The 144,179-nt window shown below is 41.8% G+C and overlaps 1 protein-coding gene across 1 annotated transcript; it reads left to right on the plus strand.

Moving 5' to 3' along the window:
• The first annotated feature begins 14,912 nt into the window (after positions 1–14,912).
• Positions 14,913–91,633, plus strand: c18h3orf70 (chromosome 18 C3orf70 homolog). The gene is made up of 2 exons (XM_060898944.1): positions 14,913–15,584; positions 88,047–91,633. Exons 1-2 carry the CDS (start codon positions 15,410–15,412, stop codon positions 88,673–88,675), a joined length of 804 nt encoding a protein of 267 aa, XP_060754927.1. The 5' UTR covers positions 14,913–15,409; the 3' UTR covers positions 88,676–91,633.
• Positions 91,634–144,179: the final 52,546 nt, after the last annotated feature.

A 144,179-nucleotide genomic window follows, 5' to 3' on the forward strand; every position in this document is an offset into this window, starting at 1 on the left:
GTTGTCTATCGTCCGTCTGGCGTCATCCACAATTCATGAAAACCGCTTCTTCTCTCTTAATTCTTCACCAATTTTTATTCTTTTTGGCAGGAAGGTAGGTCTGCCTGGGGTGCATATGGTTTCTACCCAAATTTGCATAATCGCAATTAATAATGAAGATATGGAGTAATGAAGCCCTAACGAGCAGTTTCCACACAAATCGCTTCTTCTCCCTCAATTCTTCACCGATTTTGATTCTTTCTGGCATGAAGGTAGGGGTAGCTAGGGTGCATATAACTTCTACCTAGATTTGCTTAATTGCAATTATTAATGAAGTTACGGACTAATTAAGCCTTAATGAGCAGTTCAACAAAAATTGCTTCTTCTCGGTCAATTCCTCACCTTTTTGGATTCTTTCTGGCAAATAGGTAGGTATTCCTATGGCCTATACAGCTTCTGTATATAGCTTGCAACATTTACTGCTCAAGGTGGCCCACTTTAGATTTTTCATTCTGGACTAGATGGGGCTGGAATGATCTATGCCGTCATTGACGGTCTCATTATTTATGTCCGCAGCTCCCAAGTGCTGCAACTTGTGTCCTACCTTCAAGAAATTGAGTTTGAATCCCAATGATGCCATGGCCATCCATGCCTCGGAGTCCAAAAGAGTCAAATTGGCTGGATCTCTGGGTGGGAAGGATGGTGTTACTCTCTTCCCCGTTAATCAGAGCAACACTTGCCCATCATGAACTGTGTATTGGATATACTTTGCACTGGCCTTCACCCTCCCTGGTTATTAGCTGCTGTGAGATGGAGAGAGAAAGCTAGTGATTTGGTTTTGGCAAATGACCACGCTGGGAGAAAATGGGGTAAAAAAAAAATCTGTATCAGCAAAACAAATTTGCACCATTTCTCATACACAAAAGAATCTCCCATGGAGATTCACTTCCTACATTGTTGATGTAGTCAAGTGCTGACACGTATAATATTGAATTATGTGGCACAGCCACTTGGATAGCAGCTGCAACACTTGAAATAAGCCATGGCACTCTAATTGACACCCCAGTGCTAACCTCAGATCACATCTCTCAGAGGTTTGTTGCTGTTGTGCAAATTTATAAATATATGCCATATCCAGCTTACCATTTTTCTGAATTGCTGAAATGCATTTCCTGAAATTTCATTTCTCAAAATGTTAAACACAAACCCCAAAATTCAAGCTACATTCACAAAACCTTTTTGTCTTGCAAAATGAAAGAATTGATTCAAAACTATTTTATCTTTACTGAAAAAAACAAACACTGCTGTCAGACAACACACAAAGCCAGCCAATTGATTCACACTACTCAGCAATCATTACACACTACATAAATCGATGCAAAACACTGTACTCTGAGCGTAGCAGGGAAAAAATCTTTATTTATTGGAGCATGGGCATCACCACCATTGAATGTGAAGGGGACGTGTCCCCTTCACATTTCATAATTCTTTGTTTGGATCCCCCCACATTTAACATAAAATATTAGTTCACCCAGCGCCGTTTCTATTGCTTCATGAAAGAATCCATTCCACTTGATCGATAAAATAATACACATCCCACTGAAAATCCACTCTGGGTTTTCCAGGCGTTACCTACAACAACTCACCGCACGCAAGTGAGTCTCAACACAAGTAGAGACATTTTGGTGCAGCTGCTCGAAAGTGGAGGAGGTAACACCAGCCCCATTGCCACCTCACAATGTCTAGCTTTTGCAAAAACCTTATTCTTTTGTTATATGCCCTCAAAATTAACCCCAGGCCATGTTAAATTAATGTTCAACTAAACAATGAAATAAGCTTAGCCTAATGGGGTATTCTTGATTGATGATGAATTGTTTGCAGTATTTACTCCCTCCCCAGACACAATGGACATAAAGAAATTCTTTACAAAGAAGCGGAAAGTCAGTCAAAATTTCCCCACAGGACAGGGTTTTTTGTCCCAATGGAAATGTTAGTGCAGTTAGCTGGCTAGTCAATGTTGGGAGACGTATCAGCTAGCTTAATGTTAGCTATCATTTAATTCAAACCCAGTAGGCCTGCCTTATTGTAATGCCAAGAATGAGGTCAAGTCTGCTCTGATGATATTTATTGATTCCCTGTTGTGATTTGAAGAACTTGTTTTGTCTGGTCTTTGCCAGTTTTCTGGAAAGTAACATGGGAAATCAGTGTATGGGGAAGGAATAGTAGAAAGGAAAGCGATGGAGAGAGATGGATGTTATTCCAGGTGGATTGTGAAGCAAAGGGGGAAGTTATGAAAAGTTATGAAGTGGTAGAAATTGTGGTGGCACCAATGTAAGAAGGAGTTATATCTATAAATCTATTTGTTATACTAATCTGTAAATGTTACTGTAGTACCACTATTGCATGTAGGTTGACAAAACTGCACTTGTTCATTGTGTGAAGTTCTCTTTTATGTGTCGTTGCTTGACACAGTGTAATTTTGTGTTATGAAGTTTGCATGATGCCATGTCATGCCTGTTCATTGTGAGAAACATACAGTTGAGTGTCACTATTGCTTGGCACAGTGGCATGTTGTGTTACATCTAAAACTAAATAAAAAAGAAAACACAAAATAAAAAGTAAAATGCACCCATAAAGTCATTGTTGGTGATAAATTATGTCACATTCATCTCATTATCTTAGGCAGAGCAGTGGGTTTAAAAACAGGCTGATGAATATATGGACTAGTTGAATGAGGACTTATGGTTGAGTCTCTAAAATCTCATCTCATCTCATTATCTCTAGCCGCTTTATCCTGTTCTACAGGGTCGCAGGCAAGCCGGAGCCTCTCCCAGCTGACTACGGGCGAAAGGCGGGGTACACCCTGGACAAGTCGCCAGGTCATCACAGGGCTGACACATAGACACAGACAACCATTCACACTCACATTCACACCTACGGTCAATTTAGAGTCACCAGTTAGCCTAACCTGCATGTCTTTGGACTGTGGGGGAAACCGGAGCACCCGGAGGAAACCCATGCGGACACGGGGAGAACATGCAAACTCCACACAGAAAGGCCCTCGCCGGCCACGGGGCTCGAACCCGGACCTTCTTGCTGTGAGGCAACAGCACTAACCACTACACCACTGTGCCGCCCGAGTCTCTAAAATAATTAAAATAAAATTAAAATACACCAGAATGCAGGAAATGGCATCTAATTAATTAAAAATTTTCTGGGGGAGGACCCCCCACCAGTGTGTCCACCCCACATTAAAATGCTTCTGATGCCCCTGTACTGGAGTATATTTGCAAATTCCTGCACTTATGAAAACTTATGTGGAAAAAAGAAAACTTGCAGCAAAAAAAACCCCTGCACTGTATGATTTTACAATAAGCAATGTCAGTCATTCATTCTGCCTCAGCATCATGAGTCCGGGCTGAAGTAACAGCGAAAGAATCCTTTTGCACGCCAAATCCAACCTTGAAAAGATTCCACTCTGATACAGTGGTGCTTGAAAGTTTGTGAACCCTTTAGAATTTTCTATATTTCTGCATAAATATGACCTAAAACATCATCAGATTTTCACACAAGTCCTAAAAGTAGATAAAGAGAACCCAGTTAAACAAATGAGACAAAAATATTATACTTGGTCATTTATTTATTGAGGAAAATGATCCAATATTACATATCTGTGAGTGGCAAAAGTATGTGAACCTTTGCTTTCAGGACTTTGACTTGGCCATTCCAAAACATTAACTTTATTCTTCTTTCACCATTCTTTGGTAGAACGACTTGTGTGCTTAGGGTCGTTGTCTTGCTGCATGACCCACCTTCTCTTGAGATTCAGTTCATGGACAGATGTCCTGACATTTTCCTTTAGAATTCACTGGTATAATTCAGAATTCATTGTTCCATCAATGATGGCAAGCCGTCTTGGCCCAGATGCAACAAAACAGGCCCAAACTACCACCACCATGTTTCACAGATGGGATAAGGTTCTTATGCTGGAATGCAGTGTTTTACTTTCTCCAAACATAATGCTTCTCATTTAAACCAAAAAGTTCTAATTTGGTCTCATCCATCCACAAAGCATTTTTCCAATAGCCTTCTGGCTTGTCCACGTGATCTTTAGCAAACTGCAGACAAGCAGCAATGTTCTTTTTGGAGAGCAGTAGCTTTCTCCTTGCAACCCTGCCATGCACACCATTGTTGTTCAGTGTTCTCCTGATGGTGGACCCATGAACATTAGCATTAGCCAATCTGAGAGAGGCCTTCAGTTGCTTAGAAGTTACCCTGGGGTCCTTTGTGACCTCGCCGACTATTACACGCCCTGCTCTTGGAGTGATCTTTGTTGGTCAACCACTCCTGGGGAGGGTAATGATGGTCTTGAATTTCTTCCATTTGTACACAATCTGTCTGACTGTGGATTGGTGGAATCCAAACTCTTTAGAGATGGTTTTGTATCCTTTTTCAGCCTGATGAGCATCAACAACACTTTTTCTGAGGTCCTCAGAAATCTCCTTTGTTCGTGCCATGATACACTTCCACAAACATGTGTTGTGAAGATCAGACTTTGATAGATCCCTGTTCTTTAAATAAAACAGGGTGGCCACTCACACCTGATTGTCATCCCATTGATTGAAAACACCTGACTTTAATTTCACCTTCAAACTAACAGCTAATCCTAGAGGTTTACATACTTTTGCCACTCACAGATATGTCATAATGGATCATTTTCCTCAATAAATAAATGACCAAGTCTAATATTTTTGTCTCATTTGTTTAACTGGGTTCTCTTTATCTACTTTTAGGACTTGTGAGAAAATCTGATGATGTTTTAGGTTATATTTATGCAGAAATATAGAAAATTCTAGAGGGTTCACAAACTTTCAAGCACCACTGTATCATCAAATGCTGTATCCATTGACTGCAGGAGATTTTCCCAGGCATCAGGGTTTTGGTCACATATTTCCTTTTCTTTTATCCCTGTCTTCCTGTCCTGTTCCCCCTCTGTAAGGACAGGTTGATGGTCAATTTCACTGGCAACAGTGATAATAAAGGATTCATTCATTCATTCATTCATTCATTCATTCATATTTTCCACTGCCATGCTGAGAAAATTTTCTATAGGATTTAGGAAGGGAGAGTATGGTGGAAGGCAAAGATTTATAAAATGCTGGTTATTGATGAACCATTCACATATTCTAGGACCATGGTGAAAGTTCATGTTGTCCCAAATGACAACAAACAGGATGCTCTGTCTGTTCATGGCCTCTCTGATCAAGTCTGGGCAAAGCACCCTGGAGACCATCAAGAAATATTAGATGTTCAGTGTTGTATGGTCAAGTCAAGTTTATTTGTATAGCGCTTTTAACAATAGACATTGTCGCAAAGCAGCTTTACAGAAAATTAAAGACTTTAAACATGAGCTAATTTATCCCTCATTTATCCCTGATGAGCAAGCCTGTGGTGACGGTCGCAAGGAAAAACTCCCTCAGACGACATGAGGAAGAAACCTTGAGAGGAACCAGACTCAAAAGGGAACTCATTCTCATTTGGGTGATAACAGATAGCATGATTATAAATAACTTCCTTCTGTACATGTGTCCTATATAGTCACAAAGTACAACTGTGTAACTAGGAAATTCATTATAGTTTTAGCCTGCAGTCTATTTTATTGAAGTTATCAACTGTTCATTGATGGAAACTTGAGTGCAAAACTGTTCATGACAACTGCAGTCCTAAAGTTATCATGGCAGTTGTAATCCTCAGCCATCATAGCAAAACTGTAAGTGTCCAGAGCCATCTTCGAAATGCGACTTTCAACTGACCACATGGGGCCATCCTTCACAGGAGCAATGTGATGAGACTCCAGCCAGAAGCAGGGCATCAGGATGGATCAGGAGCAGAAGAGGTCAGAATCACTGGTGTCTCAGGATCGACATGTAACTTGACAGAGCGAGAGAGAAAGAGAGAACACAGGTTGTTAGGTATGCCCAGTGTCACCTGATGAGTAAGAACAGTATACATTTTGCCCTCAAGGAACATGGCAGTGGAGAACCCCATAGCTGCTGATGGCAACACATATGGTCATGTTGCCACCATGCTGGCCAAGCACTTCTACAATGGTATATTGACCAACTATGTTGCGACCTCTCCTTCTCTTTTTTGTGAGATTGAATCCAGCTTCATCCAAGAGGATGCATTCATAAGGCCTCTCCATGGAGTCCAATTCAATCATTCTCTATACACAGTGAAAAGAGGCTAAAATTAGCTTTGTAAATGACACAGCATGACAGGCTTCATATCTCTGTATACACATACTGTTTTACTTACAATTAACAGTTATTCCATGAAATCAAGTCATACATGAGCTGATAGCCAACGAGACGCATAGCACCGAGTTGGCTATAAGCCATGTATGACAAGATTGAGTGGAATAACTGTTTTATTCTATCCACATTCACTGGATTTTGAGAAACAGAGCATTTTTATTTTTTGCAAATTCGATAAATAAAAATTTTACATAAAATGTCTAATAAAATCATTTCCGCTTAGAATGTAAACAAACTGGCGAAATGACAGTACCAATTTGTGAAAAATGCAATAATAATAATTCTTGAAAAATAAAAAAGATACGTTCCTATGATCAAGTACTTTTATTCCATATTTTGTTGCTTTCTTTTTTTTATTTTTTGGGTTTTCTTCTTCTTCTTTGAGTTTTTTTTGGCAGTTGGTAAACCAACTTAAAGGTGCATTACCGCCACCAACTGGACTGGAGTGTGAAACAGGAGCTATTGGGGGGGAAAAAACCCTATATTATTTTAGCTATTTATGTTTCTTTTAAATACTTGATAATTTTTGGGGTTTTGTTTTCAAGTAGAGTTTTTATTTCATCCTCTGTTCGTTCAGCAACACGCTCCGCCATTTTGTTTTTCTCTACTCACGGTATATGAGCCGATAGCCTAGTACTAGAGTAGCCAATCAGAGCATGCGATTGCTCATATCCAGTGAATGCAGATAGAATAATACAGTATATATCCTAGTGCTGTAGATTTCCTGTAAATGTTCATTTACTTGCCCATATTGATATCGTTGCTCTTTTATGCTTTCTGAGTTTTGTTTAACTGCATTTTCTCTTCCTCTCTATAGACTTGTTTCATCCTTATCTGGTTGTGTTGCAGGACACAGTCAACTGTGGAAAGACATGCTGTTTATTCCTTCAAAATGCACGTTGTCTTCAATAATCCTCTGTTGTGTTTCACACAGTCAAATTGCATTATTTTAAAGTACCATATCAACAATGAGAGTCTCCTGTTGTTGTGAGAATATACAGTACGTCCTTTCACTCTCATTTGGCTGTCTTTCAATTCTACAAAAAGATAATTTTGGTAGAGGTGTACATGCTGGAATACTGTACTGGTAAGTTTCCCCTAATAGCAGAGTGAAGCTCCATACTTAAGAGAATATGATAATGCAGCGACCTAATTTTTGATGGCTTTGCAACCAAACAACAATCTGTACGTATGAACGACGTACATGTACCACCATGACGGAACCCGATTGTAAGTGCAAGGCAACGTATCTCACAAACACTTGACCACTGGACAACAAAATTTGGATATTTATGTGCAAATGATAGATAGATGAGGTTTTATCCAGCGCTTATTTTTAATTTAGTTTTTAAAAAAATAACGAGATTATTTACTAACGCATTTTACAGAAAATATCAATTTAATTTTTTTTCATAGCGAGCAACGTATCTTTGCATTGTATACTTTTTTTACCTGAATGATTTCTTACTCTGCACACTCATGGAAACAATTATTGTATCGTTCAATAGCAATTATGAGCATCTTTCCTTGGTGTTAGATAATCTAAAACTACTACAGATCGATATGATTAGTTCTTATGTGCAATAATATTCAATTGTAACTATATAATGATGTAAAGTGAAAGTACTGGTTCACTGCTGTCCACCAGGCACCCAGCAGTGTCACACCATAATAAATGTCATGGTGTTGTTCCTGGTGCATGGCATGCGGTGTCAAATAAAGGAATAAATATGTATTCATAACTGTGATGCGTATCTCATTATTAGTCTCACTGTCACAAGACAATGCAGTGATTTACTGATGTGAAATACACAACACTACACAATTCGATGGTTCATTCATGGTGCTATAATATTATTATTCTATTCAGGTTGATTTGGTACCCTTGCAAATATTTTGCTCATACACTCATCAGGAGCTCCGCTTTAAGGCACTGCCTAAATGTATGTATATATGTGTCGCACCACGAGATTTTTGTACCACAAGCTCCGTTTACAGAATGCGTAGAAACAGCGTTGAAAAGAACATGATATTTTGCACCATTTTCACTGGCTGAGCCAATAACTATCAATGAATAATCATCTCAGTAGTGCCCCATAGGATACATTTATCACTTTTAACATCATCCAAGACTGAGACAAGTATAGATCTTCCTTCTGCCATAAAAATTGTTGAATGACATTTTGATGTGTAGTGAAAATGCGTCGATCATGTGAGCGCAGTTTTCGCACAACATTTGCTTGGTGGCGCTAATAGTTCACCACGTGTTTTTTTTTTAAAGATTTTTTTGGGGGCTTTTTTCACTTTTATTGGATAGGACAGTGTAGAGACAGGACAGGAAATGAGCAGGAGAGAGAGACGGGGAGGGATCGGGAAATGACCTCAGGTTGGAATCGAACCCAGGTCCCCGGATTTATGGTATGGCACCTTAGCCACCTGAGCCACGATGCCCCAACACCACATGTTTTCTTGACCTTCCGAGCAGCATTTTATGGTCTGCTGCTCAACAAATCTGGGAAATTTGCCAATAATCAACAGTCAAGATTATCTCCTGATGGATTCTCAAGGTTCTATAAGGTATCTAGAGTCAGTGCCTGGAAAATGGATCATTTTGGGTTGCGTGCACATGATTTCATGTCAGATTTACAGTAACTTCCCTTTGGTCCAATTTCACTTTGGTTTGTATTTCCTGCATACGGAGGCTTGGTAATTTAATGCAGCAGGTAGAACTCAAAATCCATAATCTGAGCATCTGGTATGAAAATCTGGTGGACTGACACATATCTTACTGTGCAATACAGATACAGTACAGTACTGCAAGGAAGATTTTTTTTCTCCATGTCCCCTTGGTAGAGTTTTAATTTACTGAGACATCCTACTGAATAGCTTTATTGTACTGTAACTTTCAGGGATCGAAAATCATAGTAATTTTACCCATTTTCTTCTCTGAATGTCCTGATGATGAGAACCTGCTTGAAATCGGTTGCACACGTTATCCAGCTTCCCTCACAGTTGTGCCATGAACCAGAACATGATCTATAATCGTTGCTCTCATTTCATCTAAAATTATAGCTCTTGGTCTTCCTTGTCATCCTCCTCCTCTTCCTCCTCGTCCACCACCTCTGACGCACACACTCCTCTTCCGTTGTTACACTCCATTGTTGAAATCATAATCCAGCTCAGACATGCCACTTGGATTTGACCTGCTTATATCCTGTTTACTGAATGGGTACCACACATCACTGATCAGGGCAACACGGTGGTGTAGTGGTTAGCACTGTTGCCTCACAGCAAGAAGGTTCTGGGTTCAAGCCCAGTGGCCAACAGGGGCCTTTCTGTGTGGAGTTTGCATGTTCTCCCCGTGTCTGTGTGGGTTTCCTCCGGGTGCTCCAGTTTCCCCTACAGTCCAAAGATATGCAAGCTAGGTTAACTGGTGACTCTAAATTGACCGTAGGTGTGAATGTGAGTGTGAATGGTTGTTTGTCTCTATGTGTCAGCCCTGTGATGAGCTGGTGACTTGTCCAGGGTGTCAACTGGGATAGGCTCCAGCTTGCCCGCGACCCTGCACAGAATAAGCAGTTATGGATAATGAATGGAATGGACATCACTAATTGGTTACGTATGTGCTCAGATTTGAGTAGTGGAGTGTTAACGATGATAACACGGTGTTGGTTGTGTTTAATCTTTGGGGCCTATGTGTGTCTTTCGGGTCATAGTGCACCACTTTGCTAAATGTGTTTTGTGAACGTGAATGATTCAGATTGATTCAGGTTTGCAAATTGCGTCGAACCAGATGAACAGTGTTTAAAGTTTTGCTGAATATGTGTTTGATTTGATAAAGCTGTTTTGACAGTTGAGTTCTGAAATTGGGGTTTAGTGTTTTGGCAGCTCAGAAAGATTGTATTTTGTGAAACCAACAGTAATGTCATTATTGCTATCAAATCCGATACTCTGTAAATGAAACTTACTGTATACATAACCCACCCACCCTTTCTTTCGACTTTTCTTTCTGTTCCTCTGCATTTTCTCTTCCTTTCTCACCACCATCCTGTTTTTTTTTCTTCTTCATTTCTTGTCATTTTGTCGAAAATGTATGGAAAATCATACGTGATCATGAATTTGTCTTATGTAAATATAATCAAATGTGAAAACTTTGCACCAAGTAGAAATAAAGACTCAAGTAAACACGCATTAATAATGTATGTGATTAGTCATGTAAGAAAACACATGTAAAAAAAATAAATGAATGAATGAATGAATGAATGAATGAATGAATGAATCCTGAATTTAAGAAAACAAATGAAAATAAATGAACTGGGAAAAATTAGCACGTGAAAACACATGACTCGTATAAAACTGACAGGAAAATCAGCAAATCATGTATAAAATGTGAAAATTAAAAAATTATTTGTGTGAAACCATGTGCTCTTTCCAAACAAACATACAAAATATATAAATTTCACATGTGAATCATGGGATTGTACACAGTGGAACTTCATGAGAGGTTTTCTTCCTTTCAACTACACCTCTTTCTCTTCATCTTTCCTTTTTCATCCACCCACTTTTTTTTGTCTTTTCATTTTTTCCAATTGACCTAATCTGCGTGTCTGTGGGAATGTAAGTGCAATAGGCTTATCGAATCAGTCTCATGTAAAAAGGGATCAGTCTCATAAATTCATTAATCGTTAATTCAAGTGTCTAATAGTTTATAGCGGAACTATTAAAATCAATGGAATAACTTAGTGGTGATGCTGCTATAGTTTTAGTGAGTATTGTAGCTCTAATGTAATACGTTTACTCTAGATCTATAACATTCATATAACAACCAAATGGGCAAAGGCAATTAGAATACTTGTTTGGCAGAGGTTGGCACTCAGTGAATGTTGTAGCAATAGACAGGACACAGTTTATTCCAAAGGTACTACTTATTGAAATAGCTGACACGAATTAGCAAACTAATACTGATCAGATAGAGCAACAATAGCAGCCAAGGAATAATTCAATATAAATGGTGATACAATGTATATACGTAATAATCAGTAGTGTATAAAGCAATAGTCTGTAGTAAGTAGAATAATAACCAGCAGTAGACAGAGTAAGAAATCAGCAGTGAATATGATGATAACCAAGGCACTAATGGTGACCAGAAGTAATGGGCTATACGCAAGTGTTCAGTGTAGGGGCGAGTGAATGTTAAAATGTGAGAGGGAAATCACGTGTTTGTGTGTGTCTGTGTGAGAGTGTGTGTGTGTGCGCGGTTGCGCACTAACGAGATGAGGAGGAGCTAGGGAGAGAGAGCACAAGGAGGAGGGGAGTGAGGGAATGAGGCGGCGCGTGCGGGAGAGTAACAAAGGGATCTGTAGCTTAAAACTAGTCCCAGCTAGGACTTAAACCCAAATTTCTACTCAACCCTTAGCTACTCCTGAAATCCCAGTGTTGAGGGGTGTAGTGCGATGGAGGGAGTTAAAAAAAAGAGAGAGAGAGAATGTATGCACAATCTAACTAAATACAGATAGTAAACAAAGCAAATCAAGCAACACAACGGTCTAAGACCGACTTTCATGTGAATCAAAATGCGTACATTTAAACCATGAATGAATTCAAATAAACAACACTCTTCGCATTAACTAGCCACGACTAAGACTAACAATTGCCCAGATGCCAGCCTTACTTGAGATCGCTCTTGCTTGGTGACTGAAAGTGCGCCGTCTGTTATCCAAAGACAGCGCGGCGCGCAGGTCCAGGGAGAAAACAGTTCTGTTCCTTTTGCTTTTACAGCTCGCCAGCTGAAGATCTTTGGTGTCCCGTTGGTCGTCTGATGATCTGGAAGGAATCTTGCTTGTAGTTCATCGACGTTGCGAAAGGGAAAAGGGATCCAGTCGCCTTTTCTCTTTAAAATACTGCGTGGGCTGCAGTAACTAACCGATTTAGTTATTATTGCAACTATGTGAAGATCAAATACATTGAACTTTGGCTAAAGGTCCGGTATCAATAGCTCGTTCTTTGTCCTTTGTTCTTCTGTAGCACAGATGCAACAACGTCTCTTTCACGCATGGGGATCCACCATCAGAGAGGCCGAATTTCGATTCCGCCATGGGTTTTAAAGCACAGCCGTGACGTCACTGTATTTGGTATCCAGTATCGTCTCTGTATCCAATACCATTACAGGGAGTCAGAAGAATGGGCGGAGATAGAACATGGCATCGAGTATAGGGATTGGTGTGTTCAATGCTGTAACAGTGAAAGGGGAGAAGATGGGCCATAAAGTGAAGCAGGGAATTGTGGGTACTATGGCTACGGCATGGCAGCCCCCCCACAGGAGGAAACCAGAGCACCAGGAGAAAACCCACGCAGGCACGAGGCAAACTCCACACAGAAAGGCCCCAGTGGACAGGTAGGTTTGAGCCCCGAGCCTGCTGTGAGGTGACAGTGTTAACCACTGCACCATCCCAACCTCAGTGCATTTCATTCATTCACTGATTTATTTATTTTTATTATTATAATTTGTTATTTATATTATCATAAAGGGTATCTCCACAAATCAGTTACTCAAGCTTGTATGAAGCTGAGACCTCAGTATTAGTTATAGGAGAGAGAGAGTGAAAAAGAGCGAGTGACTGAGTGAGAAGGAGAGAGTGAGAGAAAGAGCGAAAGAGAGTGAGAGATAAAAAGAGTGAGTGAGAGACAGAGAAAGAGTGAGTGAGCGAGCGAGTGAGTGAGTGAGTGAGTGAGTGATAGTGAGCGAAAGAGAGTGAGTGAGTGAGTGAGTGAGTGAGTGAGTGAGTGAGTGAAAATGAGAGATAGTGAACGAAAGAGTGAGTGAGTGAGTGAGTGAGTGAGTGAGTGAGTGAAAATGAGAGATAGTGAGCGAGTGAACGAGTGAGTGAGTGAGTGAGTGAGTGAGTGAAAGTGAGTTATTGAGAGAGATAAAAAGAGTGAGAGTGACAGCAAAAGAGCGAGTGAGTGAGTGACAGAGAATGAGAGTGAATGAGAGAAAGAATGAGAGTGAGAGAGTGCGAATGAGAGTGAGAGAGATAAAAAGAGTGAGAATGAGAGTGAGAGAGAGATAAAAAGAGTGAAAGTGAGTGAGTGTGACATTGAAAGAGTGAGTGAGTGAGTGAGTGAGTGAGTGAGTGAGTGAGTGAGTGAGTGAGAGATGAGTGAGAATGACTGAGACTGAAAAAGTGAGTGAGTGAGTGAGTGAGTGAGTGAGTGAGTGAGTGAGTGAGAATGAGAGACATCGAAAGAGTGAGAGAGTGAGATAGTGAGAGTGAGTGACCGAGTGAGTGAGTGAGAGTGAAACTGTGTGAGAGAGAGAGAGCAAAAGTGTGTGGGTGTGAGAGAGAGAGAGAGAGAGAGAGACAGACAGACAGAGAAGTGCGTGCAGGGTGTGATATGGTCGGTGGCTCTCGTAGCGCGTGCGAGAGTGCTTGAGCACAGAGAGAGAGAGAGAGACATGGTACCCGGACTCTCTCCCACTCGGGCTCGGTAAAGTTAAGGGACAGAGAGAGAGAGGAAAGAGAGAGAGAGGAAAAAGAGAGAGAGGGGAAAGAGGGAGAGAGAGTGGACAGAGAGGAAAGAGAGAGAAGAGAGAGAGGGAGGGAGAGAAGAGGGAGGGAAAGAGGGAGGGAGAGAGAGAGAGGGAGGGAGGGAGAGGAAAGAGAGAGGGAGAGAGGAAAGAGAGAGGAAAGAGGGAGGGAGAGAGAGAGGAAAGAGGGAGGGAGAGAGAGGAGGGAGAGAGAAGGGGGGGAGAGAGGAAAGAGGGAGAGAGAGAGGAAAGAGAGAGAAGAGGGAGAGAGGAAAGAGAGAGAAGAGGGAGAGAGAGAGGAAAGAGAGAGAGAGGAGAGAGGGGGAGGAAAAAGAAAGAGGGAGGGGGAGAGAGAGAGGAAAGAGGGAGGGGGAGAGAGAGGAGGGAGAGAGAAGGGGGAGAGAGAGAGAGGAAAGAGGGAGAGAGAGAGGAAAGAGAAAGAAGAGGGAGAGAGGAAAGAGAGAGAAGAGGGAGAGAGAGAGAGGAAAGAGAGAGAGAGGAGAGAGGAAAGAGGCGGGAGGAAAAAGAAAGAGGGAGGGAGAGAGAGGAAAGAGGGAGGGGGAGAGAGAGAGGAAAAAGGGAGGGAGAGAGAGGGAAGAAGGAGGGAGGGGGAGGGAGAGAGAAGGGAGGGGGAGAGAGAGGAGGGAGGTGGAGGGGGAGAGAGAGGAGGAGGGAGGGGAGGGGGAGGAAAGAGGGAGGGAGGGAGAGGAAAGAGAGAGGGAGGGAGAGGAAAGAGGGAGGGAGAGAGGGGAGGGAGAGGAAAGAGGGAGGGAGAGAGGGGAGGGAGAGGGAGGAGGGAGGTGGAGGGGGAGAGAGAGGAGGGAGGTGGAGGGGCGAGAGAGGAGGAGGGAGGGGAGGAGGAGGGAGGGGAGGGGGGGAGGGGGGAGGGGGAGGAAAGAGGGAGGGAGAGGGGGGAGGGAGAGGAAAGAGAGAGGGAGGGAGAGGAAAGAGGGAGGGAGAGAGGGGAGGGAGAGGAAAGAGGGAGGGAGAGAGAGGAGGGAGAGGAAAGAGGGAGGGGGAGAGAGAGAGGAGGGGGAGGGAGAGGAAAGAGGGAGAGAGAGAAGAAAGAAGGAGGGAGGGACAGAGAGAGAAGAAAGAAGAAGGGAGAGACAGAGAGAGGAAAGAAGGAGGGAGAGGGAGAAACAGAGAGGGAGAGAGAGAGAGAGAGGAAGGCAGGCTGTGAGACGGAGCGCGGAGCAGAAACACGGGCAGGCGGAGGAGGACGGAGTGTGTTTTCCACACAGCAGCAGCAGCAGCAGCAGCCCGCCATCGGTACCGAGCGGATGTGTAGCAGCTGCCGGAGCGCGTGAGGGAGAGACGCTGTAAAGCTCCGCCGCAGGAGACGGTGTGAGTGTTTATCCGCCGCACTTCCATTACAGAGGGGGCGAGCGCGCGCGCGCGCAGGATGCTTTGCTTGACTGCGCTCCATTAGGACTTTCTCTGGAGATTGTATTCTCCTGCAGGAACAAAAGCACCGAATCTGCTCCCGGATTTGGACTTTTTCGTCGACGTGCACTTCCCCCGGGTCCCCGGAGCGCATGCGTTCTCGGGAATCAGGGCTGTGACCGGCGCGCGCGCGGGCGATATGGCCGCGTCGGGAGGAGCGAAGAGCGGGAAGCTGGACGAGGCGCAGGCGCTCGCGCGGAGCTGTGCGGGGAGACCCGACTTCCTGCCGTGCGACGGGCTCTCCATCTGCGCCACGCACAGCCACGGCAAGTGCTTCAAGCTGCACTGGTGCTGCCACCTGGGCTGGTGTCACTGTAAGTTCTTACAACCCTCTAACACTGTATCACCGGAAACCAGTCCGTTAGTAGCCGACTGATCCACTGTTAACCAGAAGGGCATTGGGTCGAGTGGACACCTCCAGCAAGCCACATAGACAGACAAACGGAAGTGAACACATGACCTCCGCCAACAAAGTTAGCAGAGGGAAAAATCCCATTATTGCCCACTCTGAAAATAAAGGTTCCACTAGGAACCAAGGGGTTCCTTATTCACATTCATTTTTCAGCAGCCTTTGCCATGAAGTTATTATCCTGGAGACACTTTTTAAGCCAGTTGCAATACAAAGAACCTCTACACGCTTTCTCAGGAACCATTTGTAGATGTTACTTGGCTGGTGTTTGTCAAAATGCTCTATATGGCCCCACAGCCGTGTGCTTGTTGAACATCTCATTTCACATTGTTGTAATAATCTCCACTCTTCTGGGAAGGCTTTCCACTAAATTTTGGAGTGCGGCTGTGGGGATTTGTGTTCGTTCAGATGCACTGATGTTGGATGAGGAGGTTTGGGGTGCAGCTGGTGTCCCAGTTCATCCCAAAGGTGTTCAGTGGGGTTGAGGTCAGGGCTATGTTCAGGACATTTGAGTTCTTCCAGTCCAAACCATGGAGCGTGCTTTATGCACAGGGGAATTGTTATGCTGGAACAGGTTTGGGCTTGGGCGGCACGGTGGTGTAGTGGTTAGCGCTGTCGCCTCACAGCAAGAAGGTCCGGGTTCGAGCCCCGTGGCCGGCGAGGGCCTTTCTGTGTGGAGTTTGCATGTTCTCCCCGTGTCCGCATGGGTTTCCTCCGGGTGCTCCGGTTTCCCCCACAGTCCAAAGACATGCAGGTTAGGTTAACTGGTGACTCTAAATTGACTGTAGGTGTGAGTGTGAGTGTGAATGGTTGTCTGTGTCTATGTGTCAGCCCTGTGATGACCTGGCGACTTGTCCAGGGTGTACCCCGCCTTTCGCCCGTAGTCAGCTGGGATAGGCTCCAGCTTGCCTGCGACCCTGTAGAAGGATAAAGCGGCTACAGATAATGAGATGAGATGAGATGAGGTTTGGGCTTCTTAGTTCCACTGATGGGAAATTGCATACAAAGACATCTTATAAAATTGGGTACTTCAAACTTTATGGCAATAGTTTGGGGAAGAACCACATACTTTTGGACATCCATCCATCCATCCATCCATTATCTGTGGCCGCTTATCCTGTGCAGGGTCGCAGGCAAGCTGGACCCTAGCCCAGCTAACTATGGGCGAGAGGTGGGGTACACCCTGGACAAGTTGCCAGGTCATCACAGGGCTGACACATAGAGACAAACAACCAGAACTTTTTTTTAATTTTATTTTTATTTTCTTTCTTTTTCAATTTTCATTTTATTTGTTGTTTTTTTGTGTGTGTTTGTGTAGTTTGATGTTTGTTTGAGTGTTTTGTCCGCGGGTTGTGGTGTAGCTCCGGACCCAGTTTGGGGCGTCGGTTCCCTCCAGGCCTTGGTTCGCCGTAGGTGATGCCTACGCTCCCGGCTGTGGACTGCAGTGAGCTCCCTGCTCATTTTACATCGTGGTTGTCCAGCGCTCTGCGCTTTGACGCTTGGCGTGATGTTCCGAGCGATGTTGCTCGGTGGCGTCGCGGCGGCTGTGCAGGCGGTCTGGGACACACCAGCGCTCTGCGTGGCGGAGCTTCTCTGCTCGCTTTGTGGATCCACGGCGTGGTGTTTGAGCGATGTGGCTGACGGCGTCACGGCGGCTGTGCTGGAGATGTGGGACTCGTTTTCATGCGCCTTTTGGTGGGACTGTGGCTGCTACACCACGGGAATTACATCTTGACCCCTACTTGGTGGACTTTTTACTTTTATTTTTTATTATTATTCATTTATTTATTTATTATTGTTATTTTTTTTCTTTGTCTATAATTGTAAAGCGTCCTTGGGTTTTTTGAAAGGCGCTATATAAATTTAAATTAGATTTATTATTATTATGATTCACACTCGCAATTTAGAGCCACCAATTAGCCTGACCTGCATGTCTTTGGACTGTGGGGGAAACCGGAGCACCCGGCGGAAACCCACGCGGACATGGGGAGAACATGCAAACTCCACACAGAAAGGCCCTTCGTCAGCTGCTGGGCTCGAACACAGGACCTTCTTGCTGTGAGACAACAGTGCTAACCACTGCACTACCATGCCGCCCTACTTTTGGACATGTAGTGTGTTTTTCCATACAATAAATAAATAAATAAAAAAGCCATATGGTGGCATAGTGGGAAGAGTTGCCTTTTCACAGCTCCAGGGTTCCTGGGTTATCCGTAAACTCAGGTTACTGTCTGTAGAGTTTTGCATGTTCTCCCATATTAGTGTGGGTTTCCTCGGGGTTCTCCAGTTTCCTCCCACTTAACATGCTAATGCCTGTCAGACATAACCATTAACAGAGTTGAGCAAAGTCAACAATTATGCTGTGTTCACACTTATACCGGTACGAAAGTGGTATAACTGGATCGATACAAAGTATACCGGTACAGTTTAGTGCATCTGTCCACACTAGCGAGAAATGTTTGCGGTTTTCTTTCACGGTAGTTGAAATGCGTGTGCACGAAATGTTTCCGTGGTTACCGAGTAACTTCCTTCCGAGAATATATGGCGGATGAAACAACGTGTGTGTGCTTTTTGTTGTCAGTGTACAGTCTGTATTTCTGGTGGTCATTTATTCAGTCGAATCGTATAAAACGCGCGAGGCAGTTGAGAAAGAAACAAAGAAAACTAATCTCCGTTCTTCACTATTTTATTCAGCGAAGACTTCGATTGAGGTGTGTGACTTTGCGCATGCGCATTATATTTGTATCGATACAGAGCCGCTTCATCTGTCCACACTACACGAAGCGCTACTGTACCGGTACGAAACCCATACATTTGTGGGTTTCGTACCGATATAGTTGCTAGTGTGGACAGGTGTTGCGGTATGAAAGTAGTTTTGTATCAGTACAAAATCCCTAGTGTGGACAGGGTATTACACATCTAATTCCATATCAACCAACATTTACACAAATAGATTTTGTATAATTAGTGAGACGTGAAAGTGCTTGCTTGGACCAAAAGTCCTGCATGTTTATGTCTTGCTAAATACAATGTAATGGAACATTTTTTTTAGGATAAAATTTGATAGGATAACAAATCTTGTTTAACCCCCTTTTTTCTGGATATTTCCGTTTTGCTGCAGTATTCATTCTTTGACGCTGATTTGTAGTGCAAGCTGTTAGACTTCAGACTTCTATATGAATAACAAAGCAACAATCCTTCCCTGTGTCTGAAATCACTCACTGTTCACTATATAGTGGACTATATAGTGAGTTCGCCATTTTGTAGTGCTGTCTGAATGTATTGAGGTATTTCACCTGACGTCACAGGGTCACGTGACGCCCCGGTGTCCGCCATTTTGGACGGCAAGCTAGCTAATGTCAACAACAGTAGCTGGTATGTTACTGTAGCAATGTTTACGTTCAGTCATTTGGATGACTGTTAAAACCTTTCAGTCTCAAGTTTTTCCTTTACTGGATTTACTAGTTTACTGAGCTAGCGCGCGCTGGCCGGCCAGCTTGCCGGCTAGCGCGCACTGGCTCAGTAAACTAGTAAATCCAGTAAAGGAAAAACTTGAGACTGAAAGGTTTTAACAGTCATCCAAATGACTGAACGTAAACATTGCTACAGTAACATACCAGCTATGATGTTGTTGACATTAGCTAGTGCTAACAGCTAGTTGCTAATACACTGCTACAACTACACCGACCCTAATAATACAGTTCTTGGTCATTGCCTGGTAACAGCAAATTTATAACGGGCCATGTCTCAACAGACTAAGAAGTTATTTCAATGACATTTAATAACATTTTGTTTATCCTGAGGACCGAAAGTAAATGAAAATGTGAACAAACCTTAGCTGTAATAAGATGGCGACCACCGGCTCCAGGGACGACCCGCTGATGTAGGCATGTTACCCAGCCTGACACAAAATATTTGTAGGTATCCTAACTCGTATACGCTTTCAGATCAATACCTGTGTATGGCGATGGGTTTTTAACGACATAGGTATACAGATCATGTGGGCCGAAGTCAGGTAAAGACGAGGGCTTCGTGTACTTCCGTACGTCAGTGAACAATCCTGATGGAAGCAGGTAAACGTCGTTCTCTAAGCCTGCTAACCTCAATTTTTGCAAATACCTCTCCCTCTGCTCGCCCTGTAAATGCCCTACGTCGCTGGATAGTGAAGGTATTTTCTGCATCTCGCTCCTTTTTCTTTTATGTTTTTCGTTTGTCGCCTTCCTCGCATTCAAACTGATTCGAGCCGTGCCGTCCAAAATGGCAGCATCACATGACTTGGTCACGTGGGTGAAATACCTCAATAGTGAGAATTATTACACCCTATATAGTGGACTCATAGTATCCCACAATGCACCGTGAAAAGCAGTGTACAACCGATGGTCACTAACCAAGCAATGTATACCATCATGTATTGCGGTCACGCTAAAAGAAAAAAAAGATTGTGCTGGAGTGAATGGACGGAGGAAGAAACACATTATAAACGGACATTCGAGTACAATTAAAAATAGTAAGAGAATAGAAAATAAGCTAAAATAGGATAAGACAGTTAAAATACAACAATAAAAGTTAGTGTCCGGAGCGAGAAATTAATCAAAAGCCTCAAATTTGATTTAATAAAAGGCAGCGGCGAAGCAGAAAATATTCAGCCTTGATTTAAAAGAACTGAAAGATGCAGCAGACATAAAGTACTTTGTATTCATTAGTGTGGGAAATTATACGCTCAGTATAATATGGATTTATCACAAAAGTACATGCGTGTATTTATTATTTTGAAAACCCACCAGCTGACTGATCTGGCACGTTTTAATTGTGCGACAGTAATCAGGGTTTTTTCTAGAAAAAATTTAGTCTGAGGGCGCTCACCATGGCGAGGGAGCGAAGCGGGGGGGGGGATGGTGCCGGTTGTCCGTCCCCCCCGCCGTGCGAAGCCTTTGAAAAATTGAGGCTACAATGGGACATTCTGAGGCTATCTGAGAGGGAAATTGTAACAAATTGTCTGTCAACATTGAAAAAGAAAGACGTAATCTTCTTCTGCCCCGGACAGTCTTTGGCTTTCTTCCGTTTCGTGCCGCGGGATGACATCTTTAAATGCCCAAGTGTCAACAAAAACAACTCGGGAACTACTTCTGTCAAAAGCTCCCGCGCCGGTGGGTGAAAGGTCATTCAGTCTCGAGAAATCTCGCTCTTCAAGTCAGCTGACCTTGTATGTAACCCATGTCAAATCTCGCGAGAGCAGCCGCGACAAGTAAACAACTAAACAACATGGCGCCTCAGTCTGGAAAACACCAATTTGGATTGTTTTTGCACCGTCTGGCGGTGTGTCTTCTATGACTGGAATATTTTTGGAGTAATTATAACGTATTTGATGATCAGACACATTGTCACGCGGTGTTGCTGGGATGTTTTCACGGAGAAAAGATCGTTTTGAGAAAGATTGCATGTTGTGCAGTAGCATATAAGTGCATGGCCCAAGTGTGACTTGGGGTTCAATCGGCATTTCGGTAAGGGGGCGCACGCCGAGAGTAAGAGGGCGCAGCGCCCCTGTTCCCCGGTTTAGACGAAAGCCTGGTAATGACGTAAATAACAGCGCGGTGGAGTAGTGTCCGAAAGTGGGGTTGTTGTTTTTTTTTCATTTTACCAATGAGCTCACTATACAGTCCTCTATATAGTAATTCCCTAGATAGTGAATAGGGAGTAGTGAATGAGTGAGCGATTTCGGACACAGCCCTCGACTTATCTCCTACCTCATAAAATTAGTGCTTCACTTCCTGTTTATCCTCCTGTTAAACACGATTGTAACTGCGCTAGCAATATCGCCCTGTGTTATCAGACTGCCAGACAAGCTCCGACTTCTCACAGGAATAACAAGAATACCATACTAATCAACACCAGGTTGGATAAACACGTCGCAAATATTTCAGTAGAAAATATTTCATGTGTTTCAGGCTGACGATTTCCTTTAATGCCTGGCAGAGAAACTTAAAATCATTTTCATCTCTTTCATCATTGCGTCCTCTGGGACGGCACTTAACCACAAACCTGAGTTTACAGATTAGAGTCCTGAGATCATTACAGCGGAGCAGCATATAGGCCAAGGAGTCTTCTGATTTAGTTTTAAGCCATGTGATAAAAGCAAAGTCTTTTACTTGTCAAATTACTGAACGCATTACTGAAAATGTTCTTATTACAGGCTACAGATGGCTGCTCTGACTGTCAGAGGATTATAGTAGCTCCTTGGCAAACAGATTTCATTCGAACAATCAGAAATCTTGTTACGATTCTTTTCTGTTTTGACGTGTACTCCTTCCAAACCATCAAGGATTCATTTCAAATAAGCCATGATCTGTTTTCCATCCAAACAACAATTTAGTTCATGATGAAATAATTAATGAGTCATGATGCTGGTAATTGCTTACTGATTGCTGTTTTGCTAGGAGGACGTTTCTCATCTAATCAATACAAACAGGCTCATCTGAAGCCAATCAGATGTTTAATAAGCATGATGGAATCAGCATGTGATGTAGTTACAGAGTTGTTTCCTCCTGCTAATAAATAGGTAATAAGTCAGTGAGATGAGGTGTCCGTAGCTTGATAAGTTCGCGTTCGAAAGGGCTGACAGTATTCTGCTCTCACTGTTCAAGATAAGATTTTTTTTTACAGATGGTTCCAGGCTTGTATTACTTGAATCTGACTCGTGCCCTAATTTTAAGGACTCGTGACTTGACTTGGACTTGAGCACTGATGACTTGGACTCGTAAATTGGAGACGAGGACGTGGATTTTTTCTTTATTTTTTGTAACATGCCATAACAATTTGGCATATTTATATCTACATTCATTTTTATACTAATTTCGTGCAAGAGAATGCACATTCACCTGCTCATACATCCTGTTCAGGAACAAACTAACGTTCGTGGAGCTAAAATGCTTGGAGAGAAGCCTCTAGGATTGTCTGCTTTGCTTATACAGACTTCTCGTGCAGTGGGTAAAAAATGCACTGCTATGTGTTCCATATGTAGAAGAACTATCGAGGAGAGGACGGGGGTAACCTCGAACTTCAATCGTCATTTGGGAAGACTCCACCCAGAGAAGGAAGTGACATGCTATGTTCATTGTTCTGTTGATAGCGGGGCTTGCTTGCTGACCGGTGAACTAGCTAGTGTTAACCCTCTCTCATGTTATTTGCCCTGTTGATAGTGGGCGGGGCTTGCTGAGCAATGAACAAGCTTTTTATCGGTAGCCTATTAACTAAAATGGGGCAGTTGAGCAGTAACTTTAGTCCAATACAGTAGCAGAGACGGTTTCACATAAAGGCAGCAACAGCCACCGTCAGATGGTGCGGTTGGAGTCTTGTTCTCGGACTTGACTTGGCTCAATAATGGACTCGACTCGAAATTTTCTTTAATGACTTGGACTTGACTCGGACTTGAACACTGGGGACTCGAGACTGGACTCGAACTCGAGGTTTAGTGACTTGACTACAACACTGGATGGTTCTATAGACAGTTTTAGCTCACGATGGGTTTGCAAATACTTGGCGATGCAAAATTGGTAGGATTGCCACCAATCGTGCAATGCACAACGAATGTTCTCCGAGCTTCGTGAGTTGTTTTTTGGTGTGTCTCCACCTTGTGAGTGGCCAAAAACATCACAAAAAATTTCAATGCATGCATTGAAATTTGTTGGAGATGTTTTCGTCAGGGAATACTTGCAGATGGGTTTGGGAATAGTTCCCAAAGCTCAGAGAACCTTCGTCGAGCCTCTTGAGATGTATTTATCTCAAATCCATGTTCCTGATACTCACGGGGGCCTCATCAACACAGTGGCTCAGTATAGCCTAACCTTCGTCAGGACTTAAAGTGCATTTACATTCAGGGATTTTTCGGAGCGTGTTGTGCGCGCTCTTGGGACTCAGACGTTATGGGAAACACCTGATGCTGATTTGAGTGCAATCAGCATGTGCATATAAGGACAATGTTTTCACAGAGACTTTGCGAAATATTCTGTCAGGTATGCGGCGGTACACGAATGTAAATGCAGGAAGAGTGTTTATTAGCAGGCATGATATTTACAAAAACAAAACGTGAGGCAAGGTCAGAGTAACAAAACACAAATAAAACCAAAACATAAAGCAGAGTATTTAACTAGAGTCATAAACATGGCTAGAAACAAACATGACAGTGATAATGATAATACTTCACAAAGCCTCTGTGAAAACAGCATCCTTATATGTGCGTGCTGATTGTGCTCAAATCAGCATCAGGTGTTTTCCATAATGACTCGATCCCAAGAGCGCACACAACACACTTTATGAGCGAGTATGGCTGTTCGAGCTGTACCAGGCTCAAGTGCACAAAGGCGTGACAGTCAAATGTTCATTGCTGTGTGACCACAACTATTAGCTCATCTGTACATTGCCATGCATTGCCACCAAAACACCTCATTTTCATTGATAACTCATCGTAAAGCATCGTGAGCTGTACTGTGACTAGCTTAACCCTCTGGGGTCAAGAGCGTCGCCGGTGAGGCTCGGCAGGTTTAGAATGCGTAGGTCATGTATCTAGATAAATATATTCACAAGTTTTTTTCATACAAGCATGATAAACATATTGACAGAAACTTTATACTTTACACTTTCCTATGTGCCCACTGCCAAATAATATAGTTTTTAAATTACCTAAATTAGATGAAACATAAAACTTGTCACCTTACTCAGTCGCACCGGAGTTGGAGTGCACACTTAGGGCCTCTGCATGCTCTTGCGACAAGGCTTTCGCAGATAGCTTTTCGCAGACAGTTGTAATTTATCGTTGAGCGGGGAGTAATAGGCGTGCGCGATATTATTCACCGCCACAATGCAAGGGGGCACGAAGTCGCGAAATCGCTAGGAGTAGTTGGTGGGTGTGGTTAGTGGAGTGTTTATCCTTCGGTTACTTATAATGACAAGAACTGGAGTCGTATAGATGTGCGTACTTCCTTACTTCCTCGAACAACCGCTCTTCATGCTGCTCCATCTTCACTCGTGTTTTTAAAAATGGCGGTTGTGAAAACAAACCAAACCGGGAAAGTAGGGAAGCGGAAGTGCGTGTACAGCGGATGTAGAGTGGACCAATCAGAGCCCTCTTGTCTGCGACGCTTTCTGCAAGGCTTCTGCGGTGGTCACAATTTTTGGGAGGTGCGCGCAGAGCGTCTGCGAAGGTGGGGGGGCTATGCAGACGCCATCTGCGAGGACTGCGTTGTCAGTATAAATTGGCCTTTACACTTTCATAAAAGACTATTCACATGGTAACAGCATAATAATCACTTTCACTCTTTCGGATTTGATTGGTTTCTCTTTCATGGTGGGAACGGCCACCGTAAACAGGATAAAATCTGTCAGCCATAGTTTAGGCTACCTGTTTGGAGGCAAAACTTGTTTCAAGATGGCACACAGATTTTATGCCCTTCGGATGATTCAGGACAGCGATTCAATTTCAGGACAGTGATTCAATTCATGATTCAGTTCATGATTTAGGACAGCGATTCAATTCAATCTTGAGAACTGCGACACTGATGATGAGCAGTGCCTTTTTGATCTTCGACTCGATCCAGCTGAAGATCAACTCGAGTCAGTGTAAATATTTCTTCTATTTCTGATGAGCAGATCGGTTGATATGCATGCACTGTAGTGCATACACAGGAAAACCGACTGAGCCATTTTTCCAGAGTTAAAAGTATTTTCCTCAAAAATAGTTAATTTCGCTCTATTTTGAGTTTAGAGAGTAACATTTGGAGAGTAAATTACAGAGTAATTGTGTAACAGAGTTGGTTGTGGCTCTGAACTGAGTAAAATAGTACAACCCCAATTCCAAAAAAGTTGGGACAAAGTACAAATTGTAAATAAAAACAGAATGCAATAATTTACAAATCTCAAAAACTGATTTTGTATTCACAATAGAACATAGACAACATATCAAATGTCGAAAGTGAGACATTTTGAAATTTCATGCCAAATATTGGCTCATTTGAAATTTCATGACAGCAACACATCTCAAAAAAGTTGGGACAGGGGCAGTAAGAGGTTGGAAAATTTAAAGGTACAAAAAAGGAACAGCTGGAGGACCAAATTGCAACTCATTAGGTCAATTGGCAATAGGTCATTAACATGACTGGGTATAAAAAGAGCATCTTGGAGTGGCAGCGGCTCTCAGAAGTAAAGATGGGAAGAGGATCACCAATCCCCCTAATTCTGCGCCGACAAATAGTGGAGCAATATCAGAAAGGAGTTTGACAGTGTAAAATTGCGAAGAGTTTGAACATATCATCATCTACAGTGCATAATATCATCAAAAGATTCAGAGAATCTGGAAGAATCTCTGTGTGTAAGGGTCAAGGCCAGAAAACCATACTGGGTGCCCGTAATCTTCGGGCCCTTAGATGGCACTGCATCACATACAGGCATGCTTCTGTATTGGAAATCACAAAATGGGCTCAGGAATATTTCCAGAGAACATTATCTGTGAACACAATTCACCGTGCCATCCGCCGTTGCCAGCTAAAACTCTATAGTTCAAAGAAGAAGCCGTATCTAAACATGATCCAGAAGCGCAGACGTCTTCTCTGGGCCAAGGCTCATTTAAAATGGACTGTGGCAAAGTGTAAAACTGTTCTGTGGTCAGACGAATCAAAATTTGAAGTTCTTTATGGAAATCAGGGACGCCATGTCATTCGGACTAAAGAGGAGAAGGACGACCCAAGTTGTTGTCAGCGCTCAGTTCAGAAGCCTGCATCTCTGATGGTATGGAGTTGCATTAGTGCGTGTGGCATGGGCAGCTTACACATCTGGAAAGACACCATCAGTGCTGAAAGGTATATCCAGGTTCTAGAGCAACATATGCTCCCATCCAGACAACGTCTCTTTCAGGGAAGACCTTGCATTTTCCAACATGACAATGCCAAACCACATACTGCATCATTTACAGCATCATGGCTGCGCAGAAGAAGGGTCCGGGTACTGAACTGGCCAGCCTGCAGTCCAGATCTTTCACCCATAGAAAACATTTGGCGCATCATAAAACGGAAGATACGACAAAAAAGACCTAAGACAGTTGAGCAACTAGAATCCTACATTAGACAAGAATGGGTTAACATTCCTATCCCTAAACTTGAGCAACTTGTCTCCTCAGTCCCCAGACGTTTACAGACTGTTGTAAAGAGAAAAGGGGATGTCTCACAGTGGTAAACATGGCCTTGTCCCAACTTTTTTGAGATGTGTTGTTGTCATGAAATTTAAAATCACCTAATTTTTCTCTTTAAATGATACATTTTCTCAGTTTAAACATTTGATATGTCATCTATGTTCTATTCTGAATAAAATATGGAATTTTGAAACTTCCACATCATTGCATTCCGTTTTTATTTACAATTTGTACTTTGTCCCAACTTTTTTGGAATCGGGGTTGTAAAAGAATTAATTTCAAGACACACTAAAAAGAGTCAAATACGAAAATAAAGTCAAATACCAGATAAATGAAGCTGTTGTAAAAAGCAGTTTTAGAACCGTGTTGGAACGTGTGAAAAAACATGACCTAACCCATTGTCACAAACCGTTTTGATCACTTGACTTGATGGGATTAAGAGTTGGCAGTGGGAGGGGTTTTCACTCTTCTCATTGAATGGAATGAAATTTTTTACTCTTCTCATTGAATACTCCTCCCATTGCCAACCCTTTATCCCAAAACAATAGGACATACATTTTTTCATGGCCAGTTAATTGTCCAAATCAATGGAGCAGATTTAAGTTTTTGTGCTTGATCCATTCCTATGACTGAACTGAATCACCTCAAGTGATCAAAATGGTTCGTCACAATGGGTAAGGTCATGTTTTTTCACACATTCCAACACAGTTCTAAAACTGCTTTTTACATCTTCATTTATTTCAGGAGTCTTTTATTGTTCACATGCTTGTGACCAATAAAAATCGACTCCACATAATGACCAAATGGGTGCCAAGCTTTTGACCAATCACAGTGGGTCTTAATCGGCCTGGTGTGGTGGTGTAATTGTCTCTGCGTGAACCAAACAATGGTGCAGTCTAAGCTGATGAAGGTTTTTTTGGGTGAGCTTCTTCAAGCACTGAAGATGATTTAAGGGCTGAAACAGCCATGGGGGAGGCACACTCAGAGCCCCTACTGTCCCCGAACTCATGGGACAGTGTTAGTAATACAGGGGTCGGTTTAAAAAAAAAAGAAAAAAAAAAGCCAAAGTTAAAGTGCTGTCAGCTGGCAAGCGACTAGAGGGAGCTATGTTTCGGGCAGCTTGGCATGTTGAGTCCCCATGGCTAACGTATGATGTAAAATGCGGTGTCATTCTGTGTTCAGTTCGTAAATCGACAGGAAAATTAGATTCCTTCACTGTTGGTTGTTCCAAGACTCTTCTCGACTCTATTCAATTGTAAATCGTTTTGTGTTGAAGTAAAGGCTAAAGAGAGTCCTAATACCTCTTTTGAATAATTCCCTGATAAAGTAACCTGAAGTAAGCTCAACTTAAAAGAGGTTTATTTTAGCTTGATGGTGCTCAGGCTGCCCAAAATCAAGTCTTTCTTATTAGAGTCTGGAGTGGAGCCCAAATTTTATATGTAATGGAAAGGCCTAGCTGTATTTGTACACATATTTGAATTGTGCCAGTTTGGTTGGTATAAACCTGTATTAAGTCCGCTTTGATAATTCGGTAACTAAACTGTTCATTTTCTACATACGTGTTAGTCATAATTTCAGCGACAAGAGACAATGTGACAACGCAGCCCCACTTACAACTTCAGTTCCTACCTGCAATTATAGCCGTAGTTTCACCTTATCCTGTCAGATACAACCTCTCATTAAATATGTAGGCTATAGAGACGTTACGAAGAAAAATAAAGCTACATGCCCACAGAAACCAGAAAGCACTCTTTCTTCACATGGTCTTCTTTTTTAAAGTAGTAGTTGATAAACTCCAAGGTTAGTCGAGTTTTCAGAGAGGAAACAAAGACGTAAAAGCATTTGGTAGAAATGTTCCTGAAAACGGAAAGCAGAAGGGCATTCTTCAGCAAGTACAGGAAGGTTAACATCTTTGTTTGAGGCCAGAAACATTTCCATTAAAACAGGCAAGTGGGAATTCAAGCTAGATCTTGCGTACATGAACAAAGATACAAATGAAGTCTGAACCAAATGCCGAGTGTCTCCCTCGAGTTAGCTGCTTTAACAGCCCTTATCACTGCAGCTTAATTTCATTTCTTAGTGCCCAGTGTCCTGTTCATTTTTGGATTTTACATGATAGAACACAAGTCATCAAGCGGTTGTTAAATCTTTTATGAGCCGAGTGTGTGAGTGCAGGCGATCCCCATACTGGGACTGAAATCCACCAGTCTAAGCACTGAGCTGTTTTGGATTGAGAACTCTTTTTTTTTTCCAGAAATGTGACACAACTGGGGATTGATTATACTCGGGAAGGTGGTGTCATGATCACAACCCATCTGCTTTATATACAACAGGCTTCTGTTAAATGGTACCCATCACCAAGGGGAACATAGGTCATGTGACTCGGAGAGAGAAGAGGCAGATTCTAGTCAGTAGTAAACTCTCCGTGTGTGTATGACAGAGAGAATGACTGAGTCGGATGTGTAAACAAGAAATCGTATTAATATGGAGATGCTCAGTCCTGTGGGGGAGTGGCAAAGATAAGGAATTAAGACAGTGTTCCTGCTGTCAAGCACTTCATTTACTCCCATGCAGACTGTTTCTGCTCTCGTCCCATGTGCTCCTACACTTATTACTCTGAGGAGTGGCAGTTAAATTGTGGAGGAAACATGCTAACCTCCCTCTGTCTCTCTCATGACCAATTATAAATCACAAAGTTTGGAGTAGTGTTACAGTTATGGTTTGACATTTTTAAAGGAGAACTGAAGTAATTTTTAAACTTGCTTTAATTTCTTAATTAACATGTTATTCAATTACGTTTTTGGTTTTAGTAACCTTATATCGTGACTCGTATTGGCAAATACTTGCAATTAAATATTATACTTATCGGCCTGTTCGGTTTTTAACTATGTTGAATTTAGTTTGTTTGGTCCACGGCAGGTGTCGCTTATCCGCGCGATCGTCACGAGACTTGTGCGAGACTTCGAAACGTGCAGTGTCAGCGAGGTGTTAGTGCCGCCATTTTGAAAACTGTTTTTCCAAACGAAGTATTGCACAAAAACAAGTTTAAATGACGATTACTGCCTACTTTTTCAAACTTTCCTGATTGCTATCAAAACAAACAAAACGTCTGGCTCGATTACATCAGCATTCGAAAGAGGGCGCGCGCGTCTTTTGACAACGTTGGGAGATGTTGGTCACTTTGATTTCCGCTGTACGTTTTACTTCCATCCTACGATGTCTCACACAGGTCTCAACGACTGTTGTTTACGGCCATTGCTTTGACATATGGACTGATATATTACAGAGCATATTTCAAACACTCATAACTTGCTGTAGCAGTGACAAAATAGCGATGAGAAATGCATTCCTATATTTAATAAAATGAGATAAATAGAATTTTGATAATAAAAAAATTTGCCTTCAGTTCCCTTTTAAAGTGCTGATGACACGTTTTTGACATCTTTGGCGATGTTTTATAACATAAAAAGTAATTCCCGATGATCCATATATTAATTCACGAAGGCGCCTATTTTGATAAAAAACGCGGCTATTTGGGCAAATTTGACGGGGCTGCAGCACCCAGGAGACGAAAGAGGAGGAGGAGCTATATGACATCAGCGAAAGAACCTTCCTCCTAACTTACCAGTTTGTTGTTGATGCGACAGGTGTTCAGTTTATCATTATTAGTATTTTTATTAGACATTATTATATATATATATATATATATATATATATATATATATATATATAGTTATTATGCCTTCGGGTTGTGTTGCCGGCTTTTGCTCCAAAACCCACAAGGATGGGGTAAGTTTATTCAAGTTTCCCAGAGATCCCGAGCTGCATGCGAAGTGGGTGAGGCAAGTCAGGCGCACTCGTGACAAGTGGGAGCCCTCACCAACATCCGTCCTGTGCTCTGAACACTTCGATTTGGATTGTTTTGACACCCTTTCCAACTTAAAAGAATCTCTTGGGTGTTCAGTTCAGCACAAACGTGTGCTGCTGCCATCAGCAGTGCCTACAGTATTCCGGAGGGGGTCTACTAGTAGCTATGCCGGATCCAGCAGTCACCTGGGACAAGGCGACTCCTCCAAAGACAGTCCAACTGTCAGAACATGTGTTGAGAAACGACATAAGATAAAGGTACGTAGAGCTATAGAGTGCTCCGACATGATGCTAAAAATAGTAACCATGCGGTCTGCGCGGCCATCTTGGAAGTGACTCGCTCCAGAGCGCTCATAGAGTACACATTCATGATAATCATAAATGTAATCATAAAGTCGGCGTGATATCAGTCATGTATTTGCTTGTGAAAGCTTGCGGCTTTCATGTAACTGCCGCCTAGCAACGAGAGGCAAAGGGTAAAGAGGGTAGGCTATCATAGATTCTATTCGGAAGAGATCAACACATGATTGCTTAAAAATTAGGTATTTTAACAATTTGTATCTGTTTTGTGATTATCGTGACACTTGTGTGTTATATAGAACTGTATGTCTTATCAGCACATCGAGGATCTTCCACCGGAGGCTTTAGCAAGTACTCGTAGCAACACTACACTTTACCCTTTGCCATGCGTTGTTAGAGAACGGTAGCAAGTACCCCGATGACCGACTTCAAGAATATGTAGAAAAAAATTAGAAATTATACTTTCCAAAAGTCATTTGAGCTTAGTGTATTGCATTTCCATTTATATTGTAGGTTCTTGCTGATGTTTTTGCGGAGTATGACGCAGCTGCTGAATCAGAAGCTGCAGAGTTTGTATGTACTAGTTGTGAACATTCACATTATTATCAATCTCATTTATTTAAAATCAGATAAAATCATGATCACTGCTTAAAGTACCAGTATTTGGTTGTTGAAGAGCTAGCACTAGAAAGTTCACCGGCGTTTTCATGCGCCATTTCCATTGAGTAGAACAGCCAGTGAACCGCAGCGTGTTCTTCCGCTGACGTCACAACATGGCCGCGAGCCACGGACCCAGTTTTCTTGCGCTGTGCAATTAAAAGTTGGATATTCGCGTAACTACAGCTTCTTTTCACGTAATTATAACAGAAATCTAACGTTTGCCATGTTGTATAGTTTATTTAAGAAATTGCATAGAGTCATGTTCGTGTCATCAGCACTTTAAGTGAAGTCACACCAACCTTGAAGCTGACTACACTCACCGGCCACTTTATTAGGAACACCCATCCACCTGCTGTTTGATGCAGTTCTCTAATCAGCCAATCCTTTGACAGCAGCACAAGCATAAAATCATGCAGATACAAATCAAGGGCTTCAGTTAATGTTCACTTCAAACCACAGAACGGGAAAAATTGTGATCTCAAAGTGTGAATTTCTTTCACTGTGGCATGGGTGTTGGTTTGAGCCAGATGGACTGGTTTGAGTATTTCAGAAACTGCTGATCTTCTGGGGCTTTCACACACAACAATCTTTACACAGCATGGTGTGAAAAACAAAAAAACATTGAGTGAGTGCAGTTCTGTGGATGGAAACGCCTTGTTGATAAGAGAGGTCGGCGGAAAACGGTCAGGCCTGAGTTTCCCAAAAGCATCGCAGCACAAAGATAATTGCTAAATGGTAGCGCGAGCAGCACAATGAACACACTCTCTCCCCGAGTTAAGATGCTATTAGCGTTAAGAGGCTTTTGGGAAACCCACCACAGATTGGTTTGAGCTGCCAGGGTAGGATATAGCAACTCTTTACAACCATGGTGAACAGAAAAGCATCTCGGCATGCAACAGCAGAAGACCACATTGGGTTCCACTCCTGCAGCCAAGAACAGGACTCTTAGAACGAAGAATAAGTTCCTATTAAAGTGGCCAGCGAGTGTATTTTCCAATGACATCTCTTTATCCTCTCATCCCTTTATACCTCAGCAGTCTGTCAACAATTATAATTATTAATTTAAAAAAGTAATTCATTCAAGTGATTAATTTAATATTGTGGAACATCTGAAAATCAAATTAATTCCTATTTTCACTCACAGCGGTAAGCAGATATTTATCTTCTTTGCTTTATTTTGATAAACTTAGCATGAATGTCGCAATCAAGTGTTTTACATAGTACTGTATGATGGCATTCAAGCTAATACTGAGTATTTTAGAGTTAGCTAGCCATTTTAGAAGAAGAAACCTTTATTCGTCACATGCACGCTTCAAGCACAGTGAAATTCATCCTCTGCATTTAACCCATCTGAAGCAGTGAACACACGCACGCACTCAGAGCAGTGGGCAGCCACACCAGAGCGCCCGGGGAGCAGTCAGGGGTTCGGTACCTCGCTCAAGGGCACCTCAGCCCAAGGCTGCCCCACGTCAACCTAACTGCATGTCTTTGGACTGTGGGGGAAACCGGCGCACCCGGAGAAAACCCATGCAGACACGGGGAGAACATGCAAACTCCGCACAGAAAGGCCCTCGCCGGCCGCTGGGTTCGAACCCGAAACCTTCTTGCTGTGAGGCGACCGTGCTAACCACTACACCACCGTTCCATTTTATTTCTTTATCCAGCTAGCAAGATAGCGTACTAATGTTAATACTACATCACCTTACATCACGTTTCCTTGAAGAGTTCCTAGCTAGCGTTAGCTTGATGACAGGAGTAGTTTGCTTTGTTTTTTGATTGATTGCCTGACTAGATGAATCAAAAATAGTTTCTGTTCTGAGGAAAATTTTTTATAAAACTCCTGTGGGTGTTTTTCAGACACACTTCAGTTTCTTTTTATGGCCCAGAGGAAAGTATCAGCTTTGGAAACAAGCATTCAAAGTATCTCGCTAACTAGCTAACACGCTAACTCTTTGGATACAAGTAGGGTGACCAGATTTCCCTAGTCTGAAACCGGGACACTTTTGCGCGCGACCATGCTCGTGCACGCACACCTTTTTTTTTACGTAAACATGACACTCAGAGAGGTGCTCTTATTTTGTTGAAGCTCACATTTATCAACATCTCACATGAAATAAAAGAAACAGGCATTTTGTTATCTAGTAGCATAGTGGTATACAGATCAGTTAAATTATGGTCAGACAACAGATTTTGTAATGGCTGAGAATAGGCCAGGCTATGTCCATAGGCCAAATTTAAACTGATTTATTTCACCTGTTTGTGAGAACACCAAGAAGAATGCATATGCACATGTAGGCTATGTCTCTAAAATTGTATGCACGATAGCATGAACTTAAAAAGTAGATATGTGACCTCAACATAGCCTAGGCCAGAATCAACCTTACTAACCATTCCCCACAACTGAATGAATAATGCGTTTTTTTTAAAAAGACATTGCACAGTATATCTACCTCTATGTTTGCACATTGTTTGTTTGCCTTTTTTTAATGTTATCTTCATTTTTCACTCTACCTTTATATTTTGCATTCCATATGCACTTTATATTTCATATTTTATATATATATTTCTTTTTATTTTGGTAAGCGTAGTTTGGTCGGGCAGTTGCAAAATAAAAATTTAATTACCCAATAATAAACCGCTGTGTCTGTTATTGTGTATATGACAAATTAAAAAAAAAAAATCTTGAATAAAGCAAGATGATGTGTACAAAAGTGAACACTTTAATGGAAGGTGCAACAAGCTGTTCAACACAGCAGTATGGCCAAACTGTCAGAATGGTATGTTAAACAGAAACAAAAAAGAGACAAGTGATTTGAGAATATACACTCAAACAAAACAGCAGTAAAGGAGGAGAGGGGCGACAGCCCAAGGAAAGCCCCCATAGGAGCGCACATCATTTGCAACATAGGCTACCCAACTCAGTACAAGAACAAAGCACTTACGGTACAGTGTGTGCAGTAGGCTTCGTGCGCATTGTTCTGCACCTCTCGGAGGAAGGGGTAGGTGCCCTGTAAATCTTTGGAAAAGGTACATTTTCTTTTCGGCATAATTGCTGCGGCATAACTGCCGCTAGACAAAGAACATTCGCGCCAGTTAATGTTTATTTTATTGTTGCATGGCAACATGTTCTGTTGTCTGGAATAATGTGGCTAAATAAACACCCATGCCACAGGGCCAGGGGCCAGTAACCAGGAAAGTTTGCGATTCCTGTCCATTCATCAAAATAGTAAATGCAGACATTTCTCCGCTAATGATTCCCACACTGCTCAGTCGCAAACGTCGCGAGTGGCGAAAACCGGGACATATCCGTGTCCCGACAGACTTTTGTCGGGACTCGGGACACACAACCCCAAATCGGGACTGTCCCGGTAAAACCGGACGTCTGGTCACCCTAGATACAAGCAAAGTATCCGAGTTACCAAGCTAGCTAGCTTTCTGTTTCTCTTCAGTCATGTCATTCTGGACAGTTTCTCTTTAGTTATTTCTTTCTCTGCAGTTATTTAATTCCCGTCTGACCTCACTGTCCGTTCATCGATATTATTCCTTCATGTGGCCGAAACTAGCAGAAGCTAATGCAGTTACTTCAACAAAAGGCATTAGTTCTCACTTTCTCTTTAGACTTTTTTTCTAAAGACCCATCACAGTTTGACTCTCCACACCTACACTGCTCTTAAGATGCATTCATTCCGTTTTAATATTTCATCAAGCTATAATACAAGAATACCATCACTGTCTATGACTCAGTGTCTCAAAGCCGCTGTATTCAACAGCGTTTGCTGTTGTCTCAGTGAATTCCGACTGCTTTCAGTGAAAGGAAGCGACACAATAAACTGCAGGAAGTTTAAATGACCTGAGCTCACCCTGATCTTTGTTTATCCATGACGAGAAAATGCTGCGTTTTTGAAATATTAAGCCTGTTTTGTCATCATGCTTTTTTTTTTTTTTAAGATGTTGCATCAGATTGCAATGCCTTGTGGATAAATCCGCACTGTTGTTGAAATTTTTCTTTAGGACTCCGAAGCCGCATGAAAGAAACTCCACTGGAGCTTATAAAATATCCCTGAAGACTTTGAGAGCGATTTGTCTCAAGGGGAAACAGTGATGGGAAACAGACTAAGCTGTGTTTAAAACACTCCGGGAATGCAGCCCTGAAAAACCCATTAGCTGTACATTTTTTAAGTTTCCTGGCCTGAACTCACCTGATTCAGCTCATTAAAGCTTTGGTAATCAGCCAGTGTACCACTAATGTGCCAGGTCTGGTATTGGGAACCGCTGAGTTATTGTCTTTGCATCAACATGACTTTATTACTGTATGTACCAGAATAAGTAGGCACTGGTCTCACAGGCTAGTGCTCTATCGTAGCCTTGTATGAACATAAATTGCCATGACATTTGAGTTTTGCAAAGTGCTAAAAATTAACATATGCTGTTGTTCACCATATTTAGACAAAGTACAAACTTAGATGACGTTAGCAGGCATCAGATATTTTCCGCTGCTGTAGTTCATTACTAAAATCCCATAAAATACAAGTTTAACATAGTAATATTTAAAGCTAGACAGCCTTTCGATTTCATAACATCGGTGAAATTTAGTTCCCTCTGAAATTTGGTCATTGTGATATGTTATTTACCAGCTGGGAGGTCCGTATGGTGAAATACCGTGACCGAGGTCTTGAAAGTACTGAGCGAGGCCCTCTGGGCCGAAGTAAGTATTCAAGGCCGAGGTCACGGTATTTCACCATACGGATCGAACTTAAGCTGGTAAATAATATATTTATTTTTTTCTTTACCAAATTCTAACAGAAAACGAGAGCACCCGAAAGGGAAAACCGAGCCGAGCCGCCATTTTGAATCCTCATTCACAACTCTAATGCAAATTGCTTTCTCTTCGGTATACAAGTGCACTTCCATGGCAGGAAAAAAAACTACATTTTGCCGCCTATGTAGTCCCCTATTTATACAAAATTGAGTCATTCAGGATTCAGCCATGTTTTTGCTCAGCGTTAGCAGCAGTTACAGGTTTTAGCTTTCTCCTGAAATGTTTTCTTTTATTTCTTCTTCCCCAGGGTAGTAAAACTCGCTTTCGCTGTGAACACTGTCGTTATCGCTATCCATGCTGTAAAATTAATGCTATTCTCCTGAGAAATGCTGGCAAAATGTATAAGATTTTTGATAATCTTATAAATAAATCTTATAAAAAAATATTGACAAAAAATGCTACTATGTTTGTTGTTGTTGTGAACGAGCAAGTCACCAGAGGTCCATATCTGGGGTCCGTAACTGGGGTCCGTTCAGAGTGTAGGATTTGATGGAAACCGGGCCACGAAAAAAATAAATATGTTTATTTCTGTAATATCTCACAAAATATCAGGCCATTCTGTGGCTGGGAAGGTATTTAATTTGAGTGGATTCTCTAGCAAATAATGTGCATGAAATCACTCGCTTTTTGTTATTGCAATTTTGATCTGTTCAGGCAAAGTGGTGCTTTAAAATACAGCAGACTACAATAGAACAAAGATGTTAAAGGAGAACTGAGGTCATTTTTAACCTTGCTTTATTTCTTAATTAACGTGTTATTCAATTACGTTTTCGGTTTTAGTCACCTTATATCGTGACTCATATTGGCAACTAATTGCAATTAAATATTATACTTATCGGCCTAATCGGTTTGTAGCCATGTTGAATTTAGTTCATTTGATCCACGGCAAGCGTTGCTTATCCGCGCAATCCTCACGAGACTTGTGCAAGACTTCGAAACGTGAAGTGTCAGCCAGGTGTCAGTGCCGCCATTTTGAAAACTGTTTTCCAAATGAAATATTGCACAAAAATGAGTTTAAATGACGATTACCGCCTACTTTTTTAAAACTTTCCTGATTGCTATCAAAACAAAGAAAACTTCTGGCTTGATTATGTCAGCATTCGAAAGAGAGCGCGCTCGTCTTTTGACGATGTTGGCAGATGTTGGTCACTTTGATTTCCGCTGTACGTTTTACTTCCATCCTACGATGTCTCGCACAGGTCTCAACGAATCTCTTTTACGGCCATCGCTTTGACATATGGACTGAGATATTTATTAGTCCATAGCATATTTCAAACACTCATAACTTGCTGTAGCAGTGACAAAATAGCTATCAAAAATACATTCCGATATATAATAAAATTAGATAAATAGAATTTTGATCATAAAAAATTTGCCTTCAGTTCTCCGACGGTGTGATCAGGCCAGTAGGTTTAAACCGTGTCACTGTGCATTTAACAGTGCTTTCTTGAGGAATGTCGGAGGGAAATAGTTGCACAATAAACTGCAGGAAGTTCAGATGGCTGTGTCAGCGCCGTGAAGCCACACTCACACTTGTTTTTCTGTTCCAGACTTCTTTAACACTTTGCTTCACAAAGGTCAGTGTGTGCTGTCAGAAAAAAACTCTTTAACCCGGGAAATTCAGGCATATCCTTTTGAGCCTGACCTTTCCATTCAGACAAAATAGCCAAGAGCAATCTTTTATCCTTTTTCATTTCCACGCACAAAATCTTGCTTGGCTTTTCACACAGAACAACACTGAACCACCTTTTAACTTATAATTGTAAGAATGGACGAACTTTTCACTTTACTTTTATTTGTTCCATTTGACCATGTTCATGTTCTCCAGCTACTTTTTTTGTCTTTAGTTTATTATATCAGTTCAGTTACATCCTACCTGACATGACATGTTTTACTAATCCAACAAACATCAGAAAATACTAAGGCACATGATTTCATGTTGATGTGTTTTTGCATACTTTTATCTCAGGATAATTTGTTTTTGTCCCAGAATACAAGCTTTCAAGAGCACAATAGATACATGGTTGTGTCTATTATAATGCAAGCAGCTAATGTTAGTCACGTCACGTAGTCACAATCACTACGTTTACATGCACATAGAGAGAATCGAATTTCTGCCGTTGCTCGACTGAAATCGAAGTTCAAAATGCCATGTATACACCTTAATTCGGCTGAAATTGAACCGAACTTGATTTCTCGGAATCGAGCTACACGACCTAGTTTATGCGATTTCTGCCGAGCTACTTTGTGCATGTATACCCTATCGAGCTAGTTGTCGAGCTACTTCCGGAAGTGACGAGTGACGAGACCACAAGCGGGAAATACAACAGCCTCGGTCGGCATGACAACAGTAGTAGCGAGCAGCAGAAGAGGTCAGGAGGAACAAACGAAGAAGAGAAAATGGCGATGTAGAGCTCTCTGAAGTGTGGGTGGAGCACAGAGGACAGCAGGACAAAGCTTCTGGTACTAATAGGCTTTTTATTGTCAGACTTTTCAGTTTAACAGCCTACTTTTATTCTTGAGAGAAAAACACACACGCGCGCGTGTGCTGTGTTCTAGTCCCGGGATGAGCTGTCCCCTCTGCTCTCCCTCTGCCTCCTTAAATAGGGCGCGGTTACTGGGAAGACACACAAACACAGGTTAATTACCGTCAGGTGTACCGTCGTTCTGCCACTCACCTTCCTTGGCTCCGCCCTCCTGTCACAGACCGGCACTTGACCACGCCCCCACTGCCACAGGCAAGCAGAAACGTGCACTTCTGGAGCAATGAGGAGACAGAGTTCATGCCCATTCAGCTTAAGGAGTTGAATATATTAAAATTCATGGACGGGAGAAAAACGCGCAATGGAGAACACGGAACTGATAACTTTGTTTACACTCTTGAATAGCTCTTCTTCATGACGACAACCGGAAGTGTACCAACACGATGGGGCGTGTAGCGCCACCTGTGGCTCGGGTGCACAATGCACCTCACACAATAGCCCGATTTTATTGTGTGCATGTAGTATTGGATTTCTCTGGCACCCTGCTGGGACCTTCAGCTCGATTACCGACAGCAGCTCGATTTGGATGTGCATGTAAACGTATATGTTTATAATGTCAATTTTTATTTGCACTGCATGTTGCGAATAAATGTAAATTTGTTTGTAGGGATTAAAGATTCATCTGTGTACATTGAACAGTACATTCAACAGACACAGGCATAATAATTTTAAGCATTTAAACTTGATCAATGCCACACTCCCTGTTTTGTTTTAGGGTTTTTTCTTCCCCAAATGTTGAAACTGAATTTGAGTTTTTTTTTTTTGAAAAATATATGCTCATTTTGAATTTGATGTCAGCAACATGTTTCAAAAAAGTTGGGACAGGGGCATGTTTACCACTGTGTTGCATCACCTCTACTTTTAACAACACTCTGTAAATGTTTGGGAACTGAGAAGAGCAATTGTTGTAATTTTGAAAGAGAAACGTTGTCCCATTCTTGCCTGATATACAGTTCCAGTTGCTCAACAGTTCAGGGTCTCCTTTGTCGTATTTTGCACTTCATAATGCGCCAAATGTTTTAAATGGGAGACAAGTCTGGACTGCAAGCAGGCCAGTTTAGCACCCGGACTCTTTTACGACAAAGCCATGCAGTTTTAATATGTGCAAAAAGTGCTTTGGCATTGTCTTGCTGAAAGAAGGAAGGCTTCCCTGAAAAAGATTTTGTCTGGATGGTAGCATATTGCTCTGAAACGTGTATATATCATCTATCCATCCATCCATTATCCATAACCGTTTATCCTGTGCAGGGTTGCAAGCAAGCTGGAGCTTATCTCAACTGACTGTGGGCAAGAGGCAGGATACACCCTGGACAAGTCACCAGATCATCGCAGGCTGACACAGAGACAAACAACCATTCACACCTACGGTCAATTTAGAGCCACGAGTTAGCCTAACCTGCATGTCTTTGGACTGTGGGGGAAACCGGAGCACCCAGAGGAAACCCACACAGAGAGAACATGCAAACTCCACACAGAAAGGCCCTCGTCGGCCGCTGGGCTCGAACCCAAAACCTTCTTGTGTATATGTCATTCAGCATTAATTTTATTTTTGCCACAATCCCTGTTTATCGTGACTCAGCAGAGGCCACAGGGGTTTAAAAAACACTTCTTTTAAGTTGTGTTGGCCCTGTGATGGATCAGCGAGCTATCCGGGGTGTGCCCCGCCTCTCGCCTGATGTCAACTGAGATTAGCTCCAGCTTTCCGCGACCAGCAATGGCTAAGCAGTTTAGAAAATGAAATGAAAAAAAGAAAGAAAAACTTATTTTAAGCATGCTGTTAGGTGAGTGGCTTGTGTATTTTATTACCTTGTGATAAACAGCTGTGGCTACAGGTGCAACTGGAAAATTCTTCAAATCCTTATGGTTTGGGGCATGGGGGCCGTTTATCCTTTTGTCATGCTCAGTAGAACTAGACGAAAACACACACACACACACAAAGCAGTCTCTCTGCTGCATTCAGGCAGGAGTTCCTGGCTGAATGGTACTTTTATAATATTGAACATTTTGATAAATTGAAAATGGAAGCCTGAGGCACATATTCACACACTGCTTGTTTTTGCTGTATTGAAAAATTTATAGTATTGAGACACTGCAATATCAAATTTTTTTTATCGATTTGAATTTTGAATCTTGTATATCTGTACACCCGTAATAATTTGGTAGTCTTTCTCCTGGATACATTCTTATTCATACTCGAGGTATTATTTGGATGACTATTTCTATTTTCATCACTATTTTGTATCAGGACTTTGCCTGAGTAAACTTTTTAGCCGCTTTACCCACCTCTTCCTGTAGAAACATAAGCTTTTATTACTATTGGCAGTGTCCAAGATCCAAGGTCAGTGTAGTGGGAAAGACGACTTCTAGAATAGCTTTAATGTGAGGAGCTGAGCTGCTCCAGCTATTAAGTGGTTCTGTCCCATCGAGCTGACGGGATGTTTATTCGACAGCTGCTGTCATCACTTTATGAAAATGACATATAGATACTAATATCACACTACAGTAGTGAAGGTGTGAAGCCGACAGGGAAAACTGGTACAGTGTAAGTGTCACTTCCTGAAGACTACAGAACGGGGTTTCCAATTCTGCTTCGTCTTTCATCTGTATTTCATTACTCATGCTGCTTAAACACACTCCCCTATCAGATTGCGTTTGTTTTGTAAGCATCACTCTGTGCCTTACTGAGCCGATCTATGTCTTTATTTTAATGACCAATTCACTGTGTGATTCGATGAGGATGAAACACCTATTGGACCACTGTCACACTGTATAAGATGATCCCAAGAAAATATGTCGCAGACTGTACACCATGTCTGAGTATATATGATGAAGATCCTCTGACGATAGACCTGTGATGATAAAATTATCACATTTTATTTCCGTCATGGCGGCACAGTGGTGTAGTGGTTAGCACTGTTGCCTCACAGCAAGAAGGTTCTGGGTTCGAGCCCAGTAAGCCGATGGGGGCCTTTCTGTGCGGAGTTTACATGTTCTCCCCGTGTCTGTGTGGGTTTCCTCCCGGTGCTCCGGTTTCCCTCACAGTCCAAAGACGTGCAGGTTAGGCTAATCGGTGGCTCTAAATTGACTGTAGGTGTGAATGTGAGTGTGAATGGTTGTTTGTCTCTATGGCCCTGTCCACACGGCAACGGATTCAGGTGAATCTGATAAAATTGTTTATCGTTTCGGCCTGGCGTCCACACGGCACCGGCGTTTTGGGTGCCCCAAAACAAAATCTTTTGAGAACGGGTCCCAGAGTGGAAAAATCTGGCAACGGCCCCGTTGCGAAGTCGCCTGGATGAGTAAAACGGATTTGTTTACGATGACGTCAGAACCACGTGACTGTCAGTGCTTCACGCCGGGTAGAAGTGTAACGAACTCGATGCGAGTTGTCAACAAATCCTATAACTAGTCCAAACACTGCGGAAGCAGTAACCAAAACCGCGCACCGCCCATGCGCTTTCCAAAAACAAAACCAATCCCGCCAGCAAAAATAGGAAAAAAAAGGCGCGATTTCACCTCTTCAGATGTTGGTTTAAATCCGACAATACATTCCTCAAAAAGGGCGTAGAAGAAAGTAATCCATCAATGTGTAGCATTCAATTTATTCCGGACCATTAAAGAATTCTGGAGGATATCAGAATGTTGGCGTACCGGCTTCCATCTACCCCCATTCATTCCTCTCTCTCTCCATCTACCCCCATTCATTCCTCTCTCTCTCCATCTACCCCATTCATTCCTCTTTCCGCGTCTTTCGTTTTACGCTACTGATTAATAATCAAAACTTTATGTGGCTAATGCTACGGAAGAAGGGGTTTATGCGCATGCGTCTACTTCTTCTATTGTTCTGGTGTCTCCGATGGGACCATCTTACAGCGCACCTAGAGGTGTGGCATGTGTATTGCATCGTTTTCAGCAAGCGTTGCATTGCCATATGGACCTGAAATGTAACTGATCCGTTGCCCATGTGGACGCGATGTTTAAAAAAAAAAAATCTCGTTGCCGTTGTCGTGTGGATGTAGCCTACCGGTATGTGTCAGCCCTGCGATGATCTGGTGACTTGTCCAGTGTGTACCCCGCCTCTTGCCCATAATCAGTTGGGATAGGCTCCAGTTTGCCTGTGACCCTGCACAGGATAAACGGTTACAGATAATGGATGGATGCTTACATCAACCAGTGTGATCTGGGCTGCTGCAGAAATATTGTTACGAAAACAAACATCTTTAAAATTGAGTTTGAGTTTAAAAAAAAACATCCATACTGTACATGGCTAGAACTTTATTAATCTTTGGTTGCAGTGGCACTAATGCGGCTAGTTGTGAGCACGTCACATTATGCATTCTAACACCACCAATCTCAATTCACAATCAAAGAATTCTTTTACAATGTGGGTTTTTTTCATCTCCAACAACCAAACCAAGCCAAAAAACAACATCCAGTACCATCATCAAAACACTAACAGTGGGGGTAGTGTTTGAGAAAACTGTACAGTCAGTCAGAAAGGATGTGAGACACCACTCCAGACAACTTCCTGCTTAATACATTGAAACTGAAGCAAAAAGGAAAGGGAAGCTGTAAGCTAATGCCATTTATAGCCACAGTTTTTGAAAAGATGACAAACAAATAACAGGTGACACTGCCCAAGCTAAATATAGCTAAAAAAAACCCAGAATCCATGGCTTTGGAAGTCCATCTGATCTCTGTTGTTGAGGATGTTAAATTTAGATTGAGCCTCATTGTACATTATTGTAATAGTAGATACTATTTTTCAGATACGCATCTATCTGTAAGAGACAGCGAGCATTTTTCAGTTTCGGGCAGGAATTTTCATTTTGGTAGATCACTAGTACATACTGAGGACTGGGGAGCATCTCTACGGAATACTTGCACTGTAGTACCTACTCTTACATTTATTGCAGGTGTACAGGCATAAAAAATTCTGTGGCTAAATTTAGAAACGTTGTTTCTGTACACTACTCATGAGTTCAAATGGAAGTTAAAATGGAGGAGCTTCCAGGAAGTCATGTTGGAACCAAGCATGTAGTGCTGGAGAGACAAAGGAGGGATACAAGTACACTGGTCTTAATGAACAGACAGTGTTCTAAACATCCATCCATCCATCCATCCATTATCTGTAAACGCTTATCGTGTGCAGGGTCCCAGGCAAGCTGGAGCCTATCCCAGCTGACTATGGGCGAGAGGTGGGGTACACCCTGGACAAGTCACCAGGTCATCGCAGGGCTGACAAACAACCATTCACACTCACATTCACACCTACGGTCAATTTAGAGCCACCAATTAGCCTAACCTGCATGTCTTTGGACTGTGGGGGAAACCGGAGCACACAGACACAGAAAGAACATGCAAACTCCACACAGAAAGGCCTCCATCGGCCACTGGGCTCAAACCCAGAACCTTCTTGCTGTGAGGTGACAGTGCTAACCACTACACCACTATGCCACCCAGGCAATATCGCAGGCAAGCAAAAATAATAAGTGAGTGTGAAACAGTCATCTGTAGTTGAGACCAGTTATGAACTCGAGGGATGTAGCTGAGGTTGAGGAACTGTCAGAGTCAGACCATGCTGACAGTACGGAGAGTTCTATTTCTTTTTTTTTTTCCTGTTGATTTCCAGTATTAATGAGGGCACAGTGGTAGTGATCTCAGTGACAAGGGTTGATTCCGTTGAAGGTCAGTCCGGTTATCTCTGGTAGGTGTTGTAACAGGGAAGGGTTCATTTGGTCGGGGTGTTAACCCATCACAGACTAGCCAGGTGGTGGGGCTGCCACCTTAATACCCAGCCATGGGGTGTCCTGGCCCACCATCATGGACTGGGGTCACTGAGATCAACAGGCGACTTGGACTGGTGGCAGGCATCATGAGAAGCCTTTGGAGACCACTCTGGAGACGATGTGACATCTCCCGACACACCAAGTTACGGATCTACAACGCTGCAGTTTTGTCTATGCTGCTTTATGGTGCCAAGACCTTGGCCACCTATGTTCTTGACTTTGAGACCCATGCCCTCAGAACCATTGAGGGGGTGTGTTGGTACGACTGTGTCTCCAATGAGGAGCTCCGCCAGAGGACTAGCCAACCAAATATCCTCCGCACCATCACACTGCACCATGTTCATTGGCTTCGACGCATCCTGTGCTGCACAGATGACCACCCCACAAGAGCCATTTACAAGTTAGATCCGCCAGTGGTGGGATGGAGACGCCCTAGCGGCTGACCATGCACCCATTGGAACGATGTCATTCGTCAAGACCTCCAGCAGATTAATTTGAGACTGGAAGACATCCTGGCACTCAGCCAAGACTGTGAGAGATGGCGGAGTTCGGTGGTACTGGTGGGCTCAACGCCATGCTGACATGAGGTTTAGGAGGAGGAGGACAGTGGTAGGGCTTATTCAAACAAACCAGTGTTGTAGTCAAGTCACAAAACCTCGAGTCCAAGTCCAGTCTCAAGTCCCCAGTGTTCAAGTCCAAGTCATTAAAAAAAAATTTCCAGTCGAGTCCATTATTGATCTGAGTCGAGTCTGAGAACAAGACTCCAACCGCACCATTTGACGGTGGCTGTTGTAGCGCGATTAACATTAGTTTGTTGCTGAACATGATGTATGAACAGGTGAATGTGCATTCTCTTTATCAGGGAGTGTAAAGTATTCTGTCAGAGATGGTTGGGAGATTAATGTAAGTGCAGAAGGTGTGTTTGTTAATACAAGTGAAAACGGTAAACAATCCAAAACGGCAGGCAAAATTGTAAAACAGTGAAACAGGCAATAGGTCAAGCGAGGCACAAAAAGGCTACCGTAGACTCGGCAGAATCAAAGACGAGAAACAGGAAGTCAGGGATCAGGAAACCAAACAAGGAAATAAGGCTCAGTAATGTATCAGCGGCGCAACTCAATACTTCGCAAAGTAAGTGTATTTTCACAGTTTTTATACAGGCACACAGATTGTGCCTTAATCCTGTGCAAGTGCAAGTCGTTTATGGCACAGGCACAAGAGTCTGCTTGGCGTGCACACCGTCCGGAGCACACCTGAGAGTATCTGATGCACGTGCCAAGGCGTGCAGGTGTGACATTCTTGCACGGAATTAGTACAAAAATTAATGTAGATATAAATATCTTATGCCAAATTATTATGGCATATTACAAAAAATAAAGAAAAAAAACGAATCCCCGTCTCTAATTTATGAGTTCGAATGCAGTTAATGCATGAGCCCAAGTCATCAGTGCTCAAGTCCAACTCAGGTCACAAGTCCTTAAAATTAGGGCACGAGTCGGACTCGAGTCAGAGTCCTGGAATCGAGTACTACAAGCGTGAAACAAACCAACCAGCAAACAAAAACCCTTCCAGCTTCAGCTACATCCAATTCAGGTTTAAATTTGGATATAGACTACCGTTCAAAAGTTTGGGGTCACTTTGAAATGTCCTTATTTTTGAAAGAAAAGCACTGTTCTTTTCAACGAAGATCACTTTAAACTAATCAGAAATCCACTCTATACATTGCTAATGTGGTAAATGACTATTCTAGCTGCAAATGTCTGGTTTTTGGTGCAATATCTCCATAGGTGTATAGAGGCCCATTTCCAGCAACTCTCACTCCAGTGTTCTAATGGTACAATGTGTTTGCTCATTGCCTCAGAAGGCTAATGGATGATTAGAAAACCCTTGTACAATCATGTTAGCACAGCTGAAAACAGTTGAGCTCTTTAGAGAAGCTATAAAACTGACCTTCCTTTGAGCAGATTGAGTTTCTGGAGCATCACATTTGTGGGGTCGATTAAATGCTCAAAATGGCCAGAAAAATGTCTTGACTATATTTTCTATTCATTTTACAACTTATGGTGGTAAATAAAAGTGTGACTTTTCATGGAAAACACAAAATTGTCTGGGTGACCCCAAACTTTTGAACGGTAGTGTAGATGTGAATATTTGGAGCACTAAATATATACACAGGGTTTCCCATACATAGACCATTGTGTGGCACAGCGCCACACAATGGATTCCTATCGCCACACAATCAGACTCGCGATTTTGGAAAAAAAAAATCCGTTGTGTATCGTTCCGTTCATTCATAGTGCTCTTTCTTCTCGTTCACGCGCACGCGCACACACCCACACACAGAGACAGAGAGGCGTGTACACAGGCCTGCCGGTGCGCATAATCCGGACTGCAAGTAGGCCTGTTAGGCTAATTAAAAATAACGCAGCCTTCCTGATTCGCCTTCCGACCCCTTATTTTAAAAGGGAGCCTACGTCGTGCTCGTGATGAGCTTTATCATAGCCTTCTTGGCTTACATGAAACAGACATCCCTGAGTCAGGCTATAAACCAATTTTGATGCATACAGTAGTAGCTTGACGCGAGGAACCGGCCTTATTGCATTATCCCGTTTATCCCGCTTCAGCAATGACTTCCCTTATGATAGGGCACTTGAGGTTTTTTCAGGAAGCCACGCAGAATTAAATGTTCTGATAGGGCATGCAGGCTTTGCACCAATTAGGGTAATGCTTTTTCATTATTGTTAGTTGCCTTGGTGTTACCTTAAGTGGTTTCTTACATCTAATTATGATATTTTATTTTATTATTATTTTGTTACATTATACTATTTATTTCATTTTAGTATTGGTTGAGGTAAGTGTTGAGTTCAATATTTAAAATAAAAACCTCCAGCTTGTTTTTTGCAATTTATCCCTTGAATGTCAACTAAAGAATGATTGAAAGATTGCCACCAAAAAGGCAAAAAACTAAGGTAAAAACCAGAGATGCACCGATTGACCGGCTGCCGATCGGAATTGGCCGATTTTCACGGCCGGTCAAAATTATGCCGATTTTCTGCCGATCAAAACTTGTGTATCACATAGAGATGAAAGTGGAAATACTCGTAATTCGCGACTAAAAAGACTGCAGCTACACTGGCAGCTTGAACATGCTTTCTAGTACGATTGTGTTGCGCTTGCGTAGAACAGTGTCAGTCCTGCGTGCCTAACTGGCTCCGGCGCGCACACCGTTAACCAAAAAAAAAAATTACTATATTTGGATATCCAAATATAGTGAATTTTTTTTTTTTGTGCTAGATATTGGATGTGAAAAGAAGAAAACATTTGTGGTTGTGTGAATTTCCCATTACAGGAATTAATACATTAGCCTGTTACCAAACAGCTAGTTAGTTTTGTACAAAGAGAGAAAGAAAAAAATGTCTTTTTGTTTGTTTTACAACCTTGGTTGCACTTGATTCCATTGGAAATTACTCTACAAATACACATTTGACAAAGATGATAGAATGGCTATGGTATACGTATGACTGGAAATTATTTTTGTATTTTGATACTGAATGAAGAAATGGGTTGTTCTATAAGGCATAAGTTTTCAGATCTAAATAGGCTTATGAAAGTGTGTTCCATAGCAGTAGGCAAACCATATATGAGGGGGAACACTCTCAAAAGAGATGTGTTAAAAACAACACGTATTTAACACATCAGCGTGTTTATATAAGGACAACACAGTTTGTGTTAATAAATGTGTTGAACTCTATAACACAGTAACTGTGTTGAACTATTTAACACACTAGTGTGTTAAAACAACACAGTTTGTGTTTTATTTATTTATTTAAATAAATAAATAAATACAACACTGTTGTTTTAACATACTAGTGTGTTAAATAGTTCAACACAGTTACTGTGTTATAGAGTTCAACACATTTATTAACACAAACTGTGTTGTCCTTATATAAACACGCTGATGTGTTGTTTTTAACACATATCTCTTTTGAGAGTGAAGTTGTTTTTGTGCCAGATATTGGATGGGAAAAGAAAAAATGTTTGTGTGAATTTCCTATTTCAGGAATTAATGTGTTAATACCAAACATGAAGAAAGATTTTACAAAGAACAAATGTCTTTTTGTTTGTTTTCAACCTTTGAGGTGTTGAAAATTTATTACTGAAAATCTGGCAGAATGTTCTATTAAAGAAAAGATAAAAAGAAAATAGTCTTTGTGTGTGCTGTGAAGTGGTTTGAAAAAATGAAATCGGAATCGGCCAAAATCGGTATCGGCAGGTCACACTCCATGGAAATTCGGAAATGGCCCAAAAAATTGCAATCGGTGCATCTCTAGTAAAAACTAAACTTTAACTTCAATTTTGGTGAGTAATTTTCATAAATTTAAAAGACAGGTTTTCCACCAACATCAAGCCCAGCAAGCTAATGGCCTGCCCTGTAGTGTAAAGTTGGGTCGAGGAATGAAACCAGGCAGGGTTCTGGTAAAAAATTGTTTCAACTGTCTTATCTTAAAGAACTTAAAAGAATTTAGATTGAAGTGAATAATCTCAAATGCTTCTTGTAGCTTTAAAATAGTCCCAGCAGGTGACTCTGAAGAAAAATACTGTGTGTTTGAACACCGCCCGCTGTAAACACTTTGCATACACCCCAATGACCGACTCCACTGACCGCCACGACACCACCGTGCACGATTCCCTCATCGGCACAGCGGAGCACCACAAATTGCTACCTGGTCTGTGGGAAACACTGATACAGATAGTGGCATAGCCTTAGAGCTCAAAGAGAAAGAGCAAGATATACCGTACTACAGAGGAAATCTGTATATAGAGGGAATGTGGGTAAATAAATTATAAGACATCTGCATAGGATGAATAATATGCAGCCCTCCATATTCAAACTACAGCATTGAAATTGTAATAAGGCCAATAAAGGCTTCCTGAGCACTTGAGCACACGTGGACACGCAGTTAGTGCTTGAATAAATTAATACTGATTGGGCTTTTAATTCAGGAGTCTTCTTTATAAGATAAGTTTTATTCAAACCCATGGGAATACAATGTTGTTTGTCTTCAGTCACCTCTCTCTCGCTCTCTCTTTCGCTCTGTCTTTGATTCTTTGCTTTGAAGCTTTGTTTACTTCACTATGGGAGAAAATCAAGGCCTTTATGATGTATAAATACACAAGGTGAAATATACAATACTTTTCCTGGATTTTTCCCATCCTCCTCTGGTAGTGTCACTTCTCTCTAATAATCTCAAAGGTAAAATGTTTGAATGTAGTTTTGTTTTAAAAGCTGCTTATATTTCATGGCCAGCGGACATCTGATTTGAATAAATTAACCTTGAGCAAGCTTTCCATTTCACAGATCCCTCCCTCCGTAGCTCAGGGCACATTGTGAGAGACATTATACCGTATATATTTAAATAATTTTTTAGTAATTAAAGGACAACTGTTCCTCATCTTCAGTAAGTCATTCTAATGCTTAAAGTAGAAACGTACAGTAATCTCAGCTGCATGATGATGCAGTAAAATGTTTCTCAGTGCTGATTTTTGATAACGCGTCCCTCAGTATTTCTCCAGGCCAAAAACATTAAAGGGAAAAAAAAAGAACCAGTTTTTTTTCCCCCTCAGAAACATGTTTTTGAACATTTGAGCAGCCTTGAACCACCAAAACGGTTGTCCTTGATAACGAAAATCCACTCTGAGCATTGCTCAATTTTTCAGGTGAAAAGAGCTTAATATTTTTTTGGTCAGTTTGCCACTGGGGATCGTTTCCTTCCTGTGGAAATTTGATTTAAAAAAAAAAAAACACACACACAGATAATTTGCCTTCCTGTCTTCTGCTTGTCCTTCAGGTCATCACACACCAGGCAATCAGATTACAGACGAGGGATGTAGACGTATATAAAAAATAATTATGCCATGTGTTTCTTTGACCAATCTATGCAGTCCTTCGGTCAAGGACTCGAGACAGTGAGTGACATAGACACAGGAGAGACAAGAGACGGAGAAAATAGTCAGAGAAAAGTAATTTCACGTGACAAGATGCATTTTTGTCTTATTAACTTCAAGAGCGTTTCTAGCTGTTGTACTGTCAATGATGGCGTCTCGCAGACAACACAGTTGGAAAGCCTTCCCCCAGTGGTGCCACAGTAAAATTGGCCGTGTTCTGTGGGTAGGAGAGACGGCATTACTCTCTCATCTCCGTCAGTTAGAGCGACACGAGACAATTGTGAACTCAGAAAGATGTGGTGGCTTGGCCTGTCTCCGATTACGTCCACACAAATACATTTTAGTTTTTAAAAGGCATCACGTTTGCTACATTTACGCCTGGCGTCCGCACTACTCCAGAGATTTCAAGCCCCTGAAGTGGAGATTTTTGGAAATGCTGCTGGTCCCATTTTAGGGTTGTATTTTCATCTGGACAGGCAGAAATGGAGACTTTTGGAAACGATGATGCAGACACTCACATTCGCGTCCTGATTTCTACCAGAACACATGCCCAGTGTACATGAATGGTCATATGATATATGTTTTCAAGCATGTTATTATGGACATAGATTATTTCTGATATCGAGCTAAAACGCTCATCTGGATAGAAATCGTTTTTATTTTATCATTTTAAAGGGGAACTGAAGTCATTTTTAAACTCGTTTTATTTCTTAATTAACGTGTTATTCAATTACGTTTTCGGTTTTATTAACCTTATATTGTAACTCGTACTGGCGTATTGTATTACTGTACACTTATCGGCCTTTTCGGTTTTTAGCCATGTTGAATGTAGTTTGTTTGGTCCACGGCAGGCGTCACTTATCCGCGCGATCTTCACGAGACTTGTGCAAGACTTCAAACGTGAAGTGTCAGCGTCGCCATTTTGAAAACTGTTTACACAGTGGCCAGATCGCCATATCATTCCAATTTAGATTAATTTTGAGATTTGCCAGCTTCATCAGTGATGGAGATTATTCCATACGACTTCGAACCAATGTGGAGTAGAGAGGAGTTGGAAAGACGACAGGATAAGGACAAGTGCGTCGCGCTGGTGTTTACGTCATTACTGTCGCGCAGTTAAAACATGCCAGATCAGGCGGCTGGTGGATTTTCAAAATAATAAATACATACATGTATTTTTGTGATAAATACGTATTATACTGAGCGCATTTCCCACATAATCCTCACTAAGGTTTCGGACAGCACTACAAAATGGCGTCCACACTATATAGTGCTCTATATAGTGAGTCGGGAGCGATTTCGGACACAGGGAAAACTTCCGGCTTGATTACATCAGCATTCGAAAGAGGGCGCGTGCGTCTTTTGACAACGTTGGCAGATGTTGGTCGGTTTGATTTCTGCTGTACGTTTTACTTCTGTCCTACGATGTCTCGCACAGGTCTCAGCGAATCTCATTTACGGCCATCGCTTTGACATATGGACTGATATATTACAGAGCATATTTCAAACACTCATAACTTGCTATAGCAGTGACAAAATAGTGATCAAAAATGCATTCCTACATTTTATAAAATGAGAAATAGAATTTTAATAATAAAAAAATTGCCTTTAGTTCTCCTTTAAAACTAAAATGTATGAATGTGGATGGACCCGTGTGCTCACCCTCCGTCTCCCTGGTTAATAGCTGTTTTGTGATGGGAGAACTGGCTTTGGGTGAGAGTTATAACAGGAATTATTCTGTCCACGTTCACTGGATATGAGCAATCATATGCTCTGATTGGCTACTTCTAGGCTATCAACTCATATACTGCGAATAGAGAAAAACAAAATGGCGGAGCATGGTGGTGAACCAACTGAGGACGAAATAAAAACTACTCGAAAACAAACCCCCAAAAATACGAAAAAGCAACAAAATATGGAATGAAAGTATTTGATGGTAAGAGCGTATCTTTTTCAATTTTCAAGAATTATTATTATAGCATTTTTCACAAATTGCTACTTCACATGTATGCAATTTGTCACGTGTCTGCTCAGCAGAAATTTTGTCGGACGTTTTGTATAAAGTTTTTATTTATCGAATTTGCAAAAAATAAAAATGCTCTGTTTCTCAAAATCCAGTGAATGTGGATAGAATAAAACAGTTATTCCACTCAATCTCGTCGTACATGGCTTATAGCCAACTCTGTGCTACGTGCCTTGTCTGATATCAGCTCATGTACGACTCGATTTCGTGGAATAACTGTTAAATAACTTTCATGAATGTAACTATAAATGGATAAAACAAACATGTAATTCTTTAATAAGTAAAAATCATTAGCATTGTATAAGAGGAATTAATCACTTTGGGGACGTGCTGTTGTAGAAAAATAATCAACTTTGTGGTAGTAATAGTAACTCTCCTTCAATCTGCGTATTGGAAGGTGCCTAGTCTTGCATTCTGGGAAGAAAAAGGTACTAAACACTCCGTTTTTAGATACATGATTGTACGTTTGGTTAGACGTTGTGTAACTATAAAACTGATTTAAGGACCTAAAGGACCAATATAACAGCATTAAGGAAGGAATAATATTCTGTGCACCAGTACAGCACTTTTTCTTGACAGAGTTTCATAGAAAATGCCAGAATTATTTTAAAACTGAACACGAAACACTGATCACGAATACAGAGACGGTTAAGCAGGATAGTTTAACTAAAAGTGACATTTCGACCATTCTCCTTTTACTCTAAATGTACTCATTCAGACAAAACTTGTTTGCTTCTTTAGTTTTCTACTGAACCTCATGCACTCAAAATGTAGAACACTACTGGTATATGTTTACTGGTTCCGTCTAGTAAAGTGTTTTTTTGGTAAAGTTCTGGAAGCCCTGAACGTTTAACGACTAAAGCTTAGGTCACAACCGGACGTACGATTTTTTGGCGTTTCCCAAATCGCTGCGTTTTTTTTTGTTCATGGAGAAAGACGCACGTTGGCCGTAAGTTTGTCTTGCAACCTGAAAAAAACGTAAGCGCCCGTAGAGTTTGTTTGACATGACAAAGAACCTCTGCGGCCGGTCTGCGGCCAGTCTACGGCTCGAAAATCAGCACGTCACACGCGCACCCTCCGTGCGTTTCTTACGTTTTTTGCACGTAGACCGGCCGTAGGAGCACGTACGGCCGGTTGTGACCGAGGCTTTAAGAGGGTTTCCCAAACAGAAAAGATACCACATATATCCTCTTTAGAATTTACTAACCATCCAAAGAACACACCATTTTTTCTCTGTAACATGCTTTTTCTCTATATACAGTTTCAGTGAAAAGTTTAGACTCCCCTACTCTACTCATCCGTAGGGTTTTCTGTATTTTGACTCTTTTCTACATTGTAGAACAATACTGAAGATATCAAAACTATAAAATAACATATGGAACATGCACTCACCCAGCCACTTTAATAGGAACTTGTTCTTGATTCTAAGATTTCTGTTCTTGGCTGCAGGAGTGGAACTCAGTGTGGGCTTCTGCTGTCGCGTGCTGAGATGCCTTTCTGCTCACCATGGTTGTAAAGCATTATTATGAGTTACTGTGTCCTTCCTGGCAACTCGAACCAATCTGGCCATTTTCCTCTGACCTCTCTTAGCAACAAGGCAGTGTTGTAGTCGAGTCACTAAACCTCGAGTCCGAGTCCAGTCTCGAGTCCCCCAGTGTTCAAGTCCGAGTAAAGTCCAAGTCATTTAAAAAAATTTCGAGTCGAGTCCACTATTGGTCCGAGTCAAGTTCGAGAACAAGACTTCAACCCCACCATTTGATGGTGGCTGTTTTAACCCCATTAACATTAGTTTGTTCCTGAACATGATGCATGAACAGGTGAATGTGCTTCTCTTTCTCAGGGAGTGTGAAGTTTTCTGTCAGAGATTGCTGGGAGACGGATGTAAGTGCAGAAGGTGTTTATTAATACAAGTGAAGACGGTAAACAATCCAGAACGGCAGGCAAAATCGTGAAACAGGCATCAGGTCGAATGAGGCACAAACAGGCTATCGTAGACTCGGCAGAATCAAAGACGAGAAACAGGAAATCAGGGATCAGGAAACCAAACAAGGAAATAAGGCTCAGTAATGTGTCAGCAACGCAACTCAATATCTCGCGAAGTGTGTTTTCACAGTTTTTATATCGGCGCGCTGATTGCGCCTTAATCCTGTGCAGGTGCAAGTTGTTTACAGCGCGCACGCCAAGCATCTAAAGCGGTCCAGCTGTGCAGAGTGTGCCCGAGAGTCTATCTGATGCACACACCAACGCGCGCAGGTGTGACACTCTTGCACGAAATTAGTATAAAAATTAATGTAGATATAAATATTTTATGTCAAATTCTTATGGCATGTTACAAAAAATAAAGAAAAAATCCAAGTCCTCGTGTCCAATTTACAAGTCCGAATGCAGTTAATGCATAAGTCCAAGTCTGAGACACAAGCCCTTAAAATCAGGACACGAGTCGGACTCGAGTACTACAAGCCTGCAACAAGGCGTTTGTGTCCACCCACAGAACTGTCGCTCACTCGATGTTTGTTTTTTGTTTTTCGCACCATGCTGTGTAGAGACTGTTGTGTGTGAAAACCCCAGGAGATCAGCAGTTTCTGAAATACTCAAACCAGTCCATCTGACTCAAACCAACACCCATGCCACAGTGAAAGAAAGTCACACTTTGAGATCACAATTTTTCCCGTTCTGAAATTTGAAGTGAACATTAACTGATAGGGATGTCCTGATCCGATCACGTGATCGGAAATCGGGCCCGATCACATTTTTTCAGACTCGATCGGAATCGGGCATTGCCTCCCGATCAGGGATCGGATATATATCTATATAATATATTCTCATTTTTAACACATCAATAGCTATGCGTTGGCACAGAGTGAGACCAGACCTCTTGTCTCAACACAGCAACATCAACGCGTGCGGCATGACATCACTTTGTAGCAGAGACGCTATTGGTTATTGGCTGCCTGTTGCCGGCAAAGTTTTTTTTTTTTTTTTTCTTGTTTTTGTTGCCGGCAAAGTTGAACACGGAAGCAGTTCGAAGCGGAAAGCAAAGCATGAGATCATTTTTTTTTTCGTTGGATGACAAAAGAAACGGGCTCAAACCTGAAAGGGTAGAAATGCTTGTTTTCATCAAGAAAAACGTTCATTTCCTTAATTGAAATTACTGTACACCACTGTGAGATGCGTTCTTAAAAGCAAATTACCGGCACTGTGGCACTTTTTTTTTTTTATTTGTTTACATTCCTGCCAGGTATTTTAAGGTTATTTTTTTTAATTTGTTATTTATTGTTCAAACTGCCTCACGTAAGTGCTCTGTTTGCTAACGGAGTTGTTGGATGTTAAAATAAGGTGTTAAATAAAAAATGAGGAACATCCTGGATCCATTTCTTTCCTCGTCTTTATTATTTTTTATGGATTATAAGAAGTATCGGATCGGGACTCGGTATCGGCAGATACTCAAAATCAAATGATCGGTATCGGATCGGAGGGCAAAAAAACCTGATCGGGACATCCCTATTAACTGAAGCTCTTGATTTGTATCTGCATGATTTTATACATTGTGCTGCCGTCAAGGGATTGGCTGATTAGAGAACTGCATAAAATAGCGGGTGGATGGGTGTTCCTAATAAAGTGGCTGGTGAGCGTATCTGGAATTGTGGCAAACAAAAAAAATTGTTTAAAAAAATAATTTTTTTAAAAGAATATTTTAGATTCTTCAGAGTTTATCTTGATGACGCTTTACACACTATTGGCATTATCTTAACCAGCTTCATGAGGTCTTCACCTGGAATACTTTTCAGTTAACATGCGTGCCTTGTCAGAAGTTAATTAGTGGACGAGTTTCTTGCCTTCTTAATGTGTTTGAGATCAAACAGTAAACAATCATAAATACACAGTAAATAATTCTATTCCACAACTGCAGTAATCCATATTACAATGGTGCTTGAAAGTTTGTGAACCCTTTCGAATTTTCTATATTTCTGCATAAATATGACCTAAAACATCATCAGATTTTCACACAAGTCCTAAAAGTAGATAAAGAGAACCCAGTTAAACAAATGAGACAAAAATATTATACTTGGTCATTTATTTATTGAGGAAAATGATCCAATATTACATATCTGTGAGTGGCAAGAGTATGTGAACCTCTAGGATTAGCAGTTAATATGAAGGTGAAATTAGAGTCAGGTGTTTTCAATCAGTGGGATGACAATCAGGTGTGAGTGGGCACCCTGTTTTATTTAAAGAACAGGGATCTATCAAAGTCTGATCTTCACAACATATGTTTGTGGAAGTGTATCATGGCAAGAACAAAGGAGATTTCTGAGGACCTCAGAAAAAGCGTTGATGATGCTCATCAGGCTGGAAAAGGTTACAAAACCATCTCTAAAGAGTTTGGACTCCACCAATCCACAGTCAGACAGATTGTGTACAAATGGAGGAAATTCAAGACCATTGTTACCCTCCCCAGGCGTGGTCGACCAACAAAGATCACTCCAAGAGCAAGGTGTGTAATAGTCGGCAAGGTCACAAAAGACCCCAGGGTAACTTCTAAGCAACTGAAGGCCTCTCTCACATTGGCTAATGTTAATGTTTGAGTCCACCATCAGGAGAACACTGAACAACAATGGTGTGCATGGCAGGGTTGCAAGGAGAAAGCCACTGCTCTCCAAAAAGAACATTGCTGGTCATCTGCAGTTTGCTAAAGATCACGTGCACAAGCCAGAAGGCTATTGGAAAAATGTTTTGTGGATGGATGAGACCAAAATATAACTTTTTGGTTTAAATGAGAAGCATTATGTTTGGAGAAAGGAAAACGCTGCATTCCAGCATAAGAATCTTATCCCATCTGTGAAACATAGTGATGGTAGTATCATGTTTGGGCCTGTTTTGCTGCATCTGGGCCAGGACGGCTTGCCATCATTGATGAAACAATGAATTCGGAATTATACCAGCGAATTCTAAAGGAAACTGTCAGGACATCTGTCCATGAACTGAATCTCAAGAGAAGGTGGGTCATGCAGCAAGACAACGACCCTAAGCACACAAGTCGTTCTACCAAAGAATGGTTAAAGAAGAAAAAAGTGAATGTTTTGGAATGGCCAAGTCAAAGTCCTGACCTTAATCCAATCGAAATGCTGTGGAAGGACCTGAAGCGAGCAGTTCATGTGAGGAAACCCACCAACATCCCAGAGTTGAAGCTGTTCTGTACGGAGGAATGGGCTAAAATTCCTCCAAGCCGGTGTGCAGGACTGATCAACAGTTACCGGAAACGTTTATTTGCAGTTATTGCTGCACAAGGGGGTCACACCAGATACTGAACGCAAAGGTTCACATACTTTTGCCACTCACAGATATGTAATATTGGATCATTTTCCTCAATAAATAAATGACCAAGTATAATATTTTTGTCTCATTTGTTTAACTGGGTTCTCTTTATCTACTTTTAGGACTTGTGTGAAAATCTGATGTTGTTTTAGGTCATATTTATGCAGAAATATAGAAAACTCTAAAGGGTTCACAAACTTTCAAGCACCACTGTATGTCAAGAACTGGTCAACTAAGTAAAGAGAAACGACATCCATCATTACTCTAAGACATGAAGCATCCTTTAATTAATAAACAAATTAAAACCACTGAATTAGAATGGGTGTCTGACCTTCTGACTGGTTCTGTACGCCAGGCTGATTGGTCCATACAGTAGTTAATACATTCCATTCAGTTGATGAATAAATTCCTCCTCGGTATGATTGGCCATCAGCTCCTTCATTTCCAGACAACACTTTCTTTTTGATGACTTCACACTTTTCCCCTGTTGTTTCTAATGTGATCAATGTCAAAAGGTTCCAAAGTTTTAGAGGATAAATCGTCATCAGGATGTTGTCCACTTTCCTGATGGTGTATAAACCGTGATGATAATTTGACAGGAATTGTACTTCATCTCATCCTGGCTGGTTGCTGCATTAATTTTTCCTTGGATTTTGACTCTGGCTTGCGTTTCATGCTCTATGATTAATTACTGCTGGAGTGTCGCATTTGCAGCTCCATATAATAAAATAAACTTCAGACATCAGACTTATTCTGGCTCATCAGTATGGTAATTAGAAAACGATAGAAACCTGTTCTCATGAGAAATTTGCACAAATATGAACAAACAAGGCAATGTGGTCAGGTTTTGTTCACTTTCTTTCAAATGGATTTGTAAGAAACGGTATGTTGCAGTCCATGTAGGTGGGTGGAGCACAGAAGGACGGCAGGACAGAACTGACCTCACAAAACTCTCTTTTATTTGCAGTTTGCAGTTGCAAACACACACTCGGACACACGCACACACATCAGCCGTCTGGTTGTCGAGAGAGCTCCCTCTGCTCTCACTCTCTCTCCTTAAATAGGGCGCGGTCATTGGGAAGACACACAAACACATTAATTAACAACAGGTGTAGTGATTCTGCCACTTACCTTCCCCGACTCCGCCCTCCCGTCACAGACCGATGCTAGACCACACCCCCGCTGCCACACGGTACGAATGCTATCTAAGCATAGCTTTATTGTTGGCAACTTTTCAAAAGGCTCAAGTGTGAGATCATGTTGAGATTCTGGATGAACTATTCCTTTAAGAAGTGTGTATCTGAGGTGAGGGGAGCTGAGTGTGTGCAGTGAGCTTGGCCTTGTCTTTCTAATCTTGACAAATGATCCACACCAGGCCTTTCTACGGCCTCTCATAATTCCTCATGCACACCTGCCCTGAGACATCAGCAGTGCGGCGTGTAATTATAAACGAGTAGGAGCAAGAGAGAGAGAAGAGAGAAAATTAAGGGGCAAGGTATGAAGGGCAGAAAGGGAAGGCATGAGAGAGATAAAGAAGGAAGAATATGGAAAATGAGATCAGCAGAGAGAGATGGAGAGATAGGAAATGGAGTGGAGCGCAGCACCCCATGGCCTCCTGCTCATCTTGAACTCCACTCTTCTAATCAGTCAGTTCTCTCCTCCTGTTATCACAGCCACACACATCAACACACACAATATATATTCACTGGATATGAGCAGTCGCGTGCTCTGGTTGGCAACTCGACTACTGGACTGTCAGCTCATATACCGTGAGTAGAGAAAAACAAAATGGCGGAGCATGGTGGTGAACCAACCGAGGACGAAATATAAACTCCACTTGAAAACAAAACCCCCCAAAAAATACAAAAAAAGCAACAAAATACAGAATGAAAGTATTTGATGGTAAGAACATAACTTTTTTTTTTATTTTTCAAGAATTTTATTATATCATTTTTCACAAATTGCTCGTCATTTCGCCGGTTTGTTTACATTCTAAGCGGAAATGATTTTGTCAGATATTTTATATAAAGTCTTTATTTATTGAATTTGCAAAAAAATAAAAATAAAAATGCTCTGTTTCTCAAAATCCAGTGAATGTGAATAGATAGAAAGATAGGCGTTTTTTGGGGGGTTTTTTTATTTCTTCAATCTTTTTTGTGTGTTTTATATTTATATATAGATATTTATTAGGGCTGTCGAAGTTAACGCGATAACGCATTAACGCGATCTCAATTTATCGCGATTAAAAAAAATAGTGCCGTTAACGCAAATTCTAATTTGGCCCTGCGAGTCACCCGTAGTTCATGTTGATGCTTGTCACGCACTGCTTCAATCAGACCCTCCAGGATTTCGCGATGTTGCGATTTGCAACTTCAACGCAAATTCAACCAATCCCCGCGAATTCAGGGCGTTGTTGCAATTATATCCAATCACTGCAACTTTCCTGCAAATTTGACCAATCGTTGGCGTCGTCTTGAGGTGACGTCGACAAACTACCTTCCGCCTTACTTCCGTGTATACGTTCAAGAGAAGCAGCATGTGCGCAGTGTTGCCAGATTGGGCGGTTTCAAGTAAATTTTGGCGGGTTTTGAACATATTTTGGGCTGGAAAACGTCAGCAGTATCTGGCAACACTGCATGTGCGAGTCAGTGTTTATATAGGCTTAAATTCTGTTACTGAAAGTGTGTTATGTTTACAGTGAAGGACTGTGCGCACTTTGCATTATTTTTTACTTAATACAAGAAATTAATGGATGCCAACATTTTTGCCAAAATGGTATTTTATTTTCCATTGTTTAGGCAGCTTCAGCATCATACTGTGAGATTCTGTTCAAATTGTTTTTTTTCTTCTATGAAGCCTGAGCCATTTATTTTATTAGTTTATAATTATTGTTTCATTTAGTCTTCAGGAGAGACTGCCTGCACACAGTACTAGTATTAATAGTTTTTTTTCTTACATGAAAGCTGAGGCATTTATATTATATTTTAAGGTAACTTCATGTTGTGCTGTGAGGTTCTATGCACTTTAACTTTTGAACCAACAGGTGCATTTGGATAAGTAAAGCCTATTTTTCTGCATTTTTGTAGTCCTGGTAATCTTTTATATTGGTAAAGTTGTCTATAGGACCATTTCTCAGTGTCTTTGTTTTTTTTAATCATTGGTTTTTCAGTAATAACTTAATATTTAACATATCACTCAATTTTAATCACAAAAAGAGAAAATCGCAACAATTTCTCGCAACTTTCACTTCCTCCCGCAATGTAATCGCAACAAAAACCTAAAAAACACCCCAACTTTCCTCACAATTTTTTGGAAAAAAACCCGCAACATCAGACATTTTAGCCCGCAACAATCACAAAAAAGGCCCGTGGAATCCTGGGGGGACTGATCAGTAAGAGTAAGTGTGAGTGATGGAGAAAGGTCTGTTAAACGGGAAGTTTCATTTCAAAAGTTTCATTTTAAAAGAAGAGTGTGATTGAGTTGGTTTTGGTATGCACTTTGCAGTTCTAAAATACTTTTGTAAAGTGAGATTTCAGTATGCTGTAGCACTGTGATATGACACTAAATGTCTTTATTGAAGTCCAACAGCGATTTATTTTTGTTTGCACAGTACTGTGAAGTCCTAGCCTGGGAAATCCCATGCTGCTTTGCACAATCGTTCCGATCTGAAAAGACAGCATGGAAACTATGGTCTAAAGGCTCGCCTGAGTTAGGGAGCCAATCAGAGAGTGGGGAGGGGTGGAAAGACGGTGACGCGTACTACTCGACAAACGGAAGCTTGCAGTTTATTTGGGACTGTTTACGGATCACATTTAACATGGCGGCGAGCGATACGAACCAAACTTTCGATCAAGCTTTGTCTTGCACAAACGGCAGTAATCGTTCGGTGCCATTGTTTTCCTATTTTTGTTTTGCCTTCTCTTTCTCTTTCCTTCTCTTCTTCGCCTCTTCGTCTTCTTCGTCGCTCTAACTACGTCACCGGGTACAACTGCCATAATTGGCCATGGGCTACGTATACGCCAAATGATAGACATTCGCAACGTCCAATAAACGGCCGTTGACAATCGTAAACCACACCTCCCCTACGAGAAATTCAATAGGCGGATTCCAGACCATATTTCACTTATGGTCTGGTGTTAACCAGACTAGTGAAGTCCTATAGGCTGTGACTGAATACAACTCCAGCACAATTGAAGTTTTATTTCATTTTTATTTTCTTTTGTCACACATGTCTGAACTGAGACACAGTAGTATGTGACTACATGTTTTATATTTGAGACTACAGCGCCCTAATCCATCACAAAATCCAATTTTGTGTTTTGTATGTTCAGTACTGCCTAGTATGTGAGCGAATAAACTCCCTTACCATTTTCTCTTGTCCCAGCAGTTTTTAACAAGTACTTTTAGCATAAAATGTGTTCACCATTTTAATTGTAACATTTCACTTTAAAAGCCTTATTCATTTACATAGATTTTAAAAAATGCGATTAATCGCGATTAACTATATGAAATTCTGAGATTAATCGCGATTAAATTTTTTAATCGTTTGACAGCCCTAATATTTATCTATATAAATAAATGTATAAATTTATATTTATTTAAATGACAGTTATTTCTTTTTCGTTATTGTATTTTATTTGTATGGCTCTTTGGACCATCCTGTAGGGCAGGGGTGGGCAATTATTTTTTCCATGGGGTCACATGAGAAACAGAAAATTTTGTGGAGGGCCGGACCAAAAAGCTGAACTAAATTCTGCATAATATTAATTGTATTTCTTTATATAAAGCAGTAAATAACATTGTTTTTACAAGCTGCTAAGACTGGTAAGAGTATGGAAAAAACAACGTTGCCTTACAAAAAATGTCATTTATTCAGTCAAATTTCCCAAAACAATGGTTAACAAAATGTGAACGTTTGTACCATTTTTTTTCAGTCACATTCACCCCAAAACACAATAAAGACATCACAATATTGTCTTTCTACTCCAAATATCAAGCAAGATACATCATATTATAATAATGATGCCCACATTTGTAGTCTAATCACCTCATTTGGTGTTTTTCAGTTTTTTATTTGTTCAGTGAGAGAAATCTAGTCTCTGTTGGTCTTTAACGAGTGCATCAGAGTCAGGTTGAATGTCTGAGGTGGAGATGCGAAGCACAGCTGGCAGATTCGGTGTAGGTATCAGATCTACAGATCGGCTCGGGCTCCGGCGCCTGCTGGTGACGTCACACTACGTGATTGGCTGGACCATTTGAAGGATGACGTAAAAGTTTGTGGTTGGTCTGGACAAATTACGGAAGTAGTTATCACGGGATTAGGTTTCGTGGGATTTCATGTCATGTTCATGTCGCGCGCATTGAGTTTTAGTTGAACACAACTTCAAAATAAAAGCAATGCACATTCAGTCCATGCATGAGGTAAAATTAGAAAATACGTTTATTTTGTAATTTCTAATTAACCTTACGCGGGCCGGTCAGAATGAACCAAAGGGCCAGATGTGGCCCGCGGGCCGGAAAATGCCCAGGTCTGCTGTAGGGCAAGTGATTTGTGGGTTAGGCACTTATAAGCTTTGCTTCAGCCTAAACCTTTTCGGTCAGCCACAGAACTGTTGTGTTTGTGGTGACTAAATTGGCTTGTATTGTACATATACTGCTGTTGTTGACCGAAATAAATAAATTCATTCATTCAAAAAATAAATAAATAAAATAAGAGAGTTATTCCACTCAATCTCGTTGTACATGGCTTACAGACAACTCACCATTACGCGCCTCTTTGGCTATCAGTTCATGTACCACTCAATTTTGTGGAATAACTGTTAATATACATACACACACACACACACACACACATATATGTGTGTGTGTATATATATATATATATAATATATATATATATATATATATATATATATATATATATATATATATATATATATATATGAGAGAAATTTTTGCTTGTTTTTTTTCCCTGCAGTCCTTTCCATAGTTATTATTTGATTCAAATCACAAAAAATATGCTGAAGACGAGCAAACTCAGCACACAGCTGCACTTCCTCTCCTAACGATTTCCATCTAGACATTTTCACCACTGCCAACATGAGAAACTGACAATTAGATTCAAAACTTGGGCCTGATAATAGGAATTGGACTTCCTATTTTGCTTATTCATGTGTCGTCATCTGCATCAGTCATAATCCACAGCGGACAGTTATAATCCGTCTGAAATCATTTTGTCTTGCTTTACTAAATCCCTGGTTGGGGTCAGTAAGGACCAGAGCTGTTAATCCAGCTTAGTCTCTTTGTCAGAGATCCAGCCCGGCCCACACATTAACCATCCGTTAACAACTCAGCTATTGGTTTAGTGCTTTAAAATAATCACCTCCTTTTGCTTTCATTGTAATCGTGTACAGTGTATTAGAATGGATTTGTAATGATTGGTAGACTGATATATCTACAAAGGCACCTTGTATGGTTTGAGTACCTGCACTACCGAAGTTCCCCATTTCCCAATTGTTGGATGTGACTGACAACCATCAGCTAAAAGAGGAAAACGGGTATTTCTAGGGACTGAACATTTTTAAGCATTTTACTAACTACCCAAGTTAGCAGGGTTTCCATTGCAGTTTTGTGCAAAATAGAAGAAAATTTTGACAAAACACAATTGGTCTGTTTCCATTGCGTGGTGTTATGTGATTAAAGCTGGGTTTTATCTTCTTGAAATAGCCCTTACAGAGCGCTCTTTTTTTCAGAAAGGTAGCATTTCTGTTGTCATGTGACTTAAATGCAAAAAACATGTTTCTATTTCCATTATCTATACACTTAAACCGATCAGCCATGACATGATGACCACTGACAGGTGACGTGAATAACATTGATTATCTCATTACAACCCTGTGATGACCTGGCGACTTGTCCAGGGTGTACCCCGCCTTTCGCCCGTAGTCAGCTGGGATAGGCTCCAGCTTGCCTGCGACCCTGTAGAACAGGATAAAGCGGCTAGAGATAATGAGATGAGATGAGATCTCATTACAATGGCACCTGTCAAGGAGTGGGATATATTAGGCAACAAGAGAACAGTTAGTGCTTGAAGTTGATGTGTTGGAAGCAGGAAAAATGGGCAAGCGTAAGGATCTGAGCGACTCTGACAAGGGCCAAATTGTGGTGGCTAGATGACTTGGTCTGAGCATCTCCAAAATGCCACATCTTGTGGGATGTTCCTGGTATGAAGTGGTTAGTACCTACCAAAAGTGGTCCAAGGAAGGATAACCGGGGAACCGGTGACAGGGTCATGGGTGTCAAAGGGTCTTTGATTCGCGTGGGGCATGAAGGCTAGCCCATATGGTCCAATCCCACAGAAGAGCTACTGTAGCACAAACTGCTGAAAAAGTTAATGCTGACACCTTTCTGTTTTAGTCAAGGCCACAGGGGAAGCTTGAGCCAATCCCAGCTGACCTCAGGTGAGAGACAGGGTACACCCTGGGCAGGTCGCCAATCCATCACAGGGCTCACACGGAGACAGACAATCAATCATTCACACCTATGAGCAATTTGAATGCGAGTTGGCCTAGTGGTTAGCGTGTCCGCCTCTCGATCGGGAGATTGCGAGTTCTACTCTACCAAAGACCTTCATAAAAATGGTACCTACTGCTGTTTGGCAAGGCACGCTGCAATACAGATGCGACTGGGGAGTCAAACTCTCACAGTTACCAGAGGACTAGCCCCCCACTGTAACCCTAGCTGCATAATAGGCGAGAGGCCAAGGGCTATAGAACTGGAGATTGGGGCCACCCAATGCGTCTTAAGGGTCTGGTTAGAACTGGGACGGGAGACTGCCTGGGAAAAGTGAATCCTAGCACAGGAGGGACTTTGACTTATGGGCAATTTAGAGTAGCTAGTTGACTTAATCAACGTGTCTTTGGATTGTTGGAGGAAACTGGAGTGCCCAGAGGAAACCCACACAGGCATGAGAAGAACATGCAAACTCCACATAGAAAGGCCCCAGTCGACAGTGCTAACCACTGTGCCACCCCCATGTTTCTGAGAAGCCAATTCATGTGGATGTAAAAACTTCTCATCTCATCTCATTATCTCTAGCCGCTTTATCCTTCTACAGGGTCGCAGGCAAGCTGGAGCCTATCCCAGCTGACTACGGGCGAAAGGCGGGGTACACCCTGGACAAGTCGCCAGGTCATCACAGGGCTGACACATAGACACAGACAACCATTCACACTCACACCTACGGTCAATTTAGAGTCACCAGTTAACCTAACCTGCATGTCTTTGGACTGTGGGGGAAACCGGAGCACCCGGAGGAAACCCACGCGGACACGGGGAGAACATGCAAACTCCACACAGAAAGGCCCTTGCCGGACCCGGGGTTCGAACCCAGGACCTTCTTGCTGTGAGGCGACAGCGCTAACCACTACACCACCGTGCCGCCCGATGTAAAAACTTGTTTGTGATATTTGAGACTTTTTTATGTCATGTTTCCATGATTTGTTTTTTAGTTTGTAATTTCAGTTTGCACATTAAGCAAGTTAATGGAAACACGTGGTAGCCTGTCAGCGTGGTACCCAACAAGCTGCCCAAAACTCACTGGCTAAAATCATCCATATTAGCTAAATAGCTAGTTAACACACCACTATTCTGTCCTTTTGCACCTTTTGTTCTGTTAAGTATCCTTTTGCTGCTCTTGATGGATACCTTAAAGAATTGTACTTCCAAAATTCAGTTTATATCCAAGTCTAACTCTTTCTTCAGTGGATAATCTCACCTAGATAGTATGGATTTGTGTCTAAGAACTGCTGCTGTAATCATAAAGACTACTTCTTTCAACACTTAGTAGTGTTTGTCTTTGCTCTTCTACATCTGTATATTGTAATGATTTAGATTTTTACTATCTGGAAAAGTTTCCATTTTAATCTGGCTTCTTCCTCATGTTGTCTCAGGGGTTTTTTCTTCACCACTGTCAGCTCTGTATTTCTCATTTAGAATCTAAATCTACATCCAGATTTCCACTGTAAAGCTGCCTTGGGACAATGTTCATTGGTCTAAGTGCTATACAAATTGAATCAAAATGGAATTGAATTAGAAATACCTTTCATCATACTGAATGCTAGAGAAACCCTACAAACGGAATTTTGAGAGGTGTTTCAAAGTATGGTTAAAGATCTCGTTGGGAAAGCAGCAGTAATCCCAATTATTCATAGTAGAGGTTTTGTATCACCCTTTTAATCTTTCTTTAATACCTTTCCTAATCAACATACTGCATATACACAGCATCCTAAGAAACAACTCAATTGTTTCAACTCGATTCCTGTCCGAATGGTGAAACTTCAATATTGCACAAAGGTCTATTGTCTTTGAGAATACTCTAGGAAAGTATCAATACCAATACCAATTCAAACACACATGATTGAGAAAATCCCACTTTTGTACCATGATTTATACTGTTATTTGTTTTTGATAATAAAGTTATGAAAATATAAAATTGCCTGTCCTGGCCACACATACCGTAGAATGCTTAGGCCAAAAAAAAAATATGTGTGTTTCCGGTTACATAGATTTCAAAACTAGGGTAGGTAGGCAGGCATTTTTTTTTTGATTTTTTTTCAAGATGGCTGCCATAACCTATATTTAGACAGGAATAATTTCACAAAATATAATGAATTTCTTTGCAGGTCACCTGAGTTACCACCTTCTGATGAATCTGATGCAGCATGAGACACCTTTTAACATGAATTTTTCTGTAAATATAACAGCTCAATACACCATGTTTGTTTCAGTTCAGGGTCTATGGTTATAAAGGTGAAGAACAACAGCTTACTGCATTCACAGTGGTGTAATGGTTAGTATGCTGGCCTGTCACCGCAGAGACCTGGGTTCAAATCCTGGTGGAGACACCAAAAATTTGTAACCTGGTTTCTCAAACTGCGTAGACACCTCATCCACATTGCACTCAGTCCACCCAGCTGTATAAATGGGTACCTGGCAAACGGATGTACGGACCTATGTGGGATGCGCTTGGTAGCAGCATCGAACGTGCCATTCCGTCAGGGTAATAATGTACCGTTGTAGAGTAGCCCTGGGCTAGATTCCTGATGTTAAACTTAACATTATTATTTATTATTATTCACTTCCACATTCACCATATTCTTTTACATTTCAGAAACACCATCAACATTTCTTCAGAGTTCAGTATTTATGACAAAAATAAAATTTCATAATTTCTATTTAATCAACGTCTGTTTACATTTCTGACTAAAGAATTGTGAGTAAAGTTCTTTAAAAGGCATTAACAAACTACCGTAAATCCCTAATTAAATGCCTGCCTCGAATAGATGACCATGCACTGAGCTTGCTGAAAGCAAAAAGAAGCTGAAAAACAGGCCTCAAATACACACCTGTCTTTAAAATAGAAATCTATGATTTGGACTGTTTGAAAAAAATGATGCTGGTGTTTAATTAAGCATTTACAATAGTCACACTAGAAGCATGATTATAAGAGTCCTTAAAGCAATTTTTCATGTCGGATGTTATTACAATACGTTCACTTGAACAAGTACACAGATTCACTACGATACCTTAGTACAGCCAATATGAAATGTAAACTTCGACAAGACTGTAGTCATGGTAGTACAATTTTTACAACAAGGATCTTCCAGAATTGCCTAGTGAGAGACAAGCCACATTAAATACAGTAAACTCCCGCCGTGTCGAACTTGGCAGCCGCCATTTTCCAGGGCTTTCCACTAAGGCCATGTACACACGTAGCCGGGTATTTTTAAAACCGAACATTTCCCCCCCCCGTTTATAAAAATGTTTTATCCACACCACCTCGTCTTCGAAAAAAAATCCCTTCCACACATAACCGAACATCTGCGTTTTCAATCACATTCATAAGCATTCCAAGCCTGTTAGATGGCATTATTTCCCCAAATCCTACCCCCTAATCACATCAGAATAGCCCTCTGTTGGCGTCACTTCCGCCTAAACATAAAACATGGCGCCAAGCTCGTTCGTCTGGACAGACTCGGAGACAGAATTGCTTCTAAACACAATTTTGGAGTATAAACTTAATCTGGCTTCTGCAGTAAACAAAGGTCGCACGTTTGACGTCAGGGCAGATTTGTTGTCATTTTTTTGGCGCAGATTGTGACGTTCTAAAACGCAAAACTCTGGTTATCTCTGTCTACACGAAAAGGCATACACGGAGTTTTCAAAAATCTTCACTTTGCCCGGAGTTTTTTTAAATATTCGTTTTTGATGTGTTTTCATGTGGATGACAGGCCAAAACATAGAAAAATATCTTCGATTTAGCAGATACCCGGCTACGTGTGGACGGGGTCTAAGGCTCATACTAGCCAGCCATGACAAATAAGTAGCCAGCCAGGGGGTTTGAGAGAGAGAGAGAGAGAGAGAGAGAGAGAGCAGCCCCTCCCCTCTCTGCTCCCTGAGTGGAGCTCGTCACCTTGGTAACGGTGCAGGGAAAAGACACAATATAACAAGCAAAGAGCACTTTTTCTCAGAGTTCCCTCTCCTCGAACAACGCTGATTTACACGGAAACGAAAGGAGCTATTCACAAAATTCTTTCACATTGAGTGCTACAAGGCTCCCATGAACACATTGATGTAATTTTTTGTCCCTAGTGTAAAAAATGTGGACACTAGAGCGAGTTAAAAACAAGTGACTTTTCTGATTTTGCAGTAAAAGCGCTGCCAGGTTTATAATGTGAGTCTATGGGAGAGCGCGGCTGTCCTCTCCTTACTTTCAGGCTTCTCATTCAAAAACTGTAAATCCTATCGCTCAGGTAGACACATTGTGTGAATCAAGACAAGTGTGACTAGAACTTTTGAGAAAATTGTGTGTGTAGAGTGAAAATTGTGGCTGAGAAAACAGTTTAAATGAGAAAGTTAGAGCTTTTTTTTTCAAGCTGCCTACACTCTAAACTCCTGAGCTCCACTGGTGTGTAACGCAATAGACACCCATTATAAAGTCTGAATTTCTCCAGGTGTGCTCATGGTGTTTGATCTGTGACTGATCAAAAAGTATAGAGCCTAGCAAAAAAGTTGAATGCCAGATCCACACAGGAGAATTTTGTCTCCGTTTTAAAGTTTGAATCATGTCTCTAGGTGAAAGACAAAATAAGCGTTATCTCTGCTTCTGTTCCCTCCGCCGGCCCCGACACACTACTGCCTCCGCCGAGTGCGCGCGCACACACCGCATGTCGGGGCCACGGATGAGTTACTCTCCCCTGATCAACGAAGTCGGCGGGGAATTTGTGGTTATTATCGGTACAAACAGCACGAATCACAACTTAAATGAGTGCGGTTCAGTTTGACATTATTGTCAGTCCGTTAGATAAACATTTAATTTTATTAAAATCGAAAATTAATATTTAGAGCCTGTGGGCTACAAAAATAATAGTCATTAAAGTAGCCGGCTGGACTTAATCGTGTAGTAGGCTGTATGGGCGGCAGCCGGCGCTTGTAGAAAGCCCTGATTTTCCCAGTGAGTGACAAAAACTTCCGGTTCACGCGGTTGGGTTATATGTAAAAGTCGCGACTGGGAAAAAAACGAAAAAAAAGTTTAGGGTCGGGCGGTACGGATTAGGGTCAGTCGGGTAACCGGAAACACACATATTTTTTTTTGGCCTTATTGGCTAAAGCCACTCTTACAATTTCCTCAACTGGAAGAGTGCTTAATGTTTTGTCCCCTTTCCAAATGACACTTTGTTTTTCTTAATTAAAACACACATTTCATGGAGTAGACCAGCACTGAGTGAAATTGGACCTGCTGTATCCACACAATTTCTGACCACAGTGTCGATTAGTTGGCTCTTATGCCATGAACTCAAATAGAAACGCCATCATTCGGTACCCTGTAGTCGTGATTGAGGTTAAGATTTGTTCAGTCTGGCTGAGTATTTGGGGAAAAGGGCCACAGGAAATGGGTTGACCTTATTTTCTTTTTCCCAGGCACACTTAGAGAGCATGGCCACTAAACCAGAGTGTACACTATGTACATACACAGATATGTAACAGTTATTCCATGAAATCGAGTTGTACATGAACTGATAGCCGATGAGGTACGTAGCACCAAGTTGGCTATAAGCCATGTATGACAGATTGAGTGGAATAACAGTATTATTCTATCCACATTCACTGGATTTTGAGAAACAGAGCATTTTTATTTTTTGCAAATTCGATAAACATTTTATACAAAACATCTGACAAAATAATTTCCGCTTAGAATGTAAACAAACTGGTGAAATGACAGTAGCAATTCGTGAAAAATGATATAATAATAATTCTTAAAAACTAAAAAAAAAAAAAAAGATATGTTCTTCCCATCAAATACTTTCATTCCATATCTTGTTTTTGTTTTGGTTTTTTTGGGGGGAGGGGGTTTGTTTTTGAGTAGAGTTTTTATTTAAAACCTCGGTTGGTTCACTAACACAGGCCGCCATTTGCTTCTTCTTTCTGTTTTTTTTTTTTGGTGGCTGGCAAACCAACTTAAAGATGCATTATTGCCACCAACTGGGCTGGAGTGTGGAACAGGAGATATGGGGGGGGGGAACTATATTGTTTTAGCTATTTCTGTTTCTTTTACATACTTGATAAAGTAATATATCTGACTTGATGCATGCCGCCATTTTGTTTTTCTCTGCTCATGGTATATGAGCTGATCTCCTAGTAGTAGAGTAGCCAATCAGAGTGCGCAATTGCTCATATCCAGTGAATGTGGATAGAATAAAAGTACATATACAGTACTGTGCAAAAGTCTTAGGCACATGTAAAAGTGCTATAGACCAAAAATGAGTTAAAAATAATGAAATGTTTCAAAATTAAAAAAAAAAATACTATAGACAGTAATCAGTACGCCATAGTAAATGAAACAAAGTCAATATTTGGTGTGAGACGACCCTTTGCTTTAAAAAAAATAGTAGTCTCAGGTACAATGAGTGCAGTTTGATAAGGAAATGAGCTGTAGGTTTTACTGAGCATCTTACAGAACCGGCCACAGTTCTTCTGGACACTTGGACCGTCACACTCGCTTCTTCATTTTGCACCAAAACCCAGCAGCCTTCATTATGTTTTCTTTTTTCATCTGAAAAGTGCTCTCTTATGTAATATGCTGCTCAGATACCAACTTTTTTTTTTTCTGTGACATTTAATTTTGTGATGGAAAATGAACATTTGGACTCTAAAATGTTTTTGTACTGACTGGATAATGTAGAAATCATAAAATAGAAATCTATAACAAAGTTTGTATGAAAAAAAATAGAGTGCCAAAGACTTTTGCACAGTACTGTATGTAAGTACACAGATTTAAGTCTTAAAGTGGACTCAAAAACAGAATAACACAAGTCTATAATTTCAGTTCAGTACATTTACCTCTTATTCACCTTTTTATGGTGCTTTCATGGTGCACTGTAAAAATAAGCTTGACGTCACTGTTCCAGTACCTCCAAGAGTAGCATACACTCATTTTCAGAATAGTTCTTCTTAGGTCAGCTGATTGGTCTCATGCTGATGGTCCTCCAGACATTTCCACAGAACTTTGGTCTAATTACTACTAATATACCTGTCGGAGGTCATGTCAGAACCTTTAATCATCGTCTGGTACATTTAAAAAAAAGCCCAGAATGTTTTAAAATGGAAAGACAAATCAGCTGCGCAGGACATACAGTAGAGTGGCTGAGCGGCTGAGTGCTTTATGAATGCTCTTGTTAACATCCCAGCAGGGGTTCAATCAGAGGCAGCAGTCAGCACTCAGCAGCCTGTAAATCCAATTGCACTCTTATCAATGCACTGAAAGAGGCTTTTATCTGATGCAGTGACAACTTAGCCATGGTTAGTGCTAATGCAGAGGCCCAACTCTAATTGCACGCCAACACAGTTTGGAGATGTGCCTGCTCGTGATTCAACTTGCCAGTTAATTCACAGATTTAGTTGGTGTGTTACAAAAGGAAAATGACCAACATGAATAATAGAGTACATGGGAAATTACATCCAAAACCAAAAGGTGATAAGTTGTATCATGATGCACTTTTGAACACTTGGTACTGTTAAGACACCAACTGGCACCGCTGTTACTCCCAGTCAGATTTCTGACAAAAGTAGCCTACTGGTCAAAGGTAGCTTCGTATCAAAATTCCAGTATCATTACAGTCATTGCCCAAAACAACGTTTTATGAAGCAATATAAAAACCAATTTTCCGAAACATTTCTTTCACCATAGTCTTAAAACTATACAGTGGTGCTTGAAAGTTTGTGAACCCTTTAGAATTTTCTATATTTCTGCATAAATATGACCTAAAACATCATCAGATTTTCACACAAGTCCTAAAAGTAGATAAAGAGAACCCAGTTAAACAAATGAGAAAAAAATATTAGACTTGCTCATTTATTTATTGAGGAAAATGATCCAATATTACATATCTGTGAGTGGCAAAAGTATGTGAACCTTTGCTTTCAGTATCTGGTGTGACCCCCTTGTGCAGCAATAACTGCAAATAAACGTTTGCGGTAACTGTTGATCAGTCCTGCACACCGGCTTGGGGGAATTTTAGCCCATTCCTCCATACAGAACAGCTTCAACTCTGGGATGTTGGTGGGTTTCCTCACATGAACTGCTCGCTTCAGGTCCTTCCACAACATTTCGATTGGATTAAGGTCAGGACTTTGACTTGGCCATTCCAAAACATTCACTTTATTCTTCTTTAACCATTCTTTAGTAGAACGACTTGTGTGCTTAGGGTCGTTGTCTTGCTGCATGACCCACCTTCTCTCGAGATTCAGTTCATGGACAGATGTCCTGACATTTTCCTTTAGAATTTGCTGGTATAATTCCGAATTCATTGTTCCATCAATGATGGCAAGCCGTCCTGGCCCAGATGCAGCAAAACAGGCCCAAACCATGATACTACCACCACCATGTTTCACAGATGGGATAAGGTTCTTATGCTGGAATACAGTGTTTTCCTTTCTCCAAACGTAACGCTTCTCATTTAAACCAAAAAGTTCTAGTTTGGTCTCATCCATCCACAAAACATTTTCCCAATAGCCTTCTGGCTTGTTCACATGATCTTTAGCAAACTGCAGACGAGCAGCAATGTTCTTTTTGGAGAGCAGTGGCTTTCTCCTTGCAACCCTGCCATGCACACCATTGTTGTTCAGTGTTCTCCTGATGGTGGACTCATGAGCATTAACATTAGCCAATGTGAGAGAGGCCTTCAGTTGCTGAGAAGTTACCCTGGGGTCCTTTGTGACCTCGCCGACTATTACACACCTTGCTCTTGGAGTGATCTTTGTTGGTCGACCACGCCTGGGGAGGGTAACAATGGTCTTGAATTTCCTCCATTTGTACACAATCTGTCTGACTGTGGATTGGAGGAGTCCAAACTCTTTAGAGATGGTTTTGTAACCTTTTCCAGCCTGATGAGCATCAACAATGCTTTTTCTGAGGTCCTCAGAAATCTCCTTTGCTCATGCCATGATACACTTCCACAAACATGTGTTGTGAAGATCAGACTTTGATAGATCCCTGTTCTTTAAATAAAACAGGGTGCCCACTCACACCTGATTGTCATCCCATTGATTGAAAACACCTGACTCTAATTTCACCTTCAAATTAACTGCTAATCCTAGAGGTTCACATACTTTTGCCACTCACAGATATGTAATATTGGATCATTTTCCTCAATAAATAAATGACCAAGTCTAATATTTTTGTCTCATTTGTTTAACTGGGTTCTCTTTATCTACTTTTAGGACTTGTGTGAAAATCTGATGTTGTTTTAGGTCATATTTATGCAGAAATATAGAAAATTCGAGAGGGTTCACAAACTTTCAAGCACCACTGTATTTTGGTGTATATATTGTCTTAAATAGGCATGTAATGCATTCACCCAATTCAATATAATTTGATTCACGATATTGGGTTCATGATTCGATTTTCCCACGATATTTTTGAAAAAAAATTAAATGAAAAACATTTTTTATTACCCCCAGAAAGCAACATTTATTTCCCTATGCTTTATCAGCTTAAATCATCATTTTGTTAAATTATAAATAAATAAATAAATAAATAAATAAATAAAAGGTTTCATTTTCTTAATTTCCTAACTAATAGGTTCCCTTTTGAGTCTGGTTCCTCTCAAGGTTTCTTTCTCATGTTTTCTAAGGGAGTTTTCTTTGCCACCATCGCCTCAGGGTTGCTCGTTAGGGATAAATAAATTTATTGAGGATAAAATGAGTTCATATGTTTAAAGTCTTTATTTTTTTTGTCAAGCTGCTTTGAGACAATATCTTGTTAAAATCATTTGTGCTTTCATGAACATTTATGAACATTTTTACAACATCCATTTCCTTCTGTTCTCTTGAGCTTTCAGCAGTCTGTAAAAAAAGAACTCCGATTTCTTGTTAAATCTATTTGTACAGTCAATCGCACAACAGCTCTTTCCCATTTTAGAGCTGGGGATTTTTTTGTGCATTTTTGTGGTATTAGAGTTGTTTTACTTCTGCCTACGGTGAAGTCACATGCATTCCCACTATCGTATGTTATTGTGCCCTGTGCTGACTAAACAGTTTACAAGCTTGGAAAAAACAAGAGATTACGCAGCCTGATAATTATTATGATTTATTTTTTGTTTTACCGATTCAAATCGTCATAAATTAGTGTAACGATTTATCGTCACATGATATATCGTTAAATGCCTAGTCATAAATATATTTTAGAATAACTAAGCCAATGTACTGACACACAACAAATATGTTCTTACAGTAAAAGCATAGGTATACATTTGGGCATCTTTCATGATAGCTGAAATTTCTTTTCTATTTATTATGTAGCGTAATTATTTAATATGTCACAGCTACACGAGTATCTTGATGGGGAACTGCACACTGAATCTTGTCATAACATTTGGGTTTCTAATGGAGGGTGAAACAAAGGCCTTTTTTCTCGATGCTGGTTTGAAGCTGGTTTGAATATTGTCGTTACTTGATCAGGAAAGAAAAAGAAGTTATGGGTGGAGTGTAAGTAGCTAGCTAACTGAATTAGCTAGCTGATTAAGAACTGACTCAGATAGTGTTCATTTCTGTTTTATCGTTTGTCTTTGACTTCAAAAGACATTAAAAGGACACATATCTCTTTACTAATATCTAGCTAGGATAATGTCTAGCTATTTTCCTGCATCTGTGTACCTACTTTTTAGCTAGCTAGCCTTATTATTAGCTAGCTGTGACTACTGTAGATGAGACTGTGCTTCGTTTTCATTAGATTTGTTATTAAATGTAGTGTCCACTTTATTGTACTTTTCTTTATTTTTTCTTTTTCTGTTTATATGTAGAGTAAGTGTGCATGTGTGTTGTACACTAATTTCCATGCAGAAGTAACTGCATGCAGTTTACGCAGAAACAACAATACTACAGACCAGGGCAGGAATTTCACAAGGGCCATGGCCCTCGTGCCCTCTCAATTTGGCCTTGTACCCTTGGAAAAAAATATCTGCCATAAGGCCACAGTAGCCTTGATGCCCTGCGGTTTTGTAGTCTGCCTCGTGACTGCCAATAGGCTTTAACATCACCTGCGTCTATTGAGAAAAAAATACGTCTTTTGATGACATTCTGGATTCTTATTGGGCAACTCATCAGTGGTGGATCGGACTCGAGCCTGGCATGAACCGCTCCGACGTGCTATAATGACACCAATCTATCACCAGCCAAGCAGGAGACTTAATCAAATGCATCCCCCGCCCACTTGTGTCCGCGTCTGAGACGCTGAATTTTCACAGAAGGAGGGAAGAAGTTGACTGAGGCAAGACTGTGTGATAAATTAACGAACGAATAAGAGAGGAATTTCAACATATAGGGCTTAAGTTTGTTACCATTAAATAAGCATTGCTTGTACAGTAACGTTACGTCGTTACAACGTTGACCCACTTTTAACGCGCCGAGTACCGACTGTAGCCGGTAACAAATGCTAATTAGCTTGCTGTCAAGTTTTTCCTTTGTCGAGCTTTAAGCGTAAGGTCATGGATGTTACTACTGCTTGTTCCTGCCGTAATATGATACGTGATATGTGCTGTTGTCTGTTCATAGCCACTTTTTTAATCTATGCAGTTAGCATTGTTTTGTTACTAGTATTGTATGTTTCTTTTTGCTGTTTAATCGAAGTGCAACTGCTGCAATCTTGACGAGATCACCATCGCAAGAGATCTTCTCTCATTGTTTTTGGCATCATTACAACATTAACATTTACTTTTATTCATTTTCATGTACATTCTAGTATATGTTCCATTTACAGTCAAACATTTTGATGTATTCCAGGCTCAATTTTGATTAATCAAAAATCTGCGTAGTAGTACAGTCTGAAGATGCTCTTGCACATTCAGTGTCAATTGAACAAAAATTATGGGAGGATATAGGTTTAACAAGTTTTACAATTTTTGAAGTGAGTGATGGATTGATAAGTTTGGATGTGTTCAATATTTTCTTATCTTCAGACATAATAGTGTCGGAGATGTTTCTTTACCTGCTTGATAGTTTCGACTGAGACTCCAATCTTCCTCAGAAGAGTCATTAGTCCTTAAATTAAATTCATTATAGACATGAACTTAAAATCATTGTTTTATTTTATGGCCTTCGTGCCCTCAAAAAATTGACAGCACAAAAGGCCAAGTGGCCTTGCCCCTAAAATGACGAAATTCCAGGCCTGCTACAGACGTAGCAAAGCACCTGATTAGGCTTTAAAATCTGTTTTTCAACAAGCTGTTAGAATCTGCTTGTTGAATAATTTATTTTTGTAGAGGCTCTATAAAAATGTCCTGAAAACCCTGTTGGTTTCTTGTTGAATGCTGTGCGAGGGTGTTTCTGGCACTCTGTTAAATAAGGTCAGGCATATTATGTATCATAAAAACGTCTTCAAATATCACTGTTGCCTTATTTATTATATACATCTCCAAATGTATTTTCCCCAAACGGAAGCATCTTTCTAACATATTCATACACTAATATATCTATTAGTATATTTCACTGTGTCAGGCTATTACAGCAGGGGTGATCCTCAGGAGGCCTGGACTAAAAAGTTTCCATTTTCAAAAGATGGGAAAGGAGTCTCCAGAGACTGAATTTGCACACGGCTCAGAAATTTTTTCCCTGGATTAAACCAATATAATGCATGATACAGAACAGTCTCATATCCTGCACATGAATCTTCCTAACTCTGGTCTTCCTTTGTCAATATCCTTTCGTTTAGATTTTTTTTTTTTAAGAAAAAAGGCGATTCTCACTGGACTTTCCACAGCTGGTGTTAATCAAATAGGCAGATCTGGCTGTTCATGTCCTTATTCTCTGGGGATGAGGGACAAAAATAGACAGTGGAGATGACGGATGAGGAAGAACGGTTTTAGAATCAAGAGCATCATAGATTATTGAAGAGGAAAACCTCACCTGAGAAGAAGAGGGAGTTAGAGAGAGAAGCTCAAGGAGATTTTTCAATTTTTGTTTTGTTTGTTTCTTAGCTTTTTTCCTAACGCTATACAGGCAGCTCATATTTTCTTCCCTTGAATTAGAAACCAGCGTCATATCTCTGAGCCGTAATCATGTAAAAGCTGACATTATTTAGATTACGGTCCTAGACACAAAAACATGCATTTTTATCAACACAGCTGAAGTGGTGTGTGTGTGTGTGCGTGTGTGTGTGTGTGAGAATGTGTGTGTGGAGCTGAATGGCCATAAGTGCTCCAAAGTTTCCCTGTTGTGCTTTCTTTTTGTTTTTTTAGTTTATTTTGTGGATGATTTACGCAATACAGATATGGGCTCAGCTTAGCGTACATAGCTAACATGGTAGCTCCAGATGAAGATTGTAAAAGAAAGACTGATTCATGTAAACTCATTTTATTTTTTATTAAATGTGAGTCTCATTAAATGGTTTGTGTGAGCTTTTTTTTTTTTTAGACATGATATAGAATTTAATTAGATAATTAGCGAGTTCTGTATTAGCAAATTAGCAAAGCTAGCCATTCATGGACAACAAGCACAGAATTGGTGGTTGACAAAATATGGATAGGTTACAGACTACGGATTACGGAAATGGGTGCGTCTCAGAAACTGGTCTCTCATTTGGCACATTATGGTCAAAAAATAAATTTTCTAATTTTACTATTTTTTTTGCATTTACCTAACACTCAATGTTTCTTTTGTCATGTTTAATAAGAATAAAGATAGTATCTTGCTTTATCTGGCCTCCACTGTGGAAAAATTTTTTGATTACAATTCAAATGCTTTTGTAAAATTGATTTGCATATAAAACTAGACCGGACAATTCCTCGGGGGAAATTGTGAGAGGATGCAGTGCGCGAAGCAATCCGGTCACGCATGTTCGCTGGCCGTGAATGTGTGACCTGCTATGAAGCTGTGTGACCTGCATTGTGTGACCTGCATTGTGAAGCTACAATGCCATGATTTGTGTGTGTGCTTGAGACAGCAGCACCCCCCCGCCGCTCCCTTACTGGCCCCAGTCGGCATGGCGACGGGCCTGAACAGGAGAGTTAAGACACACACACAAGATTTTGTCAGGTGTCTGCTGTTTTTTGCTAAGGAGCAGGCCTCGAACAACGACAAATAACTCGACAACAAATGCAGCTATTCACAAAATTCATTCACAGTGAGTGCTAGAAGGGTCTCCTGAATAAACTGATGTAATTTTTTGTCTGTAGTGTTAAAAATGAGGACACTAGAGCGAGTTAAAAATGAGTGACTTTTCTGTCACGTTTATAATGGGTGTCAATGAGCTAAGACACACAAGGTCTTGAGTTTTCTGCTGTTTTTTACTAAGGAGCAGGCCTCGAACAATGACAAATAACTCGACAACGAAAGCAGCTATTCACAAAATTCTTTCACAGTGAGCACTAGAAGGGTCTCCTGAATAAACTGATGTAATTTTTTGTCTGTAGTGTTAAAAATGAGGACACTAGAGCGAGTTAAAAATGAGTGACTTTTCTGTCACGTTTATAATGGGTGTCAATGAGGCCTCTCGGCTGCCCTCTTCTCAGTTTGAGGCTTCTCTTTCAAAAACTGTAAATCCTATCGTTTAGGTAGACACATTGTGTGAATCAGGACAAGTTTTACTACTACTTTTGAGAAAATCATGTCTGTAGAGTGAAATTTGTGGCTGAAAACACAGTTTAAGCGAGAAAGTTTGAGCTTTTTTTTCAAGCTCTCTCCACTCTAAGTTAACGAGCTTCACTGGTGTGTAACGCAATAGACACCCATTCAAAAGCCGGATTTTCTCCCGGAACCCACATGGCGTTTGAGCCGGGACTGATCCAAAAGTGTAGAACCTAGCAGAAAAGTTGAATGCCAGATCCACAGAGGAGAAGTTTTCCTACGTTTTAGAGTTTGAATCACGTCTCTAGGTGAAAGCATGCCAGAGCAGCGGACGTTTGAAAAATGTTGAAAAAGTGCTTTTTTTTTCAATTAATTCCATAGAAATGAATGGGGGTTTTTTTCGACGATTTTTTCGTGACTATGTCGCGAAAAAATCGTATTCTGTAGAGAAAAGTAATAGCATAGCGAGTCCGATCGAGCCGCACGTTTTGATATATTGTTTGTCTGTGTGCGACGTACGGTTATTGAGTTATTCGAAATCGAAATTTGCGTAGGAATAATAAGAAGAAACACGTAGAAGAACAATAGTTGCAGTGCTTTGTAATAGTGCTTTCCTAATAACTACATCATGAAGAATGAAAGCCCCTCCTTCACAGATGAGTGAAAATATTGAATAAATTTCCTCTTTTTGATTGCTTGGGTTAAAAATGCCAAGTTATGATGACTGAATTGATTTTTCACTTAAATATGAATAATATGATACATTTTGGGCATTTGATATGGCGAAATAGGACACAATGGAAAAATCAAGAACACACCGGAAAGATGAGAATAACGGCGGTGGTAAAAGAACAGCGACTGTACCGGCTGAAGGTCGCGCGGGTCTCTGCTGCGGCGCGCGAGCAACGGGACATCACTACCGCACCGGGCGGAGCGCGAGGCGGGGGCGGGGCAAAATGACTGGCCGTAGATTCTATCCAAAAGTTCGATCTAAATTGACCATGGTTGCAAAATATTGGCCAAAAATACACAAACACTACGAAATATGAAAGATGAAAAAGAAACATTCTATTGCCTTATACTGCAAGACTAAAACAAAATAAAACTGTCAAAACTCACCTTTTCAGTGATAACGCCCGAACAGATCACTCGCGTAACAGAAAGACCGCAAATGGAAGCACGATCAACTTCTAACTGTTGGAGTGGAAAATTCCATTCTACACATGCAAATTGTTAATGTGTGTCCTTCCCCGCACACAAATAACACGCTACGGTAAAAAATAGACCACAACTCATTTTATAGCTCAGAAATTCATACAGGACCAGCTACCATCGTAACATATTCTGTAAGAAACATATTCTATACCTAACTTTCAGCTTTCGTTTTAAAAAACAAAATTGCAGATTTATAACTAAATGTTTATATGGCGTAGTGATTTAAGTTACTACTTTTGGTGAGGTAGTGACCTCGACCCTGAGGCTTTCCGTTTAGATCAAAACACACGATCGTATTGGTTTTGGGTCTGCGGAAAATGGAGTTACAACAGTGATCAAATATTTTGCATGATGTTTTATTACGGTTATGATTATTCTGTGAGCGCACCGATCCTTAGGTGGATAAAGTTACAACTTAAAATACAAATAGTGATAACTGTAGACTTTTCAGTGGACTACAATCTTTTTAAGGGAATGCGATGTAGTCAACCGTTTATCATGTCCCAGATCAAGCCGCCATTTTTCCACAAATTTGCAGAATTTTTGCCAAATTCTGAATAGAGTATTCACATCAAAGATTTAGTTTTACCTGTATTATTTCTTTCATCATTTTATTTCAAATTAAAACCAACATCACCGTTCAAAACCTTATAGTTTATTGACTGAGTATATTTAGTGAGGTACCCCCACAGTACCCAGTTTCTGAGACAGACCCAAATATACTATTCAAAAAAAGTAGGGGATATTGGATTTACAAGTAGAATGAAATGCAGATCATGAGGTCAGGAAGGAAACAAATGACAGAAAAACATTAAGGAAACATTTGTCAATTTATTCGAAACCCTGTGTACAGTCAGTAAAGGACAGATTCTCCAGAATAAGGGTCAACACAAACACAGGGTCACACAGCAAATTTACCACCATTTTGAAACCGAGTCAGTAGCGGGTAAAACCCCCTCGGCGTGGCACACTCCTAACGAGACGTCCCAGGTCATTTTGGGGAATGTTATTCCATTCCTGTTGCAATGCTGCAGCAAGTTCTTGGACATTGGCAGGAGGTTGTTGACGTTGGCGTAGCCGCTGTCCAAGCATGTCCCAGACATGCTCGATGGGGGAAAGGTCCGGACTGAGTGCTGGCCATGGTAATCTGGTGATATTCTGCTGCTGGAGGTAATCTGTAACGATCCTGGCCCTATGACATCTGGCATTGTCATCTTGGAAAATGAAACGGTGGCCATAACGACGTGCAAACGGCACAACATGGGGTGCCAAGATGTTGTCCCGGTAGTACTGCCCTGTGACACGTCCAGCAACAACATGCAAGTCTGTTCTGCCGGCAGCAGTGATGCCTCCCCACACCATTACAGAGCCACCCCCATACGGATCATGTCTAATGACGTTAACGTCATGGAAACGTTTGTTACGTCGGCGCCAAACCCTCCTGCGTCTGTCCAGGAAGTCCACAGTGAACCTCGACTCATCTGAGAACATTACGTGGTTCCATCGGCGATTATCCCAGCGTTGATGATGACGACACCATTGGAGTCTGGCCCTAATGTGACGATCCCTCAAACAGGGAATGACACGAGGACGTCGGGTGTGTAAGTGAAATCTGTGCAGTCGATTCCTGATGGTCTGGCCACTCACTACCAAGCCAGTATGCCTTCGAAGTTGAGACCTTATCTGATTTGCTGTTACCATACGATTTCTCAAGGCAATAGTGCGGATGAATCTGTCCTGAGCCTGAGTTGTTGCCCTTGGTCGACCGGATCGTGGTCTATCCTGAACAGACCCTGTAGCACGATGTCTGGACCATAATCTGCTGATGACAGACTGGGAAACATTCAATGCTCTTGCCACAACGACCTGTCTTGTGCGAACCTGTAGCATGCCAAGGGCACGTAACCTCTCATCCTGTGTTAGACGGCGCATGGTCTCTGTTTAATTAACGACTTCAACCACTGATAATCTGATGCTTTCTCTTCAAAATCTTCCTTTGGAGTGGCTCTAACCTTCCAATTCAGAGTCATGCAAATTTGTGGCATGACCCCCTTGATCATCAGTAGCGTCCCGTGCTGATCATGAGAGTGTCATTGATGTGTTTGGGTGATGAATTTCTTTGGAAACGCTTCCTCAGTAAGGAACTATACAACATGCTTTCGTATCCCTTTGTATATGTGAAAATTTGGATCTCAAAATAAAATATCCCCTACTTTTTTTGAATAGTATATAATAAAAAAAGGATACAAAATGCAGTGAGATTACAGATTTTAATATGGCTGCATCATGGATGCTAATAATTTATGGATTGGTCACAGACGTTTCAGTATATTAGAGTGGTTACGGGTTTCATACAGATGTATCACGGATGGTTAATTTTATGAATGTTGCTACCAGTTGACAGAACAATGACACTGACGTCACAAGGATTGTCTCCATGGTGATGTTATTTGCCGATGGTAGCTACATGATAGAGGTAGAAGTACCAGATAAATTCGAACCAATACTAACTAATCAATAGACGAGTCTTTCGATAAAATATGTGGAACATCTAATAATATACAGAGAACGCAACTCTGAAATGCCATTTTTACCAAAAGGGGGTGAAGTTTACATATTTCACCCAAAGACTGATATAGAAAAGAAGTTTGAGTCCCATTGTCGCCAAACTTTAAGAACATCAGTGTTACATTACATCAGTGATAAATCTACAGTATATCTAAACCGAAGGTACACGGAAATTGCATAAAGCAAACAAAAGTATCCGTAAGACCAAAGCCTTCTGTCATTAAAAAGATGGAGGAGACGGCAAAAAGCAACACGGACCAACCAAAGTGCCCATAAATTATACAAAGAGCCACAGAAAAGAAGATGGAAATCACAGACATGGCATGGAATATCCATCAAACCCATTACTTCAAAGAGAAAAACCAAACAGAAGAAAGACCGACTAAAGATGCCCTAATAAATTTGCAAGCGATTGCATATGAAGACAAAGGATTTGTTCATTTCATTGCAACTTTTATGCATCTTATTGTAATTTTAGGCATGGAAGACATGTTGAACGAATTAAGCCTAAGTCTTCAACTTCTTCAAACAAATTAAGAAGTCGAACACAGTTAAAATTTTGGACTGCCGAAGTTCATGATTAAAATATTTTACCTACATTTATATGTTTATTAATGTACGATTGATATTTCACGGAAAATCACATATCCGTGAATAAAAGATCTGTACTTTGTAGTATATTTTTTATTTTCCATGAATCCGTATTCCGTGACTCGTCTGGATTTTGTAAACAGTGCACAGAATTATTATTATTATTATTATTATTATTATTAAAGGAAGCTTGAAAAGGAGTGTTTGTCATTTTGTAGTAAATATCAATATTATCAAATATTATCAATATTACTGCTAGTGTTTGGCTTTTTGGTTTTGTCTTACACACAGTGTGTAAATGGGACTAGTAACCATTTATAAAAATGATTTTTATGCCTGGCTCCAGCTAACTCGCCTTCTCAATTGTTCTAAAGCGAGCAGCCCGTTTGTTCCCTGTAGGAACCGCTGTGGCCACATTCATATTCTGGCATCACAGAGATCTGAAAATAGCTGAGAATTGCTTTTGGCCTGTTTGTTGTGCAAGATTTGTGATGCACGGAGCAAACCTGCCAGAAGTAACCATTGTAATGTTTCTCAGTGTCGTATCTTATTGGTGCAAAAAGTGAAAGTAAAGGAAAATGGAAAATTCAGAATACTTTTCATGTCCTACTTAGCAGATATATAGTATGTATGCAAAAAAACTGCTATGCTCTAGGGTTTAATTCTCTGCTTCACGAGATGCATGAATGATGAAAAACACTGACATGAGTGATGTTCATAGCAGGCATGTGAATTATTAGTGAATTATGACTCATTATAAACATCTCTAGTGGTCTGTTGCTACAGCTACATGAAGAACATCTGGTTCTTAAATTCAGAACATGTCTGAACTTGTTCACTACTTTTGGCACAAGTATTGGGAATTGAGATCAGACTGGTTAGTTTTGTACTCGTACTATAGACAAACAGGAAAAGATGAATACACGGCAAATGGAAACATTGCCATAAAGATAGATTAGAAATACTGATTAACAACCAGACTTATTCATTTCAATGTTCCTGAATATGACTGTTTTCTGTTTTCAGGAAACTCTCCCTGAAGTAGAAAATAGTTTTTGACAAATGTATTTTAACTGGAATTGGTATCCATTTACTAAAGATCTCATACTGGGACATCTTAGGACCACAGTGGAAATAAGTGTTTTAGACTTTGTTGCGCTATCCTTGGTTTAGTTTCATGTATTTAATTCAACTGTACATTGTCTGACTTGTATGTAATTTTACCTTAATAAATCAATCTATCTATTGATGCTTTGGCTGTCATTAGAGTTCAAGCTCAATAATTACTGTAGTTTTTAGAATATCTTTATAAATGTAATTACACTTTACTTTTCAATTTATTATTATTTCATGTTTCTCTTTCCATGAGTGGTACATATCTCTGTACTAATAATTTTTTTAACCCAAGTTCTCTAAATACTGTATAGACAGACTCATTTCCCACCCACTAGCTAGTTCTCCCTATCATCATCTCTTTAAGATCATCTCTTTAATACGATAGTTCTTATGAAAATATGGCCTCCCAGTTTACGCTGCTAGGGTTTCAGATCTCACCGTTGTCCAATGCTTTTTAAAAAGATGCTATACATCAACTAGTTTTAACATCTTGGAGCTTTTGAAGAAATGTGACCGCCGCCTTTTTAATAAAATCAAAAATAAAGACCATCCTTTACATAGCTTCCTCGCTACTTATAATCATCTGAGCGCCTTAGTAATAGAACCTGTACAAGACCCAAGATAAACACTGAACGCTTTAAGGGCAGGGTTTTTTTAAATAGGTTAATACTTAAATATAATTTAGCTATACAAGTGTGGCAGCGGGGGCGTGGTCAAGCGCTGGTCTGTGACAGGAGGGCGGAGTCAGGGAAGGTAAGTGGCAGAATCACTACACCTGATGTCAATTAACCTGTGTTTGTGTGTCTTCCCAGTGACCGCGCCCTACTTAAGGAGGGAGAGCGAGAGCAGAGGAAGCTCTTCCCCGAACCAGACGCCGATTGCGTGTGTGTCTGCGATTATTTGCTAGTTGTTCACTGAAAAGTGTGGCAATAAAAACGCTTTACCAACCTGAACTCTGTCCTGCCGTCTTCTGCGCTCCAAATTCTCCCGGGTTTCGGCACCACTGTAGCGGTTCTCACAGAAGGGCGGAGCACAGAAGACGGCAGGACAGAGTTCAGGTTGGTAAAGCGTTTTTATTGCCACACTTTTCAGTGAACAACTAGCAAATAATCACAGACACACTCAATCGGCGTCTGGTTCGGGGAAGCGCTTCCTCTGCTCTCGCTCTCCCTCCTTAAGTAGGGCGCGGTCACTGGGAAGACACACAAACACAGGTTAATTGACAGCAGGTGTAGTGATTCTGCCACTTACCTTCCCTGACTCCGCCCTCCTGTCACAGACCGGCGCTTGACTACGCCCCCGCTGCCACAATAAGTTTTTTAGATTTTGTTGTATTTTTCATAATTGTAAATATTGTAATTATTATGCATTTTTTAATCGATCTTAATTTGTAACATCTGATATGTATTTTTATCCACTGAAATAGACTTATTATTATTATTATTATTGCACAACATCTACCAACTTGTAAGGTAGAACCTGCTTTTTTGGAGACTCATAAAGCCAGTCACGGTATCTTTTCAAATTGCTGCTAATGCAAAATTATAAGGCGGCTCAACATGCTTGGAGGAGACTGCTACTTTACTTTGTATATATGAGCTAACAGACTCCCAAAATTGGGTAGTGTTGGGAGAGCAACACCATTATTCCTACCCAGAAAGCACAGCCAGTTATGCTTGAATGCAGTTACGCTCTTGAACTTGTTGCATTGTTGGGATCTGAACTATTGACATTATGACAAATGCTTAAACTGTTGTGCCACTTGAGGACCATTCAGTGGCTTTTATTAGAATAAATATGACTATGTATGGGTGGCACGGTGGTGTAGTGGTTAGCACTGTCGCCTCACAGCAAGAAGGTTCTGGGTTTGAGCCCAGTGGCCGACAGGGGCCTTTCTGTGTGGAGTTTGCATGTTCTCCCCGTGTCCGCGTGGGTTTCCTCTGGGTGCTTCGGTTTCCCCCACAGTCCAAAGACATGCAGGTTAGGTTAACTGGTGACTCTAAATTGACCGTAGGTGTGAATGTGAGCATGAATGGTTGTTTGTCTCTATGTGTCAGCCCTGCGATGATCTGGCGACTTGTCCAGGGTGTACCCCGCCTCTCGCCCGTAGTCAGCTGGGATAGGCTCCAGCTTGCCCACGACCCTGCACAGGATAAGTGGTTATGGGCGAATATGTATGCATTTTATTTGCACCCTTTTCATATATGGTATATCCTGATGTCTGTTAAATGACAAGGGCAAGTTGTACGTTCATATTTTACAATTCGTCCTGCTATAATATTCTGATCCTACTGTTTCTCTCTCTCTCTCTCTGTGTAGGTAAATATGTCTACCAGCCTATGACCAGTGTGTGCCAGCTTCCCACCACACCAGTCCCTGCCTCGCCCTCAGATCACACCGACACCATAAACCTGTCAATCTCCCTGACCGAGCGTCTCCTCAGGACCGCCCCCAAATTCAGAGCTCCACCCTGCCCAGAATCCCCCAGATTCTGCATCATCTCTGACCTTTTCGTCGACGACTACATTGTAAAACGGATCAATGGCAAGATGTGTTACGTTCAGAGGCCTCCTACAGCAGTGCCTGTTCCTCGAGAGATGGCGCCGGCCTCACCAGCCCAGCCGCCCAATCAGCAAGCTCAAAATCAGCCATCCCAAGTAGCCCAAACTCCAACCACACAAGGCCAAAAGGGTCCCAAAATGGACCACTGCTCCTCACCATCCAGCTCAGAGGACTCTGGGATAAACGCTTTGGGTCTTCACTACGTAGAGTCGTGTGAGGATGATTCCTGTGAGGATGATGAGGAGGACGATGAGGAGGAGGACGATGAGTTGAGCACAGATGGCAATTCCAGTCCCGGGAGCCTTTGGGAGCAGGACGAATGCGCTCTACTCTCGCCGTCCAAGTCAACTCTGGAGATAATTGAGAATATTGAGACGACTGTCTAACACATCAAGACAGATTGTGTTTTTATGCTTTTTTTTTTTTGACAACACATGCATGACCAGTCTTCAGCTTGAGGATGCAAGTTGGTTACCAAAACAAGAGCACAACAAGAGCCAACTGGTCACATGATGATGATAATTACATGAAAACCTTCTCACTTGTCCTCCTCTCAGTCAGCTCTAACACCCTTCATGTCCTTTATACACGAGTCTCCTCTTTGCATGGTGACCCTGCGATGGATTATACGCAGTAGATTTCGCAAATACATTCATGCATGTATGTAGTACCACGTACGGCCAAACGAAGCTGTTTCGCAGGTTTTCTGCACAGGCTAAGAGTGAGTTTAAAATGAACTGTGACAGATACACAAGCACACATTTCCTCAGTAAACAAGGAGCTAGTGCTTACTCTACAGGAATAACCTTGTATGGATATTCTGTCTCTCTCTCTCTAAGGACCAGAATATTAAATACATCACGAACGAATGGAGGAGAATATGATAGGCAATAAAAGGAAGCAATCTTCTGTAGAAGACGGAAAAAAAGTGGAAGAAATTGAGAGAGCGAAGGGTAGAACAGGGTGAGAGGCTCCTCAGTCTTTTTTAAGCAGGCACCATTTGAAGTGTGATTAAATCATGCATGAGTTCAGAAGACTTTAAGGACACGATGTGAAGACCACATATTCACAAGTCTTAAGAGTATCAGCTTACATCTTCCTTTCAATTTTTCCTTCCTCAACACTGAAGAGCCCTGAAGCTTTCATGAGTTTTAGCAGAATGAATTCCAATGTCTCGACAATCAATTAATGATATACGGTAGATCTAGGGGTAGTTTCAAAGAACTGAATATCAGCAGAACTCGATTGGGGGTGATGGTGTGTCATGTCCTCCTTAAAGCACAGCGTGGACACTTTGAACCCTTTGTGTAGCAGTGTGAAAGCTACCACGCCGCTCTCATCACTGAAACCAAATCAAAGCTGTAGTTCAGAAAGCAGCAGTTATTTATTTGAGGATGTTTATTGGCAATGCTTCTGTTTTTCCCAACAAAATACTCACAGCCTATTTAACAACCAATGATGTATGACCTCAGCAAATGATGAACTCGCTCTATTGTCTTTGGATGGAAGTGATTATGTATTTTATACTACCATGGGCAACCGTGGGCAAAGGTCATCTCTACATCCTAAGAGACGCATTTTAGAGTGCTTTGAAGCTGGCAGCCCACACGTAAAAGCACAGCCTGCATGGACCTGAGAGCTACGTGCCAGCAGAATTTAATACCAGGCATTAAAAACCACTTCAGCCCAACCGAGAAACACTGATTATTAATGCAAGTGCATGAAATCGCTACAGTCTGATATAATCGTTATGATTTAGCTAGTCTCAGACATAAATGAGATTAAAATGATGCCCAGCATAAAGTGATCCAACCCTCCCTTTCAGTGCATTATACAACTGTACAGCACTTTCATTTTGGGTTCAGAAATCCCTGATTATAATGGGATTATAATTGTATTTAAATCACATTCAAAACAGTTGTGTCAATGCTTTAAGAAGGAGACTGTTAAGGATCGATGTCGCCTTCCTCCCCGGAGTGGACGCTAAACTTTTGTTGACAGTCCACTCCTGTCTGTCTCTGATGATGGCTCCAGTCTGTGATAATAGCATCTCTGGTTATAAGCACAGAACTATGTCACTGCCTGAGCATTTTGAAGCTGCTTAAGTAGAAAACCTAATGGACCTGTCATGCAGCCCTGAGGAACCCCACACTCGAGTATTTATATGATTACCTCTCCTGCTGGTGGATAAACAGATGGGCGTCCCTGTATCTCTGCAGTTTTATATCAGGGAATAATACTGTAGCTATAAACATGTACTGTAGATACACAAATGCTTATCTCGGCTTTAAATAAACCCCTTTCTTATATGAGTTAATATTATTTTTAGATCGTATTTTTTTCTTACAAACAAATCCATAATTGCTGCCATGTTGCTCGTTTTAGATTCAGATTATTCAGTTTACACTGTTGTATGCAGTGATTGGAGAGTAAAAATCTAATATCTGTCAATAGCTGGACAGAGACACTATTAATGCAGTACATCACGAGGTCTGATGCCACCGAGAGCTTATGTTCTGATAAAACTGACCTTTAATTATACACCAGATAAGAGGTTATTACACACTTCACGGCAGATAGTCAGCACCATTCATTTACAGCATACACCCTTATCCAGATTGACTTTCAGAAATCTAAGGACATTACATTTATACAACTGAGCAGTTGAGGGTTAAGGTCCTTTTTGAAGGGTCCAGCAGGGGCAACATGGCAGTGCTGGGATTTGAACTCATGCTCTTCTATTCAGTAGCTGAATGCCTTAACCCCTGAGCTACCACAGTCTCATTCTTGAGTACCGAATGTGATAAACAGAAAAGTTGTAAACCCTGCATCCAAATCAAAAGTACTAAATTTACAGTTTTGTCATCTGTCCTTTTGTGTAACTTTACTTTGATTTGGAAGTGTGTGCTCAGTCTATCAACTTTGTCCTCCAATTGCATTTTGGACAAAAAGCATGCTAAAGGAAATAATCTTCCTCATTCACATTCTTTACAGCTGCTGCTGTATTTATCATGATGCGTTATGGATGAATCAGTGAAGCAGGCTTTGAAATATTAACCCCAATGGACATCCACTCTAAGGAGCCTTTCACTCTGTGTAACCACTGACATGTTAATGGTAGACTGTATCAATCTACAGCCTGGGGTAGAAAGAAATCTGCCCCAGCCCCACTTCACTTTATCCGATAGAATCCATTTTAAGACATTTGTTAACATCAAATAATCTCATGTGAATGCCAAAAATGAAACCTTTTATTGATGTCTTTTTATCTGGGGACCATACTGGTTGTATCATCACGGAAGAATCTTACAAATTCCCAGAATAATAAAAGCCACCCTGTAAAATGGTCTGAAATTGTCATTTGGCATAAGCTACGTTTACTGGCACTATAATAATCTGTGAATAATAAGATTCAAGTTCAATCAGAATGAAATTTCATGTAAACAACTCAATCGGAGTGAAATACCCCATTCTGACTGAGAATTTAATTGGACCGAAAGAGGTGCTGTAGGCCTCTGATAAGCCATTTACTCGAAAAATATTAGTCATGTAAAACACTCGATCAGATTGCCTTGTGCACCTGTAATCATCTGGGCATGTCCAGTACGCCTTTATGCAATGATGTTGTTGTGATGTGTTATAGACTGGAGACACATGTTGACACGTGGTAATAAAAACTGGCCAACACCAGAGACAAATTTTCTTTTAAATATACTTAAAGAATGAAAAATAGGTGAACTGTTGGATGGGCGCAAAGTCCGCATCAGTGACCTGTTTAACCAAGTGTGGGAAAAGTTTAATGAAGTGGGATAAGCAGGTCTGTTGACCAAATTAAGAAATTAGAAGGTGCTGAAGATGGATATTATAAGGCGAAATCTGAACAAATAAGAAGTGGCACAGCTCCTTGTAGTGTTCCGTTTCTTCAAATAATGGAAGCTAATTGGTGAAAATACTCACCACGTCCATTTACGAAGCAGCATAGCTACAGAGTAGGATTATCCATATTTTAGAAATTCGATTCCCATTTTGCTCAAATCACCATCTTGACCAACATCCTGGCACTTTGTAGTCATTGCTAAATAAATGAGAGCAGGATATTGCATGCTGAGCAATGTAAGGCTCATATATAAAACACTGTACAATGTCATTTTCAGTAATTACATAGCACATATTGATATTGCACTACACTGTGGTGGAGATATGTGACAGATACACTTATAATATTACAACCCCAATTCCAAAAAAAGTTGGGACGCTGTGTAAGCTGTCAATAAAAACAGAATGCGATAATTTGCAAATCATGGAAACCCTATATTTAATTGAAAATGGTACAAAGACAACAAATGTTGAAACAGAAATTTTATTGGTTTTTGAAAAATATATGCTCATTTTGAATTTGATGTCAGCAACACATTTCAGAAAAGTTGGGACAGGGGCATGTTTACCACTGTGTTGCATCACCTCTACTTTTAACAACACTCTGTAAACGTTTGGGAACTGAGGAGACCAATTGCTGTAATTTTGAAAGAGAAATGTTGTCCCATTCTTGCCTGATACACAATTTCAGTTGCTCAACAGTTCAGGGTTTCCTTTGTCATATTTTGTGCTTCATAATACACCAATTGTTTTAACTGGGAGACAGGTCTGGACCACAGGCAGGCCAGTTTAGCACCTGGCCTCTTTTACTACAGAGCCATGCAGTTTTAATATGTGCAAAAAAGTGGTTTAGCATTGTCTTGCAGAAAGAAGGAAGGCCTTCCCTGAAAAAGATTTTATCTGGATGGCAGCATATTGCTCTGAAACGTGTATACATTATTCAGCATTAATGATGCCTTCCCAGATGTACAAGCTACCCATGTCATGTGCACTAATGCACCCTCATACCATCACAGACGCTGGCTTTTGAACTGTGCACTGATAACAAGCCGGATGGTCCCTCTCCTCTTTAGCCTGGAGGACGTGGTGTCCATGATTTCTAAAAAGAATTTCTACTTTTGATTCGTCAGAACTTGGGACAATTTTCTACTTCTCCTCACTCCATCATAAAAGAGCTCAGGCCCAGTGAAGGTGGTGATGTTTCTGGATATTGTTTATATCTGGTTTTAACTTGCATTTGCGGATGCAGTAATGAACTGTTTTCCCAGATGATGGTTTTCGGAAGTGTTCCTGAGCTCATAGTGATTTCCACTATGAACATGTCTGCTTTTAATGCAGTGTCCCCTGAGGGCCTGAAGATCACAGGCATCCAGTATCAGTTTTCAGCCTTGTCTCTTGCATACAGAGATTTCTCCAGATTCTCTGAATCTTTTTTGAATATTATGTACCGTAGATGATGTGATCCACAAATTCTTTGCAATTTTATATTATGGAACGTTATTCTTAAACTGTTGCACTGTTTGCCCACACAGTCTTTCACAGAGCAGTGAACCCCTCCCCATCTTTACTTCTGAGAGACTTCGCCTTTCTGGGATGCTCTTTTTATTCCCAGTCATGCTACTGACCTGTTGCCAGTTAACCAAATTAGGGTGGGTTTTTTTTTGTTTTTTGCATTATACAACTTTTTTTAGTCTTTTGTTGCCCCTGTCCCAACTTTTTTGAAATGTGTTGCTGGCCTTAAATTCAAAATGAGCATATATTTTTCAAAACACAATAAAATTTCTGTTTCAACATTTGATATGTTGTCTTTGTACTATTCTCAATGAAATATAGAGTTTCCATGATTTGCAAATTGTCATATTGTGTTTTTTTAATTTATGTTTTACACCGTGTCCCAAATTTATGGAATTGGGGTTGTACACAAAAAGCTCTATTTGCTACAGCAGTCATACCTTTAAAAGTATTCCATACCAACTTAAAGCAAAAGACACTTTTCATGCATGTGGCAACTACTGTATAATCAGAATGAAAAATTAAATGATGAAAAGTAGTCCAACAGAATGCCCAAGATGATATATTATCCAAAAGAAGGAACCTGAGAAGACAGATGTCCTTATTTCGCATTCACTGGGCAGACTTGATTTCCATCACATGCTTCTCAAACTAGCTCATCTCAAATGGAATGCAGGAATAATGTAAGTATTCAGATGCGTTCACACTTGGCATGCTTTCTCTTCCTGTGTGCCGAGTATTGTGGTGTATTATATAACTGATATATCACAGAAGATGTGTTGTGTGTGTACACAGCTCTAAGCCATACAGCAATAAGGATCCATACTAAGACAGATGTTAGGTCTCACACGCTTGTATTTTCTTCTGTCTCTATTTACTCATGAGGACGAGGAGCATTCCAGGTTGTCAAGGAGACAAATGCCTCATGAGATGGAGGAAGGAAACATAAACATGAACACAGCCCATAGCGATCAACAGAAGAATCACACTCGTGCTTCTGTTCTCGTGATTCCTCTACTACGTTACATAGACCATCTCCATGGATTTATAACAGTGCCAGAAGCATTTGTTTTCCCCACATCATTATCATTAGGTTTTTAACAAATCCGAGATGAAATATTTCTGCCATTTGCTGTTGGACAGGATTGCATTTCACCATCACAATCATGCAGATCATGTGAATAAAGATAATGATCATTAACAAGATTATCATCTACGCAAGATAAAAAGCCCTGTTTTAGTTGGTGTAGATCTGCAGCAAATGACTGTATGAGCCAAACAGCATTTCCAAACTGGATTAGCACTGTAGGAGTCGTGCCAGCCAACTCAGGATAAAAATGTTGAGTGGAACAGGACCTTTTCTTTCCTCCCAGACTTTATGTAAAAGAAAAAATCATGCCAGCTACTGAAAATGATTATGCAATACAGGAAGGGTCTGGAAACCAGGTATTACATAAGCTATTTGGCATTTTACTAAGATCAAAAAGTCACCAGGTGATTCACAGCCACAATTTTTTTAAACATTTTTCATCATCTAAGTGTCAACAGCTTGGCTTGTCACAAACCGAGAACAACACAAGCGGATCAGAAGGTACAGCTGAGGACCTGTCATGACCTACAACATCTATTAGGTTTCGTAAAAACAAGTAAAAGCTGGAACTGAATAAGTGATTCGTTACAGTCCATGTGACTAGAATTGCATGTGATTTCTATTTAAACACAGGCACAATGTTGTATATTATTATACATACAGGCCACTTTTTCCATGGAATAAAAATGTGTATTCTATTCCCTTCTAGCGGGTTTATTGATGGCATGCGATATTGTTAACATATCACTTATCCTACATGTATTACGCCACTCTCCCTAATGGAGAATGAGTGTGCAATATTGTTATAATATTGCATGTTGTCAAGACAACACGACGTCACACATCGGAGCTCATACAAAGATCCAATGACAAAACTTTTCTGCTGCGCCTGCACAAAATCATTTCTTTGTCGGCTGGTAAAATGAGAAATCACGTTTATTTTTATAGCACTTTTAACAATAGACATTGTCCCAAAGCAGCTTTACAGAATTTTAATGACTTAAAACATGAGCTAATTTTATCCCTAATCTATCCCCAATGAGCAAGCCTGTGGCGACGGTGGCAAGGAAAAACTCCTTCAGACGACACGAGGAAGAAACCTCGAGAAGAACCAGACTCAAAAGGGAACCCATCCTCATTTGGGTAACAAACAGCGTGATTATAACATTTTTAACAGTTTTAACATGAAGTCTGTTTCGTTGACGTTATAAACTCTTCATTAATGGAAACTTGAGTGCAAAACTGTTCATGATAACTGCAGTCCTAAAGTTAGCAAATCAACTGTAGTCCTCAGCCATAAAAGCATTACTGTAAGTGTCCAGAGCGTCTTCCAAGTGCGACTTTCAACTGTCCATATGGGGCCGTCCTCCACAGGAGCGATGTGATGAGACTCCAGCCAGACGTAGGACATCAGGATGGATCAGGCAGGTCCAAGGAGCAGAAGAGGTCAGCATCTCGATCTCAGGATTGACATGAACTCAGAGGGACAGACAGAGAAGGGAGGGGGGAAGGAAAGAGAGAAAACACAGGTTGTTAGGTATACCCAATGTCACCTGCTGAGTAAGAACAGTATACATTTTGCACTGAGTGCAAGCAGGGACTCCAGCAACTAACTATGACAGCATAACTAAAAGGGGAGAGCCAGAAGGTCACACAGGCATGAGGGAGCCCCGAGACATAAAGCAGCAGCCACTACACCGTCAACAAACTCGAGTGAGCAGGTGAGTGGGGGGCTGACAACATCCATACATCCCAGTTTACCAAAACACTCTGTCTGAGGACCCTCCAGATCTACTCCTTTACCTCATAAACACCATTAACAAAAGGCTTGACTAAACAGATATGTTTTCAGCCTAGACTTAAATGCTGAGACTGTGTCTGATTCCCGAACATTACTTGGAAGGCTGTTCCATAACTGTGGGGCTTTGTAAGAATAGGCTCTGCCCCCTGATGTAGCCTTCACTATATGAGGTACCAGCAGATAGCCTGCACCTTTTGATCTAAGTAGGCGGGGTAGGTCATAAAGGACCAGAAGTTCGCTCAGGTACTGTGGTGCGAGACCATTCAGTGCTTTAAAGATCAACAGTAGTATTTTATAAACAATACGAAATTTAATTGGGAGTCAATGCAGTGTGGATATGACAGGGGTGATGTGGTCATATTTTCTAGTTCTAGTAAGGACTCTTGCCTGACGTCTGGAGACACACACACAAACAAACAAGGTCAAAGGTCATGGTGTCAAATGAAAGCACATATATGACTTCCTATATGTTGATAATGATAAACATCTCTCTATCTCTAGCCGTTTTCAAGTTATAATGGAAAATATGCAAATTTTAGCAATGACCTTGACCCCCCCACGACATTTGACCCCCAACCACTAAGAAAACTATGTGAGATACCCCATCATGTAGCATATCAATGAAAGCAGAATTGAAAGATGAACATTTTGGAAAAGTAAATATGATGAATATAAACGAAGATATCGCAAAAAAAGTGATTTTAACCTTTTTGGTGACCTTGACCGGATGACCCTCAAAATGTTGGAGGTTCTATTTGAGACCAATGCCCATCTATCCTGAAAGTTTCATGAAGATTGGTCCAGCCATTTTCCTGTAATGTTGCTAAAAAAAAATAAAACAAAGAAACCCCACCAAAAACAATACCTCACCCCCTGGTGGACTCCGTTCCAGGTGAGGTAACTAAGCCATGCCTGACACATTTGATACCTATAGAGCCTCCTAAGGGTCATGCTGGAGATTTTTTTGGCGATACATTTGTGTTCCCTCGCAATACATTTGCATAAATCCGAACCCTTACTGCAAGGCAATACAAAAGTATTGTGAGAGAACGCAAAAGTATGGAAGCCCATTTCCGCCAGTAAAAAAAAAAAAAAGGTGGTCAGAAAAAGTCGAAATTATGAGATAAAAAGTCGAAATTATGAGATAAAAAGTCGAAATTATGAGATAAAAAGTCGAAATTATGACATACAAAGAACGCATGCTCTAACTGCTGCCATGGCAACGAATGGCCACTGGAAAGGGAAGTCGTGGAAAGTGGCTGCCAACCGGCCTGGCCCTGAACATGTGAACTTAGCGACGTTGACTCTGAATGCAAGACACAAGGGATGCAGTTGAAAGGTAAGATTATCATTCTGTTCTGTTTGATGTTACATTGCATTGCGGATATGGTTAAGGGTACGCAATATCAATTAGGATCAGAAGTGACACTTACTACCATGCAGGCTGCATGCTACAACCACAAGGCGTACTGTCTCTGCTAGTTTAGAAACGCTGCACTCACAGTGATCTTACAACTACCTAAAATTTAGTTACATTATACAGATTTAGCAAAAGTGTTTGACCATTGAGTAATGCGGAGAACGTTGTTGAAACGTGTACCTCAAGCCGCTTTCAGACAGAAATTGAATCTCTGATATCTCTCGACAATCAAACGGTAGGCTGAAAGGATGGAAAACATTTCTTACCTGGACATGACACTACCCTTAGTAGCCTATCATGGGGACAGAAAATGGCCATGTAGCTGATATGCAGCACTTCCTCTCAGAGAATACACACAGTGTAACCTTGGGTCCTAGCACTGCAAACCAGCGAATTGAACGTTGGTGGCTGATCTTGCGAAGTCAGTGTGCCCAATTCTGGATAGACCTATTTGACAAACTGTGGGAAGATGGTTTCTTTTCAGACAACTTCTTGGACAAATCCTTGATTCAGTTTTGTTTTCTTCAAATAATCCAGGTAGGCATTCACAATTTATCGCATCTTCTATAATAATGTAATTTAATATTCAACTATAGGAGGGATGTAGTGGTGCATAAACGTATGTAAATGCTATTTACGCATCTCCTAGATTTCGGAAATCACGTTTACCCACCTGAAAATATAGTTTACCCACCTCTAAGCAGCGTTTACGCACTTAAAGCCTAGCGTTTTTATGCAGATGTAATTGTTGATGTTGTTTTACCTTTGGTTATCATTTCGTAACTTAGGCCTATAGCCTATGCAAGACGGGCTTTGTAGGCTACTGTGCATCATTATCTGCATGGTATATCTAATCACCCTCTTGAGGAAGCCAGCGCAACAGGTGTCACAGAATATGGATCAAGGTAACTACGTTTATCAGCTGGATAAAAAGTGGGACTGACTACTAAAATAGATGGAAGGCAATTTCTGAAGTGTGGCTACAGCACCCCTCCTCCTATCAAACCTGATGTTTCGGTTCGCTTTATCCCACTTACTCGACAAAGACAGGAGAACATAATTCGGCTAAATTACCATTTTGACACAACATTGACTGTCACAGCTTTTCCCATAAATATTAAACTAAATTCACTAGGCATGTGCAATCTTGAAGTCATCAAATTCACAATAAATTTTGGGTGCTGCCATATAGCTTCTTATCACGGAGAATCCAGAGAGTAGCCTAAGTCTATACACACGACCCTTATAGAGGCCTTGTCCTTTATCAGATAAGCGCTTTGTTACACATGGCATTACACAATAGTGCCTAGGCCTAAAAAAACGTCCCACCCCATCCCTAGCCCAGGGCCCCTACTACTGGGTCCTGGATAATGAATCCCACTTTGCCTCCCACTTCAACACCCCTGCTCCTGGTTTGTTTGTATTGTGCCCACCCCCTCTCCCACCCAAATGAAACCATTTCAACCACTCCATCTTAAATAATCAGGATACTGTTACTGAAACTGTAATACAGAATTTATATACTGAATATTATGCCTGATCTCTAGGAAGAAGTTGATGGGGTTGTATCGACTTGGAATGACCACAGAGTCCATCAAGTCCACAACTCTCGTTCACCTCATGGACGTCCCTCCATATTACATGCAGTCCCTCAGCTGTACGGAGGCAGAGACTATCTGCAGAATGTGGACCTGGAGAAAGTTGAAGTCTGCCTTGAAGAGTGTATGTTCAAAGACTTTCCATGTGATGAGGATGTGTTTCACATTTGTGTGGACCTAATGTCAGAGCATAATCTGTCATTAACAAATGATGTGTTTGAAACAGTTAACCTGTATCTCACACTCAGACAGCTGATAAACAATGATCTTGGTGTAAATCATTAATTTTATTGGACCCGGTCTTGTGTCACCTGTTGTAAGATGAGATAGTACTGTATTCAAGCATCCCATAACATCCACAACAAGATACACATACACATGATGTCAAGGTTGCCATGGTCGTGGACACCTCAACAGGCACAGGCCATTTCAGAGATGTCTTTTTGTTTTTTTTCTTTGCCCATTTTATTCACAATTTGAAATATTGCAGTTTAACTGATTGCCAATTAAAATGTTTTTTTTACTTGTAATACCTGCTTTAAAAGATGTAGCTTCTTATTTTCACATCAAATGTATTAGCAGTCAAGTTATTTTGTTCTACTACCATTCAACATTTGCAAATATGAGTAAAAATGCAAAATCCTAACAAGTTTTAACTGAATTATTTATTCAGATATTTAAAAGATCACAGTACAAAGAATGCAAAACTATATACCGGTAATTTCATTGGAACTGTAATGCCACCTTAAAATCTTTACAGAAGGAAGCCTTCAAAAGTAACAACAGATGTTTTTTTTGTAAACAACAACAGCAACTGTATGGAGTAAAACAGTGGTTGCCATGAGAAATGTAAACAAGTAGTCATACACTGGTAATTCCGACTAAAATCCATGACATCTCATCTGAAATTATTTATAAAGATAACTGGAATTTTCTGCTGATAATAACTCTTCCCAGGCAGACAAAACAACAACAGTACAACAGTAGGCCTAATCCATTATTAGAAGGCGTTTTGTTGTCCTTAAAGCACACAACAGGTATTCACAATTCTCTGCAGCATACCACTTAAAGTTCATGCCACTTAAAGTGCGTAAAGTAAACTCAAAAACAAAATACAAAAAAAAAGTGGTCAACAAGGCGGCGACACTAAATAAACAGCTGTTATACTTCCTTCGCAAGCGTAAAGGACGTTCCTATTGACTAAATTCCTACATAATATCCATGACCCATATGTTGCTTTCTAAGATTTTGTTCATTTCACTTCTGAAATCTGGTTAGCTGTCATAAGTGACTGGTAACTCCAGGTAACAGCCACATGTCTGAGCGACTGGTCTCCTCTGAAATCCCTGAATTTGTATAAAGCTGACAGTGATGTTTTTTCCCATGAACAAGTCTGATCCAGTACAAAATGGTTCTTTTTCCTTCCATCTGCAGTATCCAAAAACAGCCAGTCGGTCACCATAGGAAGGCAGATATTCCCTTAGCTGGTCATCTGTCATTAGGTTTATGATGCTGGAATCAATCTACAATAAATATATACATTATGAATTCTCAGATCAAGTGCATTAAATTATAACACTGAAGAATTTGAGTAGCACCAGATAATATTTGCAAAGTGCTTCTGACATCATGTATTTAATTTTCATGTGTGATAACTACTTCATACAGGAAAATATGAAAATCAGTGCGTTAAACTGAGAAAAGTCATAAAAGAACGTTCACATATGATACTTTCTGTAGAAATCACAATATTTTACTATCACATTGTATGGACAGATATGCTTGTTCCATCTTATCCCCACAGGTTTCCCTGATAACATCAAAAGTCATCCCATGCTGCGCCCAAATTTAGGCTAACGTTATCTTCCTTGATTAAACTACTTTCATAGCCAATTAATCCAAAACGAAAACAATTCAGTGGGCTAATCTCACCAGAAAACGTTTAACAGGAATTTAACTCCTGGACTCATGACACTTCAGGTAGGTACAAGTGGAATTATTCATCTAGCCTGCCGAGGCACATTATATGTTTGATGTCTCTAGATTGAAATATTAGAGGTGACTTGGAAACCCTTCTGCTCTACAGACGAGGCTTAGGCCTACTGTAGTGGCGTTAGCATAATATTAGCAATACTACCTAGATGAAATGGGTTTCTGCAGTCATTATACGGACACCAATTGTGTCGTTTCACTGTACGCACAAACGTTTAGCACTCGGACATGATAGGCTACTAAGGGTAGTGTCATGTCCAGGTAAGAAATGTTTTCCGTCCTTTCAGCCTACCGTTTGATTGTCGAGAGATATCAGAGATTCAATTTCTGTCTGAAAGCGGCTTGAGGTACACGTTTCAACAACGTTCTCCGCATTACTCAATGGTCAAACACTTTTGCTAAATCTGTATAATGTAACTAAATTTTAGGTAGTTGTAAGATCACTGTGAGTGCAGCGTTTCTAAACTAGCAGAGACAGTACGCCTTGTGGTTGTAGCATGCAGCCTGCATGGTAGTAAGTGTCACTTCTGATCCTAATTGATATTGCGTACCCTTAACCATATCCGCAATGCAATGTAACATCAAACAGAACAGAATGATAATCTTACCTTTCAACTGCATCCCTTGTGTCTTGCATTCAGAGTCAATGTCGCTAAGTTCACATGTTCAGGGCCAGGCCGGTTGGCAGCCACTTTCCACGACTTCCCTTTCCAGTGGCCATTCGTTGCCATGGCAGCAGTTAGAGCATGCGTTCTTTGTATGTCATAATTTCGACTTTTTATCTCATAATTTCGACTTTTTATCTCATAATTTCGACTTTTTATGACCACCTTTTTTTTTTACTGGCGGAAATGGGCTTCCATACAAAAGTGTTGCAGTGTAATGCAAAAGTTTTGTGATGTAATACAAAAAGTACGTAGCTACAAAAAATAATCCCCACCATGACTCTTATGGGGACTTTTTAGATATCAACATGTGAGGTAATGCAAAAGTATTGGTGAAGGAAAGAAAAAGTAGCTGCAAAAAATACCCACCATAACCCTTAGGGAGCCCCGTAGCTACCAACAGGTCCTGCTGAGGTAAAAAGGGATTTGGCTTCAAGATGGCCGCCGCCGCTCCTGCTGTTTTTAGCTCTGTGATGTCCTTTTATGCATTTTTTCCTAATTAACAGTGCCGTACAGTGTTAAGGAAACAAACAAGTTTATTAGAGAATAACACAGACACATAACACAGACTGAGGCAAATATTAGCTTCCTTGTTTCATTAGCTACATTAGCCTTGGAGCTTTAGGACACAATTAAATAAAAGCACGCTTCACAAACTAACATGGCTAACATTTGAGGTAATGGGGAAAACTGCGAGTTTAATTTCCTTGGAATAGGTGTGTGTGTGTGGTAATCGGCTATGGCTAATTTAGATCCCATTTTAGTCTTCAAACAAAAAGACATAATAATTTTAGTCCCTTTATTACTTTTGTGTGAGTTTTAGTCTAAATTTAGTTTATCAGAGTGACTTTGACTTTAGACTAAACTTATATCTAGTTAGATTAGATGAGGTTCGGTTTGAGTTTTACTCTCCTCAATTTACTCAATAAGTTCATTTTGCATTTCTAAACACAACTCACTCCCCCCCCCCCCCACAGATTAAAAGTTTGTATTACAAAATTACAGAAGCATATTCCTGCCGTGCCAGAAAAAGAAAAACGGATCAGTATCACGTTATGATGTACGTACATTACAAATTATTCCAAAGAAAGAGAAGTTATAATGTGATATGTTTGTAAGTCATAATAGCATCAAAATGTGCTGTTAAACCATGAAAAGCATATTGTTATTAAAATACATTTTTACATTACAGTGGGGCAAAAAAGTATTTAGTCAGCCACCAGTTGTGCAAGTTCTCCCACTTAAAAAGATGAGAGAGGCCTGTAATTTTCATCATAGGTACACTTCAACTATGAGAGACAGAATGAGGGGAAAGAATCCAGGAAATCACATTGTAGGATTTTTAACGAATTAATTGGTAAATTTCTCGGTAAAATAAGTATTTGGTCACCTACAAACAAGCAAGATTTCTGGCTCTCACAGACCTGTAACAACTTCTTTAAGAGGCTCCTCTGTCCTCCACTCGTTACCTGTATTAATGGCACCTGTTTGAACTCGTTATCAGTATAAAAGACACCTGTCCACAACCTCAAACAGTCACACTCCAAACTCCACTATGGCCAAGACCAAAGAGCTGTCAAAGGACACCAGAAACAAAACTGTAGACCTGCACCAGGCTGGGAAGACTGAATCTGCAATAGGTAAGCAGCTTGGTATGAAGAAATCAACTGTGGGAGCAATTATTAGAAGATGGAAGACATACAAGACCACTGATAATCTCCCTCGATCTGGGGCTCCACGCAAGATCTCACCCCGTGGGGTCAAAATGATCACAAGAACGGTGAGCAAAAATCCCAGAACCACACGGGGGGACCTAGTGAATGACCTGCAGAGAGCTGGGACCAAAGTAACAAAGGCTACCATCAGTAACACACTACGCCGCCAGGGACTCAAATCCTGCAGTGCCAGACGTGTCGCCCTACTTAAGCCAGTACATGTCCAGGCCCGTCTGAAGTTTGCTAGAGAGCATTTGGATGATCCAGAAGAGGATTGGGAGAATGTCATATGGTCAGATGAAACCAAAATAGAACTTTTTGGTAAAAACTCAACTTGTCGTGTTTGGACGAGAAAGAATGCTGAGCTGCATCCAAAGAACACCATACCTACTGTGAAGCATGGGGGTGGAAACATCATGCTTTGGGGCTGTTTTTCTGCAAACGGACCAGGACGACTGATCCGTGTAAAGGAAAGAATGAATGGGGCCATGTATCGTGAGATTTTGAGTGAAAACCTCCTTCCATCAGCAAGGGCATTGAAGATGAAACGTGGCTGGGTCTTTCAGCATGACAGTGATCCCAAACACACCGCCCGGGCAACGAAGGAGTGGCTTCGTAAGAAGCATTTCAAGGTCCTGGAGTGGCCTAGCCAGTCTCCAGATCTCAACCCCATAGAAAATCTTTGGAGGGAGTTGAAAGTCCGCGTTGCCCAGCGACAGCCCCAAAACATCACTGCTCTAGAGGAGATCTGCATGGAGGAATGGGCCAAAATACCAGCAACAGTGTGTGAAAACCTTGTGAAGACTTACAGAAAACGTTTGACCTCTGTCATTGCCAACAAAGGGTATATAACAAAGTAATGAGATGAACTTTTGTTATTGACCAAATACTTATTTTCCACTATAATTTGCAAATAAATTCTTTAAAAATCAGACAATGTGATTTTCTGGATTTTTTTTCTCATTCTGTCTCTCATAGTTGAAGTGTACCTATGATGAAAATTACAGGCCTCTCTCATCTTTTTAAGTGGGAGAACTTGCACAATTGGTGACTGACTAAATACTTTTTTGCCCCACTGTATATGCTAAAACTTTTTTGGGGGCATGGCAGGAATACACTTCTGTACAAAATAATGTTGTCAAAAAGGTTGATATTATTACCAAAACAAAATAGTTAGGAGTATGACCACATGTTTATCATGTTAGCATACATACATAGAGCTATGGAAAACAAAATGGGTCAAATTTCACAAAAATAAAAAAAAATAGTAGCAGTAATTTTTAGTGTAAAAACATTTTTTACACAATAATAAAACTTAAAAAAAAGCTTGTTTTGGTGTTGAATACAGATCGGAGGCAGTGCATGTGACCACAGTGCCGTCCTCGTGCCACGAGCAGCCGAGCGTAATAGTGAGCAATACAGACTTGCACAATTGCTTCTGGACAGTAAGTGTATAAAGAGCAGGGGGAAGAGTTTGTCTAGTTGACACGTTCTTGTGTCATTTTTATTCAGTGAATTTGAATAGAATTAAGGTGAGTTATTATTTAGTCAACATCTAGTTTTCATTGTGGAAAAATAAATTACTGACAACGACGCAACATACACACACCGTACTAGACTGGTCCTGTGAGGGTTAAATTGCGTATATTTGTGTATGTGCTGCGTGTAAGTGTGTGTTCCCTCCTCTCTTTGTTGTAGTCTATTCTCAGCTAAGTGTGGCAGATTTTTCCACTGGCCCAGAGAAGCGCATCCCAAACCCCTATGGATTAATTAGAAAATGCTTTCTCCCTACCTCTTTGTCTCCCTCCCTCTTTCCCTCCCTATGGATGATTAACAACAGACACCAGAACATATGTTAAGCACTGTGAGCTGCAAAAAGGCCTGGATAATGTTTTTGCCCTCGGTGCTGAAAGGAAGTTCCTTGTATTTAAATTTAGTAATAGTGCAGCTGATTTGTATTCTTATATTAGACTACAAGGTTACAGAATACTGGGTCAACTGTACTACATCCAGACATGCTAATGTTCTACGATTTATGATCACTGATTTAATTACTTTCCATACATTTTCTAAAAGCTAACACACAACAGACGCAATATTATACATTTCAACTAAGAATGCCTCGATACCAAGTTAATCATATCCAGTTAGTTGTTCTTGACTATCAGTTGCAACTGGTCCTTTCCAACGAATGTTCCCAAAACATGCTCCAAATTTGCATACAAGGTATGAAGGTAGAAAGTATGAAGCTTATGCCCTTCAATTAAAGTAATCTACTAACATTGTAAAGAGGCGGCACGGTGGTGTAGTGGTTAGCGCTGTCGCCTCACAGCAAGGTCCGGGTTTGAGCCCCGTGGCTGGCGAGGGCCTTTCTGTGTGGAGTTTGCATGTTCTCCCCGTGTCTGCGTGGGTTTCCTCCGGGTGCTCCGGTTTCCCCCACAGTCCAAAGACATGCAGGTTAGGTTAACTGGTGACTCTAAATTGACCGTAGGTGTGAATGTGAGTGTGAATGGTTGTCTGTGTCTATGTGTCAGCCCTGTGATGACCTGGCGACTTGTCCAGGGTGTACCCCACCTTTCGCCCGTAGTCAGCTGGGATAGGCTCCAGCTTGCCTGCGACCCTGTAGAACAGGATAAAGCGGCTAGAGATAATGAGATGAGACATTGTAAAGAATAAGCATAGTATCAAATGGTGCATTCCATTTGTACTGGGAAGTTGGATTTTCAGAGTTCCCAGGTGAAAATATCAACTGGAATGACTCATGAAGTCAGATTTCTGATTCAGAAAGTCAGAGGAACATCACCAACCCTGACTTCAAAATCCAAGCTGGCTGCTCCACACATCAGCAGTAGTGAAAGCTGTAGTAATATACTGCATTAGCAGTTCTATCATGTTTATGTCTCATTAAATCAATCATACATAGAATACTGTCCAACTTCTATCTGTGGACATGTTACTATGGTGTTTGTATGCGCAAAATGCCTTACAAATGCCTTGTTATCAACTGGTATTGTTAATAATGGGTAACCTGGCTAGAAATGGTATTGCTCGGACAAGATCGAGGATTTTTTATTGTCATTTCAACCATATGCAGTTGCTACAGTACACAGTTAGCACGAAACAACGTTTCTCCAGGACCATGGTGCTACATTAAACATCACAGGACTACAAATAACAACATAAAATACAAATAACAAGGACAGTGCAAAAAAAGACAACTAGCACATTGCTAATTGCTGGTATTGGTTTTCCGACTTGTAGAAGCGGAACACCGTCTACTCAGGTGTGACATCATTCAGTCTGAAAAACTCATAATGATGCACTCATTTATAATGTTCATAAAAAGTTAGTTACTAGTAATAATTTAGTAATGATAATTATTAATAGTAATAACTAGTTATTGTAGGTGACCCCATTCCAGCGATTATTTTCATGCTGGTTGGTACATTTTGGGATGCTTTTAAGGGAGGATTATTTCCTTGGCCCCTTCTGTTTACAGTATTGGTTAGTTGGTTAGCCTCAGGCTTGTAATACTCGAGTCCAACTCGTACCCTAACTTTAAGGACTCATGACTTGACTTGGACTTGAGCACTGATGACTCGGACTCGTGCATTAACTGCATTCAGGCTCGTAAATTGGAGACGAGGACTCGGATTTTTTCTTTACTTTTTGTAACATGCCATAATACTTTGGCATAAGATATTTATATCTCCATTAATTTTTATACTAATTTCGTTCATACGCCATGTTCAGGAACAAACTAAAGTTAATGGCGCTAAAATGCCTGGAGAGACGCCGCTAGGATTGTCCGCTTTGCTTATACAGACTTCTCATGCAGTGGAAAAAAATGCACTGTGATGTGTTCCATATGTAGAAGAACTATCGAGGAGACGACGGGGACGACCTCGAACTTCAATTGTCATTTGGTAAGATTCCACCCAGAGAAGGAAGTGACACGCTATGTTCATTGTTCTGTTGATAGCGGGGCTTGCTGACCGATGAACTAGCTAGTGTTAACCCTCTCTCATGTTATTTGCCCTGTTGATAGTGGGCAGGGCTTGCTAAGTGATGAAATTTTTTTTATCTGTAGCCTATTAATTAAAATGGGGTAGTTGAGCAGTAACTTTAGTCCAACACAGTAGCAGAGACGGTTTCACATAAAGGCAGCAACAACCACCGTCAAATGGTGCGGTTGGAGTCTTATTCTTGGACTCAACTTGGATCAATAGTGGACTTGAATAAAAATTTCTTTAAATGACTTGGACTTGAACACTGTGGACTCAAGACTGGACTCGAGGTTTTAGTGACTTGACTACAACACTGGTTAGCCTTGGTTAGTTTGGGCTACATACTGAACTAGATCAGTATCTTTGGATTTGGCAACATGTTACAGTTCAAACCCCTGACTTACTTTGACGCATTCCATATGAAAAGCTTTTTTATTTTTTTTTTACATGCACATGCATGGACAGACATGTGCATCCAAGGTTTCTTGTTCTAAAATAATGTTAGAATTAGTGAATGGGAAGGATAAAATAACTTCATATGCATGAAATCTATACAGACAGGAACACAATCACTGAAGGACAGATAGGGATACAGAGCATTATTCATGATTGCTATGTTTTGGGTCAAATGTTCCAAGTAAATAACTTCTGAATAGCAGGCATGGTAAAAAGAAAGTCTGAGCTTGCTCTTAGCACCACAAAACATATACTTCTCTCCTCTGTACCTTATGTAATTTGTTAAAAGCAAATAAGATTTTTAATGTACAACTCCGATTCCAAAAAAGTTGGGACAAAGTACAAATTGTAAATAAAAACGGAATGCAATAATTTACAAATCTCAAAAACTGATATTGTATTCACAATAGAACATAGACAACATATCAAATGTCGAAAGTGAGACAGTTTGAAATTTCATGCCAAATCTTGGCTCATTTTAAATTTCATGACAGCAACACATCTCAAAAAAGTTGGGACAGGGGCAATAAGAGGCTGGAAAAGTTAAAGGTACAAAAAAGGAACAGCTGGAGGACCAAATTGCAACTCATTAGGTCAATTGGCAATAGGTCATTAACATGACTGGGTATAAAAAGAGCATCTTGGAGTGGCAGCGGCTCTCAGAAGTAAAGATGGGAAGAGGATCACCAATCCCCCTAATTCTGTGCCAACAAATAGTGGAGTAATATCAGAAAGGAGTTCGACAGTGTAAAATTGCAAAGAGTTTGAACATATCATCATCTACAGTGCATAATATCATCAAAAGATTCAGAGAATCTGGAAGAATCTCTGTGCGTAAGGGTCAAGGCCGGAAAACCATACTGGGTGCCCGTGATCTTCGGGCCCTTAGACGGCACTGCATCACATACAGGCATGCTTCTGTATTGGAAATCACAAAATGGGCTCAGGAATATTTCCAGAGAACATTATCTGTGAACCCAATTTACCGTGCCATCCGCCGTTGCCAGCTAAAACTCTATAGTTCAAAGAAGAAGCTGCATCTAAACATGACCCAGAAGTGCAGATGTCTTCTCTGAAGACATTCAGTTCAGAAGCCTGCACCTCTGATGGTATGGGGTCGCATTAGTGTGTGTGGCATGGGCAGCTTACACATCTGGAAAGACACTATCAATGCTGAAAGGTATATCCAGGTTCTAGAGCAACATATGCTCCCATCCAGACGACGTCTCTTTCAGGGAAGACCTTGCATTTTCCAACATCTCGTCTCGTCTTCTTCCGCTTTATCCGGGACCGGGTCGCGGAGGCAGCAGTCTAAGCAGGGAAGCCCAAACTTCCCTTTCCCCAGACACCTCGGCCAGCTCCTCGGGAAGAACACCGAGGCGTTCCCAGGCCAGCCGAGAGACATAGTCCCTCCAGCGTGTCCTGGGTCTTCCCCGGGGCCTCCTCCCGGGGGGACATGCCTGGAACACCTCCCCAGGGAGGCGTCCAGGAGGCATCCGAAAAAGATGCCCGAGCCACCTCAGCTGATTCCTCTCGATGTGGAGCAGCAGCGGCTCTACTCCGAGCTCCTCCCGAGTGACTGTGCTTCTCACCCTATCTCTAAGGGAGCGCCCAGCCACCCTGCGAAGGAAACTCATTTCGGCCGCTTGTATCCGCGATCTTGTCCTTTCGGTCATTACCCAAAGCTCATGACCATAGGTGAGAGTCGGAACGTAGATCGACCGGTAAATTGAGAGCTTCGCCTTTTGGCTCAGCTCCTTCTTCACCACAACGGACCGGTAAAGCGACCGCATCACTGCGGAGGCTGCACCGATCCGCCTGTCGATCTCACGCTCCATCCTTCCCTCACTCGTGAACAAGATCCCGAGATACTTAAACTCCTCCACTTGAGGCAGAACTTCTCCACCAACCTGGAGAGGGCAAGCCACCCTTTTCCGGTCGAGAACCATGGCCTCGGACTTGGAGGTGCTGATTCTCATCCCAGCCGCTTCACACTCGACTGCAAACCGCCCCAGTGCATGCTGAAGGTCCTGGTTTGAAGAAGCCAACAGGACAACATCATCCGCAAAAAGCAGAGATGAAATCCTGTGGTTCCCAAACAGGATTCCTTCTGGCCCCTGGCTGCGCCTAGAAATTCTGTCCATAAAAATTATGAACAGAACCGGTGACAAAGGGCAGCCCTGCCGGAGTCCAACATGCACTGGGAACAGGTCTGACTTACTGCCGGCAATGCGAACCAGACTCCTGCTCCGTTCGTACAGGGACCGGACAGCCCTTAGCAAAGAGCCCCGAACCCCATACTCCCGAAGCACCCCCCACAGAATACTACGGGGGACACGGTCGAATGCCTTCTCCAGATCCACAAAGCACATGTGGACTGGTTGGGCAAACTCCCATGAACCCTCGAGCACCCTATGAAGGGTATAGAGCTGGTCCAGTGTTCCGCGACCAGGACGAAAACCGCATTGTTCCTCCTGGATCCGAGGTTCGACTATTGGTCGAATTCTCCTCTCCAGTACCCTGGAGTAAACCTTCCCTGGGAGGCTGAGAAGTGTGATTCCCCTATAATTGGGGCACACTCTCCGGTCCCCTTTCTTAAAAAGAGGGACCACCACCCCAGTCTGCCACTCCAGAGGCACTGTCCCTGACCGCCACGCGATGTTGCAGAGGCGTGTCAACCAAGACAGCCCCACAACATCCAGAGACTTGAGATACTCAGGGCGGATCTCATCCACCCCCGGTGCCTTGCCACCGAGGAGCTTGCAAACCACCTCAGTGACTTCGGCTTGGGTAATGGACGAGTCCACCTCTGAGTCATCAGCCTCAGTCTCCTCAGTGGAAGACATGACGGTGGGATTGAGGAGATCCTCAAAGTATTCCTTCTACCGCCCGACAATGTCCCCAGTCGAGGTCAACAGCTCCCCACCCGCACTGTAAACAGTGTTGGCAGAGTACTGCTTCCCCCTCCTGAGGCGCCGGACGGTTTGCCAGAATTTCTTCGAGGCCGACCGATAGTCCTTCTCCATGGCCTCCCCGAACTCCTCCCAGTTCCGAGTTTTTGCCTCCGCAACTGCCCGAGCTGCAGCACGCCTGGCCTGCCAATACCCGTCAGCTGCCTCGGGAGTCCTGGAGGTTAACATGGCCCGATAGGACTCCTTCTTCAGCTTGACGGCATCCCTTACTTCTGGTGTCCACCACCGGGTTCGGGGATTGCCGCCACGACAGGCACCGGAGACCTTGCGGCCACAGCTCCGAACAGCTGCGTCCACAATGGAGGTAGAGAACATGGTCCACTCAGACTCAATGTCCCCCGCCTCCCTCGGAAGCTGGGAAAAGCTCTCCCGGAGGTGGGAGTTAAAGACCTCCCCGACAGAGTGCTCGGCCAGACGTTCCCAGCAGACCCTCACCATACGTTTGGGCCTGCCAGGTCTGTCCAGCTTCCTCCTCCGCCAGCGGATCCAACTCACCACCAGGTGGTGATCAGTTGACAGCTCAGCCCCTCTCTTCACCTGAGTGTCCAAGACATAGGGCCGGAGATCAGATGAAACGACTACAAAGTCTATCATTGACCTCCGACCTAAGGTGTCCTGGTGCCACGTGCACTTATGGACACCCCTATGCTCGAACATGGTGTTCATTATGGACAAACCGTGACTAGCACAGAAGTCCAATAACAAAACACCACTCGGGTTCAGATCGGGGAGGCCGTTCCTCCCAACCACGCCCCTCCAGGTGTCACTGTCATCTCCCACGTGAGCATTGAAGTCCCCCAGTAACACAATGGAGTCCCCAGTCTGAGCACTCCTCAGTACCTCTCCCAGGGACTCCAAGAAGGCCGGATACTCTATACTGCTATTTGGGCCATAGGCACAAACAACAGCAAGAGCCCTCTCCCCAATCCGAAGGCGCAGCGAGGCGACCCTCTCGTTCACTGGGGTAAACTCCAACACATGGCGGCTGAGCTGGGGAGCTATAAGCAAGCCCACACCAGCCCGCCGCCGCTCACCACGGGCGACTCCAGAGAAGTGGAGAGTCCAGCCCCTCTCGAGGAGCTGGGTTCCAGAGCCCAAGCTGTGCGTGGAGGTGAGCCCGACTATCTCTAGCCGGTACCTCTCAACCTCCCGCACAAGCTCAGGCTCTTCCCCCCCCCCAGCGATGTGACATTCCATGTCCCAACAGCCAGCCGCTGTGTCCGGGGATCAGGTCGTCGAGGCCCCTGCCTTCGACTGCCACCCAATCCACATTGCACCAGTCCCCTACTGCTACCTCTGTGGGTGGTGAACCCACAGGAGGTCGGGCCCACGTCACCTCTTCGGGCTGAGCCCGGCCGGGCCCCATGGGCAAAGGCCCGGCCACCAAGCGCTCGCATACGAGCCCCAACCCCGGGCCTGGCTCCAGGGTGGGGCCCCGGCTGCGTCATCCCGGGCGACGTCACGGTCCTCGGATTTTTCTCCATAGGGGTTTTGGTGAACTGCTCTTAGTCTGGCCTGTCACCTAGGACCTGTCTGCCTTGGGAAACCCTGACAGGGGCATAATGCCCCCGACAACATAGCTCCTAGGATCATTCAAGCACACAAACCCCTCCACCACAATAAGGTGGCAGTTCAAGGAGGGGATTTTCCAACATGACAATGCCAAACCACATACTGCATCAATTACAGCATCATGGCTGCGTAGAAGAAGGGTCCGGGTACTGAACTGGCCAGCCTGCAGTCCAGATCTTTCACCCATAGAAAACATTTGGCGCATCATAAAATGGAAGATACGACAAAAAAGACCTAAGACAGTTGAGCAACTAGAATCCTACATTAGACAAGAATGGGTTAACATTCCTATCCCTAAACTTGAGCAACTTGTCTCCTCAGTCCCCAGACGTTTACAGACTGTTGTAAAGAGAAAAGGGGATGTCTCACAGTGGTAAACATGGCCTTGTCCCAACTTTTTTGAGATGTGTTGTTGTCATGAAATTTAAAATCACCTAATTTTTCTCTTTAAATGAAACATTTTCTCAGTTTAAACATTTGATATGTCATCTATGTTCTATTCTGAATAAAATATGCTATTTTTAAAACTTCCACATCATTGCATTCCGTTTTTATTTACAATTTGTACTTTGTCCCAACTTTTTTGGAATCGGGGTTGTACTTTATGTATTTTTTTGATGAAGAGAGGGAGAGTCAGCCTTGATTAGAATACTTTGTCAGTGGAAAAGCCAAAAGACATCCACATTTACATGATTGTGCAAATCTCACTGGTCCATTTCTTTGGATCTCACAAGCAGAACATGGAGCAATCTAAATAAACAGTGCTATAAATACAAAAGCAAACTGCGAGCTCCTTGGAAGCGTACAGTCATGTGATGGCATTAACGCCAGCAGTCTGACGAATGAAGGGATTTTAAGACTTATTATTGCAAAGTGCAGGTTTTCTTTGTTTTTATTGTGACGTCAAACCCTTGAGCAGTTCACAAAAGACAGTGAGAATTGCACTAGCTACATTTACTACTCTATGGACTGGTGAAAGATAAAGTCTCTCTCAAGGATCACAATTTGTGAGATCACACGGTCCTATTCATGCTATTCCGGATCGGCTCTTTATGTAAACTCTGGAGGGATTTAAACATCAAGTTCAAGTGAACCGCACAGATTTCAGAATTAGCATAACATTATGATCAGCGTCCTACAAAAGCCTCTGCTGAGAAATTATGCAGATTTCCGGTGTCAGCTTCATAACATGTGAACACCTCTTAATTGCTTTCACTTAACTGCCTTTTTTTCCCCTCCCTTACCAAATCAGACTGACTTTGTTTAAAACCACATGAAAATGGTCATAAACCAACCAAAAACTGGACCCATAGTACTGTGCAAAAGTCTTAGGCACCTGTAGTAATTTCCCTGTGGGTGGGTGGAGCACAGAGGACAGCAGGACAGAGATCAGGTGTAAACAAGGCTTTTATTGCCACACTTTTCAGCCTAACAATATAACGGACGCACAGAGACACACACATCAGCGTCTCGTCCAGGGATGAGCTCCTTCCGCTCTCGCTCTCCCTCCTGATATAGGGCGAGGTCACTGGGAAGACACACAAACAGGTTAATTGCTCTCAGGTGTAGTGATTCTGCCACTTACCTTCCCTGACTCCGCCCTCCTGTCACAGACCGGCGCTTGACCACGCCCCCGCTGCCACATACCCCCACCGCCCGACTCAGGCCGGGCGGCCGTCCGGCCTGCAGCCGACTCCCCCCCCCCCCCCTCGACGGGAGAGGAAGTCCGCCACGACCATCTGTGCCCCCGGCCTGTGGACCACCTTGAAATTAAAGGGTTGGAGCGCCAGATACCAACGGGTGATCCGCGCGTTGGCATCTTTCATGCGGTGGAGCCACTGGAGGGGCGCGTGGTCCAAACAGAGGGTGAAAGGGCGCCCCAGCAGGTAGTACCGGAGGGCGAGAACCGCCCATTTGATGGCCAAACACTCTTTTTCTATGGTGCTGTAGCGCCCCTCCCGCACCGACAGCTTCCTGCTGATATACAGGAGAGGGCGGTCCTCCCCCTCCACCTCCTGGGACAAAACCACCCCCAGCCCTCTGTCCGACGCATCGGTCTGCAACATAAAGGGGAGAGAAAAGTCAGGGGAGTGTAGAAGTGGCCCCCCACACAGTGCAGCCTTTACCTCTGAGAAAGCCCGCTGGCATTGCTCCGTCCACTGGACCGGATCTGGTGCCCCCTTTTTAGTGAGATCAGTCAGCGGGCTGGTGACGTCCGAATAATTAGGTATAAACCTACGATAATAGCCAGCCAGCCCCAGGAACTGTCTCACCCCCTTTTTGGTCTTGGGCCTCGGGCAGGCCGCAATTGCTGCTGTCTTATTAATTTGGGGACGCACCTGCCCGTTGCCCAAGTGGAAGCCCAGATACCGTACTTCCACCCGCCCAATCGCACACTTCTTTGGGTTGGCTGTGAGCCCCACTCGCCTCAGCGACCTAAGGACAGCCCTCAGATGTTCGAGGTGCCGCTGCCAGTCATTACTATAGATGATGATGTCATCTAAATACGCTGCCGCATAAGTGGCGTGAGGGCGGAGGACTCTGTCCATCAGCCGCTGAAACGTCGCGGGCGCCCCAAACAGCCCAAATGGAAGGGTGACGAATTGGTGTAAACCAAACGGTGTGGAAAAGGCCGTTTTTTCTCAGGATAGTGGAGTCAAGGGGATCTGCCAATATCCCTTCGTCAAATCCAGCGTCGAATAAAAGCGAGCAGTGCCGAGTCGATCGAGCAACTCATCAATACGAGGCATTGGGTACGCGTCGAATTTAGACACCGCATTGACTTGTCTATAGTCCACACAGAACCGGACCGACCCGTCAGCCTTGGGTACCAAGACCACCGGGCTGCTCCAGTCACTGTGGGACTCCTCGACGATGCCCATTTCGAGCATGGTCTGAAGTTCTTCCCGAACCACCTTTTTTTTTGTGTTCGGGTAGCCTGTAAGGGCGGCTATGCACTACCACCCCCGGGGGCGTCTCTATGTGGTGCTCTATGAGGTTAGTGCGACCAGGCAGGGGCGAGAACACATCCGAAAACTCGGTCTGCAACTGGGCAACCTCCGTGAGTTGGGTCGGGGAGAGGTGGTCTCCACAGGGGACCGGAGAGGTACGTGATGCCAATGTCCCCTTTTGAACCTCCGGCCCCAGCTCCGCCTTCTCCGGAACCACCGACACCAACGCCACGGGGACCTCCTCGTTCCAGAGTTTAAGCAGATTGAGGTGGTAAATCTGTAGCGCCCCACCCCTGTCCGTTCGCCTCACCTCATAGTCGACGTCCCCGACTCGCCGTGTGACCTCAAAGGGTCCTTGCCACTTGGCGATCAATTTGGAGCTCGACGTGGGCAACAGTACGAGTACCTTATCTCCCGGTGTGAACTCTCTAAGGCGCGTACCCTTGTTGTACAGGTGGGCTTGCCGTTCCTGGGCCTGCCGCAAATTCTCCTGAGTTAGGTGGGTGAGCGTGTGGAGTTTTGTGCGCAGGTCCATAACGTACTGAATTTCATTCTTACTTTGTGAAGGTCCCTCCTCCCAATTTTCCCGCAGCACGTCCAGGATGCCGCGTGGCTTACGCCCATATAATAATTCGAACGGGGAGAACCCCGTGGAGGCTTGGGGGACCTCTCGCACTGAGAACAACAAGGGTTCGAGCCACTTATCCCAATTACGTGTGTCCTCACTTACGAATTTCTTAATAATATTTTTGAGGGTGCGGTTGAATCGTTCCACTAAACCGTCCGTTTGTGGGTGATACATGCTGGTGCGGATCGGCTTAATCCCCAATAACCCATACAGTTCGCGCAGTGTTCGTGACATAAACGTAGTGCCTTGATCAGTCAGAATCTCTTTCGGGATTCCAACTCGGGAGATGACGCGGAAGAGTGCCTCTGCAATACTGCGTGCTGAGATATTGCGCAGAGGCACTGCTTCCGGGTATCGCGTTGCATAGTCCACCAGAACTAATATAAAGCGGTACCCTCGTGCTGACCGATCTAATGGCCCGACGAGATCCATCCCAAGTCTCTCAAACGGGGTCTCGATTAACGGTAGAGGGCGCAAAGGCGCTTTTGGAATGGCCGCTGGGTTTACTAACTGGCATTCGCGGCATGCCGTACACCACCTACGGACATCGCCGCAAATCCCCGGCCAATAGAATCGGGGCATTATTCGGGCTAGTGTTTTATCCTGCCCCAAGTGTCCAGCCATGGGATTAAAGTGAGCCGCCTGGAATACCAATTCCCGGCGGCTCTTCGGAATTAAAAGCTGCGTGACTCGCTCTTTAGTTTGAGTGTCCTGCGTCACTCGGTATAACCTATCCTTCATAATCGCGAAGTAGGGGAAGGACGGGGTGGCATTCGGCTGGAGCGTTTGACCATCGATTACTCTCACTTGGTCAAACGCATGCCGCAGAGTCTCGTCTCGTGACTGCTCTAATGGGAAATCTGCGAGGGACTCCCCAATAGAGAGAGGAGGAGCTGGCGGCTCCTCACTCTGACGCGGAGATGACGTAGACGGCTCTGTGACATCTGCTCCTGCCAAAGCGACACCGGGACCTCCCCCTGTCAAATGGCAGGACCCACTCTCTACTAGGCGTGTCATTAAACCCCGAAATCCCGGCCAATCAGTCCCCAAAATTAAAGAGTGGGTAAGGCGAGGATTAACCGCCGCCTTCACTATAAATTTTTCCCCTCTGAAAACAATGTGGACTGACACCAAAGGGTAGCGGTGAACATCCCCATGCACACACAACACCTTCACCCCTTGTGCTCCCCCCAATGCCTCGTTTTGAACCAGGCTTTGGCGAATTGAGGTCTGATTACAACCAGAATCCACCAACACCTGATATGTAGCCCCTTGGATACTCACCGGTATGCGATACGCTCTGGCCCGATCGAGGGCGGCCTCTGGCGTGTCGGGGATCCGAACCACCGTGCCCACTTCCATTGCTGTGCACTGCTGTTGAAGGTGGCCCGGCTCCCCGCAGCGCCAGCAAACCGGCCCGGGCTTTCCCTCTGCACCGGTGATCTGGGGCTCACTCACCTGAGGTGGGGGAGAGACAGACACAGAAGGGAGAAATGGGAGGGCACCGCGGGTGCGGCGGGCCGGCTGGGGTGGTGCCGGCCCCCGCCTCCACGGTGGGGGAATGGGGCGAGGACGGGACACAGGAGGAGGGAGAGAGAGAGAGAGAGAGAGAGAGAGAGAGAGAAAAGAGGAGAGAAGAGAAGATGCTATCTGCTGTCCTGCCGCCGGGACAGCCACCAGATGATCCTCCGCCAGCTCGACTGCCTGATCCAGCGACGCCGGGCGGTGGCACTGGACCCACTCCGCGGTTCCGGCTGGTAAGCGGGCGATGAACTGTTCCAGTACCACCTGGTTGACGATTCCCTCGGCGTCGCGATTGTTGGCCCTCAACCACCACCAGCAGGCATCCCGGAGCTGCTGGCCGAACGCGAACGGCCGGCCGACTTCCTCCAGTCGCAGCGCGCGGAAGCGCTGGCGCTGTTGTTCCGGTGTGCACCCCACGCGCTGGAGGACGGCCCGGCGGAGGTCCGCGTAGGCCAGCCGGCGGTCGGTGGGGAGCTGTAGTGCGGCCAGCTGTGCCTCTCCCGTTAGCAGGGGGAGGAGGCGCGCCACGCGCTGCTCCATCAGCCACCCCGAGGCTTCGGCGACCTGTTCAAACAACGTGATGAACGTCTCGGGGTCGTCCTGCGGGCCCATCTTGGTGACAGTGAGGGGAGACGGGCCCGCGGCCGGAGCGCTGGTGGACCCCGCCAACACGAGGAGATGCCGGAACGCCTCGCGATCTTCCTGCTGGGCCAGCACCAGGGCTTCAAAGCGCCGCTCTTGTTCCTTTCGGAGTGTGATGAGCGCCTGGTGCTGGCTTTGCTGAGCCGTGGCAAGGGCGTGGACCAGATTGGCGAACGGGGAGGATTCCATGGGGCTGCTGGTTTGGTGCTCCACTGTCCCGGGTTCCAGCACCACTGTAGTAATTTCCCTGTGGGTGGGTGGAGCACAGAGGACGGCAGGACAGAGGTCAGGTGTAAACAAGGCTTTTATTGCCACACTTTTCAGCCTAACAATATAACGGACGCACAGAGACACACACATCAGCGTCTCGTCCAGGGATGGGCTCCTTCCGCTCTCGCTCTCCCTCCTGATATAGGGCGTGGTCACTGGGAAGACACACAAACAGGTTAATTGCTCTCAGGTGTAGTGATTCTGCCACTTACCTTCCCTGACTCCGCCCTCCTGTCACAGACCGGCGCTTGACCACGCCCCCGCTGCCACAGCACCCTATTTTTTTTCATACAAACTTTGTTAGAGATTTCTATTTTATGACTTCTACATTATTGAGTTGGTACAAAAAAATTTTAGAGTCCAAACGCTCGTTTTCCAGCACAAAATTAAACATTACAGAAAAAAATTTTTAATATCTGAAGAGCATATTACATAAGAGAGCACTTTTCAGATGAAAAAAGAAAACATAATGAAGGCTGCTGGGTTTTGGTGCAAAATGAAGAAGCGAGTGTTGCCCCTTTTCCACCAAAGCAGTTCCAGGGCTGGTTCGGGGCCAGTGCTTAGTCTGGAACCGGGTTTTCTGTTTCCACTGACAAAGAACTGGCTCTGAGGCTAGAAAAACCGGTTCCAGGCAAGCACCAACTCTCTGCTGGGCCAAAGAAAGAACCGCTTACGTCAGCGGGGGGGCGGAGTTGTTAAGACCAACAACAATAACAAGACCGCGAAAGATCGCCATTTTTAAGCGACGAGAAGCAGCAGCTGTACAAACGCGAAGTCATCCATTATTATTATTATTGTTGTTGTTGTTGCCGCTGCTGCTTCATCCGTGTTGTTTTTGCTTTGATATTCGCGCCAAGGTTTATGTAAACGTAGCGCCGTAACTTCTGTATACAGTGGCGTAACTGACGTATACAGCGACGTAATGACGTGGCTCCGCTTAGCACCGCGAGCTATGGAAAAGCAAACTGGTTCTCAGCTGGCTCGCAAGTTGAACGAGTTGTGAACCAGCACCAGCACTGGCCCCGAACCAGCCCTGGAACTGATTTGGTGGAAAAGGGGTATGAGACGGTCAAAGTGTCCAGAAGAACTGTGGCTGGTTCTGGAAGACGCTCAGTAAAACCTACAGCTCATTTCCTTATCAAACTGCACTCATTGTACCTGAGACTACTAATTTATTTATTTACTTACTTTCTTTCTTACTTAGTCATTTCACACAAGATATTGACTTTGTTTCATTTATTATGGCTTACTGCTTTTTATAGTATTTTTTTAACGTTGAAACATTTCATTTCATTATTTTTAAGCCATTTGTGGTCTACAGCATTTCTTTACATGTGCCTCAGACTTTTGCACAGCACTGTACAGTATATTTAACAGTTATTCCATGAAATCGAGTCGGACATGAGCTGATATGCGATGAGACACGTAGCACTGAGTTGTCTATCATCCATATATGATGAAATTAAGTGGAATAACTGTTTTATTCTATCCACATTCACTGGATTTTGAGAAATGGAGCATTTTTATTTTTTGCAAATTTGATAAATAAAAACTTTATACAAAACATCTGACAAAATCTTTTCTGCTTAGAATGTAAACAAACCGGCAAAATGACAGGCAATTTGTGAAAAAATGCTATAATAATAATTCTTTAGGGGTGACACGGTGGTGTAGTGGTTAGCGCTGTCACCTCACAGCAAGAAGGTCCGGGTTCGAGCCCCGTGGCCGGCGAGGGCCTTTCTGTGTAGAGTTTGCATGTTCTCCCCGTGTCCGCATGGGTTTCCTCCGGGTGCTCCGGTTTCCCCCACAGTCCAAAGACATGCAGGTTAGGTTAACTGGTGACTCTAAATTGACCGTAGGTGTGAATGTGAGTGTGAATGGTTGTCTGTGTCTATGTGTCAGCCCTGTGATGACCTGGCGACTTGTCCAGGGTGTACCCCACCTTTCGCCCGTAGTCAGCTGGGATAGGCTCCAGCTTGCCTGCGACCCTGTAGAAGGATAAAGCGGCTACAGATAATGAGATGAGATGAGACACTCTTACCATCAAATACTTTTATTCCATATTTTGTTGCTTTTTTGTATTTTGGCGGGGTTTTGTTTTTGAGTAGAGTTTTTATTCCATCCTCGGTTAGTTCAGCAACATGCGTCACCATTTTGTTTTTCTCTACTCACAGTATATGAGCTGATATCCTAGTAGTAGAGGAGCCAATCAGAGCATACGATTGCTCATATCCAGTGAATGTGGATAGAATAATACATAAGAGAGCACTTTTCAGATTAAAAAACAAATTATAATGAAGGCTACTGGGTTTTGGTGCAAGTTTAAGAAGGAAGTATGACAGTCAAAGTGTCCAGAAGAACTGAGGCTGGTTCTGCAAGATGCTCAGTAAAACTGTACTAACTGTACCTGAAACTATTTTTTTTTAAAGCAAAGGGTCGTCTCACATCAAATATTGACTTTGTTTCATTTGTTATGACTTACTGCTGTTTATAGTATTTTTTTAATGTTGAAACATTTCATTTCTTTACTTTAAAACCACTTTTGGTCCACAGCTTTTCTTTACATGTGCCTAAGACTTGCACAGTACTGTATGTTATATTATGTGCAGTACAGATTCTATATACTAGCCCAAGGCCATTTTCCCAGGCCAGTGTGATTAAAAACAGGGAAATCGCTCAATCTGGCGACAGTGTGCTCCTTGGCGACCTTTGCAGACTGCCTGTACTTTTCATTTCTGTAGGCGTTAATGACTTACTGATGAATCATCTTTATCACCAGCAGGCTCATATTTGGCAACCTACAGAGCTCTGAAACTGGGAACATATCCAGGCTCAAGCAGGAGTCTGGGGGTCGTTATCTAGAAAGAACTAGTTTTAGAGACTTTCATTATAGCTTTATGACAACATTTTTATGCACCAAAAGCAAAACATGATGTAATTATCAAATGCACTTTATGCTGTTATAGGAAAATAATCAACAGCAGGGTGTTGCAGGGTCTTTATATTTAATAAGACAAAGTTTATATTGTTACCAAGAAACTTCCATCCTGAAGACTTTCCTTTGGCAGAATATTTTCGATTACAGCTTTATTTAGCATGAACTCCTTCATAAATTTTAAATAAACATCTCCTCGCAGAAAACTATTAGAACGAGCATATTTATGTTAGTCATAACTACTGTCAGAGCTGTTTTATAGAAAATTAATCTGCACCTTCTGACAATGCATTATGTAGTGTAAAGATGACTGATGTTTTCATTCATTTATTGACACAGAGGAGAAAAGTGGATTATTATTATTAGCTGACATCAGTGAGGCAAGAAACACACTACCTCACCTTCCTCCAAAAGTACCTGCCTTAAACACAAATGTTCTAAGCCCATGTCTTGCTCTGTGACCTGTCTTTCTCTCCTGATTGGCAATGATTGGCGTGTGGAATGCATTGCCCACAGTGCCACTAACCTCACACCAGTCCAGCTGGAGTGCTGAAGCTGGCCAGCTGTGCAGCTGCATATGACTGAAGGAAACTCAGCTCACTCCGATCAATGGACAAATTATGCAGGACTGCACAAGGGCCGGTGATACAGCTCACTCTCTGTGGGGTGAGTCATGGCCAAGCATACAGTGCAGCTTTTAATGAGTCGAATGTCCTTTACTTAAGCTGCAGGTGTTTCCTTTGTAAAAACTGGAAGCTATCTCAGGGTGAGAAATGGATTTCAGCAGGCAACATAAATAATGCACAGAAAAAAGGATGAATAATTAGTGTTTATTGGTATTGGGGGAAATTCCACTACTGTTGGAAAGTACAATAATAATTTGTGATAAATACTGAACATAGCCAATTAATTAGCTATATCATAAGACTGATATTGCATTGAAGTGCCCTGTAAATAATTAATGTCAATACTGAGTGCATCTCAAAAAATTAGAATATTGTGAAAAAGTTCAATATTTTCCATCAGTTATTTAAGAAAGTGAAAATGTTATATATTATAGACTCATTACACAAACTAAAATGTTTCAAGCATTTTTCTATTTTAATCAGTATGGCATACAGTACAAAAACATAAAAAAACCCATCTTAAAATATTAGAATATTTCATTTCGAGTTTGAGTAAAACAGTATGAACACGGTGTATCTCTCGGTCTAGTTCAGTACACACAACCACAATCATGGGGAAGCCTGCTGACTTGACTGTTGTCCAGAAGATGATCACTGATGCCCTCCACAAGGAGGTTAAGCCACAAAAGGTCATTGCTGAAAAGGTGCACAAGCAACAGGGATGGCCGCAGTCTTGAGAGGATGGTCAAGAAAAGTTGATTCAAGAACTTGGGAGAGCTTCACAAGGAGTGGACTGAGGCTGGTGTCAGTGTATCAAGACCCATCACGAACAGACATCTTCAAGAAAGGGGATACAACTTTCGCATTCCTAATATCAAGCTACTCCTGAGCCAGAGACAATGTCAGAAGTGTCTTATCTGGGCTAAGGAGAGAAAGAAATGGACTGTTGCTCAGTGGTCCAAAGTCCTCTTTTCAGATGAAAGTACATTTTGCATTTAATTTGGAAATCACGGTTCTAGAGTCTGGAGGAAGAGTGGAGAGGCACAGAATCCAAGGTGTTTGAAGCCCAGTGTGAAGTTTCCACAGTCTGTGATGATTTGGGGTGCCATGTCATCTGCTGGTGTTGGTCCACTGTATTTTATCAAGTCCAAAGTCAACACAGCCATCTACCAGGAGATTTTAGAGCACTTCATGCTTCCGTCTGCTGACGAGCTTTTTGGAGATGCTGATTTCCTTTTCCAGCAGGACTTAGCACCTACCCACAGTGCCAAAACTACTACCAAATGGTTTGCTGACCATGATATTACTGTGTTTGATTGGCCAGCCAACTTGCCTGACCTGAACCCCATAGAGAATCTATGGGGTATTGTCAAGAGGAAGATGAGAAACACCCGACCCAAAAATACAGATACGCTGAAGGCCACTATCAAAGCAACCTGGGCTTCAATAACACCTCAGCAGTGCCACAGACTGATCACCTCCATGCCACACCGCATTGATACAGTAATTCATGGTAAAGGAGCCCCAACCAAGTATTGAGTGTATAAATGAATATACTTTTCAGAAGTTGGACATTTCTGTATTGTAAATCCTTTTTTTGATTGATCTTAGCGAATATTCTAATAATTTGAGATACTGGTTTTCTGATTTTCATGAGCTATAAGCCATAATCATCAAAATTAAAACAAAAAAGGCTTTGAATATTTCACTTTACATGTAATGAATATAGAATATATGAAAGTTTACCTTTTTGAATTAAATTATGAAAAAAGAAACTTTTTTATGGTATTCTAATTTTTTGAGATGCACTAGTATACTATTATTATTCTGTTTCTTTCAGAATGTCGATACTGTGCCATTATACTGTTTTGGTCAGATTTGATGGAACTTACATCTAGTTTAGTGGCAATATAGCTGCTTGGTTGGACAGAGAGAGTATCAGTGTTGCCATAGCGGTGACCTTTTGAGCAGATGTTAGCAACAGTCCAGCACTCAGTACAGCTTTCCAGCCACATCACAGCTGCTGGGTATATGAATTGAGAAAAGGGTTTGGTTGACTCACCACCAGTGTGTAAAGACTGACCAAGTTGTACACATTGTTCCCAATGACCAATTACTGATCACAGTTTTTCCCAATAACCAATCACAATCACCATTGTTTCCAAAAACCAATCACCGATCACCACTGTTCTCAAAAACCCATCAATCACTGATCACTAATCACCATTGTTCCCAACAACCCATACCGAACACCGATCACCATTGTGCCCAGTGCCCAATCACTGTTCCCCAAAACCCATCAATCACTGATCACCATTCAACATTGTTCTCAATGACCAATTACTGATCACTATTTTTCCCAGTAACCCATCACCGATCCTCAATGGCCCAAAAACCCATCAATCACTGATCACCATTGTTCCCAACAACCCATTACTGATCACCACTGTTCCCAATACCCAATCACCAATCACTGTTCCCAACAATCCATCAATCACTGACTACCATTGTTCCCAACAACAGATCACTGATTACCATTGGTCCTAATGCCCAATCACCAATCACCACTGTTCCCAAAAACCTATCAAATCACTGATCACCATTGTTCCCAACAACTCATCAGTCACTGATCACCACTGTTCCCCAAAATCCATCAATCACCGATCACCATTGTTTCCAACAAGAAAACATTCTTGTTCTTGATAGAAATTAGTTTTGTAAAGATGTAAATCAGTGATTCTTCAGATAAGGGACAAAACATGTCCGAGAGATGAAACTCATTTTTGTGGTTAAACATGTAAATAAAATATGTCACATAATTATCTTAAATAAAAAAACAAATACAGATTTGCACTATAAAGTATGATTTAAAGGTTTTGTACACATATATTTTATTTTACATGAGTGAATGTGTTACCAGCACCGTAAATAAACCTTGTCCGAAAGCAGGTTTCATAATTTCTTAACACTTAAAAAATTGTTTAAATAAAACAAACATCATAGCTACTGTCATCAAGTATTCTAATTAATTATTCAAACTGTACACAAGTTTACAATTTGAGAAACATTTTTGTGTAATTTTTAAGCGATTGAAGTCATGTCCAGAGTTTCTGTCAACACCATAAGATTTTTCAAAAATTAGAAAAAAATCAGGCATTATTGTGGGCAGCTCTCAATCTAAGGACCCCTTTACACTTCCTGCTTGATACACATGCCATGAGGCCACTGCTCTGGTAAGTTAATATTTTATATTTTTCCCCTGAACTATCTCTTTTAGAAATAATTTTGTGTCACAGCCATAGTGTGTCAACACCATAGTCAATAAAATTCAAGATTTATTTGACTCTTTTTGTAATGAAAGCTTTATTTAACTTTATTATTGAGGCCACAAACAGCCGGTGAAAAACAAGATGGCTTCTGCCAAAAAAACACAAGTTATGATGAAAAGTAGACTACTTTGTCAACTCTGTCAAACGTCAACTCCATAAGATTATGATGCTGTTCTCGCCCAGCCCCTGCGATCCATCACAGGAACAAGAAAGATCCATCAAGTTGTGGCTCAGCGCAATATGGTTTACTGTAGACAGATGTCGTGTTTTTGTAACGAGCCAGAAATTTGCCATTGTTTCAATCCAGTTGCACACCAATTCCATGGCATCTCTCAGCACCAGGATGAACATGCTCAAATACAGAGTGATGAACATGCCCAAATACAGAGTCCTCTTGCGATGTTGGTGGAAGCAATGGAAAATGAGCCACAGAGAACACCTGAGGGCTTAACAACAACAATAGGGCCTAGTGATGTCCACATCGGAAATTGGCTTGCTGTCATGTACGACCATAACTGGTGGTTGGCGAAAGCCCTCAGAATGGATGAAGAACATGGAGATGTTCAAGTCGAATTTTTTCACCCTCATGGTCCAAACTCTCGCTTCCAAAGAAAACAAGGAAACCAGGATGTCTGCTTTGTCCAACTTGCTGATGTCATAGTTAAACTTAGTGAACCATCCTCACCAGTCCGTACAAGTCGAACCAGGGACATATACCAGCTCTCTTCTGAGGTTATGGACTTCATAGATGAGGAACTTTTCAATCGGTTGTTGCCAGGTCTTTAAACCCATTTTCATGAGTTCAATATTTCCAGATGTCCATAGGCTTAGTTACTGAATGTTCTTTGTTACAACCTCACGGAGAAGCACACCAGAAATAAGTGCCACATATATATATTTGTATGATAATGTGTGTGCATGCCACACACACACACACACTCTCAATGTTCTATTGCATCAGTTGTTTAGTTGAATGTCTGGATGTTATTTTGTTTGACAAGAGTATTTGACTTTTCGCTCTGTATAAGATATAAATATGCATACTGCCTGGTTCATGTTTTTAAAGTAGGTTTTAATTCAAATATATGATTAACCCTAAGTGGTATTTTATGTCAATAAAATGTTCAATGAAATTATCTCCATTTCCCTTCTATTTCGTCAACACCGTAAGTGGTGTGTCAACACCGTAAACAGCTTGTCAACTCCATAATATGACTGTTAAGTTAATTTTTTCTTTAAAAGGATATTTTATTACATTGTTTCAAGCTGTTACAATAAAAACACTGCATTTCCAAATTAAATGTGTATACTTTATATTGCTTAATACCATTGTTTGTTATGGAGGATAAAAACTAAATGCATAAAATCACATACCGGTAAATATAGTCAATAACATCTTAATAAATTAACTTTTAAAAGTAATATTACTAGCTTGAAACACAGACAGAATGACACAGATTAAAGCAACCTCTAAGAGTAAAAATGCCTGGAAAAACTTTAAAATAATATATATATTTTTACATTTCTTTGTGTCTTATGGTGTTGACAAAATCTCTGACTTGCCCCGCAAACATGAAAATAATGTTAAAAATCTTAGCCTGGGAGATTGTCCGAAAACTGTATAAGAGGGCCAACACCTTGTGCAACCATAATATATGAATATGTTTTGGAAATAATGAGATTTTATTTTTAGAAAATCAAAACCCCTTTTGTCCCTGATCTCAAGAATGACTGAAATACTAATTTGTGCTGTCCAAATACTTCTTTCTATAATAATCTATTATTTTCTATTCTGATAAAACTCTGTTCTATTACCTGTTTAGAGAATCTGACGATGACTAAACCAAACCTCTTACAGAGCATCAACCCAGAAGAGTTTTTCTCCACCAGTTTGTTATTAACTGGCTATGGCTTCACAGGGCAGATAATAAAAAAAAACAGCAATGCAATTAAAACATTCATCCTCTTAATCATGAACGTGCCTGAACCTGGGAGAACGCCAGGCGTGGGCGATAAAAATCGAAGGTTGGTGAATGTGCACTATGCCAGTAATAAACACAGGCCTCACTGTGCGAAACATGTTTTATAAGTGTAATAGCCTATTGGCTGTGGATCACAAGATTATGAACTGCCATCTACACCCACCTACTAGTTTTGATCAGATCAAAAGAGGCAGTTTTTGTTTCCTTCAGGAGCTCATCATTTTCTGTTCCTACTCTGTGGAGCGGTTGACCCCAAGTGTGCCAAGGCCACTGTCCTTATGAAGTGATAAAAGGCAGAAATGAGTCAGGGCAGAGAAAAAACAGGGAGGGTAAAGAAAAGCTGCAAAGAACAGCCTAGCTAACAGGTTTGCTTTGAAAAGAACTTTTGCTAAGAAGGATTACTTTTCTGCGTTCTGTTTGAATGCTGTTAACCTGTACTAAAATTATTCTGGTCTACTTGCTTCAGTCAAAAAAAAATCTTGCATGGAATTCTGCATAGAAGATTTACACTTCTACACTGTTCCAAACAATTTCTGAGTATACATAACTGTCTGCTGTGTTTTTGTGTATCGATTAAATTCCATTTTAACTTTTATTTTTACACTCATGGGCCACTTGAAAAGGAGCATGCATTAAAAGGACCTGCTCGTTCATACGATTATCCAGTCAACCAATCATGCAGCAGCAGTGTCACACAGAAAATCACACAGATACAGGGTGAGAGCTTCAGTTAATGTTCACATCTGGCAGGTTTCAGTGAGGGTGTGCCCACAGTGGCCTCAGATTCTTATTCTTGGCTGACAGAAGTGGAACCTGATGGTGATCTTCTGCTGTTGTAGCCCATCCACCTCAAGGTTTGACATGTTCTGCATTCTGAGATACTTTTCTGCTCACCATGATTGTAAAGAGTGGTTATTTGAGGTACTGCAACCTTCCTGCCAGGTGGCACAGTAGTGTAGTGGTTAGTACTGTCAGCTCACAGCAAGAAGGTTCTGGGCTCAAGCCCAGTCACCAATGGGGGCCTTTCTGTGTGGAGTTTGCATGTTCTTCCCATGTATGTGTGGTGATCCAATGGTGATCGGTTTACCTCTGGGTGCTCTGGTTTCCCCCACAATCCAAAAGACATGCAGTTAGGCTAACTGGCTACTCTAAGGCCAAGTTTACATTAGACCGTATCTGTCTTGTTTTCTTCGCGGATGCACTGTCCGTTTACATTAAAACGCCTGGAAACGCCGGGAAACGGGAATCCGCCAGGGTTCACGTATTCAATCCAGATCGTGTCTGATCCGGTGCTGTGTAAACATTGCGGATACGCTGTGCTGAGCTCTAGCTGGCGTCGTCATTGGACAACATCACTGTGACATCCACCTTCCTGATTCGCTGGCGTTGGTCATGTGACGCGACTGCTGAAAAAAAAGAACCTTCCTATCAGCTCAAACCAGCCTGGCCAATCTCCTTTGACCTTTCTCAACAACAAGGTGTTTCCACCTATACAAATGCTGTTCATAGACTTCAGTTCAGCGTTCAACACAATCATCCCTCAGCAGCTAATTGGAAAGCTGAGCCTGCTGAGCCTGAACACCTCCCTCTGCAACTGGATCCTGGATTTCCTGACTAAGAGACCTCAGTCAGTCCAGACTGGGAACAGAACTTCCAGCACCACCATACTGAGCACTGGGGTCCCCCAGGGCTGTGTGCTCAGTCCACTGCTGTTCACTCTGCTGACTCACAACTGTGCAGCAACTCACAGCTCAAACCACATCATCAAGTTTGCTGATGACATGACTGTGGTGGGCCTCATTAGTAGGAACGACGAGTCAGCATACAGAGAGGAGGTACAATGGCTATTGGACTGGTGCAAAGTTAACAACCTATCTTTGAACCCGGACAAAACAAAAGAGATGGTTCTTGACTTCAGAAGAACACGGAGTAACCACTCTCCGCTGTACATCAAAGGCTCGCTCGTGGAGAACATCAAGAGCACCAAATTCCTTGGTGTTCATCTGGCAGAGAATCTCACCTGGTCCCTCAACACCAGCTCCAGAGTCAAGAAAGCCCAGCAGCATCTCTACTTCCTACAGAGGCTGAGTAAAACCCATCTCACATCACCCATCCTCACAATATTTTACAGAGGGACTATTGAGAACATTCTGAGCAGCTGCATCATGGTCTGGTTTGGAAATTGCACCGTCTCGGATCGCAAAAACCTACAGTGGATAGTGAGGACAGCTGAGAAGATCATCGGAGTCTCTCTTCCCTCCATCATGGATATTTACACCACACACTGCATCCGGAAAGCCATTAGCATTTTGGCCAACCCTACAACATAATCTCTTCACTCTCCTGCCGTCTGGAAAAGGTACTGAAGCATTCGGGCCTTCACAGCCAGGCTCTGTAGCAGTTTCTTTCCACATGCCATCAGACTCCTCAACTCTGAGGGACTGGACTGATAAACATGGACTGTTGACCACACCACTCCCACTGCAGTCTTTGTACAGTGGACTAGAATGCACTATTGTTTACAATGTCTCATACACACATGGTTTATATTTATTTATTCCCTTTTCATATACTATCTCAATATGCATACTCATCTCTGCACTTTGTTGTTTGTGTCTGCACTTTATGTTGTGTCATTTACAGTGGCATGCAAAAGTTTGGGCACCCTTACTGAAAATGTATGTTACTGTGAATAGTTAAGTGAGCAGAAGATGAACTGATCACCAAAAGGCATAAAGGTAAAGACGAGACATTTCTTTTCAGAGTTTTCTGCAAGATTTGCGTATTATTTTTGTTTTGTACAATTGGAGAGTGAAATAAGAAAAGGAACACCATGCAAAAGTTTGGGCACCCCAATACATTTGAGTTCTCAGGTAACTTTTACCAAGGTTCCAGACCTTAATTAGCTTATTGAGCTGTGGCTTGTTCAAATTCTTCGTGAGGAAAGGTCAGATGATGCAGATTTCAAAGCTGTATAAATTCTCTGACTCCTCAAACTTGTCCCTAAAATCAACAGCCATGGGCTCCTCTAAGCAACTCCCTCGCATTCTGAATAATAAAATAATTGATGCTCACAAAGCAGGAGAAGGCTGCAAGAATGTAGCAAAGTGTTTTCAGGTAGCTGTTTCCTCAGATTGTAATGTTATTAAGAAATGGCAGTTAACAGAAACAGTGGAGACCAAGGTGAGGTTTGGAAGATGAAGAAAACTTTCTGAAAGAACTGCTCGTTGGATTGCTAGAAAGGCAAATAAAAACCCCTGTTTGACTGCAAAAGACCTTCAGAAAGATTTAGCAGACCCTGGAGTGGTGGTGCACTGTTCTACTATGCAGCGACACCTGAACAAATATGACCTTCATGGAAGAGTCATCAGAAGAAAACCGTTCCTGCGTCCTAGCCACAAAATTCAGCGTCTGAAGTTTGCAAATGAACATCTAAATAAGCCTGATGCATTTTGGAAACAAGTCCTGTGGACTGATGAAATCAAAATATAACTTTTTGGCCACAATGTGCAAAGGTATGTTTGGAGAAAAAAGGGTGCCAAATTCCAGGAAAAGAACACCTCTCCAACTCTGAAGCATGGGTGTGGATGGATCATGCTTTGGGGTTGTGTTGCAGCCAGTGGCACAGGGCACATTTCACTGGTCGAGGGAAGCATCGATTCGAATAAATACCAGCAAATTCTGGAAGCAAACATCACACCATCTGTAAAAAAAAGTTGAAGTTAAAAAGAGGATGGGTCCTACAATAAGGTGATGATCCAAAACACACCTCAAAATCTACAATGGAATACCTCAAGAGGCACAAGCTGAAAGTTTTGCCCTGGCCCTCACAGTCCCCTGACCTAAACATCATTGAAAATCTGTGGATAGATCTCAAAAGAGCAGTGCATGCAAGACAGCCCAAGAAATTTGTAGAACTGGAAGCCTTTTGCAAGGACGAATGTGTGAAAATCCCCCAGGTAAGAACTGAAAGATTATTAGCTGGCTACAAAAAGTGTTTACAAGCTGTGATACTTGCCAAAGGGGGTGTTACTAGGTACTAACCATGCAGGGTGCGCAAACTTTTGCTTTGGGCCCTTTTCCGTCATTTTGAAAATGTAAAAGATGAAAATAAAAAAAATTGTTTTTGTTTAAAATATAAAGGGAATGAGTCATCTTTAACTTTATGCCTTTTGGAGATCATTTCATCTTCAACTTGTTTAACTGTTCACAGTAACAGCAATTTTGACCAGGGGTGCCCAAACTTTTGCATGCCACTGTATTGTCTGCAGTGTTGCACTCGTTGCACTCTTGAACTTTACAGTATGTGTGCTGTAGATTGTAGTCCTGTGATATTTAATGTAGCACCATGGTCCTGGAGAAACGTTGTTCCGTTTTAACTGTGTACTGTACCAACTGTATATGGTTGAAATGACAAATAAAAAAAACCTTGACCTTGAGTGTTCAACTGGCACTAGAACTTTCCTGTCTAGAAGTTCAGCACTTCTTGTACCTGACTTTTGCATTTATACGTCACTCTGGATAAGCTAAGTAAGTTGCTCTTGTTTGCTAAATGCCATGTAATGTAAGGTAAGGTAAGGTAATATAACAGTGTAATCAAGAAACCCATTGACACTTGGGATTAGTCAGTGGACAAACGTTTCAAGATAATAATTTTAAGTGGTTGCTTACTATCACTCAAGACTGTCCTTATTAAGGATTATTTGGCATCAGAAAAGTTACACAATACATTTTTTGCAGATGTTTTAAAAGAAAAAGGCTTAGGATTAATCGAATAATAGAACTGAAACACTTTGTATGGGAACAAGCTCAAGTCTGAGTGATGAGCTTCCCTTTTTGTAGTGGTGATTCGCTCTTTCTAAAAGATCCCTTAAGCCTCAGAGTATTGAATAAATTGCCCTCTGAAACTCTTCAACCGCCTATACATGAAAAGCAGCAAAATCCCTCAGAGTTCCCGGAGACATTTTTTTTTTTTATGAGAATAGCCATACTTCCTTCTGGAACTCAGAGCTTAAGCTCCTACTTTATTCTGTACCTTTTAAAGTACAGCTCATGTCCTAGCCAGATTCACCTGGACCTGGAAATCTGATCTGATCCATACATGTCAACCTTTGGTCAATCAAACCTGTATAACCAACCTCCAAAATCCGTATTTCCCTAATAAAATCCGTATAAGATGCAAATTAAAATAATTTACCTAAAATTTGAATGATAATTAACAATGATATATCCAAGTTACTTTTTATTCAATATTAATAACAATAAACCTTCAGAATGAATACAAAGCTCCAATGTTTGACAAAAACACAAAGTGTCACTCTAATATTCTGAATTGTACTCCATGACAGCTTTTTTTTTTTTAGCAGTCTGCACCAATACTCACTAGGCTGCATGTCACAGCAAGTGTCTGTGTTGATCTTGCCGGAGTGCCCATTCAGAATCTTTTCAGTCGCTAGTGAAAGTCGCTCAGGTGGAAATACGCGTTTCAAACAAAATGTTACTTCCCGGTTGGCGGGATTCTCGCAATGTGGTGTGCGCATGATCAGAAGTGGAACGAAGTCTCGCTACCACAAGATAACGTGCGATTTCATAAGACTCTTTACTGGCTGTTTGTGCTTTCTGTGGTGTACAGTACGTTTGTAAATGTTATGCGCTCTTTTATCATTGTGGGAATTGATTATAGCTCGAAATAAATATTGAAAATTTTTTAAAGAATCTGTATAACTTTATTTGTACGCCCGTATACTACGTTTATTGAATCAAATCCGTATAAAATACGGACATTCCGTATAGGTTGACATGTATGCTGATCAAAATGAAAGAAACTTCTTTACACCCCAGAATTCCCAGAAATCAGTAATTTGACTTTTGAAGTCAAGTTACAACTAAGAGATGGTGTTGCTATGACTAGCTAGATAGTTGTCTCAGGATTATCCTGGAGAATTTTTTTCCCTCAGTTTTTCTGCTCCAATTACCACCCACCAGCCTGCTCTCCACTATCTCCACTGAACTGCTGCTCATGCTGTATCAGAAGAGAGCGCGAAACTCATGGAGGAAATGCTGTCCGCCCTCTTCCGCATACACGGGCTCACAGAAGGTCATGACTAGCTCGTGTTGCTGTGATTGAAAAAGAGAGAGATTCTCAGGAAAATAAAATGATGTCCATGGTTTAGTTTTGCTCACCTGAAGAAAACAGACATGATTTACTTTCAGTATGTGTATTTCAATCTCTCATTGGAATAAAAACCTTTCGATTTTAACGTGCGTGACAAATTTGACTTACCTCTGACTCCAAGCAAGCATACGCAACTCAATAATTTATGGATGCTGAAGTGATTCTGTGGCAGCGTGATGTTTGAATCATGCATCTTGTACTATTTCAACCATGCCTCTGACATCACTACACGTTTCGTGTGGAATGGGGTCATGGAAGTCTATCTCTCAAAAGTAGCTGAAAAATATACTTACATGAAAGAAGTTGCCTTAAACGCTTTTATTGCACAGAAACAATGCAAGTGTGAGTGATTCCTGGAAAAACACTGAAGTCTAAGTTTCTTCCATTCGTTTTTAAGTTGGGTCCCTTTTTGGAAGACCCACTCGAGGACCACCCCAAAACAAAACGCCGGCTCCTTTTAACCCTTTGATGCAAAACATATGCACACCCCTTCTAATGCACATCATGGGTCAAAAATGACCCGCATTCATTTTCCAGGTTATTTCATGCTGAGTTTTTCTTTGCTCTATCTTTTGAAATCAATTTATTTTATGATTGAATATTCCAAGTATTCTTTAAATATCTTGTTTTTAATTACCACAAATCATTAATTTAATTTTTTCTTTCCTACTTTATGAACAAAAGTACTTTTATATTACTACACATGGGTCATCCAAGTGTGATTTAAAATTAAATGTCTTAATACTATAATAGTAATTTGTTTCAAGTAATTACTTTAGCAGTGAATGGGGCCATTTATTTATTTATTAACTATGTAGTTAGGTGGCACGGTGGTGTAGTGGTTAGCGCTGTCGCCTCACAGCAAGAAGGTCCTAGGTTCGAGTCCCGGGGCCGGCGAGGGCCTTTCTGTGCGGAGTTTGCATGTTCTCCCCGTGTCCACATGGGTTTCCTCCGGGTGCTCCGGTTTCCCCCACAGTCCAAAGACATGCAGGTTAGGTTAACTGGTGACTCTAAATTGACCGTAGGTGTGAATGTGAGTGTGAATGGTTGTCTGTGTCGATGTGTCAGCCCTGTGATGACCTGGCGACTTGTCCAGGGTGTACCCTGCCTCTCGCCCGTAGTCAGCTGGGATAGACTCCAGCTTGCCTGCGACCCTGTAGAAGGATAAAGCGGCTAGAGATAATGAGATGAGATGAACTATGTAGTTAGCTAAGCCAACTACAATAAAATTAGCTAACTAAAGTAGAATATGTCAACAGCTCGGTAGCTAATAGTAATTACTTGTAACTTTCTGACAAGTAATCGACTCACTCTCAAGGTAACCTAAACATAATCAATTTTTTTCTCAGGTAATGTTAGAACAATTGAAAAACATTACTTCCATGTATTAGATGGGCAAAGGGCGCTGTGCTGTGCTGAGCTGTGAAATGTCTGACACAAGCACAATTCACAGTTCCCACCAAACGCTGGAGTAAATGCATGCAGGTCGGTTCTGACCCATGTGTGTAAACTTGATGTAGAATTACAAAAGCTGTGCTTGCTCATAACTTAAGAAAGGAAAAATAAAAATGATTTGTGCTAAACAAAAACAAGATATTTACTGCATATTTGGAAAAGTAAATGACAAAATGAATTTATTTCAAAAGTACACTACCATTCAAAAGTTTGGGGTCACTTTGAAATGTCCTTATTTTTGAAAGAAAAGCACTGTTCTTTTCAATGAAGATCACTTTAAACTAATCAGAAATACACTCTATACATTGCTAATGTGGTAAATGACTATTCTAGCTGCAAATGTCTGGTTTTTGGTGCAATATCTCCATAGGTGTATAGAGGCCCATTTCCAGCAACTCTCACTCCAGTGTTCTAATGGTACAATGTGTTTGCTCATTGCCTCAGAAGGCTAATGGATGATTAGAAAACCCTTGTACAATCATGTTAGCACAGCTGAAAACAGTTGAGCTCTTTAGAGAAGCTATAAAACTGACCTTCCTTTGAGCAGATTGAGTTTCTGGAGCATCACATTTGTGGGGTCGATTAAATGCTCAAAATGGCCAGAAAAATGTCTTGACTATATTTTCTATTCATTTTACAACTTATGGTGGGAAATAAAAAAAGGGTGACTTTTCATGGAAAACACAAAATTGTCTGGGTGACCTCAAACTTTTGAACGGTAGTGTACATCATAGAAACACTCAGCCATACATGAAATAACCTGGAAAATGAATGCAGGTCGTTTTTGACCCATGTTGTGCATTAGAAGGTGATACAAAAAGGGTTTTTATTCAAAAAGTAAGAAAGGAAAAAATAAAAGAAGGATGTATGATGATCAAAAACAAGTTAATTGAGGAGGAATACCTTGAATACTGAATGATGGAATTAATTTATTGCAAAGATATAGAAGATAAAAACTCAGCCGGGTCACTTTTGACCCATGTTTTGCATCAAAGGGTTAAAATCATTGTAAAAAGACTTTCTGTTTGAAACACAGACTTCTGATTGGCCAAAACATTTCCTGCTATGGTATTTTTCAAAACAGAACAGACATACTAGCATTTACCATGTGGTATTCTAAAGGTTTTACTACTTAATGACGTGTCTGTGTTTGCAAGGCGAAATGCCTTTACAATGATGATCAGTGGTGGTGAACACAAGATGATCGCATGTACAGTACATGACATCCACTAAACATTTAAACTCAAAGTGCACTTAGGCTTAGCTTAAAGGAGCTTGATGTTAAACTCCCAAGTATAAAACTCATAAATTCATGCTAAATAATACAATTTCGCGGCACGGTGGTGTAGTGGTTAGCGCTGTCGCCTCACAGCAAGAAGGTCCGGGTTCGAGCCCCGGGGCCGGCGAGGGCCTTTCTGTGCGGAGTTTGCATGTTCTCCCCGTGTCCGCGTGGGTTTCCTTCGGGTGCTCCGGTTTCCCCCACAGTCCAAAGACATGCAGGTTAGGTTAACTGGTGACTCTAAATTGAGCGTAGGTGTGAATGTGAGTGTGAATGGTTGTCTGTGTCTATATGTCAGCCCTGTGATGACCTGGCGACTTGTCCAGGGTGTACCCCGCCTTTCGCCCGTAGTCAGCTGGGATAGGCTCCAGCTTGCCTGCGACCCTGTAGAACAGGATAAAGCGGCTAGAGATAATGAGATGAGATAATACAATTTCACCATGCTCTAAAAAATAATTGCAGCAAGCTAAAACTGTGTGCGCGTGCGTGTATGTGTGTAGGGGGGTGGGGGTGGGGGGTCTCCAGTGTGTGACTGGAGGTGTGAGGTCCATAAAATATTGAAATGGGAGTGCAGTCTTTCTAAACTAATCAACGATAGATCTTAAAGATAACTGTGGCTCCAGAGACGGAAATCTTCACAACTTTTGGTGCTTCCAGAGACAGAAAGTCTGCGGGAATCCCAACACATTCTTCTGAAGCTCTAAACCACACGCTAGAGAGAAAATTCCCTCTCACACTGGTGGCTGGAGTAGAAGTGTTTGAGTTTGCTGAGAAACGGGTATTTGATTGTGTCAGTGAAATAGCACATGGATTGGAAGCTGATCTTCTGAAATGTTCCACACTGAGGAACTGGTACTTCTGCAGATATTGTAGCACAGCAAACAATCGTGAGCACTGCCTCACACCAGGCTCACCTCAGAGCTTCACAGACCTCTTCAAGTTCTGAGGCTCCAGAAGGTTCCATGAGTGTCCTAGATCTTTCGCTCCAGCTACTCCCCACTGAAAAAGTGTATCCACAGTCTCAGTTCTGACTCTGCTCAATATTTCTTCAGATCCTTTCTTCCAGGAGTTGAGATGCCGTACTGCAGGAGAAAGCTCATATTCTCACTCTGTATTTGCTATTATTGAACAACTGCTAAACTTTGAGGACCTTTTAAAGGAGAACCGAAGTCATTTTTAAACTTGCTTTATTTCTTAATTAACGTGTTATTCAATTACGTTTTCAGTTTTAGTAACTGTATATCGTGACTCGTATTGGCAACTAATTGCAATTAAATATTACACTTATCGGCCTATTCGGTTTTTAACCGTGTTGAATTTAGTTCGTTTGGTCCACGGCAGGCGTCGCTTATCCGTGCGATCTTCACGAGACTTGTGCGAGACTTCGAAACGTGAAGTGTCAGCCAGGTGTCAGTGCCACCATTTTGAAAACTGTTTTCCAAACGAAGTATTGCACAAAAACGAGTTTAAATGACGATTACCGCTACTTTTTTCAAACGTTCCTGATTGCTATCAAAACAAACAAAACTTCCGGCTTGATTACGTCAGCATTCGAAAGAGGGCGCGCGCGTCTTTTGACAACGTTGGGAGATGTTGGTCACTTTGATTTCCGCTGTACGTTTCAACAAATCTTGTTGACGGCCATTGCTTTGACATATGGACTGATATATTACATAGCATATTTCAAACACTCATAACTTGCTATAGCAGTGACAAAATAGCTATCAGAAATGCATTCCGATATTTAATAAAATGAGATAAATAGAGGGGCGGCACGGTGGTGTAGTGGTTAGCGCTGTCGCCTCACAGCAAGAAGGTCCAGGTTTGAGCCCCATGGCCGGCGAGGGCCTTTCTGTGCGGAGTTTGCATGTTCTCCCCGTGTCCGCGTGGGTTTCCTCCGGGTGCTCCGGTTTCCCCCACAGTCCAAAGACATGCAGGTTAGGTTAACTGGTGACTCTAAATTGACCGTGAGTGTGAATGGTTGTCTGTGTCTATGTGTCAGCCCTGTGATGACCTGGCGACTTGTCCAGGGTGTGCCCCGCCTTTCGCCCGTAGTCAGCTGGGATAGGCTCCAGCTTGCCTGCGACCCTGTAGAACAGGATAAAGCGGCTAGAGATAATGAGATGAGATAATACAATTTCACCATGCTCTAAAAAATAATTGCAGCAAGCTAAAACTGTGTGCGCGCGCGTGTATGTGTGTAGGGGGGTGGGGGGTCTCCAGTGTGTGACTGGAGGTGTGAGGTCCATAAAATATTGAAATGGGAGTGCAGTCTTTCTAAACTAATCAACAATAGAGCTTAAAGATAACTGTGGCTCCAGAGACGGAAATCTTCACAACTTTTGGTGCTTCCAGAGACAGAAAGTCTGCGGGAATCCCAACACATTCTTCTGAAGCTCTAAACCACACGCTAGAGAGAAAATTCCCTCTCACACTGGTGGCTGGAGTAGAAGTGTTTGAGTTTGCTGAGAAATGGGTATTTGATTGTGTCAGTGAAATAGCACATGGATTGGAAGCTGATCTTCTGAAATGTTCCACACTGAGGAACTGGTACTTCTGCAGATATTGTAGCACAGCAAACAATCGTGAGCACTGCCTCACACCAGGCTCACCTCAGAGCTTCACAGACCTCTTCAAGTTCTGAGGCTCCAGAAGGTTCCATGAGTGTCCTAGATCTTTCGCTCCAGCTACTCCCCACTGAAAAAGTGTATCCACAGTCTCAGTTCTGACTCTGCTCAATATTTCTTCAGATCCTTTCTTCCAGGAGTTGAGATGCCGTACTGCAGGAGAAAGCTCATATTCTCACTCTGTATTTGCTATTATTGAACAACTGCTAAACTTTGAGGACCTTTTAAAGGAGAACCGAAGTCATTTTTAAACTTGCTTTATTTCTTAATTAACGTGTTATTCAATTACGTTTTCAGTTTTAGTAACTGTATATCGTGACTCGTATTGGCAACTAATTGCAATTAAATATTACACTTATCGGCCTATTCGGTTTTTAACCGTGTTGAATTTAGTTCGTTTGGTCCACGGCAGGCGTCGCTTATCCGCGCGATCTTCACGAGACTTGTGCGAGACTTCGAAACGTGAAGTGTCAGCCAGGTGTCAGTGCCACCATTTTGAAAACTGTTTTCCAAACGAAGTATTGCACAAAAACAAGTTTAAATGACGATTACCGCCTACTTTTTTCAAACGTTCCTGATTGCTATCAAAACAAACAAAACTTCCGGCTTGATTACGTCAGCATTCGAAAGAGGGCACGCGCGTCTTTTGACGACGTTGGGAGATGTTGGTCACTTTGATTTCCACTGTACGTTTCAACAAATCTTGTTTACAGCCATTGCTTTGACATATGGACTGATATATTACATAGCATATTTCAAACACTCATAACTTGCTATAGCAGTGACAAAATAGCGATCAGAAATGCATTCCGATATTTAATAAAATGAGATAAATAGAGGGGCAGCACGGTGGTGTAGTGGTTAGCGCTGTCGCCTCACAGCAAGAAGGTCCGGGTTCGAGCCCCGTGGCCGGCGAGGGCCTTTCTGTGCGGAGTTTGCATGTTCTCCCCGTGTCCGCGTGGGTTTCCTCCGGGTGCTCCGGTTTCCCCCACAGTCCAAAGACATGCAGGTTAGGTTAACTGGTGACTCTAAATTGACCGTAGGTGTGAATGTGAGTGTGAATGGTTGTCTGTGTCTATGTGTCAGCCCTGTGATGACCTGGCGACTTGTCCAGGGTGTACCCCGCCTTTCGCCCGTAGTCAGCTGGGATAGGCTCCAGCTCACCTGTGACCCTGTAAAACAGGATAAAGCGGCTAGAGATAATGAGATGAGATAAATAGAATTTTGATAATAAGAACTCTGCCTTCAGTTGCCTTTTAACTAAAAAGGTGCAAGGTTGTTTGTGCTAAAAATGTATTCCTACATTCACATTTCTTTTTTAAACAACCTCCATTAATATCCTCCTGATGCGACTAGCAAATTTATCAACATAGCTACTAAAATTACAGGCTATTAAACACGAGTTATCCTCCATTGCATGATTGTAGCTCAGCAGGAGGTATTTAATTCTGTGGAACTGTGGACGTCAGACTGATTTTGAGGTCCGTCAAAGCATCAGAATGAAAGACTTTTCATTTCCAACTCATTTTCATTGATACTTGGACAAATGTGGCTCCTACCTACGAAAGCTACACCCCTGAACACTGCCTAGCCTAGAACATTTACATACTAGTGTAAAATGTGGAGCATTCTGAATGATCTGCCAACATGATTGATGGTTGGCTGAGTGCTGCTGGTCCACATCATTGGTCCTTCTTCCTGTTTACAGATTCAGGGGCGCTACACAAATCAGTTTCTCCTCGGAGCAACTATTTTATTAACTGCTTTATCATAGAAATGAAGGGAAAGAGTGATTGCTAGTTTTTCTAACAGCCTTAGCTCCAGAAATAGATTTGGAACACTACAGTGCATCTTGCTAAGCCACTAGCTAGCTAGTGAAATATGCTAGAAACTGAACAATGAAAAATTAAACTTAAAAACTTTTGCATAACTTAAATACTTTGATGATGTAATTAACCTTAAAGGATCAGTAGTTCAATTCATTGTGAAAGATAAAGTACAGCTTTTTTTGCTTCAAAGACGGACAAAAGGTCACAACCGAGTTTGTAACGCTTGGACATGACAAGAGTTTGCTTCGTCTTAATAACTTAAGTAAAAAGAAAAAAAGAGAGGAAGGAAAAGGTTATAATTCATGTAAGAACAGGAACGCGGACATTCCATAACATGAAATGCAACTCGAAATGGTTAACCATCATGATCCATCATTAATCATTATAATAATAAATGTAATTGTTGAGGTGGCACGGTGGTGTAGTGGTTAGCACTGTCGCCTCACAGCAAGAAGGTTCTGAGGTCAAGCCCAGTGGCCAACAGTGCCTTTCTGTGTGGAGTTTGCATGTTCTTCCCGCGTCTGCATGGGTTTCCTCCGGTTTCCCCCACAGTCCAAAGACATGCAGGTTAGGTTAACTGGTGACTCTAAATTGACCGTAGGTGTGAATGTGAGTGTGAATGGTTGTCTGTGTCTATGTGTCAGCCCTGTGATGACCTGGCGACTTGTCCAGGGTGTACCCCGCCTTTCGCCAGTAGTCAGCTGGGATAGGCTCCAGCTTGCCTGCGACCCTGTAGGACAGGATAAGCAATTACAGATAATGGATGGATGTAATCGTTGACAAGTTGCTGTAGTAGAAGAGGACTATAACACTTTTGGGACTTGCTGTTGGAAATTAACCAATTCCATGGTGGCACCAGTAACTCCGCATCACATCATCCTGGAGTTTGATTATTTTCCTATAACAGCACACCCTATAACAGTGTTTCATTCCTCACATACTAGTAGTTTCTGGAATTCTAATAACGTAAGATGTTTCTAGGGTTTTGTATTCAGGTCTTAGGCATATACAGTACTGTGCAAAAGTCTTAAAGGAACAGTCCACCGTACTTCCATAATGAAATATGCTCTTATCTGAATTGAGACGAGCTGCTCCGTACCTCTCCGAGCTTTGCGCGACCTCCCAGTCAGTCAGACGCAGTCAGATGCGCTGTCACTCCTGTTAGCAATGTAGCCAGGCTCAGCATGGCCAACGGTATTTTTTGGGGCTGTAGTTAGATGCGACCAAACTCTTCCGCGTTTTTCCTGTTTACATAGGTTTATATGACCAGTGATATGAAACAAGTTCAGTTACACAAATTGAAACGTAGCGATTTTCTATGCTATGGAAAGTCCACACTATAATGACAGGCGTACTAACACCTTCTGCGCGCTTCGACAGCGCATTGATATCTGAGCTCCGTATCAATGCGCTGCCGAAGCGCGCAGAAGGTGTTAGTACGCCTGCCATTATAGTGCGCACTTTCCATAGCATAGAAAATCGCCACGTTTCAATTTGTGTAACTGAACTTGTTTCATATCACTGGTCATATAAACCTATGTAAACAGGAAAAACGCCGAAGAGTTTGGTCGCATCTAACTACAGCCCCAAAAAATACCATTGGCCATGCTGAGCCTAGCTACATTGCTAACAGGAGTGACAGCGCGTCTGACTGACTGGGAGGTCGCGCAAAGCTCGGAGAGGTACGGAGCAGCTCGTCTCAATTCAGATAAGAGCATATTTCATTATGGAAGTACGGTGGACTGTTCCTTTAAGCACGTGTAAAGAAATGCTGTAGACCAAAAATGACTTAAAAATAATGAAATGAAATATTTTAACATAAAGAAATACTATAGACAGTAATCAGTAAGCCATAGTAAATGAAACAAAGTCAATATTTGGTGTGAGACGACCCTTTGCTTAAAATAAATTGTAGTAAAAATAGTAAAAAGCCATGTATGACAGATTGAGTGGAATAACAGTTTTATTCTATCCACATTCACTGGATTTTAAGAAACAGAGCATTTTTATTTTTAGCAAATTGGATACATAATTTTATACAAAACATCTGACAAAATCATTTCCACTTAGAATGTAAACAAACCGGTGAAATGACAGTAGCAATTTGTGAAAAATGCTATAATAATAATTCTTAAAAACTAAAAAAAAAAAAGATACGTTCTTACCATCAAATACTTTCATTCCATATCTTTTTTTTTTTTTGGGGGGGGGGGGGGGGGGGTTGAGTAGACTTTTTATTTCATCCTCAGTTGGTTCAATAATACGCTCCACCATTTTCTTCTTCTTCTTTCCAGTTTTTTTGGCAAACCAACTTAAACATGCATTACCGCCGCCAACTGGGCTGGAGTGTGGAACAGGAGATATTTGGGGGGAAAAAAACCATAAACATAGACGCCGCATTGAGCTGGTGGCCCCGTTGCTGGGATACGTCAGAGTGTCCGCCATATTGGATGTGGCAAATCTTCCCCGTAAACCAAGGCAAGTAAATGGACTGAACTTCATAAAGCCCCTTTCTACAATAATATTTAACTCGATGCCTTTTATTCACCCATTAAGACACACGTATATATTTGGGAAACAAACAGGCATCAAAACAACATATATAACTTTTAATGTGATGGTTATAAATAGTGTGCGAAATACCCTGTACACTGCAAACTAGCGACAGATACGCGATAGATAGCTCAGGTAAGCTAATCAGTCAGCATACCGTAGCAAGCTACCAAAACCTGAGGCCACAATAACCAACCTACAAGACTGAATATGATAAACGATGGAAATAGTGGAAAAACTGGAAATAGTGAAGGAAAATAAAAATGTACTGTTTTATTTATTGAGTCACCACACAGACCTACTCTCGTTGAATAAAGTGAGCTGAATGACCGCCAAACTGAGTTCGGCCAGGTTTTAACGTCATACCAAAACAAAATACATCACTGATTCCTTCACATTCAGAAAGGTT

The sequence above is a fragment of the Neoarius graeffei genome, chromosome 18 (assembly GCF_027579695.1).
Source record: "Neoarius graeffei isolate fNeoGra1 chromosome 18, fNeoGra1.pri, whole genome shotgun sequence".
Taxonomy (NCBI): domain Eukaryota; kingdom Metazoa; phylum Chordata; class Actinopteri; order Siluriformes; family Ariidae; genus Neoarius; species Neoarius graeffei.

Bases quoted from the DNA above. Each gene is read 5' to 3' on its own strand.
- c18h3orf70 (XM_060898944.1), top strand. From the start codon at position 15,410: ATGGCCGCGTCGGGAGGAGCGAAGAGCGGGAAGCTGGACGAGGCGCAG. The intron at 15,585-88,046 runs GTAAGTTCTTAC...CTCTCTGTGTAG, and splicing joins CCACCTGGGCTGGTGTCACT to GTAAATATGTCTACCAGCCT.